Raw genomic sequence first — 101,733 nt, forward strand, 5'->3', positions numbered from 1 at the left:
GAGTTTGGGAAACCCGCAAACCGCGCACGTAGTAGGCCTGCAGAAGGCGCCTGCAGAATCGAATTGAAGCAGAGCTGGAGAGACCCACACACGTTTAGGCCCTTTTAGGGAAAGCAACGCGCTTGGGAGGTGAAGAGAGTGTCAAAGGATCAGCATTTGGCGGGGTAGAGTTCAGGGTGGGTGGCTGGGATCAGGAAAGCAACGGAGGGAGTTAACATTTGTCGAGTACCTGCTATGCGCCGGGCATCGAGCTCCGAGGACGCCCGGGGCGGGGGGGGGGTTAAAGGCCTAGGAACATGGAATTGGCAGTTTTGGATATTGCCATCCCATTGGAATGCTTGCACCAATCAGGTTATGAAAGGTGTGAATTGGGGACACTATGGTATTGCCAGGAAGCTATAGTGGACAGTGGAAAATGTGAATCATCCACATTAACAAAAGGATGCACGTTGCTCTCCAGTCCGCTTGCCCTGCTGGGCCCAGCCTTGCAGCGTCAGCCCAACTAGGCTTCTTGCCTGGTGGTAAGATTGTTGGAGAATCAGAAATAGCCCTCCCTCAGAATATGGCTGAAGGGCTTCCCTGGTTGGCTCAGTGGTTTAAGAATCTGCCTGCCAATGCAGGGGACACGGGTTCGAGCCCTGGTCCGGGAAGATCCCATATGCCGCGGAGCAACTAAGTCCGTGCACCACAACTCTTTGGTGAATATCCAAAGAAAATCACTATTGTGAAGAGATATCTGTACTCCCACGCTCAGTGTAGCATTCCTCACAATAGCCAAGACTGGGAAACTACCTAAGCACTCATCAACAGGTGAATGGATAAATGTAGTACACACACACACACACACACACACACACACACACACAGAGGAATATTATTCAGCTATGAAAAAGAAGAGAATCCTGTCATTTGCAACAACGTGGATGGACCTTAGGGGCATATGTTAAGTGAAATATGTCAAAGACAAATACCGTATGATCTCACTTATTTATGAAATCTAAAAACATGGAGCTCAGGGGACTTCCCCAGTAGTCCAGTGGTAAAGACTCTGCCTTCCAATGCAGGGGTCGCAGGTACAATCCCTGGTCAGGGAACTAAGATCCTGATCTAGAAAAATAAGACAGACACTTAGGTGAAGTAGAGAAGAGAGAAAAGGGAAGCTGCGATAGAATAAGGACTCAAACATCTGGCTAAAGGGTCTAGATTTAACTTTGTAGGCAATGGGGTATCATTAATGATTTTTGGAGATATTAGAACTAAGCACAAGAAGGATTACTCTATTAACAATATATAAGATGATTTGGAGAGAGAAAAGACTACAAGTGGAGAGACCCAATTAGGATAAGATCTTAGCAGTGCATGACTGAAGTATCAAGAATCATAAGGTTTTTCACCATCAAATAGACATTTTAAAAAATTGATTATATCCATTTGTGCCAGAGTATGGGGAAATAGGCACTCTCAGATTCTAGTGGTGGAGGTGTAAATTGGTATAGCCATTTGGGAGGATGATTTAGCCTTATCTATCAGAATTTAAAATCAGCTCACCATCTGGTGCAGAAAATTCCACTTCAATATGTATATATATATATATATATATATTTTTTTTTTTTTTTGCTTTTGCTTTTGCTTTTCTTTCCCTTCCTTCCTTCCTTCTTTCTTTTCTTTTCTTTTTAGCCAGGCTTAATTCAGACAGGTAAATTCAGCCAAATAATTCAATCAGATAAAATTTACCTTTTTTTAAAGTGTACGTACAGCTCAATGGGTTTTGACATGAGTAACTGTCACTACATTCAAGATATGGAACTTTCCTATTGCCCTAAAAAGTTCCCTTGTGCCAGCCTACAGTCTATCCCCTGCCCCTACCCCAATCCCTGGCAACCACCAATCTGATTTCTGTTTCTATAGCTTTGCCTTTCCCAGAATTTCATATAAATGGGATAACACAGTACGTAGCCTTTTGTGTCTAGTTTCCTTTACTTAGCATAATGTCTTGTGATTCATCCAAGTTGTTGCATACATCAGTAATTTGTCCCTTTCTATTGCTAACTAGTATCCCACTGAGTGGCTATACCACCATTTGTTTATCCACTCACCAACTGATGGACATTTGGGTTGTCTTCAATTCTGTTTTGTTTTGGCTGTTATGAATACAGCTGCTATAAACATTTGCTTCCAGGTCTTTGTGTGAGCCCATTTTCATTTCTCTTAAGTAAAAACCTAGGATTCGAATTGCTACGTCATGTGGCAAATGTATGTTTAACTTTATATAAAACTGCCAAACTGTCTTCCGAAGTGGATATAATATTTTACATTCTCACCAGCAACGTATGAGAGTTCTGGTTGTTCCACGTCTTTGTTAGCTCTTGGTTTTATCAGTCATTTTAATTTGAATCATTCTAGTAGCCATGCAGTGATACCTTGTTGTGGTCTATAATTTGCATTTTCCTGATGACTAATGATGTTGAGCAACATTTTATGTGCTTACTTTCCATTAATATTTCTTTCTTGAAGTGCCTGTTTGAATCTTTTACTAATTTTATAATTGCATTGTTTTCTTATTATCAAGTTGTAAGTATCTTTACATATCCTGGATATAAACTCTTTTTCAGATAAGTATTTTTGCAAATATTTTCTCTTAGTCCATAGCTTGTCTTTTTTTTTTTTTTTTTTTTTGGCCACACCGTGCAGCAGGCAGTATCTTATTTCCCCAATCAGGGATCGAACCTGTGTCCCCTGCAGTGGAAGCACACAGTCTTAACCACTGGATTGCCAGGGAAGTCCCCATAGCTTGTCTTTTTATTCTCTCTTTTTTTTTTAAGATTTTTTAAAAATTATTATTTTATTTATTTATTTTTGGCTGTGTTGGGTCTTCGCTGCTGCGTGTGGGCTTTCTCTAGTTGTGGCGAGCGGGGGTACTTTTCGTTGTGAAGCGTGGGCTTCTCACTGCGATGGCTTCTCTTTTTTTTTTTTTTTTTGCGGTACGCGGGCCTCTCACTGCTGTGGCCTCTACCGTTGCGGAGCACAGGCTCCGGACGCGCAGGCTCAACGGCCATGGCTCACGGGCCCAGCTGCTCCGCGGCATGTGGGATCTTCTCGGACCAGGGCACAAACCCGTGTCCCCTGCATCGGCAGGCGGACTCTCAACCACTGCGCCACCAGGGAAGCCCCTACGATGGCTTCTCTTGTTGCAGAGCACGGGTTCTAGGCGTGTGGGCTTCAGTAGTTGCAGCATGCAGGCTCAGTAGTTGTGGTGCACGGGCTTACTTGCTTCGCGGCATGTGGGATCCTCCCGGACCAGGGCTCCAACCCATGTCCCCTGCATTGGCAGGCAGATTCTCAACCACTGCGCCACCAGGGAAGCCCATCTTTTTATTCTCTTAATAGTATCTTTTGAAAAGCGTAAGTTTTTAACTTTGATGGAGTCCAATTTGTAATTTTTTTTGGCTTATGCTTTTTATGTCCTGTCTAAGAAAATTTTTATCTAACCCAAGGTCACAAATATTTTCTCCTATGTTTCCTTCTAGAAATGTAATGTTTTAGCTCTACAACTCATCTGAGGCAACTTTTATATATTTTGCTAGATAAAGTTTGAAGTTAACTTTTTGCATAAGGTGTCCAGTTATTATAGCACTATTTGTTGAAAAGACTATCATTTCTCCATTGAATCAATTTTATACTTTTTCAAAATTTATTACAATGTACATGTGGGTCTATTTTTGGACTTTCTATTCTGTTCCCTGTAAGATCTATCTATCACATGAGGGAGGGGAGAAAGCAAGATTACAGTATAGTGTAATTCCATTCATGAAAAAAAAAGTATTGATTGGAAATCCACTTTCCCAGTGGGAAAAGAAATAGAATTGGGAGAGGGGTTGAGGAGTAAATATTTGAAGAGAAATGTTCACTTTCATGGAGAGGAACATTCATTTGTTACTCTATATCTGAATGCATCTGACTATAATAATATTACATCATTTGCATTTTTAACACAAGCATACTGCTTTTGTATTTAAACTTTTTTTAACTAAAAACTTTGTGAGTTTGAGGGGAAATCAGAAAATGGATGAGACACATTCTGGATGTTAAATCAGCTCATGAAATATGAGGAGAGAAAAGAATAAAAGATGATTCAGAGGTTTTGAGGCCATATGTTCAAGGGTAGATCAAAGGAAGCCAGTGGAGAGGCTGGGGTGGAGGACGAAAAAGGTTGGGTGTTGAATGCGCTGCGGGGAGCTGGGCCAACACCCAGGGAGTGATGTTAGCACGAGTGGTGGGTGGTGGAGGTGAGCCTGAGGCTTGGGAGATAAGGCAGGTAGGGCTAAAAGTACAGATATGGAAATCATTTGCACAGAATTATTAGCTAAAGATGTGACAGTGAATGAGTATGCCTGGGAAGAGAGGAAAGCAGAGAAGAGGGCTGAAGACAGGCCCTTGAGAAAGACCTTCATGTTGAAAAAACGGAAGAGGAGGCAATGAACAAGGCAGGGAAAGACTCTGAGAGAAAGCTGAGGAGAACGACTGAAATGTGATGTCACCAAGGGCCTAGAGGGCCGTTTCAGAAGGCCATGGTCAATGTCAGGGACAATAGGACTGAGAAGATCTCTTTGGACTCGATGACATGGTCATTAAAAAGAAATTTTCTGTTGAAATGGGGGATGGAGAAGGGTAATAACAAGAGTAAAAGAATGAGCTGGTTGGGAAATAATGGAGGCTACAGAGAAAGGTTATCTGGCAGGGTTGAGATATGTTTTAGGATAGATAAGCCTGAACATCCCCGTAGGTACAACAGAAGGTGTCTGAAGACAGCGAGAGAATAAAATGCAAGGGAGGGGCTTCCCTGGTGGCGCGGTGGTTAAAAATCCACCTGCCAATGCAGGGGACACGGGTTCGAGCCCCGGTCAGGGAAGATCCCACATGCCGCGGAGCAACTAAGCACATGCACCACAACTCCTGAGCCTGAGCTCTAGAGCCCGTGAAATACAACTACTGAAGCCCATGCGCCTAGAGCCTGTGCTCCGCAACAAGAGAAGCCACCGCAGTGAGAAGCCTGTGCACCACAACGAAGAGTAGCCCCGGCTCGCCGCACCTAGAGAAAGCCTGAGCGCAGCAACGAAGACCCAACACAGCCAAAAATAAATAAGTAAATAAATAAAATCTATTTTAAAAAATGCAAGGGAAAGATAATTGACAGAGTAAATTCTCAGAGGTCAGAGGAGATGGAATTAAGAGAAACATGTAATTCTTTTGAAAAGGTAGAGCCAGTAACCCGCGGCCCAGTATCAGGAGAGTGGCTTGATGCAATTAATTACATTACAGTAACAAGAGGCAACGTTATGCTTCTGTTACAATAACTGTGAGGAAACATAAGATGTGTTTGGGTTAAATGGAGAAAAACTAAATATAAAATGGTTTATGAATTGACAAAGCAATGAGTATGACTTGAAAGGAATTGTATAAAACTTAAAATTGCTGTATTAAGATGATGAGATTATGAGCATTCTGTCCTTTGATGTTGTTATATTTGTGCTTTCAATAAAAAAGTCTTCCTCGGGCTTCCCTGGTGGCGCAGTGGTTGAGAGTCCGCCTGCCGCTGCAGGGGACACGGGTTCGTGCCCCGATCCAGGAAGATCCCACATGCCGCGGAGCGGCTGGGTCCGTGAGCCATGGCCGCTGAGCCTGCGCGTCCGGAGCCTGTGCTTCGTAACGGGAGAGGCCACAACGGTGAGAGGCCCGCGTACCGCAAAAAATAAAAATAAAAAAGTCTTCCTCCAAGAGAAGAGAGGAAAGGACAGATGATGATGGGGCAAGATGAAGGGCTTAGGTGGTCTTTAAAGTGATTTCTCCCTCTTCAACACCCTAAGTCTCAGTGTTACCTGGCAGGATTTGGAGTATAAATTTGGGATTTTTTTTTTTTTTTGGAAAATTGAAAAAAAAAAAAAAGGAAAAGATCAGCGTGGCCTAGAGTAGGTAGGGAAGTTTTCATGGACTACATGGGGCTTAAGCTGGGTCTTGAACAATCAGAACAATGGTAAAGTTTGCGAAAGGAAAGAGGAAGAAAAGGAGAGAGGGTATTGCAGAGAAAAGAAAGGTAGGGAGACAAGGCAAAGAAAGGCAAGGTAGAAATTGCAAAGGCAAGAAGGTAGAAATGAACAGAATGTGGGCACAGGATGGGGCCACTTGCTTAACTGGAGAAAGAGCTATTTAGAGAAATTTGGGAAAAGAGCAAGTATGGTCAGATTGTAGCAAGCAAAGAGTTTAGACCTGCCATGATACAAACCAAATAACTACCTCGATTTACCTCAATCCCTAAGAACGACCTCCTGCCTATCAAAAGGGAAGCCATGGGGCTTCCCTGGTGGCGCAGTGGTTGAGAGTCCGCCTGCCGATGCAGGGCACACGGGTTCGTGCCCCGGTCCGGGAAGATCCCACATGCCGCGGAGCGGCTGGGTCCGTGAGCCATGGCGGCTGAGCCTGCGCGTCTGGAGCCTGTGCTTCGCAACGGGAGAGGCCACAACAGTGAGAGGCCCGCGTACCGCAAAAAAAAAAAAAAAAAAAGGGAAGCCAATGGAAAGAGAGAGATCCACAAAGTGCCCATGACCGAAGATACAAGGTTTAAAACCAAGATCCTTGTCTTGGATGGATTGGACTGGAGACGTCTGTCCGTCTTGCACAGTCTGGTGGCCTTAATGGCAAGTAAGAATGTTCCTGAAGCAGGTTTCCAGGCCTCACCTCTCTGTTGCATTTTCCCTTACCTCCTTCCCCCAATCCCCTCCCCGCCACACACACAAACTGTCACAGATCAACTGGCTCAATCCTCTGCCCACACCCTCCATGGCCATTTCCTAATATAGCCCCAAACCCACGGGCAGCTCTCCTAAGACGTGCCAAAAATCCACAGGAGAATCGTGGCAGCAGTTGGTGAAAGAATCACCCTCCTTCTCTGGCATTTTACTAACTGCAACTCACATCTGACTGGGTTCTAAAACTCATGGACTCTGGCTCAAGTTCAGAAGGAGAATAATGATGATACCCTAGCTCAGTTCCTCGTTCTTCCCTCTGGTCATGAGTGCGGATCAATTACATGCATAAGGAAAGCCAAACCCACTCTATGGATATGTCTTAACCTCCCTGCTTTTCTGGAAAACTCTTTCCTCACTCAGATCCCTAGAGGGATACCCTTCTTAGGAGAGATCTCTGCTCTTGAGCCCCTGTAGTTGTGTGCATCACTTCTCCACTCATCCATCCCTGACCTCCCCAACCTGGGTGTGTTGCCCTTCCTCTGTGCACAGCCCCTGGGATACCTTGGTCACTGCACTGTCCATGTGGAGTAAATCTTCATATGTTTGTAAGTTCTTCAAGGGCAGAGACCTTCTTGTTTTCACCCCTTTATTCCTGGGTGTCTAGTGCAATGCTTGGCAGGTTGTGGGGCTCAATTAATACTTGGAGGTACAAGAACCAAGTTCAAAGCCAGTCTCTTTCCTCACCTCACCCATCCCTGCCCCCATCAACAATTAAGCTAATTAATTAATTAGGGGAACATGAGTTTGTCCATAGTCCTTTGGTACCAGAGCCAGAAGAATGTACCATGGCATCTACTTATCCATCCTTACACTGACAGAGTAACGTCTCAGACTTCAAAGTATGTCAAGAAATGCTGATTCCTGTGCTATATAGTATGAACTAGCAACAAGAGATTGCTTAAAGGGATTTCCCTTGTGGTCCAGTGGTTAAGAATCCACCTTCCAATGCTAGTCAGGGAACTAGGATCCTACATGCCGTGGGGCAACTAAGCCTGCAACGCAACTAATGAGCCCGCGCACTCTGAAGATCGCACGCCACACTGCGTACTGCAACGAAGAGCCCAAGACCCACAGCGAAAGATCCCGCGTGCTGCAACTAAAACCTGACACAGCCAAAAATAAATAAATAAAAGAGATTGTTCAAAAAACATAAAAGGGGGCTTCCCTGGTGGCACAGTGGTTAAGAATCCGCCTGCCAATGCAGGGGACAGGGGTTCGAGCCCCGGTCTGGGAAGATCCCACATGCCGCGGAGCAACCAAGCCCGTGCGCCACAACTACTGAGACTGAGCTCTAGAGCCCGTGAGCCACAACTACTGAGCCCGTGCGCCTAGAGCCTGTGCTCCGCAACAAGAGAAGCCCGCGCACCTCGATGAAGACCCAATGCAGCCAAAAATAAAATAAATTTATTTTAGAAAAAACATAAAAGGTCACTTCAGACATGACATTAGCTCAGCCTCGTGCAGAGTTTGTTAAGCTATAGTAATTGGCATCAGCAAAAGTTTATTAAATTTAGTGAATAAACTTAAAGGCTCTTCACGGAAAAAGAGAAAGAACCAATCTCTGCCCTTTAGGAAATGACAATCTCCAAAGAATAAAATATGCTTACAAAATTTGAATTTTATAGGCTCTGGATGAAAATTGTGAGAAGCCGGATGATAAAATTACCTGCCCACAAACAGCTCTGTGTGGAGCTCATTCACCATTTAAAAGAGCACATTAAGACATTTCTAGATCAGTGCTGTCCAGAAGAACTGTATGCAATGATGGAACTGTTCTGTAAGTCTGTGCCGTCCAGTGAAGTAGCTGCTGGACACAAATAGCTATGAGCACTCGAAGTGTGGCCAGTGTGACTGAGGAGCTGAATTTTTAATGTTGTTTAAGTTTAATGAATTTAAGGTTGAACATCCACATGTGGCTAGTGGCCACCATATTGGACCGCACAGCTTGACCATGAAATAAAAGTACAATGACTGCCGTGTGGTAAACTAAGTATACAGAAACTGCCAATGTAGAACTCGCTATTCCGATTCAATAATAAATCCTGGACTTGGTCTATGATGGCCATTTGATGATATCTATGGCAAACACCACTTCCTGTACCTGAGTTTCCTCATCTGCAAAATGGGAATAATTATAATAGTAACTACGTCATACCACCCTCAGTACTGTGTCCCTCTAAACTTCTGAGAATCAACTTGAAATCCAGGTTTGGGTGTGAGGGCCTGTCTGCCTGAGACTCAGGCCAGAGCGGAACTCAGGCGCCATCACCCGTGACCACAGAAGATGTTGGAGTGAGTCCCATGTGCAGGACGGATTAGCCATCAGGTGAATAAAAAATAAAAGACGTCTGCAGATGAAACATCTGTAGTGAAAACAAACACTTCATTAATATAAAAACAAAACTTCAGGGCTTCCCTGGTGGCGCAGTGGTTGAGAGTCTGCCTGCCGATGCAGGGGACACAGGTTCGTGCCCCGGTCCGGGAAGATCCCACATGCCGCGGAGCGGCTGGGCCCGTGAGCCGTGGCCGCTGAGCCTGCGCATCCGGAGCCTGTGCTCCGCAACAGGAGAGGCCACAGCAGTGAGAGGCCCGCATACCGCAAAAAACAAACAAACAAACAAAAACAAAAACGAAAAAAACAAAACTTCAAAAGCTCCCCATCACTCTTCAAATAAAACCAGCTGCTCAGCATGACCTGCAAATGTTCACAGACTCCTGCAGGGACATCCAGCCGCTGGGACCATCCTTCCAGGCATCGTCCCAGGGCCTCCTACTGGGCTCTCCCACTGGCCCTGGCCCTTCACCCACCCTTCATCTGATGGGCTCCTCCTCAGCCCAGTCTTCCCTGACTGCCCTGCCCCCACCTAAGTAAGCGATTCCTGTTAGTCTCTTCTTCCTTAGCATTTACTATTTGAAACTGTGTATTTAATTTTGTGTTTGGTTTCATGTCTTTGTTTGCGATTAAATCATAAATCTCCATGAGGACAGAGACCATTACTTCTTGTTTAGAGAGGGGTATTTACACAATGGTTAATTGCTTAGACCCTTAGGCTAGGACTATCTGTATCTTGTGTCACAGCCCCATCACTTATTAGCTATGATGCATTAGCCCCTGTGCCTTAGTGTCCTCATCTATGAAATGGAACAATTGTAATAGTACCTGCCTCCTGGGGTTGTATAAGGATTAAACAAGTTGGTATATCTAAAGTGCTTAGGAAAAAAGCTAGCATATAGCAAGCTCTACTTTAATGTTAGCTATTATTATCCTTTGCCATTAATTGGTCAATGCCTGGTACAGTGCCTGACACACAGTATGTTCCCAATAAATATTTACTGAATTAATGACTGAATTTCCATCAGGCTACTAGACAAATGTTTTGATCTTTTTTTTTTTCTAACCACTTTTGCCATCTTAAAGCAATGACAGTAATCCCTAAAAGTATTCTAAATGATTATGACAGTGACCAGTTACTTTATAGTTAGTGTGATGACCTTTTTTTAAATTGAAGTATAGTTGATGTACACGTTAACTTGTTTTTAAAGATACAGATGCCAAGTTAATAAAGTATCTACCTGCTTCTAGCTTCTGAGAGTCCGTTAAATATTATACAATGTCTGTGCAGTGTCTATAATCTTCTGATGTTCACCATTCATTCTGTTGTTGACATGAAGTAATATATTCAGAGTTTTCTTTGTGATCTGCTTATCCTGTAAGCTTGGAGATAAGTTCGGCTTAGTCACACTGTGGTTGACAACACAGGGTTTAGGTAAAGACAGGGTTTAAGACTTTGAATACTGTTTTATCGTTTAATAGCCATGTAACTTTGGTCATGACTTTTCTGAGCCTTGGTTTTCCCGCCTAAAAATGGAAATGTTAATACCTACTTCATAGTGTTGTATGAAAAAGTTAGATAACCAGGTAAGTCACTCAGTATTATAATTGGCATCTAATTATATACAATAATTATTATTGCTCAATTCTTTGTTGGAATTTCATTTAAGAATTTTGTAACTATGTTCAAAAATGAAATTGGCTTCTAATAGATTTTTAAGGATTTTTCCTTGTCAGTGTTAAGGACAGCACCTATTTAACTCACAGAATTAAGTTGGGATTATGCTGTATTTCTCATTTTTCTAAAAAGGAGCTTTAATTTTTTTTATTACACATTGTAGAAAAAGCAGAATAGGGGCTTCCCTGGTGGCGCAGTGGTTGAGAGTCCGCCTGCAGATGCAGGCGACACGGGTTCGTGACCCAGTCCGGGAAGATCCCACATGCCACGGAGTGGCTGGGCCCGTGAGCCATGGCCGCGGAGCCTGCGCTCCACAACGGGAGAGGCCACAACAGTGACAGGTCCACGTACCGCAAAAAAAAAAAAAAAAGCAGAATATACCAAGAAGCAAAGTTATGAATATTAAAATTATCTGTAATCTCACCACTCCAAAAGAAGCACTGTTAACATTAGACCATACGCTCTTCCAGACACTTCAAATGCATAAATGCACGCACACACGCACACACACACACAGACACACACACAGAATACTGATATAAAATTGGAACCAGACTGTACATAAAATTTTGTTTCATTCAACAATATATTATGAGCATCTTTTCTCACCTTAGTAAATACTTCCAGGACATCATTTTTAATGGTGGCGTTGTATTCCCATATATGAACCTATCCTAAGTTGTTCAGCAAATTCCCTAATGCTGGACACATAGGTGGTTTCCAGTATTTTACCACCATAAGTAGTGCTGCATCAGACATTGTGCTAGATATTTTATTAGCCCATGTTCATCCTCTACCCGTCTCCACCATGCTATTCGCTTCAGGAAGCTGACCTTTGCAAGACTGCATCGTTGACCTTCCTCCCTCTCCTGTGGGTTTGATCAATGGGAGGTACCAGCAAGAAATCAGACAGCAGAAGAAGAGGGACACAAGCGTATTTATCTCCCCAGGTCCTCCCTGAAGGGTTACTAGATGGTGGTGTCCATGGACATAAGAACTTGAATTCATCTGGTGGGAGGTTCTGTCCTACAGCTACTCTCCCTGGGCTCCTGTAACAGTCCCTTCCTTTGCACCTTCATGCGTAGGGTGGCGCCCCCATCACTGCTAGCCCAAGTACTCCACCGACCCTTGTAGGCTTCCCTGAATCTGACTCATGTCTTTGGAAACAGTCCTTCGTTACATTCTCTCCACTTATCCAGTTTAAGTGTGCCATCTGTTTCTTGCTAGGACCCTAACAAATATAAACAATTTTGTAAGTAAATCCCTCTACATATTTTTATTATCATCACATGATAAATTTCTGAAACTGGAATTACTCGATCAAAGAGATGTATATTTTTACGATCTTGCCAACTTGTCTTCAGTAGACCCTTCCTCCAGCAGTGCATGAGAATGTCAGCCTTCAGACCGCTTGTCCAGCTGGGTATTATAATTTCTTTTCGTCTTTCGCTGTGTTCATAAACACTGCTATAATATGGAGTCATGTCTTCAAAAGTGTGTGTTAGGGGGAGATTACCTATTAATCATTTGAGTCTATTTACTTTGGCTGTTCTTGAATAATTTTTGTGTTGTCCTCTGCTATACCTATTATAAATTGACATGCTAGCCCACACTTGGTCTTTAAGAATTCATTAAAATTTACCTGATTTCATCTTACCCATTTGCGTAAGGGCCGCCTCTACCCCTATGCTCTGTCAAAGGTGAAATCGTTTTGGGGTCACATCTCTCTTTGCAGAATCTTGCCACTCTTTGGACTTCAGTGACGTTGGTTGACTTGTGACCACAGTTCTCCTGGGCTCAAGAAAAGTTATGATTTTGTAGGTTACCTAGCTTTTTCTTGGGACTTCCTACATCATGAGGTGAAGTACCGCTCCCCATTTAATTTTTTGAAACTTTAATGAAATCTTAAGGATCTTTTTATAAGAGCAAAACATCAAACTATCCAATACCCACATTCAATGTGCTAACAGAAAGAATCGATATCCTGCTTCTGACGTGCAAAATGGAAAACTACTTATATAAATGTCGAGGAGTATGAATTGCTTAATAACGAAAAATGTTCCCCAGCTGCCATGTGCACCTGCAGCAATGTTGAAGTTATATAATTTGTGAGTATCTCCAGAACTACTGATTAGAACACAAAGAGGAGGGAAAATGGACACTGGAAACTACTGGGAAAAAGCTATTTCGTTTTGTAAGATTCTATTGCATCCACGCTATCTGAAAGGCAGGACTTGATAAGTTCATTTGTTTTTGTTTACCTGCATGTTTACATCAGTGAAATCCTCTGCAAAGTCTAAAACCACGTTTCCAATGTCGGCACAGCTTTCTGAAGCGATCACCTTTTGTGTTGAGGACATAGTATAAGTGATGTGGAGAAGCATTTCCCTGGTGCCTAAATGGTGTAAATTATGAGCAGAGAGAAGCTTCTAGAGGCCCAGGCAGAGCCCTCTTGCCCAGGTCTAAGGGCAGTACTGATCTAACTCATCTATGTTTTGATAATTAAATGAGTAAAAAGACTTAGAACTGTACTTGTCACACAGGTAAGGTACAGTGAATGGAAGCTGTTATAATTATCACGATTTCTCAACATTGATGAGACATATTAGCTTTATGTATCTTAAGGATACTGATTTAAGTCCCTGTGGCCTTTTATTTATTTATTTTAAATTAATTAATTTATTTTTATTTTTGGCTGCGTTGGGTCTCTGTTGCTGTGCGGGCTTTCTCTAGTTGCGGGAGCGGGGGCTACTCTTCGTTGTGGTGTGCGGGCTTCTCATTGGGTGGCTTCTCTTGTTGCAGAGCACGGGCTCTAAGTGCGTGGGCTTCAGTTTTTGTGGCCCTCGGGCTCAGTAGTTGTGGCTCGCGGGCTCGAGAGTGCAGGCTCAGTAGTTGGGCACACGGGCTTAGTTGCTCTGCAGCATGTGGGATCTTCCTGGACCAGGGCTCGAACCCTTGTCCCCTGCATTGGCAGGCGGATTCTTAACCACTGTGCCACCGGGGAAGCCCTATGGCCTTTTATGTAGATTCCAAGTTCCAAAATAATTCTATTTGGTATTTCTTTAAATGTTAACTATCCCTTCTTGGTTGCCAAAAACGTTCTTTATTATTAAAGTTCAACAATTTAAAATATTTATTCAGATTTCTTGTTTTAAACGATAATATTTGACAGGACACTGGGAACATTTTTGAACTTCAAGCTCGGCTTATTTTTGTTTCCAATTCTAGGAAATGCTCCTCATTACAACCCTGATTAAGCTGCTAGTCTAGTACTTCCTCAGAAATTCTTTTTAATCTACAGTTGTTGGCATGTACATACAATGGAATATTACTCAGCCATAAAAAGAAACAAAATTGAGTTATCTGTAGTGAGATGGATGGACCTAGCGTCTGTCATACAGAGTGAAGTAAGTCAGAAAGAGAAAAACAAATACTGTATGCTAACACACATATATGGAATCTAAAAAAAAAAAGGGTCATGAAGAACTAGGGGCAAGACAGGAATAAGGATGCAGACCTACTAGAAAATGGACTTGAGGACATGGGGAGGTGGAAGGGTAAGCTGGGACAAAGAGAGAGTGGTAGTGTATATATGTCCAAATATGTACAAATGTAAAATAGATAGCTAGTGGGAAGCAGTCACATAGCACAGGGAGATAAGCTCAGTGCTTTGTGACCAGCTAGAAGGGTGGGATAGGGAGGGTGGGAGGGAGGGAGACGCAAGAGGGAAGAGATATGGGGATGTATGTATATGTATAACTGATTCACTTCGTTATAAAGCAGAAACTAACACACCATTGTAAAGCAATTATACTCCAATAAAAAAGTTTAAAAAAAAATCCACAATTGTATTGCCGTGTCCTAATGCTTAGGTCAATAATTGTGCTGGTAATACCATAACTCTCTTACTCAGTCCTTCCGTGTCTTGAATTTGATTTTTCAATTAATCTTTGGCATTACTGATTGGCTATAGTATAGACTTAATTATATAGTTATATACTTTTACTAAGCATAAAACATTTAAGTATTATCTTAATTTTTATAGCACTTACAAACACATTAAAGTAGTTTTATCCTAATCTGTTTTTCCTCTAGATCTCTTCTAGAGATCCCAAGCAGATCTAACATTCTGCTTGAAATTTGTATTTCTACAGTTGGTTTTGGCTTTGTTCTTTTTGTACTATTACATTTTTTTTTATTGGTCTCAGGCTATTTTCTCCCATTCCTCTTTCTGTGAGTATTTTTCTACTGATTTTTGATGTTGAAGCTTTTGTTTCAGATGCTTTCATTTGTATTTTAGAGGATTTTGGCAGTTCCAGTAGATACTACAAAAAAGTGTGTTTACACTTTATAGGTCATCCTTTACACCTTAGAAACAAGCTCCAAAAATGTGACTTTACATTTAGGGCATCAACCATGTTAGAAACCTTCAATTCACATGAATAACCTTTGATATTAAAAAAACAAATATAGAATCATTAATGTACTGTTCTTCTTAATGACATAATTATATCAGTATCTTTATCTGTAAAGTATTTTAATTAATGAAATATGAACCAAGAAGCAAAGTTTAGCAGTTAGCCTCACTTTAATGAGGCAAATGTTATGGAAAATGTTTTCAGCTCTTTTCCATTTAAGAACAGTCTTAGTTTCCTCAATAAGGTAGCAAATGAGAACTGGCTCCTTGTGCCACCTACTTACTCAGGTTTCTTTCCCTGAGAACTTCTACCAGTAATTGGTCAATATCAGATTGATCTTTATTGAACTGTGCAAGGAAAATCACTGGGATAAATCTCCGTGTCCTATTTGTGAACATCTAGTTCATCATGCTCAGTAGACAGTGACTGCCAGCATTGTTAGAAATTTGTTGGTTTTTTTTTAAATTTCACATTAAAAAATATTGTTGTGTTTATCAAAGTAATACTTGTAATTAATTTTTTAAATCATATAGATCATAAAGAAATTGAATCCATAATTAATAACCTTCCAAAACAGAAAGCAACAGGCTGAGATGGGTTCATGGGTGATTTCTACAAAACATTTAAGAAAGAAATTATACCAATTCTCTACAATCTCTTTCAGAGAACAGTAGCAGAGGGAATAATCCCTAACTCATTCTATGAGGCTGACATTACCCTAATACCAAAACCAGATAAAGACATAATAAGAAAATTACAGACCAATTTCTCTCATGAACGTATGTACAAAAATCCTCAACAAAATATTAACAAATCGAATCCAAAAAAGTCTGAAAAGAATTATACACCATGACCAAGTAGGATTTATCACAGATATGCAAGGCTGGGTCAACATCTGAAAATCAATCAGCATAATCCATTACACTGACCAACTGAAAAAGAAAAACCACATGATTATATCAATAGATGCAGAAGCAGCATTTGACAAAATCCAACACTCATTAGTGATAAAAACTCTCAGTGAACTGGAAGTAGAGGGGAACTTTCTCAACTTGATAAGGACTATCTACAAAAAAAGTACAACTAATATCAGACTTCATGGTGAGAAACTCAAAGCTTTAAGACAACGATGTTGTCCCCTCTCAGCTCTTCTTTTCAACGTGGAACTGAAGTCCTTGCTAATGCAACAAGACAAGAAAAGGGTGGTACAGCCACTTTGGAAGACAGTTTGGTGGTTTCTTATAAAACTAAACATTCTCTTACCATATGATCTAGCAATCATACTCCTCGGTATTTACCCAAAGAACGTGAAAACTTATGTCCACACGGATATCCACATGGATATTTATAGCAGTTTCATTCATAACTGCCGAAACTTGGAAGCAACCAAGATGTCCTTCAGTAGGTAAATGGATAAACTGTGGTACATCCAGACAATGAAATACCATTCAGCACCAAAAAGAAATGAGCCCCCAAAGACATGGAGGAAGCTAAATGCATATTACTAAGTGAAAGAAGCCAATCTAAAAAGACTACAGGGGCTTCCCTGGTGGCGCAGTGGCTGCGAGTCCGCCTGCAGGGGCAGGGGAGAGTCCGATGCTAGAGGACACGGGTTCGTGCCCCGGTCCGGGAGGATCCTGCATGCCGCGCAGCGGCTGGGCCCGTGAGCCATGGCCGCTGGGCCTGTGCGTCCGGAGCCTGTGCTCCGCAGCGGGAGAGGCCACAACGGTGAGAGGCCCGCATACCGCAAAAAAAAAAAAAAAGACTACATACTGTGTAATTCCAACCATATGACATTCTGGAAAAGGCAAAACTATAGAGACAATAAAAAGATCAGTGTTTGCCGGGCAGGGGAGGGGAGATGATAGGCAGAGCACAGAGACTTTTTAAGGTAGTAAAAATACTCTGTATATTAGAATAATGGATCTATGTCATTATATTTTTATCCAAACCCATAGTATATACAACACTAAGAGTGAACCCTAAGGTAAACTATGGACTTTGGGTGATAATGATGTGTAGGTGCATCCTGGGACTTCCCTGGTGGTGCAGTGGTTAAGAATCTGCCTGCCAATGCAGGGGACACGGGTTTGAGCCCTGGTCCAGGAAGATCCCACATGCTGCAGAGCAACTAAGCCCGTGTGCCACACCTACTGAGCCTGCACTCTAGAGCCCACGCGCCGCAACTACTGAGCCCGTGTGCTGCAACTACTGAAGCCTGTGTGCCTAGAGCCTGTGCTCCACAACAAGAGAAGCCACCACAATAAGAAGCCTGTGCATGACAACGAAGAGTAACCCCCACTCACCACAACTAGAGAAAGCTTCCGTGCAGCAACAAAGACCCAATGCAGCCAAAAATAATGAATAAATGGATTTGCCTTAAAAAAATAATAATAAATAATAAATTTTTTTAATCTTTAAAAATAAACATCTAAAAAAAAACAAAGTAGGTGCATCCTTGCTAAAAAATACACCATTTTGGTGAGTGATCTTGATAATGGAAGAGGCTATGCATGTGTGGGAGCAGAGGGTATATGAGAAACCTCTGCACCTGCCTCTTAATTTTGTTATAAATCTAAAACTACTCTAAAAAACTCAAGTGTGGGACTTCCCTGGTGGCACAGTGGTTAAGACTCCGCACTCCCAATGCAGGGGGCCCGGGTTCAATCCCTGGTCAGGGAACTAGATCCCACATGTATGCTGCAACTAAGAGTTCACATGCCACAACTAAGAAGGCTGCATGCTGCAACTAAGGAGCTGGCGAGCTGCAACTAAGCAACCCGCCTGCCAAAATTAAGATCCAGCGCAACCAAATAAAAAAAAAAAAAATCAAGTGTACTAAAATGTAGCAAATAATAAATGCCCAACCATAGGACTATGATTAATAAATGATACATTAAAAACTATAATGCAGCTATCAAATATAATTGTGAATGCTTTCAATTATGTGGGTAAATACTTACAAAACAATATCAATCCAGAAGAGTATAATATGAAATTGTATTTATAGTATACTCTCAATATTTAAGAATATGTGCATGGAAAAAGACTGAAAGAAATATCCTACATTATTAACAGTGATTGTCTCTACACAGTCATATTATGGGCGATTATATGACTTCCTTCTTAATACTTAATTCCTGTATTCTCCAAAATTTCTACAATATTATTGTATTTGCCCCCCCCAAAAAAAATTCTTTTGGAAAAATATTCCTAAATAATAAGGGTAATTCAAGGATACATAATACATTATTTTAAAACTAATAATGAATGTGAGGGGATGGATGTGCTAACTAACCTTATTGTGGTAAACACTTTGCAATATATGTGTGTATACAGATGTATCAAATCATCACCTTGTACACCTTAAACTTACACAATGTTATATGTCAGTTACATCTCAATAAAGCTGTAAAGAAAATTTAATAGAAATTATAATACGGCTTCCCTGGTGGCGCAGTGGTTGAGAGTCCGCCTGTTGATGCTGGGGACACGGGTTCATGCCCCGGTCCGGGAAGATCCCACATGCCACGGAGCAGCTAGGCCCGTGAGCCATGGCCGCTAAGCCTGCGCGTCCGGAGCCTGTGCTCCGCAACGGGAGAGGCCACAACAGTGAGAGGCCTGCGTACCGCAAAAAAAAAAAAAAATTATAATAACATTACAAATCAATTTACAAAAATTCAAAACAGTAGCTAGAATAAAATTTATATTTTGAGAATATAGCAATAAAAAGGCAATTATTACATACACATATAACATATAAATGAAATTTATTTATGAATGTTTAGATGCATACACTTGAAAGTTACCAAATAGGATAAAAAATACATGAAAAGAATACATGGCATTATCAAGTGGAGCTTACTCAAGAATTTAAGGATGTTTTAGTATCATGAAAACCATGAATATAATCATATTAGGTAACTTAAATGATTAACATTATATGATTATATCAAAAGATACCAATTCCTACCAAAAGCTTCTAATAAACAAGAATAAAGGATGTTATTTCCCTTATTATAATAGAGAATATTTGTTTAAAACCAATAATTAACTTCATATTAAATGAGGAAATATCCAAAAATATCTTATTACAGTTTTATTTAACAAAAAGATATAATAGAAATACATAAGACAAATATTTTTGCAGCTACAATTTTATATTTAAAAAAAAAAAACCAGACAAGCCATCTAATACTGTTAGAACAAAGACAACTCACCTAAAGACAAATATTTTGAAAATCAATAGCATTGTGAAGATAGAGATTCCCATACTTAGTAGCAATACAGATATATTTAGCCAAGAAAGAATTTATGCAATAAGGGATATTCATGACCTAGACAAAAACATGAACAAATTATAATGAAAGAAATCAAGAAATACGTCAATAATGAAGACTTAATTCCTTGATGGAAAGAGTTAGTATCATAAACATAAGTCATAAAGAATTAATTTTAGACCTAGACAATTCAAACCGAAGCATCAAAATGATGTTTACCTTATATAACACATTCCTCAGGGAAAAAAGATCCTTTGAATACTAAAAACATGTGAGGAGAAAGAAAATCAACGAGAGCAATATGATACTGAATCAACAGATTCAAACGCAGAGTTTAATTCATTATACGGCAAAAACTATTTAACTACCAAGTGTTATAATTACCAAAAAAGTAAATAATGTTTTTGCTCAAAGCCGGGGAATAAAAGCATTGCAATGCAATGTACGAAGTGCTAGAGCTTTGAGAACACTAGGAGAGCTGCCTGTCTTGGGGTCAGGAAAGGCTAACCTGACATTTTAAATAATCTAATTTTGCCAGGTTTTGAAGCAGGAGGAGGGAAGGAGTGGCACTTACAGGGAGCATCATTTGCAAATAGAGTCACAAGATAAAATGGCACATCCCCAAAACTGCAAGTAGGTCAATACACGCAATATTGGGCTGCATTTTAAGAACTCAATTAAAAGTCAATATTTTAAAATCAGAAAATTTATCATAAAAATTTCTGGATTTGTGGCTGCTTTTGACAAATTGGATGATACGTCAAATTGGGCCCCGCATTCCCACGTGGAAGCAAGAGGCAGTTGTCCCTTTTAGATGGGACAGTTTGCCACGGCACTTCCTCTATTCCCCCATTCCGCTCACATCCACCTCACTTTATCCATTTATCTTAACTTTCTAGTCCCTGTAGGGATTTGAGTTTTATGACTTCTATCCTCCGTGATGGGGACCAATGAAGGTTATGGCAGAAAAAAGCAATACGATTAGGTTTGCATTTCAAAAGGTCAACCAGGCAGCAGGGGGAGAGAAGGGTGGTAAGCAGATCAATGACATCCACAAAAGCCTATTATATTAAAAATTACAATGGGGGTACCATCCTTGAAGTGGAACAGGGGTCCATCTCGCACTTCCTACAAAAAACTCTCCCAAGACAGACTTGAAAACCACTGAGTTATGAATCTGTAAATTAAATGCAAGAGGTGATGAGGGTTTAGAAAAAGGCAGTGTGTTGGGGATGGAAAGAAAGGGGTAGAGAGGATAAAAATTTGCAAGATTTTTAAAGTGGAAAATTCTGCAACACGGGGTAACCAATCTGACACAGGGAATAAGAAGAAAGGAAAAGTATAGGACAATTTGCAGGTTTTTGGCTTAAGTCATTTGGTGCTGACACTCCAAAATAAAGAACAAAAGGAGGAACAAGTCTGGAGGAAAGTCAGTCATTCAATTTAGGGTATTTGGAATCTGTGAAGCCTACAGATGTGCAGCTTCATCTCATAAGCCCTGATAAACTGCCAAAGAAATTCTAATCTGATAACTCTCTAACAGCTGAACCATCAAATTAAAATAAGAGACAGGTATGATTACATAAAATGTTTTTATAGGATGAATACCAATGGAACTAAGATTAAAATGCAATATTATAGAATTGAATAAAATATTGCAACAAAGATTACAAAGGGTCAACAACTTCATATATAAAGGCATAATTATAAGATATATAAAAAGAGGGGCTTCCCTGGTGGCACAATGGTTGAGAGTCCGCTTGCCGATGCTGGGAACACGGGTTCGTGCCCCGGTGGTCCGGGAAGATCCCACATGCCGCAGAGCGGCTGGGCCCGTGAGCCATGGCCACTGAGCCTGCGCGTCCGGAGCCTGTGCTCCGCAACAGGAGAGGCCACAGTAGTGAGAGGTCCGCGAACGGCCAAAAAAAAAAAAAAAAAAAAAAAAAAAAAAAAAAATATATATATATATATATATATATATAAAACACAATAATGTAAAAATCTACTAAGTCTTTTAATGTAAAGAATATGCATTTATACACTATACTGTTTCCATTAAGGATTTAACATGGCTTACAAAAGAAATATAACAGTAAAAGAATAAAACGTAAATAATAATAATAAAATATAAAGATAATTTTTTAATTAGCACCGGAGAAATTGTAACTAAGAAAAAAGAAGCAAATACGCAAAACATAAGAGCTTTCAGAAATACTGTTGTTGGCAAGCAAAATGAAGAGCTTAACATAAGTTGCGTGGCTCTTACTGTCCATTAGGAGAAAACACAGCACCTTCTCACTTTAAAAAGGACAGTTTTGCACACCTCCCCCAATGGAAAAGAAAAGTTTTCATGATTAAAAATTTTCTAGGGGCTTCCCCGGTGGCGCAGTGGTTGAGAGTCCGCCTGCCGATGCAGGGCACACGGGTTCGTGCCCCGGTCCGGGAAGATGCCACATGCAGCAGAGCGGCTGGGCCCGTGAGCCGTGGCCGCTGAGCCTGCGCATCCGGAGCCTGTGCTCCGCCACGGGAGAGGCCACAACGGTGAGAGGCCCACGTACCGAAAAAAAAAAAAAAAAATCTAAGTTAAATAAATTTAGCTTGATGAAAAGCTCACTACGTTGGCCCTATTTCTCAAATGTTATGTTATTGCCAGACAGTTAAATTAAAAAAAAGAAAAAAAACTTTACACACCAACATTTGTGGCTATTAATACAACAAACACAGGAAAGAATTTCACAAAGCTGCTTCTCTGTGGTACCCCTTGATGAAAACAAGGAAATAAACAGCAGGTACAACTAAAAAGAGACAGCTGGGTGGGCAGGGGCAGAGAGAAGGGGGGAAGGGAGAAGTCAGTATGGAATGGGCGAGGTATATAGATTTCTGATGGTCCATCCTGATCACAGAAAGAATGGATACAACTTAGAGGAATGTATGAGCTACGCATCCTTCATACTACAGGAATCTGAGACTTTGGTAAAAGAAATGGAGAGTACACAGAGTGAGGTAGAAGTCTCTGGTGAGCACCCGTAAGTTATATACTCTGCAGTGTCGGCCAAGGATGGATCCACGAGAGTTGGATATCATATCATATCCAGTCAACATGCTTTTACGAAAATTAAGGAGCCTATTAAAGGCCAAGTCACATCAGCACAGAGGAGGGCCCCAGCAATTAAAGGGCATGTACAAACTACACAAAATAAAGACACATGGAAAGAAGACATACGGAAGAATATTTACTTGCATATATATATATATATATATATATATATATATTTTTTTTTTTTTAACCCATGCCCCCTGCAATGGAAGCACAGAGTCCTAACCACTGGACCGCCAGGGAATTCCCGCATGTATTTTTAAAGAAATGAAAATCAAGAGTATCATTCAGCAACTATACGTGAAGCAAAAGTAAAGAATAACGTAAAAACTTAATATTGCGTGGATTTTAAGAAAAGAGTTATATTCAAAATTTGTTAGAATCAATATATCCCAGAATAATGGAACTAGTTAAGCAAACGATGATACATTAGTGTATCTGTGCATGAAAATGATTACACATGATAAATGTGAACAAATATGGAGAGATGCTTATGGAATATTAAGCAAAAAAAAAAAAAAAAGAGCATAAAGTGTATGTAGTCCCTGAATACCACAATGTAAAAACTATGTATATGGGCGTACAGAAAAGCACTTGGCTGGGTCTCAGAACAAGTCCGCAGGAGCCTGCCCCTTTAAGAGCTCTGGCCGGCCAGCCCGGGGAAAGCTCTCAGGAACTGCAGGATTTGCCCAGGACTGACCTCATCTACTCTCAGGTTTTACTCTCCCTTTGCCTGTTCAATGTCTAACCTCATCCTCAACCACGCACCCCCAATTTTATCCTCCCAATCTGGCATTTTCTCCTTCTCCATCTTCTTTAATTCTCACCACCACCTGTGAGGTAGGTATCATTATGGCTATTATTAATAAACGATTAAATGAGTGAATGGTTACAAATTAAATCTCAACAGAAGCTTTGTTTTCAGACCTTCCAATTGGACAACGTTCTTCTTATTTCGCTGACATCCTCTAAGGTTTACCTGCACATGGCTTCTTGGCTGACGCAGCAGGGCCAGAGACCAGAGGACCAGCCTCTGCAGCCCTAGCTACGTGTACTCCTTGTTTCTCAAGGCCCTGGGAATGCTCAGCAGAAGAAGCTGAATTATCTAAAAAGAAGAAGAAAAAGATGAGGTTTCCTGACATACCCCTTTACTCTAAATTTCATTCTACGTTGGGATCATCAGCCCAGCTAATCAGATCACCGATAAAACTCCCAACACTTTGTATTTGGAGAGTTCGTGTCTTCCGGAGTAAAATATACATATATATTTATATATCTCAACAGCAAGCAGAAAGTCACATTTCATAGCTAGGAGAGACCCACTAAACAAGACCAGATCAAGAGAATAACAGGCCCTACCCACAGTACAGGGCAGAATGTCCCTGCCACCATTTAGGGACACAACTACACAGCCTCTGACACTGGTACATGCAGAACCCTCCCTACCTTCAAACCACCACTCATAGTCGGCCACTACCATCCCAACACAAGAAAATTCCATAGTAAAGCTTAGGGACTCTGACTTTGATGATCTGGTTTTCCTATCAGCAATTCTCCAAAGCCCACCACCCAATGAAACTGATTTTCAGCTATAAGCAAATCTAATGGAATAAGTACTCTTGCATTGTGATTTAAGAAAACCAAGCCACACTTTATAGACCTTAAAAAAGGACAGACTATGTGGCAATATGAGAAGATATTTATGATGCAGTAGAACGTGAAAACGAAAGATACTAAACTAATGCAGACTTTGACCACCACTGGACTAGTATTTTCTAGTAACAGGACTGAAGGGCCTATAATTAAATAGTACCAATTATTATGGATTAGAGTGAGTGGAGTCATATGTGATTTTTATTTTTACTCTCTATTTTCCAAATTCTTCTGTAATGTCGTTAAAATTTCCTAAAAATTTAAGAAAAAACTTTAACTCAATTTAATGAAAGAAAGCCATCCCTACATTATCCTTACCTAGATTCTAGTCACTAGCCCACCTCCCTCCTCTTTTCACCTACCAAAGCAGTTAAGACTGTTCTTCCTACTTCCTGACCCCCAACTTACCGAGGAGCTACACTGTTCAAACACTTGGGCAGAGGCTATTAGCTGGCAGCGCTGAAAATAAACTCCATCCCTTCCCTCCTTTGGTTAGAACCACAGCTCCATATCATAGAATGTTGACTGATGAAGCTTCCCCAAGGACAGAGCAGCAATTAACCTAGGAAGTGCTTTTTCCCCAGACTCACTCTCAGCTCAGCACTACACTGTTGACAGTGTTTTGTCTACCTCTGAGAGTCTCACCTTTATTTTCAAGCATCTTGTGCAGCTTCATGTGCTTGTAGGTAGCAATTATCTGAAAATTAACGACACTTGGAATATTCAATCCTTGGTCCTGCAGCAGCTGCAGGGATGTAGCGTGAATTAGCTGATGAGACCGCTTGCACTTCGGCAGCCTGCACTCTCCCCTGACAAAGGACTTGCACACGTGAAACTTGTTGCATTTATCCTTGAGGTTGCAGTAACCATACAGGGCTTCACCTTTGTTGTAGAGCAAACAGACCTGGTACAGAAGTGAAGCAACACTTAGGACATTCATTTTCACTGTATCTCTTAAGCCAATAAAGGACAGCTTCTCTAAATGGCACCTTCTGATCATCAGTGGCTGTTAAAATCATCATGGGGGCTTCCCTGGTGGCGCAGTGGTTGAGAGTCCGCCTGCCAATGCAGGGGACGCGGGTTCGTGCCCCGGTCTAGGAGGATCCCACATGCCGCGGAGCGGCTGGGTCTGTGAGCCATGGCCACTGAGCCTGCGCGTCCGGAGCCTGTGCTCCGCAACGGGAGAGGCCACAACAGTGAGAGGCCCGCGTACCGCAAAAAAAAAAAAAAAAAAAAAAAAAGTGGGCAGAAGATCTAAATAGACACTTCTCCAAAGAAGACATACAGATGGCCAAGAGACACATGAAAAGATGCTCAACATCACGAATTATTAGAGAAATGCAAATGAAAACTACAATGAAGTATCACCTCATACCTGTCAGAATGGCCATCATCAAAAAATCTACAAATAAATGCTGGCAAGGGTGTGGAGAAAAGGGAACCCTCCTACACTGTTGGTGGGAATGTAAATTGGTACAATCATTATGGAGAACAGTATGGACACTAAAACTAGAGCTACCATATGATCCAGCAATCCCACTCCTAGGCATATATCCAGAGAAAACCGTAATTCGAAAAGATACATGCACCCCAATGTTCATTGCAGCACTATTTACAATAGCCAGGACATGGAAGCAACCTAAATGTCCATCAACAGAGGAATGGATAAAGAAGATGTGGCACATACATGCAATGCAGTATTACTCAGCCATAAAAAAAAAAGAATGAAATAATGCCATCTGCAGCAACACGTATGGATCCAGAGACTGTCATACTGAGTGAAGTAAGACAAAGATATCATATGATACTGCTTATATGTGGAATCTAAAAACATGATACAAATGAACTTATTTACAAAACAGAAATAGAGTCACAGATGTAAAAAAAAAAAACAACTTATGGTTACCAGAGGGGAAAGGAGGAGGGATAAATTGGGAGATTGGGATTGACATATACAGACTACTATATATAAAACATAACTAATAAGGACCTACTGCATAGCACAGGGAACTCTACTCAATACTCCGTAATGACCTACATGGGAAAAGAATCTAAAGAAGAGTGGATATATGTGTCTGTAAAACTGATTCACTTTGCTGTACAGCAGAATCTAACACAACATTGTAAATCAACTATTCTCCAATAAAAAATTTTTTTAAAGTCATGGTGATATAATATACAGCATAAAGAATATGGTCAATAATACTGTAATAACTTTGTATGCAGACAGATGATTATTAGACTTACCATGGTGATCATTCCATATGTATTTAAACGTCACACATATGAAACCAACATAATACTGCACATCAATTATACTTCAATCAGTAAGCCAAAACACGGTATGCTGCCTGTGATTGTGATGCCAATTTTCTAAAATGAACCCATAATTTTAGTGCAATTCCTACCTCCCCCAAAGAATTCCTATAAAATAGTTTTAGGAATTTGAATGATTCCAAAGCTCATCTGAAAAAGGAAAGAAGTGAGAATCAATTAATGAAAAAAAGAAACAGGAAGCCAGAACAGTTTTTTGAAAAATATAAGCATTAAAATAAAAATGTAAAAAAACTCACAAAATGAGTGTAAGTTAAGGCTTCTACAAGACAGTAGTAAGCACATATGGTCTTAATTGCTCAGCTCTAGTAAATCTTGAAGCAATAGATTATTCTGACTTGGGGGCTAGGTCTAGGATCTGTTTTCTTTGATCTCCTGTACATTCTGGAACCAGTATCACACAGTTTAATGAAAGTAGTTTATATTTTAAGATATGATGGTTTGAGTCTCTATGCCCAGTTTATTATAAAAGGATATATAACTCAGGAATAGTTGGATGGAAGAGATGCATAGGGCAAGGTATGTGGGAAAGGGTGTGGAGCTTCCATGCTTTATCTGGGCGCCACTCTCCCGGCACCTCCACATGTTCACCAACCTGGAAGCTCTCCTAAAGCCATCCTTTTGGGTTTTTTATGGAGGCTTCATTACATAGGCATGATTGTTTAAATCACGGGCCATTGGTAATTGAACTCAATCTCTAGGCCCTTTTCCCTCCCAGGAGGTGGGAGTGGGACTGAAAGTTCCAACCTTCTAATCACATGACTGGTTATTAGGGAAACCAGCTCCCATCCCTAGGTTACCTAGAGGCTTTCCAAAAGTCACCACGTGAACATAACAAAAGTCACTTTTTATCGCTCTCACGTTTGAAATGTACACACTGTTATATTTAAAATGGATAACCAGGGACTTCCCTGGTAGTGCAGAGGTTAAGAATCCGCCTGCCAACGGGACATGGGTTCGAGCCCTGGTGCGGGCAGATCCCACATGCCACGGAGCAACTAAGCCTGTGTACCACAACTACTGAAGCCCGCACACCACAAATACTGAGCCCAGGTGCTGCAACTACTGAAGCCCGCGCACCTAGAGCCTGTGCTCTGCAACAGGAGAAGCCATTGCAGTGAGAAGCCCGCTCACCGCAACGAAGAGCAGCCCCTGCTCACCACAACTAGAGAAAGCCCACGCGCAGCAACGAAGACCCAACACAGCCAGAAATTAATAAGTAAATAAATTAATTAATTTTTAAAAAAAGTAAAATGGATAACCAACAAGGACCTACTGTATAGCACAGGAAACTCTGCTCAATATTATGTAACAACCTAAATGGGAAAACAATATGAAAAAAATAGATACATGTATATGTATAATTGAATCACTCTGCTGTACACCTGAAACTATCACTACATTGTTAATCAACTATAATCCAATATAAAATAAAAAGTTAAAAAAAAAATTTAGGAAATTCCAAGGGTCTTAGGAACTCTGTGCCAGGGGCAGAGACAAAGACCAAATATATATTTCTTATTATAAATCACAATATCACAATACTTGCCCCTTATTGATTTTTTATGTGTACTGTACCTATATTACATACTGAATCTTTAGGAGTGTGGCAGAAAGGAATCACCAGGCATTTTCACACACGAGACGTGAGGTACCACTCCTGCCTCATCCACTGTGCTTGTCCAAGGTCCCTGCTGCCTAAGTGGCCGTGTTTTGTGCCACACGCCACACACCTCCAGTTCCAGATGATTAGACCGAAGGCAGGCTCCTATCTTAAATGCAGCTAACCCATCAACTGCTCACAGAACACTGACATAGTCTAGTATGACAAGATGAGGCTGGACCCAGGGTACTCGGGTAGAAGCCATAAAGAAAAAAATGCATTAAGTTTAACAACCGAAAAATGTTAAGCTTCTATAAGTCAAAAAAACTCATCAACACTAAAGGTAAACAGAAGTTGCACTGCCCCTTCTCTCTGAGACAAAACAGACCGCCCCCCCCGCCCCCCTATAGCTGCCGCATCCTCCTCTCCCTTCCTGCCAAGATCTCTCGTAATACTTTCTTTGGGGATTCCAACCCTTCCGTTTAAAAAATTCTTTGTGTATAGCTAAACAGATACAAATGTACTCATTCTGCCATTATAGCAGTTATAATGGGGACCTTTGGAACAACATAATGTAGTTCCAAAACAATCCAAATTAATATCTAAAGCCCCCAAAAAGTAAATGGGGGGGATATTTGTAACAAATGTGACCAAAAAAGGGATCTGTATCGTTAAAGACATCTTATGAATTAACAGGAAAAGACAAACGCCTGGATAGAAAAGTCAACAAAAGTATAAACAGGTAATTCACAGAACACAGGCTTCGTAATCAGACAAAACTAAATTCAAATCTGCCATTTTCTATGTGACCCTGGGCAAGTTATTTAATCGAGCCTCAGTTGCCTCCCCTGTAAAATGGGGACAGGCATACCTCACTCATAGGCTATTATTAATCAGCTAAGGTATACGAATTACTCAGCATTCAGTAAGAACTCAAAAAAAACAGTAGCCATTATTATTATTTCTATACCACACTTCTTGTGTATAAAAGCCCAATAAAATCATAGACTGCAGAAAGGCCAGCACTGTATCATACCCACCCCCCTTCCCCTCAGGCTGTCCTCTGTAAGCAGATTGTTGATGTTCTCCCCTGACTTTTTTCAAGGTGCAGACAATATGAGGGTGACTCCTTAGTGACTCACCTCTGGTAAAAGGCAGGGGTCATTCTGCAAAAGAAGGATCCGAAGCTGGGCCTCATTGAGACCAAACAGTCCCTGGTTTTTCAGGACTTGGATGTTGACAGGTATGTGGATATCATGAGAAAGGGTGCAGGTAGACCTAGAACACAAAGGTCTAGATCAGAGGCCCAGATGAAGGAGGGGCCAGACTGTCAAATCCCTTCCCTAGGGTCACTTTCAACTTGCAGGTGAAGTTATGCAATTTTCCATGAACCCATGGATACTACAGTCTAATAAGCTCTGATAATAAGAAAGCTGGGATGAAGCAACTCCCCTCTCAGAGCCATTTAATTCTGAATGAGGATGCTTTAAGGCCAAAGGGACCCCTCCCCCAGTCATCTGCCTTGACAGAGGGTGCCCGTGGGTGGGTTCTGCAGAGGACCGCACTGGGCCTTCTCCACCCCAAGCGGCTGCGCACCCCACCATCCACCAACCTTAAACAGAAAGCGTGCCTCCTCCCCCCACTCCGCTTTGGGGGGCTAGAGGAAACCGAGGAAGACTGGAGTTAGGAGGCCACCTCTAACGACCTCTTCCAAATCATCCAGCCCTCAGTTTCCTGGAGCGGGGGAGGCAAAGTAAACCGCTCTTTCTAAACCTAGAGAGCACAGACTCGCGTCTGTAAAACTGTGCTCAAGTGGGAAGGGCCGATCTCTGGATAAAGGATCCATGAATCTCATGGGGTCCTCAAATGGCCCCCAAAGGGCCACTGGTGGAAATGAACGCAAAAGTCCCAACCTGTTTATTCCGGCCGTGCTGTGGAAGATCTCGGGGGGCGGGGGGGGGGGAAGAAGCTGCAATGTGGGGCGGGGGAAGCTGTTGAGAAGTCCAAGTCCCGACGATCTTCCGCCTCATTCCGCAGCTGGGAGCGCGGGGAGGCCTCCCAGCGAAGGACCCTGAGAGGCCCCTTCCCGGGGCTTTCCTTCCGCCCTTCCGGAGGGGGGCGTCAGGCCCGGACCAACGACCCCTTTTCTTACTGCTTAGCTGGGTCCCGCTTCCGGCTGGCCAGGCCAGGCCCGCGGCCCGTGCGCCCTGACCGCCGCGTCCCGCCCGCCGCCCCGACCCGTCCGCAGCCTCACCAGCAGTCGCGGTTCGGGCACTTGCCCATCATGTGGCGGCGGCAGAGGTGCAGCTGGTCGCAGGCCTGGCACTCGCCGCGCTGGTAGCGAGCGCAGAGGCGCGCGGAGGACACAGCCACAACCCGCCAGGCCGAGGGGCCGCCGCCGCCGCCGCCCGCGCAGCCCTCGCCGGCCGCCACCTCGGCCTCGGCGTCCCACGGGTCCTCCCGCACCTCCACCTCCTGCAGCAGGAAGCGGTCGGGCCCGGCCTGGCGCAGCACGTCCCGCAGCCGGGCCTCCGAGAGCTCCACGTGGCCGCGCAGATCCTGCAGGAACATGCGGCCGCCGTGGGCGCACAGCACCTTGGTGAGGAACGAGCATACCGTGGGCTCCGCCATGGTCGCGGCCCGGCTCCTCGTGCGGAAATCCGAGGCGGGCAGACTCCTCCCAGTCACGTCCACGACTACAAACCCCGTTCCCGGGGCGGGCCGGGGGGAGGGTGGGCGAGGGGCGGCCGCCCGCGGGCCGCGGCGCAGAGAGGCGGGACCCGGGGCCTGGGTCCACCCTGGGCGCGGATCGGGCGGGGACAGACTTGATTGAGCGCCTGCTCTGCGCCAGGCACCCTTCAAGGTTAAGTCCTCGTCTGGAGGGGCTCGTAGAGTCGGGGGGAATCTGAGATACTGGTAAGGGCTACAAAGAAGATGAAACAGGGAATGTGGTAGAAGTTGCGTAGCTGGACGGCGTTAGGTAGCTGGGAGAGGAAGACCTCAGGACCTAGCCACCAGCCACAGTTGAGCATTTGAAATGTGACCAGTGCGAGTTGGAACGTGCTTCAAGGGTGAAATACACATACACCGGATTTGGAAACTTTAGAATGCAGAGTGTAAACTTCATATTCATGATGTTAAACTGATAATATTTAAATAAAACGTTATTATAATTTCATCTGTTTCTTTTACTTCTAATGTAGCTATGAGAAAATGTAAAATGGCTCACTTTGTATTTCTGTTGGACAGCACCTGTTTAGACCTGTACATTTACTAAGGAACTATCTTTTTGCCCAACACCACGCTGATTTAATGACTATTTTTGAGCCAACCGCTAATGCAGCAACAGAGTATAAAGATGAATAAAACGTAATTGAGGAACTCAACTAGCCGAGTTGCTGTCTTAACAGGGCGGTTGTGAGGATTAAACGAGCTAATGTCACATAAAGAAGCCAAAGAGGAAGGCCACTTTAGCTTCCAGATGCCAGAAGACCTTCTCTGCCGTGTTAAGAAATTTGGATTTACGGAAGACTTTGGGAAGCTACTGAAGGAATTTCCGCTGGCAAGTGACGGGGATCCCTCTGCCTGGAATGCTCCCCCGCACCCCTTTCTAGATGTCTCCTTTTTGTCATTCAACTCTGAGCTTAAATGTCTTCTCTTTAGCAAGGCCCTTCCTAAAGTAGCACCCAGGTCTCTGCATGGAACTTATCACTCATGTCTTTCTTCTTACTTATATATTTGTAGAATTCAAACGTGTGAAAGCAGGAATTTTGTGTGTCTTACTCCTTGCTGTATCCCCAACACTTAAAAACAGTGCCTGGCTATATTGTAGGATAGGTGTTTTTTATTTTGTTTTTGTTTTTTAAAAAAATTTGTAGTAGACAATTTTTCAAGCAGGAAATTAAGAGGACAGTGAAATAAGCACCCATATATATCTATTTCCTCGTGTTATAAAATCTTAACACTTCGTCCTATTTTATTTGCCTGATTGTTTTGGCTGAGAACTTGTAAGTTTCAATTTCAATTTCCAGATAATTCAATCCTAAATACTTCAGTAGGCATGACTTTTAAATATGGTAAATTTTCCTACATAATCCTAACATCATTTTCATAATTAACAAAAGTTAACTGTAACTTTCCTTAACACTTCTAATGTAGGATAGGTGTTTTAGAAAGATCCCTGGCAGTAATGAGAATGGATTTCTAGAAAAGCGGGACAGGATAAGGAATAACAGAAGAGAAACAGGAGTTGAGGGATTATCATCTCAATTTTTATGGTGTTGTTTGCAGTGGGCAATCCAAGAGAAGATGCTCAGTGGGCAGGTGTATTTACAAATCAAGGGCTTAAGAAAGATTGAAGAGACTATCTATTTGAGTGACATCAGAGTACTAGTAATTGGAGCTGTGAGAGCTGATAAGGTCACTCAGCACAAATAAAGTGAGGAACAGAGATGGGAGGATAGAACCTTGGGGAGTAGCAACATCAAACATTTCTGAAAAATTGAGAGCCTGCTACGGCAAAGTAAATAAACAAATGGAACAAATGACTAAGTGGAAAAACTCAAACATCTGCTCATGCTTGGTTTGATGCCACTTTGTATATTTGAATGTAGGTGTTTTTGACAGCAATGGGTTGGCTATACATTGTTTTATTTACATTGAAGTCCATATCAAATGGCAAATTTTACCTTCACTTTAATCATATCTATGTTGCCATATAAAGGTTTTCTCTCTCCATCCAAAGCTTTATGATTAAAAACGAATGAGGGGCTTCCCTGGTGGCGCAGTGGCTGGGAGTCCGCCTGCCGATGCAGGGGACACGGGTTCGTGCCCCAGTCCGGGAAGATCCCACATGCCGCGGAGCGGCTAGGCCCGTGAGCCATGGCCGCTGGGCCTGCGCGTCTGGAGCCTGTGCTCCGCAACGGGAGAGGCCACAACAGTGAGAGGCCTGCGTACCGGAAAAAAATAATAATAATAATAATAAATAAAAACGAATGAGTGGGGACTTCCCTGGTGGCACAGTGGTTAAGACTCCGCCTGCCAATGCAGGGGACACGGGTTTGAGCCCTGGTCTGGGAGGATCCCACATGCCGCGGAGCTACTAAGCCCGTGCGCCACAACTACTGAGCCTGCACTCCAGAGCCCACGAGCCACAACTACTGAAGCCCGCGTGACACAACTACTGAAGCCCATGCGCCTAGAGCCTGTGCTCCGCAACAAGAGAAGCCACCGCAATGAGAAGCCCGCGCACCGCAACGAAGAGTAGCCCCCACTGGCCGCAACTAGAGAAAGCCCACGTGCAGCAACACAGCCTAAATAAATAAATAAATTTATTTTTTAAAAAAAGAGTGGAGAAGGGCTTTTGAAGGAGTGACTGATAGGACAATTCTGCTGAAGATCATTTACATTTTTTTAACTTTTGTGCCTCAGCCTGGCCCTGTTCCCACCCCTAAGGTGCGTCAGCAGTTTCCAGCGTCTCCCTGTCTCAGCCCTTAGACAAAAGATGTGCCAACCAACTGCAGGCTTCTGCATCACAGCCACCCCACCTTCCCCTGGCAGTGTGCTAAAGGCTCCTTGGTCATTGAGTCCTGCAGTGATGAAGCTGGAAGGGGCAACACACATCCTCTATCCCCCATTGAATAAACGGGTGTCTGCAATTGATTATCTTTTTGGAGATACCTGGAAATAGAGCAAATAAAAGCAGCAGAGCCAAAATTAATATTTATTTCCTTTTATTAGATAATCTCAAATGGAGCTTGGAGAAGAACAGGAAGGAATACAACTACTGAATTATAAGAAGTTGAGCTTACGTTATTCAACAAAATTTATCCAATGTATCAGCATATCAAGCAGTCAGCTAGGTATCTGGGGCGGCACAGTGAACAAGACAGGGTGACTCAGCTCTCATGGAGCTCACATTCTAATGCGGAAAGCAGACAACGCCAGGTTGGACAGATGCTTAAAATGAACAAAGTAAGGCGCAAAGTGTTTTAAAAACCAGAGATCCGGGACGCAAGCATCCAATTTAATCTATAGACGGACTCCTTATGGAGGTTAGTAAGCTAATCTAAAGATGCTAGGTGTTAACTGAGTGGTTCTCACTGTGGTATTTTAGAAATTGACGGATTGTTGGCTTCACAATAATTGCGGACTTTTACTGGCATTGAGTGGATGTAGCTAGGGAAAACAGATGCCCTGCAGTGTATGGGTTAGTCCCACACAAAGAATTATTCGGTACCCTATACGACTTTCTAATGTCCTGTTGGACATTTATGTAGGACTTACAGCTCGCCTGAGAAAATATAATTCCTTTTTTCCTCTTAGACAATCTGTAATTTGTCTCGTCCTATTATCCTTATTTCAATTAACGTAACTACGCTCTTTCCCTTCCCACATACAGAGAAGGTATATGGTCTGTTATGACTTACCCTAATACTGGTTTTCATTCTGGTGTCACCCATACTAATAATCTTTCCTTCTCCTGTACTTCTTTACAGGAAATAGCCTCTGATCGACTCTTAAATCCAGACCTATTCACTATAAGTAGAAGTAGGTATCTGTTTCATGATGTCGTATAGCGTGGTCATGCTGAAGCATTTACACATTGATATTCATTTTATCTTTATTACAAACTTCTTTCCTTCTGTTTCTCCATTATAATAGATAGGGCAGTAAATTCATTTCTTAAGAAATTCATGTAGATTGTAGTATCTGAATCATCTCAGGACAGCGAAGGGGATGTTACAAATTGCTCTGAAAGAGGTGAATAGATCTGATAGGGTTTGTGGTTGCCACCATAGTGGCAGTGGGGGAGAGGGCGCTACTGGCATTTAGTATGTGAGAGCCAAGTATGCTGAATATATTGCAATACGTTGGACAGCTCCTCACAATAAGTAATTATTCTGCATGCTATACGAATTTTGAATGTCTCACTAGACATTCGTGTATGACCTAGAGCTCGCCTGCAAGAATATAGTTATTTCCTCATTTTCTCCATTTCGACAATCTGTAGATTTTCTCTTTTTTTAAGTTTATTTTATTTTATTATTTTTTTTTAATTTTTAAATTTTTTTGGCTGCACCACACAGCATGTGGGATCTTAGTTCCCCAACCAGAGATCGAACTACTGCCCCCTGCATTGGAAGCATGGAGTCCTAACCACTGGACTACCAGGGAAGTCCCTAGATTTTCTTGCATAGTATCTTCATTTCAGTTAAGGTGGGTTCGTTCTTTCTCTTATAGAAATAAGTATTATCATATGCAGATAAGTTACTGTATCACTAGTTTTTTTTTTGTTTTTTTTTTTGTATCACTAGTTTTGATTCCAATGTCCACTCGTATCCCTGCTTTTTTATTTTCCCATACTTCTTTATGCAGAATAGCTTCTGATCTCCTACCTTCTTTTAAGTTCAAATTTATTCTTTATAAGTAGATGTAAACGTCTGACTACTTAATGAGGTCTTGTAGTATAGTTGTGCCCAAGTTATGTACCTTTCATCCCCTTTTATGTTGATATTAATTTTATTTAATTTTTACTTTCCTTCTAAAATTGTTTATAGGTAGAGTATATTACCACTGAATTGCATGTTGAGGATAATGAAGAGGATGTTACAAAGTATTTGTCATTAAAAAAAAAAAAAAAAAAAAGGCAGGAATGCTGGGTGAGAACCACCGAGCTAGGTTAAAAGGGGCACCGAAGAACTGAAAGAAAGCCAGGGTGACTGTGAAAGAAAATAAATGAGAGGATAGGGAAGGGAGAGAGCCTCTGGAGCCATGATGATGATTTTGAACTTTATTCTAAAGGCATGATCAGATTTGTGTTTTGAAAGTAAAAAGTTTTAAATTCTTGCTGCTAAGCAAAGAACAACTTAAAAGGCGACAAAGAGATATTTAAAGAGGAAAACATGGGAACTGCTTAGATGTGCAGGAGGAGGGAAAGAAAGGATGACTTCTGCATTTCTGCTTGAGCAGATGTTTTTCTGGGGGAAAAACTGATTTGTTTGAGATAGGCAGATGGAGAGCTCAATTGTGGACATGCTGAATTAGAGACGGCTGTGAAAGATCCAGCTAGAGATGTCCAGTGGGCAGTCGGACAGAGTTGGATACATAGCATCTCTACCATGTGAGGGTCAAGATCAGGAAGTGAAAACTCCAAAACAGAAGCTACCATGAAAAAAATAAGCAAATGAAAATATTTTCGGCAAGCCTCTCAAAAAATAACCCTACCCTAAAACGTATCTTATACATTTGTTACTGTTGGAGCTCTTTAAAAGCCAAGGAGCTGTAGAGATCTCTGCACTGCTCTAAAATCTAATATAAAATCAACTCTAATGCTAATTAATTTTTATAACATACCTGCTGGAAGGAACTGTAACAGGAAATGTTGGCGACTCCTATGCAATGTTGAAAACGAAAATTAGAAGGAAAACCCTGATTCGTAATAAGAAAGGAACTCTTGTTCCAGGCACCTCAGCTGCTCTAAAAACTGATTGTGCTGCAATTCCACACAATCCGTCATATTTAGAAAAAGAAGCCCCTAGCAGGTGCGAGCCTTGTTTGGGGCACTGTTCTCTTCGTTCTGATTCTGTCTCACTAGGAAACTCATCTCACCTCCTTAGGGGCCCATCCTTCAGCAGAGGGCCCTGCTCCTCATTTCCTGACGAGCCTCAACTGCCACAGGGAACGACTACAACAGCTCTCAGATCTCTCAGTCGTGCTTGTGTGAATCTGGTTACTGCAACTCAGTCCCCCAAGATACCAACCAACACTTCATGAAAGTCTGACCTGAAAAAAGCCTTCTCTGTAATCATATTAGTTAGAATATAAATGTCTACTTTGCCGTCATTTCGTAGAGCCCAAATGGGCAGTTAACTCCAGTTGGTTGCTTCTCTCTGAGCCCCACTGAGCAGCTTTTTTTATTGAATTTCAGAAAGAGTCAACCTGGATGGAGTGTCCTAAATAAACGTAGAGATAAAGAGATGCATGCCCCCAAATCAGTTTCACCACAAAGAAAAGGTATAATACTGCAGTTATGTCCGTGCTAGCATTTAAATTGCCCTTACATTTTTTTCCCCAGTGTATCCCTAAGAATTTTCTGCCAACTTTTCACAATCTTCCATCCAAGATTTGCTTGTACTGTCTTATCTCTTTATTTCAATAGGCATTTTTAAATTTCTCTCAAATTTCCCAAATTAATTTTCTTTCAGTTTAACCAAAACAAAACCATGTCATGCAATAAACTAAAAGAGTAGTTGGGAGAGAAAGTTTGCTGCAATTACAGAAGTTTTAGAAGTGAGCCTGTATCAGTTACATCTAAGGCAGTGATTCCCAAACTTTAGACACGTTTCAATCCTCTTCCTGGCTCTCATCCCCAGAAAAAGTGATTTAGTTGGAATGGGGTGAAATCTGGACAGTGGAATGTTTTAGAGCTTCCCAGATGATTCAGATGTGCAGCAAAGTTTGGGAACCACTGATCAAAGGCATTTATAGGAGAGGAAATGTAAGTTTAACTATTATCTGGGGCAGTCTGGTTCTATAAGTGAACAGAATAGTAATGGCATCCTTTATGACGCTGTAACCAACATTTCTAACTAATCACGCAGGCTTTGTCTGTTTCCGTATATTCAATCACATATTCTGGGTAAATCTGATCTTTCTGAGGGATGACAAAAACAGAGGGATTCAACCTTGTATCCACACAGCTGTCATACCGCAGAGGAGGGCTCATGTAAGCCTTATGTCCTTCAATAAAATCTCCAACCAGGACTCGGGCTACAAACATAACGATGTTTTTGGGATCACACAGGCAATTTTTATGGGAATTAATGGCATCTTTTGTGAAGTAATTTCCTAGAAATAATCAGGAAAAGAAAAAGGTTAAGAATTATTATAAAAGAAGATATACAGTTTATAAGATTATTTACACATAATCCCATGATAGGCATTGACCAAGTATATATGTCAGCAATAGCTTACTGATACTTATAACTTTCCTTTGTACTTAAAAAAATGTTCATTATGCAAGTACACTTGAATACAGTGTGTAACCCTACTGAAATAACAGAAACATCTGCTACTCCGCAGGATTCACAGGTATGGGGTTAAGCCACCGGATACCATGAGCAACTGCTGATATCACAGTGGCCCAATTCATGCAAGGCAAGTTGAACTGTAACTGATAAACCAAAGATACTCTAACAGAGTATTATATTGTGTACATTCTAAGGAGGAAAAGTCATTTACTACTATGGGAAGGTTCTGGAAAAAGGGAAAATGGGGACGAGATGTAGCACGAGCAAACAACCGACCCTGGCAGAGCTCTTCAGACAGTTGATCCATCGCCTCAATCCTAAAACAACCTCTGATAATCACTGATGTTTCCAAACGCAGCAGATCAACAACCATTTCCTGACAAATTAAAATTTCCTGGTTTTATTTTTATTATTGCCCAATGTTTTTCTGCCCTTTAAAGGAGTATATATTGCAAATTCTGATTTTCTATGCAAAAATTAATAAGTAAAATGAATTTGCTGTATTTACGATGACACACGTTTAATACATTTTTCTTTTCTTTTGCTTGGTGTTATTATTGATTTTTTTTTTCATAATTAAGATGTTTGAATTCCAGAAATATTGCTTATCCTGAATAAGTCAGATACAGGCCATTCTGGGTAAATGATGTCCAGCTATATTTAGAATTAAAAACTAAAAGTCTGGCTCTACTGACCTACCATTTACACTCCCACTCTCCTTCCCAAACACAGTTAATGGCCTGGTGGGAATACTCTCACACTTGTTTCTATGTATTTACATACACATATGTACATAAACTCTGATAAGTTTTATGTTTATTTGTTCCTAAATGGGATCATGCTATATGAACTGTTCTACAACTTTTTTTCCTACTTTAGTCCAAGAAATCTTGCTATGTCAGTACATCTAACCCCAACTCATTCTTTTTAATGGCTGTATAGGATTCCACTGTAAGAATGCATCATAATTTAATTTAATTAATCCTGAAATTAACTGACGAAAATGTAGGTTGGTTTCACTTTTTTTTGTCTATTACCAGTCATACTTCTACATAAATGCTAAAATATCCTAGTAAATATACCTTTGAGAACCCATGTAAATATTTCTGTAGAACAGACTGCAAAACTATAGTGGCTGAGTCATAGGATATGAGCATATTAAAGTTTGATATCACAAACCGCCCTCTAAAAGTAATCTAAAAATGTTACCACCAATAATAAAATCCTGTTTTCTCCACATCCTTGCCAACATTGGATATTATCTATCCTTTTAATTTTTGTCAATATACTGGGCAAAAAGATCTGATTTTAATATGCATTTTCTGAAGACTAGCATACTGAGCATCTTTTCATATGCTTATTGGCATATTTCATATATGCCAATATATGAACTGCTTTTTCATCTTTTTTTTCTCTGAACTGCTTTTTCATCTTTTTTTTTTTCCTGTTGTATTGCCTTTTTCTTACCGATATGTGACCAAAACAAGCTTAAATTCAAGAACTAGTAGGTCCATCAAGATCTTTTTACAGTCTTATGCAGTGAGCCAATAGGTACTTGGAAAATGACCAGGGATACAAACAAAAGTCAACCCACCACATTTCTACTGTGCCACCCACTCCTCTCTGTGCCAAAGATGCTCCTTCAGCTGCATTCTGTACTGCTCTGTTATAGCCTCCGCAAGCAAACTAGGACTAGAGGCTGTGCCCTCTTTTTTTTTTTTTTTTGGCGGTACGCGGGCCTCTCACTGCTGTGGCCTCTCCCGTTGCGGAGCACAGGCTCCGTGGCCATGGCTCACGGGCCTAGCCGCTCCGCGGCATGTGGGATCTTCCCGGACTGGGGCACGAACCCGTGTCCCCTGCATCGGCAGGCGGACTCTCAACCACTGTGCCACCAGGGAAGCCCCATACTTCATTTCCTAAGTGTCTACAAAGAGCAATTCCTCATATGTCAATTTCTAGAACTTCTAAACAATTCAACCTGTTTTGGAATGAAATCTTTCCAAAGCATACACACCTCTCTGATTTTAAAAAAAACAGAACAAACTCATTTTACCCTTTATTTTACTAATACCTCAGATGCAGATATTAATTCTGACATATGGTGTTATAACAGAGGGATGCCCTGTTGAGTTACTAAGGTGGATAGAGCTGTTTTCTCCTATACTAATGACTCCAGCATGAGAAAAAAAAATTGTGTTTGTGCCTTGCAGATCATTTTTCCTCCTTCTCCACTTAACAGCTATTAACTTCCTTCTTGCTGCCTGCCTCTAGTATCTCTTTATTCCCACTCCACACACGTGCTGGGCTGAGAAAGAAAACACTGTTATTGGCATAAGACTAAATGGATTCTGGGGAGCTCCCGAGGATAAACATACATGATCTTTGGCACAGAAATTTTATGGCAACATGGGCTACTTATACACAGTTGTTCACTCTTTCAGACCCTGAGTGCCATTCCAGAATGCTAACATTTACAGATAAGTGAATTCCAGTTATGCATGTAAAAGGTGTAAATAGTATGGAATTACTGGTAAAAACAGATTGGACTTAAAGCAATTGGAATTAACCATAAAACCTATTTTCGACATTCAGGGATAGCTGTACATATGTCTTAATGGCACTGAGTTTTTTTTTACAGTTGTTCAATTAAATTTTTTCTATCTTCTAAGAAAGTCTGAGTGCTAATATGATTATTTTTGTTTATCAATGATAACTGAATGAAGAATGACTCTTTATACAGGCATTATAGATCTTTGGAGGACATTGTTATCATTCTCCATTGAGAAAAGAGTAACCATCACCCTAAATAACTGATTTTTAGAAGAAAGCATCCGGCTTTTTTTCTCCTTTTTTTCCTTTTCTTTTCTTTTTTTATGGAATGCTTCACGAATTTGCGTGTCATCCTTGAGCAGGCACCATGCTCATCGTCTCTGTATTGTTCCAATTTTACTATATGTGCTGCTGAAGCGAGCACAGCATCAGTTGTTTTTAAATCATGCTTATATAATCTGGAGTCTACATAAGCTTAAATGATCCAAACCAAAGACCCGACCTTTTAGCCCACTCTCCTAAGACCTGGACTCTGTCCTGTTGCAAATACCCCTTTCAAGGAACAGATCCTTTGAAACCCAACATCCTCTTCCCTCCTTCTGCCACTGCGTGGTTGTAGGCCACCCTCATTTCTAGCCGGGACTCCTGAAACAACCTAATTGTTCTCTCCACCTGCAATCCTGGTCCTGCCCATCCTCTCTTCACACTGTAGCCAGAGACATGTCATTTCTTTCCTAAAGCCATTGGTGGTTTGCAGTTGTCCTCAGGATAAAATCCATCATCCCTTTAGCATGGCTTGCAAGGTCTTTAAGAATCTGACCCCAACCTACGGCTACCACCTCATCTTTCGTCACTCTCACCACACCTTAAGTGTGCTGTGCTGTCCACAGCCTCCCTGGCCTTTGTCAATCTCTCGTCTTCATAAACACTCTTCTCTCAACTTTTTTTTTTTTTTTTTTGCATAGCTAGCTTTTGTTTGTCCTAGAGATCACACTCAGACTTCACAGTGTGCTGATTTTCTAGAGTCTGCTTTGATTCATTTTTTCATTCATTCAGTATAACTGATATAATGGGATAATACTGTCAAAAATATTATGCTTTTTTCCCTCCAATTCTTTATACACAACTATCCTTCATTTAGCCAGACACATACTTTGCCTCAAAGAGAATTAGAATCTTGGAAGGAATATATAAGGAGAAAGAATTATGATCAGCTTTTGATTACCAAAGCAGGATCTAGAAATACATGGCAAAAAATGGCAGACTTTGTTAACTAGAAAGAACTCTGAATAAGACCAGGAGAAGGAACCCTCTCCCAGTTGAGAGTCAAAAAGGGCCAACTTGCCTCTGACTCAGTCTTTCAGGGACCTAGGGTCTGGGCCCAGAGGGTGGTCAGTGGCTAAAAGTCAGAGATGACAGGGGAGTCCAGGAGCAGAGGAATGCGTGTGTCGCACTCCCCGGTAGAACACCAACATTCCAATGCCCTGGAGACTCTTTGGAGTTTTCTACATAGACACTCAGATTATCTTGACATTTTTGTTTCCTTCTTTCTAACCATTTGGCATCTTGAGGTACCTGGGTGGCAGAATCTTGCACCCTGGATCCTAAACATGTTCCCTGACCATATACATGACCCGTCTAGGGTCTTGAATCCAGCTGGTATCAGGACAGGTCCTTCCCTGCTTAGCCGCCCCCCAAACAAGTGCTTTTTCTAATTTCACTTTGCTTCTGCTTTTTATCCAAATCTGAGTTTTTATAATCTCCTCTGCTGTTAAGGTGGGTGGCTTTCACCTAACTGCTGCAGTTCTTCTCCTCAATCCAGTCTGATCAGTTCTGGGCCACCTTCCAGCCTGTAGGAACTTGCTTACTCACCTGCCTTCCACTCTTCTCCTCTACGTCCTGTTACATGCCTGGTTTCCAACTCCAGTTTATCAAGATGTAACCCAGAGCCCTTCTATCCTTCCAGGCATGTCTTACCACCTCTTACACATAATCATGTATAAATTACACAGACAACAGCCTATCCAGAGGGGTTTCACGTGTGCAACAGGGTTGTTTTTTTTTTTCCCTCAGAGAGTAGCCATCTCTTTGAGATCTGCTCCTTGGCCTCTTTTAAGATAACTGCCTGATCTTTTCAAGATTATGGGTCCAGTGGTTCATACCAGTCTATCTAGACCATATTAACAGCATCATGGGAGGCAGGACTGGAAAGCCAACATTAAAAATAAACACAAACAGGGGCTTCCCTGGTGGCGCAGTGGTTAAGAGTCCGCCTGCCGATGCAGGGGACACGGGTTCGAGCCCTGGTCTGGGAAGATCCCACATGCCGCGGAGCGGCTGGGCCCGTGAGCCACGGCCGCTGAGCCTGCGTGTCCGGAGCCTGTTCTCCGCACTGGGAGAGGCCACAGCGGTGAGAGGCCCGCATGCTGAAAAAAAAAACCACAAAAAACACAAACAGAACAAAAACACCCCCTAATTCCATGTAACAAGAGACAGGCCAAGGAGCAGGACCCCTCCCTGACCTTCACAAGGGAGAGTGGAATGGGGAAAGGTTCCTTGAGGAACACCCTGCACGTCCAGAGAACTGCAGGCACCCTCCTCGCCTCTTGCATCCATGCTACACAAAGGCATATACTTGGCCACAAACAACTCTCCCCTTTCACCAAGTTAAAGGAAGAATGACAGCCAGTGAGTAACACTGTCAAGCCATCCAAATACATTTCAGAGAGTTTCAGCACTCTTCTGTTCATAAAAGAGGAGAAACAGACGAAGCATCCAAGAATGTCACCATTAGAGCCAGTTATGGCCAAGACCCGGGAACACGTATATATATATATACCGTATTTCCATTCTCTAGGAGAAATATTTGTTTGACTTCTGACATAAGAGACTCATGAGAGGGCTTCCCTGGTGGCGCAGTGGTTGAGAGTCCGCCTGCCGATGCAGGGGACACAGGTTCGTGTCCCGGTCTGGGAAGATCCCACATGCTGCGGAGTGGCTGGGCCTGTGAGCCATGGCCCTGAGCCTGCGTGTCCGGAGCCTGTGCTCCGCCACGGGAGAGGCCACAACAGTGAGAGGCCCCGTGTACCACAAAAAAAAAAAAGAGACTCATGGGAAACTGATGGGTTTAAATGTCACACCTGTTATATTTCACTCAAGATGGTTACTCCGCTATCTCCAAACATTTCTCAGTAGGTATTAGTGATGTGTTTAAACTTAAGAAACTTAAGAAATGCTCATCTAGTCATTCCCCAGCTTAAAACCCTTCATTAGCTTCCCCTGCCCTGGGGTCAAGTCTATTGCGTGGCCATGTCTTGGACCAATTATTCCTGACTCTATGAGGCTGGTGAACCCCACCTGTTCTTAGGAATACCTCTCCAACCTGTTCAGGTGTCCACAGGGCCTGTTCTTTTCATCTACAGCAGGTGAACATTTGCAATCATTAAATTATGTAAAATAATGGTGTGGGGGGGAGCATGTCTAACTTGTTCACCACTGTGTCCCCAGCATGTAGCACATAGAAGGCACTCAAAAATATTTGTTCACTGACTGATTGGCTTCTTGCTTTTGGGGGGGAGGGGCGTTGAATTTAATCTTAGTTATATGAGTTGAGCCCCCTTTGAAAATGTGATAAACTATTACTTGTTCCCTTAAGATGAGTGATTCTTGGACTTGCCTGGTGGTGCAATGGTTAAGAATCTGCCTGCCAGTGCAGGCGAGACGGGTTCAATCCCTGGTCCAGGAAGATCCCACATGCCAAGGAGCAACTAAGCCTGTGAGCCACAACTACTGAGCCCACATGCTGCCACCATTGAAGCCCACGCACCTAGAGGCTGTGCTCTGCAACAAGAGAAGCCACCACAATGAGAAGCCTGCGCACCACAACAAAGAGTAGCCCCCGCTCGCTGCAACTAGAGAAAGCCCATGCACAGCAGCGAAGACCCAGCGCAGCCAAAAACAATTTTTTTTTTTTTTTGCGGTACGTGGGCCTTTCGCTGCTGTGGCCTCTCCCGTTGCAGAGCACAGGCTCCGGACGCACAGGCTCAGCGGCCATGGCTCACAGGCCTAGCCGCTCTGCGGCATGTGGGATCTTCCCGGACCGGGGCACGAACCCGTGTCCCCTGCATTGGCAGGCGGACTCTCAACCACTGCGCCACCAGGAAAGCCGAAAAAAAAATTTTTTTAAAGAAAGAAAAAAAGATGAGTGATTCTTTGGTTTTTGTTTGGTTGGCTTTTGGGTTTTTGGTTTTTGAGTTGCATGAAGGAATTTAGGAACAAAAAGAAAGAGCTGAAAAGATTTTGTGTGACCACCGGTGTGGCCTGAGATGGGAGAGGCCTCATCTCCCATCTTTGATTAGAACCTAGCAGTGGCAGTAGGATGGGCATAGGTCAGGAAGAGCCATGGCCGGTACTGAGTAGCAATGGTAGACAAAGTCATCAAAAAGGGGGAGTACCTTGCAAGATGTATGAGATGCCTTGGTTTCCCCGCCCTGCCCTTCCCACAAAACACAAATGACAGGAGGGAAGCAGGGCTAAGGTGCAGTGATCAAGTCCCACGGCAATTTCTCACTCTACTTTGGACATTTCAGGTTAACATGAGCTTATTTTCTCTCCATGACTGTAAAAGCCTGGATGTGCTGGTTAATACAAAATAATTACATATATCTCATAACAGGAGCATGTGTAGAGCCTGAGCGATGGTTTCTACTAGTTCGGCTTCTCTATCCCATACAAACCTTTTCCATATTTGGTGTCACAAATTCCATGTATGACCCAGTCAAAATTATTCGCACAGACAGACTCTACATGGGTGCGTCTCACTGCACAAAATAGGATTCGCTCGTCTCTCTTCATCTCCTTTTTCTTCCTAATATAAGAAATGTGAGACTTAGTATCGGGAACATTCCTCCTCCGCTCCCGTTAATAACATTAATCCCAACTAAAGTCTAATCATCTTAAAATTTTATTCTGCTAGCTTTCAGAATGGAGCTACTAACATTAAGGCAACAGCTGTAAAAAATAAATATATGAAAACTTTTAAATGATAGACACATGAAAGCATTTAATTGTAAAGCTGCAGCTGAAAGAGAGAAGCTTGAGTGGACACAACGAAAACACAACTAAAGATTGAAGAAACTGTTGACTACTAAAATGAACCAGTGAATGTAAATCTTAAAAGACAGATCTTCACTAATCCATTCAAACTTTATGTCAAGACACCTAATAATGTGGCCACCAACCTCTCAAAAGCCTTCAAGAGCTTTGCGTTCCGGATCTTCTTTATCTTTCCAATCTTGAAATTTTTCATGGAAGCTTTGAAATGCTCACTCACTTTGGCATATTCCAGAGAGTCATTATTGATCTCAAACAACTAAAAAAAATTTAAAAATATATGAGTGTGAAGCAGGAAACATTTAAGGCATGATATGTCCATATGTATGGCTGCCTGTGCCACGGAGTATCCTTGCCAGGCCTCTGACAGCAGATGGGATAAGCTGGCTGAGGCCTTCCACATCTGGCAGTCCATTCCGGTGATGAACTAGATGGCATGGAGCCCGTCTGTTCAGGCTGACTTCAGGCTAACAGAGCATTATGCCTGAAGGCAAACGGAGCGTCCCCACCCCATCCCCAGGTGTGTGACTTAGTTAGTCCAATGACCTGGTGAGTTCCCTGCCTAAGGCCAGTGCAGGGGCAGAGGCATTGGAGGTACCCAAGGAGCCCAAGCAGAGCTGCCTGCACCCAAAGCTGGAGTCTGATGTGGAGGCTAAATGATCCAGGAAGAGTCTCGCCCCAAGCAGGCGAGGTGATGAGGTAAGGCACACTTCAACTCCCATAGAAACTTGTTTGTTAACTCCAACTAACGACAAGTCGCTTTTACTGTGAGTTCCAGTTTTCTCATCTGTAAGGTAGGGAATCGAATATCTATTTTACAAGTTTGTTGTGAGGATCTATCCCAAGGAGATCGTGTATGCCTGGACTCTGGAAACAATGACGTGCCCTGGAGAAGACTTGTTCTCTGGGAAAGTGGCACATGACACAATCACCATTTAGATGTCAGCCTTTGCATCTTGATTCAAGGGTTTTGCAGAAGCGATTCACTCACTCCTTCACTCCTTCATTCATTCAAATACACACATTTGTAGCAAAGTACTTTGTCCCATCTTTAAACAATTCACCCACTAAAAAGTAAAAACCAAGTACCTCATAGCCAGTTGAGGATGAGGTGCCCGTGCCCCGTTGAGGACTAAATACCGAGGTGAAAGGCTCTGGTTGGGTCCTCACCTGCTGATGGCTGCAAGCAAGACAGAAAGAAATTCACCTGGCTCCCGTTTCATGTGCCCAAATCACCTTCTGTGCTTAACTTCAACGAAGGTGAGGTTCCTCAGAAAACTTCCCCTTTGTATCTTCTTTGCACTACATCCCTGCATATTCCTGGTACACACATATCAGTAACCATGCTTTTAAAAAAGGTGGTAATCATTCATAATTTGGTAAATTGTTATCTTCCCATTGATTTAAAATGTAAAAGCCTTGACTCTTTTTTACATTTCTGCTTAACCTTCAAAGGTCCTAATGTGTTAGCATTAAGTTTGTCTTACAGTTTCTTTGTCAAGTGATAAACACTGAAATAGGGGTATAGGGGAAAGAATCCTGCCTTTCCTGGATGAACTGTATTTCAGAGTAACCATACACGTGGGTGTTCTCTACTAACATGTACAATACATAGGGATTTATTGTACAATTTTAAGTTTGAAATTTTCCATAATGAGAAAATTAAATTTTTAAAAATGCTTTAAGGAAAAAAACTCTTTAAAGACCCCCTTCTGGGGCTTCCCTGGTGGTGCAGTGGTTGAGAGTCCGCCTGCCGTTGCAGGGGACACGGGTTCGTGCCCCGGTCTGGGAGGATCCCACATGCTGCGGAGCGGCTGGGCCCGTGAGCCATGGCCGCTGAGCCTGCGCGTCCAGAGCCTGTGCTCAGCAACGGGAGAGGCCACCACAGTGAGAGGCCCGCATACCGCAAAAAAAAAAAAAAAAAAATACCGCCTTCTGTAAAATGAAGATTCTTTTGGCATGAAAGAAATTGGCCCCAATTTATATTTCAAGCTCTGATTTCCATACTATGCTAGTATAGTGCAGAACAAATTCAATTAATACGTTGTAAGGTGCTCATCAACAACGCTATAGTTCATTTCTCTTTGGACTGTTCAGAATAATACTCACAGCCCTTAGTCTGTCCTAAAGCAGTGTGTCCCCTCTGGGCTCATGACAGCAAGATTCAAGCTGGTTCTCTCCACAGCCGCCCACGAACAGTTTTCTCAATTCATTTTATTCACTCACTCACTTAGCTGACTATTTAGTATCACTACGTACCATTCATCATACAGAATATTTCAAGAGCTTTGAGGAGCTGATATTTGTGGAGGGGAGGGAAGAGGTGGAGGATTATGCTAGGGGAGACAGGTGGGAGTGTACTTGACGCCTCTCAACACTGCGATATTTTTACTTTATTCATTTGAATGTTAAAAGAACTGGAGGGAAGCTTAGCTGGCTAGGCTGATCCGATTCTAATTCTTGGGAGTTGGAATTAAGAAATTCAGAGAAAATTGGGTAGTAGCGGCAGAAGGTACAGCTGAAGGGATATAAAGAGTGGAATAGAGTCCGCCTGCCGATGCAGGGGACACAGGTTCGTGCCCCCGTCCGGGAAGATCCCACATGCCGTGGAGCGGCTGGGCCCGTGAGCCATGGCCGCTGAGCCTGTGCGCGTCCGGAGCCTGTGATCCGCAGCGGGGGAGGCCACAACAGTGAGAGGCCCGCGTACCACCGCAAAAAAAAAAAAAAAAAAAAAAAAGATTGGAATAATGAGGTTAAAATTGTCAAGCATTAGCCAGAGAAAAGTCTTAGGAGATATAAAGACAGATATGCACATAGATACAGATAAGGTTGCTGCGTCTTTTAGCAGGGGAATAAGAATAAGAAGAAAAGCAGCTAAGATATACTTGACAAATGTACTAGGATCAAGCCCATGTTACAGATGCGGGGGATGCAGAGTGATTAGTTTGTCCAAATGCACACAACTAATAAGCAGCAGGCAGAAGCTGAGCCTAGACATGTAGCTCCAGAGTCCGGCCGTTAACCTGGTCACAGGCAAAGATCTGTGACCCCAGGCTGCTCAGGCCCTAAAGCAGCACTTGGACCCAACTCCCAGTCCTAAGGCCCTCAGAGAGCTCAGCTCCCCAGCCTTGGCTTGTAAAACGTTGTTTTCCCTACTACACCACGTTTATCCCTTTTGTAACTTCCCGTTTCCATGGAATACCTTAATTCTTACAACCAAAAGGACCTAATTAGAACACAGACTTCACACCTGCCTCGACATCTGTTTTACATAATCACTCATCACCCAGGAAAAAAAAAATCCAACTCCAAAAATGTTCATGAGCAATGTAGGTTTGACTGAGTTTCATGAGCAGACAGAGGCGTCACACTGAATCCCCACAGCAAAATTTCCTTTGCAAATCCCCTTTCATCAACTTTATCTTTCCCCAAAGCCTTTGCTCAGGCAGCTACCACATCCCTTTTTTTCTCTGCATTTCTTTCTCAGCCTCCCACCCTTATAAATGCACTCAACAAAACTAAAGATATCCAGAAGAACCCATAGCAAAACAAAAACCCAGTAATTGTGCATTTGATTCTTTCCTGGGAACAACCAGCCGTTCCCAGCTGAAGAAGCTGAGCCCAGAGTAAGAGATCTGCCCAAAGTCCCCCAGGAATTGGAGGGAAAGACAGACTTCCTGCTCTAGAATTCTTTCAGTCACGCTGTACCGCTTAGCAAGTACCTCACTCATCGTTAAAGCAAAAGGAAATTGCAGTGTTATGTGAGCAGGAACATTTCAGAAAACAGGGTCCAGATTCATGAGCGACTCAACGAGGTCAACGTGTTAACATCTCAAACGTGTGCCGGCAAGCAGCGTTCCAGACACTCACACTTGTCCATGTTTCACCTGCTCCACATCCCAGTAAGACACAAACGTCGGCCTTCTGACGATATCCTTTTGGGTCTTGGAAGCTATGTTTGTCTGAATCATCCCTTTAGACAGAAAAAACAAAACACAAATCAAGAATCAGTCCTAGGAAATGATTTATTGTTATTTTTCAGAGGCTAGTAACACAGCAAATATTCATGACTCAACTGTACATGTAAGAATCGAGAAAATCCTTTTGGATGGAAATCACTCATGATAAAAACTTGTATTCTTCACTGCCCTTAGTATAAGACCCAGAAAACAAAGAGGTAAATGAGCACTCCTGAATTAATCTAATCTTTAAATCAAAGTCAGGTGGTAAAGAGAGCCAGGGCAGCCAGATTACGTCACCCATGACAGGCTTCAACGATTATGGGTTGGAACGTGGTAGCTATATCTTAGAAGTTTTTTCCTTCCTCAAATGTGAAATGTCATTTTCAATTCACACATGTTGTACACCTAAGTCTAAGCTGCAGGCAGCATGAGCTCTTTAAAAAGTAAATCATCGTACATTGCTAGTGAAAGTATAAAACGGTGCAACCACTTTAGAAAACAATTTGGTAGTTTCTTATAAAGTTCAACATACACTGCCCATGCAATCCAACAATCCCACTCCTTAGTATTTATCCAAGAGAAATGAAAAGCTACATCCACACGAGAACTTGTGTTTGAATGTTCCTAGTAGCATTATTACAAGAACCAAAAAGTGAAAACAACCCAAATACCCATCAACAGGTTAATGGCTAAACAAACCATGGTATATCCATTTTTTTAAAAATTTATTTTATTTATTTATCTTTGGCTGTGTTGGGTCTTTGTTGCTGAGCGAGGGCTTTCTCTAGTTGTGGCGAGCAGGGGCTACTCTTGGTTGTTGTGCGTGGGCTTCTCATTGCGGTGGCTTCTCTTGTTGCACAGCACGGGCTCTAGGCGTGCGGGCTCAGTAGTTGTAGCTCGTGGGCTCTAGAGCACAGGCTCAGTAGTTGTGGCACAGGGGTTTAGTTGCTCCGTGGCATGTGGGATCTTCCCGGACCAGGGCTCGAACCCGTGTGCCCTGCATTGACAGGCAGATTCTTAACCACTGTGCCACCAGGGAAGCCCCATGGTATATCCTTACAATGGAATATTACTCAGCAGTGAAAAGGGAAGGACTACTCTATATGCAACAACATAGATGAGTGAAAAACAGTATTCTGAGTGAGAGAAGAGAGCCATATGCAGAGTACACACTACAACGTTCTATGTATATGGAATTCTAGAACAGATAAAACTAATCTATAGTGACAAAGTAAACCGGTTGCAGAGGAGAGACCGATTGCAAAGGGGCATAAGGCAACTTTTTGGATCAATGGGAGCGTTCTAGATCTTGATTAGAATAGTATTTGCACTCACTTGTCAGCACTCATCCAACTGCACACTTAAAATGGGCGCATCTTATTGCAGCAATTACGCCTCAGTACAGTTTTACTTCAACATCAACAAAACAAACAATGACAGAAAGAGCAAATCAGATCATGCCACAGCCCTGCTCAAAACCTTCTCGAGGTTTCCAGCTCATAAAATATTTAAGTTTCAATGTCTTCTCTCATCTCTTACATACCTCCTTCCCATGTGCATGGGCTGCCCCCTCCCTTCTAAAGTTTCCTCCTCAGATAAAAGCAGGCTCTCTCTCGTGATTCCTCCATCCTCTTTCTGCCTCATCACATTGCTTCATTTTCCCCGCAGCTGTAATTAGTTTCTGAAGTTGCCTGGTTTGCCAGCATCCAGAACGGGGCCTAACACACAACTGACACTCTAATACTAGTTTAATGAATAAGAGCAAATAAGAAGTAGAAAGAAAGTAGTCTGGAACACTGCAAACTTCTCTGAACTGGTTTCTATGAACCAAGTGAACAAAATTATGGAGCTAAAATTGTTCAGACTCAGGAACAAGGTATATTGGTTCTCATCTCTCCACCACATTTCACCATAGAGAATACCACCAAAAAAATTTTTTTTAATTTAAGCACATTTTTAATTTGACCATCCAACAGAGGAGATTTTTATTTTTCTCTATTGCCGTCTAGTCATGGTCCACATGCATACATTCCTGCACTTATCATGCACATTAAATTTTTAAAAAATTCATTTCTGTTTTAAATATAACATAAAACCCAAAAAGTACAAGAAATACAAACTTGGGGTTCTGTCTTCTTCATTTAACAATATCAAATTTTGCTTTTACTGCACAGTTTTCATAATCATAATTTTTAACAACCGCCCAATACTCCACTGAAATTTAATACCTTAATGTGTTCAGTCACTACCTTAGTGGTACACAAGCTATTCCTCTACTTCAGTACTATAAGTAAGGCTTTAACAGAGACCTTTATGCCTATAGCTTATTTTTTTCTTGTGAATTATTTCCTTAGAAAGATTCCTGAGAAGATAAAAAAGCAAGCATATTTTAATATCTCTTGATATGTATTGCCAGGTTGCTTTCCACAGAAGTTGGTATAATGGCCCTTCAAAGCTATATGACTTAACACACCATAACTGGTACAGGACCCAAATCTCAGGTACAACCTGGGAATGTCAAAGACCTGACAAAATCTCCTTTACCTCTTTCAAAGCACCTATAGGGCTGGGTCCTGGAAAGGCAAGTATCTGACCACACGCAAGGGGTGTCCCACGGATGCAGCCGATGGGACAGTACATTCAGAGGGAGAGCAGTTTCTGCCCTGGTTTTTTACTAAACACAACAGACAGATGGGTAGAAGGTAACCAGAAAATCTTCCTATGGAGGCTCAAATAAACATGGCGGAAGGCAAAGTCTTTAGAAAAGGTGATGGATAAAACCACTGACCTAGATGATGAAGCCTAAAAGGAACAGCAAGGTTCTAAAATTCAGAAGGGGGACTTCCCTGGTGGCGCAGTGGTTAAGAATCCACCTGCCAGGGCAGGGGACACGGGTTCGAGCCCTGGTCCGCGAAGATCCCACAGTGAGTCCGCGGGCCACAAACTGAAGCCCGCGCGCCTAGAGCCCATGCTCCGCAACAAGAGAAGCCCCCGCCATGAGAAGCCCTTGCGCCGCAACAGAGTAGCCACCGCTCGCCGCAACTAGAGAAAGCCCGCGCGCAGCAACCGAGACCCAACACAGCCAAAAATAAATACAATAAAATAAATAAATTTAAAAATAAATAAATAAATGAATAAAATAAAATAAAACTCAGAAGGCACCCACAGGCCCAAGGTCTCTACTGCAATCATCAGCACCTGAGAATTCTGCCTCAGTCTGGGAAGCAGCCCACCTAGAGTCAGAAATTAAGAATGGCAGAGCCGGAAGTACCCCCAGAGACCACGTAATCCAATGCCCCCATTTTACAGGGTGCTCGGTGCTGTCCCCAGCTACTCTGCGTCAGAGCCGAGGCTCCAGAGGACAGGTCTTCTGACCGCCACTGGCTCCCACCCACGGAACTGCCTGCCTTGCTAAAAAGAACCCGGGTCCTGAGCGCAGCACGCCGGGCTACTCCATTCCCACTCCCACGCGGATGCCACAGGCCGGATTCCAGCAACAGGCACCACTGCCAAACACAAAGACTTACCTTGGAAACTCAGCTCGTAGTTTTGTGAACCCGCCTGAAATGGCACAATTCCCCTGCGACAGGATAGAAACAGAGACTCCAGGTATGAAGAGTCGACGTTTGAAATGTGCTCATTGTCTTTCTAATTAAAAAAAAAAAAAAAAAGGTAAAGACTTCAGGGTAGGCTTTTAAGAAATTTCTACTATGATATTTTATATAACTTTATTTTAGCCGTGGGATTTGAACTGGAATGCACCCTGCCTTTCAAATCAGACTGCCAAGTTTCCTGGGTGGGACCACGTCACACCCTTCTGTAGTCTCCACCGCGGGGCTGAGAGCACGCTCTACACTGCAGAAACTGACCATACCCTTGGTGGAGGCCTGAAAAACAAAGCTCTTTGCAAGTCTTTTACACCTTCCATAAAATATGACTCAAGTGTACAGAGCAACTGGTACCCAACGTGCAGACATGATGTCTAACAGAATCCAACATCCTGCCATGAAGTAGAACATCACAGCTATCAGCCCATCACACGATGAGAAAGCACAGTTTAAAGCTGCTATGAAGGCATGTAAAACTCCAATAGGTGTACTGCTGTCCAAATGAGAGTGACCTAGCCCTTCTCCTCCGGCTATAATGAAAGGGGCACCCCCAAAATGGAACGATATAATCTCCAGCCTCAAGGCACATATGATGGGTCTGAACACCAGAAAGGGAAGTAAAGGGAAGTGTGTCATCCTAGCAAGGGGGCAGACTAGGCCACCATTCCATTGTCCCCACCCTATGTCAGGGATGACAGATCAGATATAAGCCCCCAAGAGCAGGGGTTCCCAATATCTAATGGTAAGGAGTTCTTGTTCCTCGTGATCTAGAATGGAAGATGACAGCAAGATCCTGTTGGCAGCCGGTGGTGGGCAGGGGCTCCCAGTCCCTTTAATGACAGGCCAGACTCTGCAGGCTTCCGCTACATCCATCGCATTCCCCTTCCCTAATGGAAATGTCTGCAGGATGTAAAGGGGGAGAACCAGAACGAAAGCTTCCAAGGAAGGCGTCCCAGATAGAGAGGTCTCTTAGCCTGGAGAAGAACATGGTGGCACAGGAAAACTGGGTTCAAGTATTTGCACACAGTGCAAAGCAGGAATAAACTTGATGTGTTTCTGGAGGTAGAACCAGGACAAATGGGAGGAAGGAACAAGAAGGCTAACTTCAGCAGAACTTTCTGAACTACAGTCATGAACAATTACGTCATACCACAACGATGTTCGTTGCAACGGCTGCTGGGACATGTATCGGGATGATTGTAAAAGAGACTGCCATCCAGGGTGGGCAGCAGGAAACTGAGTTTCCATGATTAGATGATTCGCTGGGAAACCGTATGCCTTCCTCAGACCCCAAAGAATGGCTTAAGTGGGCAAACACCTGCGAGCAAGGGTGGGGGAAGGCAGCCATCACCTCTCGGCACCCTGGATTTTTTGGGGTTTTCTTTGTTTGTGCTTTTTTTTTTTTTTTTGGCTGTACCACGCAGCTTGCAGCATCTTAGTTCCCTGACCAGGGACTGAACCCATGTCCTCAGCAGTGAAAGTGCAGCATCCTACCACTGGACCACTGGGCCCTGGGTACCCTGGTTTGATGACTTGAATCTCTGCCTTAATTTCCCATCCCCAAAGTCCTGTACCCCTCAACTGCCTGCTCAGCTCTGCAGAACCCTGTTCCTGGCTGGAAGGAATCTGCAAACTCTAGGTCAAAGCCTTTCAAACTTGAATGTAAATGCAGATCACCCAGATCTTGTTACAATTTGCATAATGATTCAGGGGAAGTGGGGGAAGAGTTCTGGAGCCTGCATTTTTTTAAAGTTAATTAATTAATTTTATTTTTGGCTGCATTGGGTCTTCGTTGCTGCAAGCGGGCTTTCTCTAGTTGTGGCGAGCTGGGGCTACTCTTCCTTGCGGTGCACAGGCTTCTCATTGCCGTGGCTTCTCTTGTTGCGGAGCACGGGCTCGAGGTGTGTGGGCTCAGTAGTTGTGGCTCGCAGGCTTAGTTGCTCTAGAGCACAGGCTCAGTAGTTGTGGCGCACGGGCTCAGTTGCTCCGCAGCACGTGGGATCTTCCCGGATCAGGGATCAAACCCGTGCCCACTGCATTGGCAGGCGGGTTCCTAACCACTGTGCCACCAGGGAAGCCCCAGAGCCTGCATTTTGAACATCTCCCAGATGACACTGACATTGCTGGTCTGCGGACCTGACTTTGACCAGCAAGGCTTTAGGGTCCATGTCAGCCATATTCACTAGAACTTTCTTTGACAATGGAAATTTCTCTGTGTTGTCCTATACGGTAGCCACGAGCCACATGTGGCTGCTGGGACAGCTGCTGGTAGAGCACTTAAAGTGTGACTAGTGTGACAACAACTGATTCTTAATTTTATTTAAGTTTAATTAAGTTTAAAATTAAATAGCCCCAGAGACATTGCTTTGGGAAAGATCCCCAGTGTTCTTCTTCCTTGCTGCAAGTAATAAATCTTTCCTTCTCTGGGGGGGAAAAAAAAAAATTAAATAGCCACATATGGCTAGTGGTTGGCATACCGGACAGAACGAGGCCATTAAGTCAGTGTCTGAGCATCTGCACAGCCTCTCATGGTTCACGGGGACATTCCTCTGGCTCTGCCCTCACTGTACTCCAGTTCTGAATGGGTGAGTGAATGAATGAATGAATGGTAGAGGCTTCAATTATGCATTCTCCCAGAAGACTTGAATTTATACCTCAGTTTCAGTTACCAGGTCTCGGCTTTTGTCTTGTGCCTACATGTTTGCCTTGATCTCGGCTTTCTAGAGCTATGGCTTGCCCTTGTCCTGGGCAATTCCCTCAGGTCATGGACTCCTGCCCCAAAAGGCCAGCTTTCACAGCTACTAAGCTCGGCTATCTGCTGGTAAACATCTTGAGGGTCTGGATCTGCACCCCCTGACTGATGCAAAGCCCATGACTGCTACCTGGCTCTGCCCTCCAGTCACTCCTGCTGTAACTCCATCCTGCACCATTGCTGCCCACCGTCCTCTCCTGGTCCACCATCCATGTAGGTACAAGTCCTGGTTAAGCACCTGAACTGCCATATATCAATTTTACCTTCCAGAGGGTTCACTGTCAAACATATGCATCTACCCTTTGTTGGCAAAAGTTTCTATTTCTCCCAGTTCCTACCAGAGAGGTTCCTAACCCGGAAATCTCAGTTGCCCAACTCTTTTTTTTTTTTTTTAACATCTTCATTGGAGTATAATTGCTTTACAATAGTGTGTTAGTTTCTGCTTTATAACAAAGTGAATCAGCTATACATATATGCGCAACTCTTATTAAAAATTCAGTTGCAAGAAATAAAAGCTGTAGGGCTCCGTCTGAAAGCTATTCAGTCCACTCTTTTCTCTAAATATTCTAACCTGTACACTGGATCAAACCAGGTCATCAAACAGCTGTAAACTTGGACCATAATACATAATACACTGAACTATGAAAGAAACCAGGCTGCAACTTATGTTTGTGTTTCAGATCTCCCGGTACCACCATTTTTATTTTACTTGGATGACCAGCAAGGAAAACACCAAACCCAGGGCCTGTTTTCCCATCCTTCCTTTCTTTTTTTTTTTTTTTTTTCTTTTATAACAGAAGTGCCCACTCAATTTATATAATGATGGGTCTAACTAATATGAGACAGTAAGAGTTTATTCACATTCTCAAAGAACACATTCCATTTCTTACAACAGACAAGTGCCACAGATTCAATGACTATAACGTTTTTTGTGTTCGTAGGTAGAAAGTTACATTCTAGAACTGTGCATTTAACACAGACTGAATATCCCAGGGAGAACTTCATATTAAAGAAGTTTTATCAGGAAGTTTCTTGATGTTTTACTAGGGGACATGAGTGACAGAACCTGTGTAAATTTAAATATGATCTTTTACCCCTTAAAGTTCCTTTTGGTCTCTGGGATCATGATGTCACTAGAATACAAATATTTTCTAACCCTTCTCCCCTATCTTACTGAAAATTGCAAGTATTTGACATAAGAACCATTGAGACCTATAGTTTACTATTTTAATTTCATTTCGTTTCGTTTCGTTTTATTTAATTATTTAATAACCAAGGCTAAAGAATTTGAGTTTATAATTTCTATTTCCACAGGCACCTCACGGAATCACCTTTATGGAACTGCACTTTGACACCATCTTCGGCTTAAATATAAGAAGAGCCCGTACGAAGCTAAATATCACAGGGGTTTTCACGCCGAGGTGCTTGACAGGTCACCGCAGGAGGGGAAAGCAAAGAGCCCTGAGCCCCGTCCTCTTTGCACAGGGCACCTCTGCTTCACCCTAGTTCGCTCATTTAGGTTCTGTGAAAGATTGTTTGATAGCATGTATCTGCCGCTAAGACCACTGGGAAACCGCCATGTACTGCACGGATGGTGGGACCAAGGTTGAGGACCTCACTCACCACAGCACACAAGGTCCCCTCTGTGTGGCCCCGTAGGAGACCCTTTTCTCAGGCCTCACTAACAGAGAAAAAGCCGTGCTTCTCCTGAGTAACTGGAATGGTCTTTTCATGGAGGCACAGGGGACCATATAACATAGTGTTTCTTTGCTTGCTTTGACAGCTAGGGAGCGCAGAGCCATATGTGTAGCCCGTCCACTTCTAACCCTAGAGAATCCGACGCTGGCATTTCCTCGTCCCTACTTTGGCTTCATTTCCATCTCTTGCTTTTCTTTTCTCTTTCTCATCACTCTGATTTCATTGCCTACTTAAGCTCACTCCCTCCCTCCCTCTCTCTCTAATCCTATGAACCAAAGGAAAGAAAGGATACTAGACAGAAGCTCTGCTTATCTAAACTTCTCTCCCGAGAGGCATGGACATATATGCACCACCAAACGTAAAATAGATAGCTAGTGGGAAGCAGCTGCATAGCACAGGGAGATCAGCTCGGTGCCTTGTGACCACCTAGAGGGGTGGGATAGGGAGGGTGGGAGGGAGACGTAAGAAGGAGGAGATATGGGGATGTATGTATATGTATAACTGATTCACTGTTATAAAGCAGAAACTAACACACCACTGTAAAGTAATTCTACTCCAATAAAGATATTTTAAAAAATTAAATTAAATTAAATTAAAAAAAATAAACTTCTCTCCCTTTACTATGTCCCTGTGCGGGTAAGTCTAGAATCTTCTAGTCCATCTGAATCCAGACTCTGACTGCATCCTAGTAACCATCTATATCAGTCTTCTGATTTCTCAGTCCTGCCTCCTCTTCTGGCTGAAAGCAGTAGTCTCTGTACATTTACGTACTAGTACATAGAAAGCTAGCTCAAGGTTCCAGCCCAGGCCCCGATAGCAAGGAAAGAAGGATATTGGCTGGCTCATGGATCAAGGAGTTCCTTAAAAATAATTGTAATTTTTTATGATGCAATCGGAGTCCATGCTTGCTGGGCATCATGTAAAAAAGCACCACTTCCTCTACCATGTCCATGCTCCACGGGGAACCACGTGGGTGTCAGACACTGTACTACTAGTTTCTTCTGAAGTTGGCAAGTTTATACAAGAGCGTCCACAAGGAGGAATGGTACTCACCTTCTCTCCATATTGAACCCATTTGTCATATCCATTTCTCCAGTACCAAATCCATTTTGTGGTGAAGAGAGAACCGGCCGGCATTGTGACAGAGGAAGGCGTGGAGAGACGTCGGATGGGTTTATAATCACAAGTCATCTTCTGGAAACTGATTTTATAATTTCCAATAGAAATGCTGAGAGGGAAAAGTTTAGTGTTAACAAAATGCTTCACTGAAACAGAATGCTTCTGTTTTCTACACTCTGGTCTTCCCTAATAAGAGGATAGAATTAAACCTTGAGAGCTGAAAGGGATCTTTGAATTTCCCTTATACAGCTTTCGGTCTTACACATAAAAAAAAAACTGAACTACAGAGAGGTAATGTAACCTGCCTGCCCCACATATTCAACGGTGTCACAGAATGTGTTCTTCCCTCAAAAAATATCCCCCATAGACAACTGTGCCCACACAAAACAATGGATTGGCTCAATGTTTGTTAGAAAGTCAGTTAGAAACTCACAGTAGGTCAGTTTTTTTCAATTATTATTCAAATAGTTATCAAAGTGTGGTCCAAGACCTTTTCGGGAGCCAGCAAGGTCACAGTTATTTTCATAATGATATTAAGACATCACCTGTCTTTTTCACCTTCATACCCTCACAGGTGCACAATGGAGTTTTCCAGAGGCTACATGATGTTTGATTTCACAATAAAGAGATTTGCAAAAATATATAACAATTTCAGTCTTCTCAGTGAATTTGGTTTTGTTTTGTTTTGGAAAAGTTATTTTTATAGTTTTACTTATATACAGTTATATATGCATATAACTGTATATAAGTTAGATATATAATTATCAAAAAATGTTATGTTAACATGAATGAGTTTATTGTTATTTTTAATGTATCAGTAAATATTTAATTTTTCTCAGTTGTGATTTTTAATATGGTAAATATAAATAGCTATAATCCACATAAACGGAAGTTCTTTGGGATCCTCTATACATTTTAAGACTATATAGGGCTCCTGAGACCAAAAAGTTTAAGAGTTACTGCTCTATGAAACACCTCCTAGCTCAGTGATATTCAACCAGGAGCGATTTTGTGACCCAGGGAACATTTGACAATATCGAAAAACGTTTTTGTTTATCACAACTGGCATGCAGTGGGTGGAAGCCAGGAAATGATGCTAAACTGCCCTCCCCCCCCCGAACAAATAATTATCTGGTCCCAAAAGTCAATAGCGCTAAGGTTGAAAAACACTGCTTCAGATATACCTGGGGGGAGAAATACAGCTAGAAGCAAAACAGCTGACGCCACCCTCTAGTGGCAAAAGGTTGCAACACAGAATCTCCACCAAAAATTCACTAAATTTGCAGACGACGACACATCCATATTTTTTCCCCCAAAGAATGTCCTTGTAAAACAGGATGCAGCTTATAAATATGGTCATGGGTGGTATCACCCATATCAGCCCTAATAGAAGCAGAAATATAAGGTAGCCTCTTAGAAACCTCCAGGGTAGAGGAAATAGCGAACACAGAGGAAGGTATAAAATGCTAAAGTATACAACAAAATCCTGCCCTAGAACGATATGAAATGACTCAAATCATTTTCTCAAACTATGAAATTAAGTCAAAGCTCTTCTGAGCTCATCATTTAGTACTTGTAATAGTCCTACGATGAGCTGATAGGAATACAAACCGACCAACGCATTGTGTTGTTCTGCGGGACACACGGACAAATATTAACTAAACACATATTTGTGTCCCTGTTTATTTCACCTGAGTTAGCAAATACTCCCAGAGTCCCTTGTAATAGCCAGGCTCTGAGTGACTTCAAACCTGCCCCACTTATGTATTTTTCTTCATTAACTCAGCAGGCATTTGCCATTTTTATCTCAAGAGTTAACCTGAATGGGATTCTGAAGGAAAACTGCTTTTTCTTCTTCCCATAAGCATAGCACTGGGCTTTCTTCTGATGATATTGTGCATCTCACAAGCCAGACCGGCCACCAACTTACTTGCAGACTTGGGGGTCACAGAAGGCCTTCTCAATATCCTCCATGAACGGGAGGTCCATCCAGATGTTTTCCAGTAACATCTGCCACCGGTAGGGCAGGTGGAAGTGAACTTTGTTGCACCTCTCTAAAAAGACAGAAAAGAAGTCTCAGCGATTCGGCCAAGTTCACTGCTGACTCTCCCCATCCTTTCACGGCCCACCTTTCCCATCCTGCCCTGCAGGCACATTTCCCAGCTACACCTGTGCTCATGCTGGCCCCTACCTGCATTGCCCCAAACTCCAGGTTCCATTATTACCCATGGAGACTCATCAGAAAACAAAATTCTCTGCTCCCCAAAAAGCCATGTTACCCACATGGAAATCTGAGATCATTATAAATTTACAGTTACCCTTTCTGCACCCCACACGTGGATTTACTGAGACAAACTGCTCTCCAGCATAGGCAACTGCTTTTGTGTTTCCTTGAAGCCCTGACCTAAAATTCATCTCTCCCAGAAGAATTCCCTCACTAATCTCGTGCTCTTCTGAACTGACTTGTGTTTTGTATTCCCTCAGCCAGTGCTCGGGACTCAGTTTGTTCTTTATTTACGTATTTACTCATTTTACGCAGTTTTCTAATTTGTGCATGTTTTGTTTGTTTGTTTTTGGCCGCACCGCGCAGCTTGTGGGATCTCAGTTCCCCGACCAGGGATGGAACCCGGGCCCCCGGCAGTGAGAGTGCAGAGTCCTAACCACTGCCAGGGAGCCAGGGAGCTCCCAAATTTGTGGCTGTTTTGATGCCCCATCTTAACAACAAACTCACTGAAAAAAGGCCTGCATCATTGTTTAGCTTACTTCTCCCTTGCTTCACTGGCAGAGGGCTGGGCATGAAAAAGATGACCATTCAATGAATGCTTGCTGAAGAATGAATTAATGTTAGAAGTCCATAATACAGGAGTACAGAAAACAGTTCTATTTTTCACAATTTGCATTATGTTTCAACCGTTTTGAAATGTCTAAAAGATGTGTTACTACTTTAGAATAAAAAGAGGCAGGCTTAGACATCACAAGGAAATCCAGAGTGGCACTGCCTGGGATTTGGCTGACTCGAAAAGTATAACCTTCCTCACACCCATTAGAACGGCTGCTATAAACAAACAAACAAACAAATTAACAAGTGTTGGCAAGGATGTGGAGAAACTGCAACCCTCGTGCATTGCTGGTGAAAATATAAAATGCTACAGCCGCTATGGAAAACTGTGTGGCAGTTCCTCAAAAACTTAAACATACATTTACCATATAATCCAGCAATTCCACTCGTGGGTATATACCCAAAAGAACTGAAAGCAAATCTCAAACAGTTACTTGTACACCTGTGTTCATAGCAGCATTATACACAACAGCCAAAGGTAGAAGCAACTCAAGCGCCCATCAATGGATGAATGGATAAACAAAATGTGATAGAATACAACGGAATAGTATTCAGCCTTAAAAAGGAAGGAAATTCTCACAACAGCTACAACATGGATAAACCTTGAGGACACTGTACTAAGTGAAATAAGCCAGTGTCTGAAAAAGACAAATACTGTGTGAGTTCATTCATACGAGGGTCGTAGAGAAGTCATACTTATAGACAGAAACCAAAATGGCGGCTGCCAGGGGCTTCCCTGCCAGAAGTGGGAAAGGAGGAGTTGTTGTTTAATGGGTACAGAGTCTCAGTTTTACAAGATAAAAAGAATTCTGGAGATTGGTTGTGCAACAATACGAATGAACCCTACTGAGCTGTACACTTAAAAATATTTAAGATGGTAAAATCTGTTATGTGTATTTTACCATAATTAAAAAGAAAATATTTTAAAGTTAAAGATTTTTGATTTAAGGAACGCAGGGCAGAATCTCCTCTTCAGACACAAGGTGAATGCGTCCGAGACCACTAAGTAATCAAGCAAATGAATCAGACATGATGCCTAGGCCTGGGGTGGAGGCATGAAAGGGAAAGAGCGGTGTAAGAGTGAGAGGGCAGCTCTGTGTCCCAAGCAGCCCCGTGGGAAACATTTCTGCAGGAATCCTGGTGGGAGGCAACAGTGTGGACAGGGGTGGCTCATTGACTGCAACGACACACAAGATGTCGGTCGTGTAGAGCACGGGTCCCTCAGTACACACATTGAGGGGCAACTAGAGCCCACGGCCCAGAAGAGAGGCAATGCCTAAATCACGACAGGACACAAACTTTGAAAATGTGTCTGCTAGGATACTTTTGTTTGCTTTTTGTGTGCAGAAAGATGGGTCCCTGAGTAAGCGTAAGAGATCACCTAAAACTGAATTGTAAAAGGAGAACGCATAATATCATGCAGTGGTGAAGTGGGTGGTTTGTGCATCTGCGAAATGGGTTAACAACAGAACCTAGGGTTGATGTGAAGTTTAAAGGAGATGAATGTAAGATTCTTAGCATTGCACCTGACACACAGTACACAGGAAATGTTAGCCATATTACTATTAATAAAGTTTCTGCTTCTAGAAAGTCCTTAAGTAAGTTACTCACTAAGTTGACAACCCTTATACAGATGGTCAAGACAAATTTCGTTTGAGCCATGTTCATCCCTCGTAGAACATTCGGTACTCGCAACGTCAGATACGGAATCTACAAAACAAAAGAGGATGCATGTATGCTGACCCTAATATTTAAACCGAAAATCAAGATATCTGGCCTTACAGTGGGGAAGCATATCTGAAATGGGGGCCACGTTCAAGAAAATGCTTATGATTCATGTACTGCTGCTAATGAGAGCCCAGACATGAAAGCAAACATGAACATCTGGGGCACCTGAGAGTTATGTTTATTTCTTAAACCACAGTTGAACTATTCCTATTCTGAATAAATGTAGCACTTATTCTATACAGTTCTAGGGTTGGTCCTTCCATCTTCATATGTCAATCTCCTCATCAGAAGTGCTCCTTAACCAAAACCCCTTTGCCCTTTAATACTGCTAAGGGACATGCAAAGAGAAACCACTAGCCCTAGCTGCTGTGCTGCAGACATGAGACATGGGGCCCCTCTCTGTCCCTCAGTGACTCACACAGAGCCCAGCCCGAGCCCTTGTTGTAATCTCGCTGGCAGGGGGAACAGACATTTGAGCAGAGTTCCGACCATGGGTCCCTTAGGCTGCAGGTCTGTTGCTTAAGGAAGGTGTAAAATGAGGGAGCCTGGGCAGAGTGAGTGCCGCTCTGTGTCGGGGCAGTGGTCTCCCCATGTGTGGGCGGAACCTGGCTTGTCAGCCTCTGACTTTCAGAGCGTAACACGTCTTTCTCCCCACTGACTGCCGACATGAAGCCCAAACTAGTGGCATCAGTTTTACCTACATCGGTAGTTTCATCTATCACTTTACTAGAGCCATTTGGGGGCACTGTGGACAGACTAGCCCAGAATGTCTCCTCTGTGTGTTTACCATTAACAAAGGCCGTGGCCCCATCGTTGGCAGCTGTCATTTGGCCAGCGGGCTGCAGATGGCTGCGAGTCACTCCGGTGTCCTGACCCCTAGGTAAAGATTTTTCTCTCTGCCTACTGGCTGTGGTTTTATGATTTAACAATCTCATGGAAGTGGCATCTGTAGCCATATCATCGACGTTATTATTAAAAAGCGGGAAATGCTGGCTGTCTTGATTCCCACGTCTGCCCTCCGTGTTCACGCAGTCCGAGGAAAGGATGGCCGTGCTCTTTCTGGTGGTGACGGTTTCAGGTATCTGTGGAGAACCAAGAGGCGAGAAGGAGACAGCCTGACTGGAAGAAAACAAACTCTCTCTACCAGTGTCTTGGTCATTCTGCCAGGATGCAGGGCCCTTCCACTTGGGAGATGATGTCGAATCAAAAGTGACGTAAGTATTGCTGTGATTCCCATAGAAAAGATCCTCTGGACTGCCATTCTCTGCAAACCTCTGGCTTGCTCCCCCTTGACCGGTTCCTCCAAGATTGGACGCCGCAGACGAGCCTGAGGAAGGCGGAGGGCACTCCTGACTTCCCAAGTGCGTGAACTTGTGGGCAAGATCCTTGACAGGCCCATCGTCCGGGGGAGACCCGCGGCCGGTGGGATCTGGACTGGGGGGGCAGGACCTCTGGGCAGAAGCTGCAGCAGATGGAAAAGAGTCCCCGCTGCCCCGGTCTCTGCTCTTGCTTCTGCCTCTGTGTGCCGCGTCTCTGCGATGTGAAGGAGGAGCTGGGAAAGAAAAACCAAACAACGGAAGTTGGTGTTAACGTGACTAACTTCCCTGCCCTGTTCCGCCTCAGCTTCTCCAGGTTTGCTATCGAAGTTCTATCAAATTACTTTTGTGTGAAAATCTCGAGAAGGTGCTTATGACAATGCAGGAATCTGTCACCCTGCCAGCCCTGCAGAAAACACCACCTATGACCTAGGATAAAGGTCGAACTGACGCTGGCTCTGCTTGGCTTCTCTCGTGGGACTTAGATGTAGCCCCCAAATGCCCACACTCTTAGATGGGGCTGTCCACAATTCTCTAGTTCAAGTCACTCACCGCTAGGGTAAATGGAGAGACAGACGAGTACAAATCAGGGAGGAGTTCCCCGAAATCATTTAGAGTTTGCCCATATTGTGATACAGGTGTACCTAAGTTACGGATTCATGACACATAAAACAACAACAACAAAAGAAACTACAACAGAGGTCTGATTTCACTGAAGCTTGAGAATTTTCCAGAGTTGTTCATCCAGCCCCCCAAATGCCCAAGCTTAAATGAGTAATAGCTAAAAAAGAAAAATTGGCCTCTCTCTAGAAACGTGGTAAGTCACACCCCCGGGAAGCAGACAGGAGGGAGGGGGGTGAGCATGTGTGTTCGTGAGTACGTACAAAGTGCGGTGTGCATGCGTGTGATGTTTATAAGTGGGGTGTGCTGTGCTGGGTGTGTGTGCATGCATGAAGTGTGTGCATGTGTGTGTGTGATAGGCACGTGTGGTATACATGTGACGGGTGTGTGTGTGTGTGTGTGGTTGCACGCATGGTGTGTGACATGTGTCGGTTGGTGAGATATGCATGTATGGTGTATGCGGCATGCGCAAGTGAAGTCTGTCTGTGTGGTGTGATTGCATGTGTTTGTGTGGCATGTGTGAAGTGTGTCCTGTGCATGTGTTACACATGTTGTGCGTGTGTGAAGTTTGTGTATGTGTGGGGTATGTATGTATGCAAGTGGTTGTTTTTGTGTGCATGTGGCTGGAGGCTGTGTGTGTGTGTGTGTGTGTGTGTGTGTGTGTGTGTGTGTGGTGTGTGAGTTGTGCTATTGTGTGTGGGAAAGAGGAGGAAGAGAGGTCCTTTCTCTTCCAAACCCAGGGGGCAGCAGGAATGTAGTACAAGCAAGCATCCTCCTTCCATCAACTAAGTAGATTAACTAGAAGTGACAACAAAGAAAACTCCCTCTCGCATACAACAAATTTATATTGAGAAGCTACACCAAACCCCGTCCTTCCAGATATTCCCCTGTCGAGAGGGCATCGTCGTGCACGAGAAAAAACACGAGATGTGGAATCAGAACATGCGAGCTCTGCTCCTCTCGAGTCCTGTGAGGCCCTGAAAACATTACTTTTCTTAATTCATAGTATTACTCTTCACTCTTCTAAAAATGATTTAAGGCTGCTCGCAACAGAACTCACTTAAAGCATTTCCCTGGTGGCGCAGTGCTTAAGAATCCACCTGCCAGAGCTCCCGAATATGGCTGCCCCCAGTGCCCATGCCCCAGCGTGAGCACAGCCGCCCCAGCTCTCCAGGAGACTCTCCTAGATCAGCAGCAATGTGGATGAAAGGCTCTTGGTGCTGCAGCCAGGAGTCAGTGCTGTGCCTCTGACATGGGAGAGCCAACTTCAGGACACTGGTCCACAAGAGACCTCCCAGCTCCACGTAATATCAAATGGCGAAAATCTCCCAGGGATCTCCATCTCAACACCAACACCCAGCTTCACTCAACGACCAGCAAGCTACAGTGCTGGACATCCTATGCCAAACAACTAGCAAGACAGGAACACAACCCCACCCATTAGCAGAGAGGCTGCCTAAAATCACAATAAGTCCACAGACACCCCAAAACACACCACCAGATGTGGACCTGCCCACCAGAAAGTCAAGATCCAACCTCATCCACCAGAACACAGGCACTAGTCCCCTCCACCACGAAGCCTACACAACCCACTGAACCAACTTTAGCCACTGGGGACAGACACCAAAAACAACTGGAACTACGAACATGCAGCCTGCAAAAAGGAGACCCCAAACACAGTAAGATAAGCAAAATGAGAAGACAGAAAAACACACAGCAGATGAAGGAGCAAGATAAAAACCCACCAGACCTAACAAATGAAGAGGAAATAGGCAGTCTACCTGAAAATGAATTCAGAATAATGATAGTAAAGATGATCCAAAATCTTGGAAATAGAATAGAGAAAATGCAAGAAACACTTAACAAGGACCTAGAAGAACTAAAGATGAAACAAGCAACGATGAACAACACAATGAATGAAATTAAAAATACTCTAGAAGGGATCAATAGCAGAATAACTGAGGCAGAAGAACGGATAAGTGACCTGGAAGATAAAATAGTGGAAATAACTACTGCAGAGCAGAATAAAGAAAAAAGAAAGAAAAGAACTGAGGACAGTCTCAGAGACCTCTGGGACAACATTAAATGCACCAACATTCGAATTATAGGGGTCCCAGAAGAAGAAGAGAAAAAGAAAGGGACTGAGAAAATATTTGAAGAGATTATAGTTGAAAACTTCCCTAATATGGGAAAGGAAATAGTTAATCAGGTGCAGGAAGCACAGAGAGTCCCATACAGGATAAATCCATGGAGAAACATGCCAAGACACATATTAATCAAACTGTCAAAAATTAAATATAAAGAAAACATATTAAAAGCAGCAAGGGAAAAACAACAAATAATATACAAGGGAATCCCCATAAGGTTAACAGCTGACCTTTGAGCAGAAACTCTGCAAGCCAGAAGGGAGTGGCAGGACATACTGAAAGTGATGAAGGAGAAAAACCTACAACCAAGATTACTCTACCCAGCAAGGATCTCATTCAGATTTGATGGAGAAATTAAAACTTTACACACAAGCAAAAGCTGAGAGAGTTCAACACCACCAAACCAGCTTTACAACAAATGCTAAGGGACCTTCTCTAGGCAAGAAACACAAGAGAAGGAAAAGACCTACAAAAACAAACCCAAAACAATTAAGAAAATGGGAATAGGAACATACATATCGATAGTTACCTTAAATGTAAATGGATTAAATGCTCCCACCAAAAGACACAGACTGGCTGAATGGATACAAAAACAAGACCCATACATATGCTGTCTACAAGAGACCCACTTCAGACCTAGGGACACATACAGACTGAAAGTGAGGGGATGGGAAAAGATATTCCATGCAAATGGAAACCAAAAGAAAGCTGGAGTAGCAATTCTCATATCAGACAAAATAGACTTTAAAATAAAGACTATTAGAAGAGAAAAAGAAGGACACTACATAATGATCAAGGGTTCGATCCAAGAAGATATAACAATTGTAAATATTTATGCACCCAACATAGGAGCACCTCAATACATAATGCAAATACTAACAGCCATAAAAGGGGAAATCGACAGTAAAACATTCATAGTAGGGGACTTTAACACCCCACTTTCACCAATGGACAGATCATCCAAAATGAAAATAAATAAGAAAACACAAGCTTTAAATGATACATTAAACAAGATGGACTTAATTGATATTTATAGGACATTCCATCCAAAAACAACAGAATGCACATTTTTCTCAAGTGCTCATGGAACATTCTCCAGGATAGATCATATCTTGGGTCACAAATCAAGCCTTGGTAAATTTAAGAAAATTGAAATTGTATCAAGTATCTTTTCCGACCACAATGCTATGAGACTAGATATCAGTTACAGGAAAAGATCTGTAAAAAATACAAACACATGGAGGGTAAACAATACACTACTTAATAACGAAGTGATCACTGAAGAAATCAAAGAAGAAATAAAAAAATACCTAGAAACAAATGACAATGGAGACACGATGACCGAAAACCTATGGGATGCAGCAAAGGCAGTTCTAAGAGGGAAGTTTATAGCAATACAATCGTATCTTAAGAAACAGGAAACATCTCTAATAAACAACCTAACCTTGCACCTAAAGCAATCAGAGAAAGAAGAACAAAAAAAACCCAAAGTTAGCAGAAGGAAAGAAATCATAAAAATCAGATTAGAAATAAATGAAAAAGAAATGAAGGAAACGATAGCAAAGATCAATAAAACTAAAAGCTGGTTCTTTGAGAAGATAAACAAAATTGATAAACCATTAGCCAGACTCATCAAGAAAAGAAGGGAGAAGACTGAAATCAATAGAATTAAAAATGAAAAAGGAGAAGTAACAACTGACACTGCAGAAATACAAAAGATCATGAGAGATTACTACAAGCAACTCTGTGCCAATAAAATGGACAACCTGGAAGAAATGGACAAATTCTTAGAAATGCACAACCTGCCAAGACTGAATCAGGAAGAAATAGAAAATATGAACAGGCCAATCACAAGCACTGAAATTGAAACTGTGATTAAAAATCTTCCAACAAACAAAAGCCCAGGACCAGATGGCTTCACAGGCGAATTCTATCAAACATTTAGAGAAGAGCTAACACCTATCCTGCTCAAACTCTTCCAAAATATAGCAGAGGGAGGAACACTCCCAAACTCATTCTACGAGGCCACCATCACCCTGATACCAAAACCAGACAAGGATGTCACAAAGAAAGAAAACTACAGGCCAATATCACTGATGAACATAGATGCAAAAATCCTCAACAAAATACTAGCAAGCAGAATCCAACAGCACATTAAGAGGATCATATACCATGATCAGGTGGGGCTTATTCCAGGAATGCAAGGATTCTTCAATATACACAAATCAATCAATGTGATACACCATATTAACAAACCGAAGGAGAAAAACCATATGGTCATCTCAATAGATACAGAGAAAACTTTCGACAAAATTCAACACCCATTTATGATAAAAACCCTCCAGAAAGTAGGCATAGAGGGAACTTTCCTCAACATAATAAAGGCCATATATGACAAACCCAAAGCCAACATTGTCCTCAATGGTGAAAAACTGAAAGCATTTCCACTAAGATCAGGAACAAGACAAGGTTGCCCACTCTCACCACTCTTATTCAACGTAGTTTTGGAAGTCTTAGCCACAGCAATCAGAGAAGAAAAGGAAATAAAAGGAATGCAAATCGGAAATAAGAAGTAAAGCTGTCACTGTTTGCAGATGACATGATATACTATACATAGAGAATCCTAAAGATGCTACCAGAAAACTACTAGAGCTAATCAATGAATTTGGTAAAGTAGCAGGATACAAAATTAATGCACAGAAATCTCTGGCATTCCAATACACTAATGATGAAAAAGCTGAAAGTGAAATCAAGAAAACACTCCCATTTACCACTGCAATAAAAAGAATAAAATATCTAGGAATAAGCCTACCTAAGGAGACAAAAGACCTGTATGCAGAAAATTGTAAGACACTGATGAAACAAATTAAAGATGATACAAATAGATGGAGAGATATACCATGTTCTTGGATAGGAAGAATCAACATTGTGAAAATGACTCTACTACCCAAAGCAATCTACAGATTCAATGCAATCCCTATCAAACTACCACTGGCATTTTTCACAGAACTAGAACAAAAAATTTCATAATTTGTATGGAAACACAAAAGACCCCGAATAGCCAAAGCAATCTTGAGAATGAAAAATGAAGCTGGAGGAATCAGGCTCCCTGACTTCAGACTATACTACAAAGCTACAGTAATCAAGACAGTATGGTGCTGGCACAAAAACAAATATAGATCAATGGAACAGGATAGAAAGCCCAGAGATAAACCCATGCACGTATGGTCACCTTATCTTTGGTAAAGGAGGCAGGAATGTACAGTGGAGAAAGGACAGCCTCTTCAATAAGTGGTGCTGGGAAAACTGGACAGGTACATGTAAAAGTATGAGATTAGAACACTCCCTAACACCATACACAAAAATAAGCTCAAAATGGATTAAAGACCTAAATGTAAGGCCAGAAACTATCAAACTCTTAGAGGAAACATAGGCAGAACACTCTATGACATAAATCACAGCAAGATCCTTTTTGATCCACCTCCTAGAGAAATGGAAATAAAAAAATAAATAAACAAATGGGACCTAATGAAACTTCAAAGTTTTTGCACAGCAAAGGAAACCATAAACAAGACCAAAAGACAACCCTCAGAATGGGAGAAAATATTTGCAAATGAAGCAACTGACAAAGGATTAATCTCCAAAATTTAAAAGCAGCTCATGAAGCTCAATATCCAAAAGACAAACAACCCAATCCAAAAATGGGCAGAAGACCTAAATAGACATTTCTCCAAAGAAGATACACAGAGTGCCAACAAACACATGAAAGCATGCTCAACATCGTTAATCATTAGAGAAATGCAAATCAAAACTACAATGAGATATCATCTCACACCGGTCAGAATGGCCATCATCAAAAAATCTAGAAACAATAAATGCTGGAGAGGGTGTGGAGCAAAGGGAACACTCTTGCACTGCTGGTGAGAATGTGAATGATACAGCCACTATGGAGAACAGTATGGAGGTGCCTTAAAAAACTACAAATAGAACTACCATATGACCCAGCATTCCCACTACTGGGCATATACCCTGAGAAAACCATAATTCAAAAAGAGTCATGTACCAAAATGTTCATTGCAGCTCTATTTACAATAACCAGGAGATGGAAACAACCTAAGTGTCCATCATCAGATGAATGGATAAAGAAGATGTGGCACATATATACAATGGAATATTAGCCATAAAAGGAAACGAAATTGAGTTATCTGTAGTGAGGTGGATGGACCTAGAGTCTGTCATACAGAGTGAAGTAAGTCAGAAAGAGAAAGACAAATACCGTATGCTAACACATATATATGTAATACAAGAAAAAAAAATGTCATGAAGAACCTAGGGGTAAGACAGGAATAAAGACACAGACCTACTAGAGAATGGACTTGAGGGTATGGGGAGCAGGAAGGGTAAGCTGTGACAAAGTGAGAGAGAGGCATGGACATATATACACTACCAAAGGTAAAATAGATAGATAGTGGGAAGCAGCCGCATGGCTCAGGGAGATCAACTCGGTGCTTTGTGACCACCTAGAGGGGTGGAATAGGGAGGGTGGGAGGGAGGGAGACGAAAGAAGGAAGAGATATGGGAACATATGTATATGTATAACTGATTCACTTTGTTATAAAGCAGAAACTAACACACCATTGCAAAGCAATTATACTCCAATAAAGATGTAAAAAAAAAAAAAAAAAAAAAGAATCCACCTGCCAAAGCAGGGGACACGGGTTCGAGCCCTGGTCCACGAGGATCCCACATGCCGTGGAGCAAGTAAGCCCGTGTGCGACCACTACTGAGCCTGCACTATAGAGCCCACGAGCCACAACTACTGAGCCCACGTGCCTAGAGCCCATGCTCTGCAACAAGAGAAGCCATCGCAATGAGGAGCCCGCGCACTGCAACGAAGAGTAGCCCCCCTCGCCGCAACTAGAGAAAGCCCACGCGCAGCAGTGAAGACCCAACGCAGCCAAATAAATAATTTTAAAAAATAGTCACTTAACATTTCCAAGCCTCAGTTTCCTTATCCATTAAGTGAGGCCAATAATACACCTGCGTTGCTTCACAGTTTTGCTGTGAGGAACAGTGATGAGATATTTTAGGTGAAAGTCCCTTGTAAATGATAAAGCATTTCTCAAATATTAAAAGATTCTCTCACAGAATCTTAGTTATATATTCTACTTGCTTCATAAAATTCATCTCCTCTATATCCGCTTAATAAAGATATTAAAAAATGCAAGTGTTAATTCCATTAAACAACATCAAAATGCTTAAGAAATTGTACTGATCACTTCACTGATCATAATAGGATGGCTATTATCCAGAAAAAACAGAAAGTAACAAGTGCTGGTGAGGAGGGGGAGAAATTGAGACCCTAGTGCTTTGCTGATGGGAATGTAAAATGGTGCAGCCACTGTGGAAAACGGTATGGCAGTTCCTCAAATATTTAACACTGAATTACCATGTGATCCAGCAATTCTACTTCAGGGTATATACTCAAAAAACTGAGGGCTTCCCTGGTGGCGCAGTGGTTGGGAGTCCGCCTGCTGATGCAGGGGATACGAGTTCGTGCCCCGGTCCGGGAAGATCCCACATGCCGCGGAGCAGCTGGCCCGTGAGCCATGGCCGCTGAGCCTGCGCGTCTGGAGCCTGTGCTCCGCAACGGGAGAGGCCACAACAGTGAGAGGTCCGCGTACCACTAAAAAAAAAAAAAAAAAAAGTAGACCGCATTTACCTCTCCGCCCAGAGGGTTTCTTCTGGCGGTGCCTGCTGTTGCAGATGTCCTGGATGTTCTGGACCACACGTGAGCTCAGCCCGTGCTCCCTCATGATGGCCAGCACCTTTCTGTCCATCAGGTTATGGGACCGGAAGCAGTTGGCATAACCACAGTTCCCTCGGGTAAAGTGTTCACAAACGTGGAGCCTTTCACACGGTGGCTGCTGGTTACAAATCTGTCTTCCACCCTCTCCCTTATAATTTTTGCATATCTACAGAACAAAGAAACAATAGTCAGAGATAAAACATGTTTCTCTATGTGCCACACGTTAAGGAAAGTGTATATAAAAATTTCGGCTGTAATGACCTATATGGGAACAGAATCTAAAAAAGAGTGGATAGGGGTTTCCTTGGTGGCGCAGTGGTTGAGAGTCCACCTGCCGATGCAGGGGACATGGGTTCATGCCCCGGTCTGGGAGGATCCCACATGCCGCGGAGCAGCTGGGCCCGTGGGCCATGGTCGCTGGGCCTGCGCGTCCGGAGCCTGTGCTCTGCGACGGGAGAGGCCGCAGCAGTGAGAGGCCCGCGTACCGCAAAAAGATAAAAATAAAATAAAATAAAAATAAAATAAAATAAAAAAGAGTGGATATATGTATAACTGATTCATTTTGCTGTACAGCAGAAAGTAACACAACAGTGTAAATCAACTATACGCCGATAAAAAATAAATAAATAATTAAAACGCAGCTTTTCTTACTTCCTGATAAGAAAAAAAAAGCAGAAGCAAGCAGAGATATATCAAAGGAAAAAAATGCATGTGTATTCCACAATCTTTGATGAGTTCTTTTCAAGCAATGACTTATTTGCAGCAGAAGAGGCCTACAAACTAACTGAAGGAAACTTGAATTTGATTAACCTCCTTTGGAAGAATCAACATAAGACGGCTAGCTACAGATAGAACCAAACGGGACCCAAAGGGAGCCCTACATTATAAAAGAACCCCAAAGAGGAAGGCCTGTCTTTGGATATCAATTCATTGTTCTATTAAAAGGACATGTGGAGGGACTTCCATGGCGGTCCAGTGTTTAAGACTCCACGCGGTTCGGTCCCTGGTTGGGGAACTAAGATCCCACATGCCGTGCAGTGCAGCCAACAAAAAGGACATGTGGGGACTTCCCTGGTGGCACAGTGGTTAAGACTCCATGCTCCCAATGCAGGGGCCCCAGCTTCAATCCCTGGTCAGGGAACTAGATCCCGCACCATGCCACAAGTAAGAGTTAGCATGCCACAACTAGGGAGCCAGTGTGCCGCAACTAAGGAGCCTGTGAGCCGCAACTGAGGAGCCCACATGCTGCAACTAAGGAGCCTGCCTGCTGCAACTAAGACCCAGTGCAACCAAACTAATTAATTAGTTAATTAATTTTTCAAAAGAGGACATGTGGGTCTTACCTACAACTGCTGGGAGTCTAGAATCTAGTCTCAGCTAGGCAGAATGTCAGTTTCTCAAAAGATCAACTGAAGCAGATAATTTGTATATTCCTATGTAAATAGGTATACCTACATATCTAGCTCTACAGAGATGTAGTTCTTACTGAAAGGAGAGCAGAAGAAACACTGTCACTGAGGCCAGACCAGGTGATGCAGGACTAGAAGATGCTGGTTGAAGTCTGCAGCCCTGGAAGCAGCTACATGTGACCTCACATCTGAATTACCTACTTGCTCCCAGCCTCTCTTTCCTTTGCTGTAAAGAAGGAAAATATTTGCTCTCCTCACCTAACCAAGTTGTTGAGCAGATTAAATAATAAAATATGTAAATGTGTTGTGCAAAATATGAAATGTGATGCAAATGTTTGAATCATTACATGAAGAAGCTTAAAGATGAAAACGTTTATAAGTTGTTTCAATAGACTCTGAGCAAACCAGGTCAACACGGGCCACTGTGATGTATCCAAGTGGCAAAGACATGGATTCAGACTCTAACAACAATGACTTAAGCCATATAAACAACTTCTAAACCTGATGCAAATAGATATCATTGCGATAGAGCCTATGATCCAGATTCAAGACTCTAGACCAACAGTTCTCAAAGTGTGGTCCCTGCACAAGCAACATCGGCTCCAGCTGGAAACTTATTAGAAATACAACTCCTTGGGCCCTTCCCCGTATCTACAGAGTCAGAACGGCCAGAGGTAGGGCCCAGCAATCTGGGCTTGACAAACCCTCCAGGTGATTCTGACACACATTTAAAGCTTGAGAACCAGTGTTCTAGAGGCTTGAGTGAAACAAGAATAATTAGTAACTTCACAAATGATACTTTGGTTAACATTCCTAGCTCTATGCTGATGTTTAAGTAAGAACGCTCCTGCCAAAACAAATGAAATCATTTCTTCCTTTTAATAAATACATCTCAGTTACACAAGTTTCTATATAAGGACGTCAGATTTGCCTGATGCTTTTATGGTCTCGCAGGTCAAGGCAAAGTGGAAGAGTGTGAACATTTTAAGTTTTTGAGGGCAGGCAGTGTGTCTTGTCCACTGCTGCCTTCAGAAGCCTGCCCTTGTAGGAACTCCTGAGTGTTAGTTGAATGAATGCAAAACAAACAATAAGTAAAGTGAGATGCAGAAGGATGAAATGCCTTGTCCAGGACCACAGAGGTGGTTAGTCGCAGAGTCAGGACTTTGAGACACATGGAAGGACCATCGTTGACCGACTATCCTTGGAACTAGCTGAACTCTGGCTGAGCCCCTCCTGCTAAAACCTTGAAAATATTCTGCCCTACTCACCCAAGTTAAATAAAACACTCCTTGAGAGACTACTCTTGCCCCAAATTGTCAAATAGAGACTTATGTTATCGATGCTCTGGTCGATTTTCCACTACAGGAACCAGCGCCTCAGACCTCTGGTTCAGGAAACAGTGCAGTCTGCTAGTCTGTGATCCTACCCCTGACAAGTAGTAAATTAAGTTATTGGCTAAAAATAAACTTCAAGCACACGCCTTCCCACCCCACCCACTAAGCATGGGTACTGAATTATTAAAAGGGAAAGGGAACCTCAGATGACACTTCAGACTCTGTGTGATAAAGGATGACAACAGCATTTTCCTACGAGGACCCTCCCAGCTCTTCTGTCAATGGGCTTTTCCGGGATCCATCAGCAACACCACCTTCTAGTAGGTTCTTCCCTAGAGAAAGGAAGAGCTGTCACTCCCCTTATTCTCCAGGGACGTGATACAGAAAGTCCTTGGTGATTTTGGAGAACAGAAGCAGACAGCAAACCTGATGAGTGACTTTTCCAAACTTCCAAGTTTAACACTAGACTAAGGTTGGACCCCAGGGACACTCCTCTCAAGGGTCACAACAAGACTTCACCTGTCGTCATCCCTTCACATGAAAGGAAAAGGACGGGGTGGGTCTGTTAGTCAACGGGACCTTTAACGAGTTGGTGTGTAAGGCGTCTCCCCATGCTGGTAGCCTGGAGGGACTGAGCTGGCACACAGGCCAAGGGCCATAGGGATCCCAAGACAAGACCTCTAAACCTAGGCTCCTGGAAACGGAGAGAGAGAGAAAGAGAGAGAAATCCAAGTACCTAAATGAAAGAATGCCTGCAGAAATGGCATATATAGTCCTCCTCCACTCTCTCCGTCTCTGAAGACATTTTTATAGACGGCCTTGCACTCCTATCTCTCTTGAGCTCAGTGATCAACTCAAAATCACCCCTCATGTCCTAAGGTTTCTAAGTCCTCAGGGAAACACACTGAGCTTAGAGTCAAAAGATGTTTAACCCCCCAGATATCCCTAATAGCTATCTTGCCATAAATAAAAGCACATCTGAATTTCAACCTTGCTTATCTTTAAAAAAAAATATATATATATATATATATTTATTTATTTATTTATTTACTTACTTACTTAATTACTTATCTATTTTTGGCTGTGTCAGGTCTTAGTTGCGGCATGAGGGCTTCTCTCTAGTTGTGGCGTGTGCGGGCTCTGTTGCCCCACAGCATGTGGGATCTTAGTTCCCCAACCAGGGATCAAACCTGAGTCCCCTGCATTGGAAGGCGGATTCTTAAGCACTGGACTACCAGGGAAGTCCCCACCTTTGCTTATCTTAATCTCAGTCCCTTCCACTCATTCCACTTGAGCCTTCCATTATGTTTCTGTGCCTCTCTTTCAGTGTGAAGCTAACTTCTCTACACAAGGGTTTTTCTCAGGTCAGATACCATTCTTTAAACAGCACCCTCTGATTTTCAAGTCAATAGTCCTGTGTGGATGAGACTGTTAATTATCTGCCATTGTCCTCACCTTTCTACTAATAATAGAAGCTTCCAAGTTTTAGCTGGACACCTAGTTACCCAGCCAGAAACTACATCTCCCAGCCTCCCTTCTACCTAAGTGTGATCATGTGATAAGTTCTGGCAAATGACATGGAGCAGATGCGCTTTTTTACAATGTCCAAGTTGCATCTTTTAAAAAAGAAAGCTGCTTGCCTTTCACTTACTCCCTCTCTACATTCCTGTTGGTTAGAAAATGATGACAGTGAGAAGAGTCTCCTTGTACCTGGAGGAGGAAGCCACATGTTAAAAGAGAACAGAGATTATCTACTGGTCCAAAAATAGAATGGATATGTTATATATAAGATAATAAGGCTGACCTACTGGCCTGAGTCCCTGCGTGACACTGTGGAATCCAGCTGCCTGACCATCGGATACCTACCTGCCTACATCTGGGCAAGACCAAAAGTCAGTAAACTATTTCTGTAAAGGATCAAATGGTAAATATTTTAGGCTTTGCAGGCCATTCAGTCTCTGTTGCAAATACTCAACTCACTCTTGCATGAGAAAGTGGCAATAGACAATATATAAACGAATGGGGGTGGCTGTGTTCCAATTAAACTACAAAAACAGGTGGCAGGTGGGATTTGGACCATGGACCATGCTTTAATGACCCCCAATCCAGACTGTCAAGTGATAGAGAAACAAAGTAATATTTTATTTGAATCACTGCACTTTGAGGTCTCTTTGTTCCAATAACTTAGCCTCAACCAATACACCCTGTCATCTTCCAAAACCCTGCCTCAAAGCCCACCTCTTCCAGGAGGTCACAGGGTTCCCTAGCAGCCTGGCGGGGGAAGCATTGCTGACTCCAATTCTTGTAAAACTTCTAATAGGAAGGAAATTGTTGGAATCTCTCAGATAACTCAGCAACAATCACCTGTTGACAGCCACCTGCAGTCCCTGGTGCTCAGTTTTCTCTGCTCCCATTCCAACACACCCACGATGCCACGCTGCCAACAGCACTCTCCCTGCTTTTCAAACTAAGGAATTAGAACTTACCTCTGGCATAAAAAAAGGGTCATTTTGGAGAAGGAGCACGGCTAATTCCTCTTTGTTCAGTCCAGAGAGTGCATGATTTTTCAGGACCTTGAAGTTATCTTCTGAGAGAATCTCGTGAGAATATTTGCATAAATTCCTGGAAATAAATGACAATGGTCAGTGTTTCCACTTCACAGAAAGTAAAGAAAAAGCAATCATCCAGGGAACTTTCAATGAAAATCAATGCCCATATCCTTTGGTAACTAATACAGGTTGGTCCTGCTTCAAGAGTACACTTTAAAAATATAAATTGATGGGCTTCCCTGGTGGCACAGTGGTTGAGAATCCGCCTGCCGATGCAGGGGACGCGGGTTCGTGCCCCGGTCCGGGAAAATCCCACATGCCGCGGAGCGGCTGGGCCACTGAGCCTGCGCGTCCGGAGCTCCGCAACGGGAGAGGCCACAACAGTGAGAGGCCCGCATACCACAAAATAAATAAATAAGTAAATTGATGGAACACCTAGATGGGAAAAGGGAATATGAGGATTATTTTCACAAATTATACACTTGTATACTTTATGTATTTATTTTTGGCTGCATTGGGTCTTCGTTGCTGCCCGCAGGCTCTCTATAGTTGCGGCGAGCAGGGGCTACTCTTTGTTGCGGTGCACAGGCTTCTCACTGCAGTGGCTTCTCTTGTTGCCGAGCACAGGCTCTAGGCGCACAGGTTTCAATAGTTGTGGTGCGTGGGCTTCAGTGGTTGTGGCGCGCAGGCTCTAGAGCACAGGCTCAGTAATGTGGCACATGGGCTTAGTTGCTCCGCGGCATGTGGGATCTTCCCCAGCCAGGGCTTGAACCTGTGTCCCCTGCATTGGCAGGTGGATTCCCAACCACTGTGCCACCAGGGAAGCCCCACACATGTATACTTTAAATTATTGCAATACTTCTTCAAACAATGTGTCCTCTAGTATACATTAATAATGTAGGACGAGGAAAAAATGGCAAAGAAACTGATACAAATTTAGTGGAAATGACTGCCCATTGAGAGACAAAGAATAATTAGGATAACACATCTATGGATTGATAATAAAATCAATGCGAGAAGAGAATTCCATTGAACAAACTAAATTAGATGAAATTGTTCCTTGCTTTCTCTCTTCTATGCCTTACATACCAGTGTATACCTATATGATTTGTGACTACAAAGGAATGGAACAAGCTCATAATTGTACATTTCAAACAACTCTACAAAGAGATAAAAATCCTCTTCACTTTAAGACTGATGATGTAGGTCTGATAGTACTTTCTATGATGATGGAATTGTTCTATAATCTGAGCTTCCTAAAATGTAACCCATACATGACTAATGAACACTTGAAATATAGGTAATAAGACTTAAGAAACTAAATTTTCTATTTTACTTTACTTTAATTAATTTAAATTTGAATAGCCACACATGACTAGTGGCTACCATACTGCATGGCAGAGATTTCAATCTTTGCTATTCAAAATGTGGCGGGAGAATCAGCAGCTTCACCATTATTTGGGAGCTTGTCACAAATTTAGAATGTCAGGCCCCACCCAAGTTCTAGTGAATCAGAATCCGTCTTTCAACAAGATCCCCAAATGATTTAATCACACTGAAGTCCCACAAGCACTGACTTAGACCATTGAGAAACCCAGACAGTACCGATGTTTTCATTAGACAAACATAATGTGACAGTCATCAATGTTCAGCTAACAAACTCGTTCGACTTCTTAACTTACATACGCTCCCTATAATATCGCCAACGTCCTCGGATTTATGGTTTTAACAGTTGCTAATATGATGGGATCTTAATAGTTTCTGGTTTGCTCAACCGTTATCAAATTGTCAGGAGGTTAGGTAATGGCCAGATTTTCACTACATTACAACCTTTGTACAGACAACCTTTCTTCTTTTACATTATTTCTTGAGATTTATTCCTTTGAGAGTATTGCCTCAAAGGACACAATCAGTTTCCCTGCAGCTTCTGTTTCATTTTGATCTCCTACTCTCCAGAAAACATACCAGCAATCTGAGAGCATGTCTATTTCCCCGCCAGCACATTAACATAGAGTTTTATCACTTTTGCTCCTTCGGTAAGTAGGAAATAGACTTATGGGGGACTTCCCTGGTGGTCAAGCAGTTAAGACTCCCTGCTCCCAATGCAGGGGCCCCAGGTTCGATCCCTGGTCAGGGAACTAGATCCCGCATGCCACATGGTGTAGCCAAAACAAAAAAGAAAATTAAAGAAATAGACTTATGCTTTTAATTTGCACTTTAATTATTAGCAAGACTGAAATATTCCCAAATGTAGGCTTGATGCTTGCATTTCCTCTTACTTATAGTATTTGTTCATATCTTTTAACTGTTTATCTAGTGGAGAATGAGTACTAACCTACAGATTTATAACTGTTCTTTATATTTTTTAATACTAATCTTTACCAGCCTTGTGTATTTCAAATAGTTTTGGATTTTTCCCTTTTGATCAAGAACTTATTAAGGTTGTTGTTCAACAATCTGATTGCTGTTCTATACAATCATATCCTTCCAATTCGCCATTCGTAATTTAGCCCACTGTTTTAATACTTGAGAAATTAATTCCTCCACCACAGCTAGATAACTATACCATTTTGTTTCACCTTTAAAAGAGATATTTTCAACTTTAATTCTTTAAAATATCTGGAGCTTATTTTGACAACCAGCATCAGAGGAGGACAGAAGTGCTTTATATCAACTTTTCTCAATAACGTCTATTAAATTGGACTTTCTTACTATTTTGTTATAGAGGACTATTGTTTGTTAACTTTTTAGCAAATTTAGAACTATTGGAATCCTTATTATGTTTTTATCAATCTACAGTTCTACTTTGAATCCAATACCATACAACTAAAATGTCCTTTGCACTGTATTTTAAATATTAACAGAATAATTTATCCTATTATTATTGGCTTATTCCTTTTCAAAAATCTCTTTAGTGTGCTTAACTATTATTTCCTCTATAGAAATTTTATTCTGGCTTTGTCACTTTCCACAAAAGATCATACTGAGAATCTAATTTGTGTTAACGCCATACATCAGATTGGATATTACACATCTTAACTACATTAAATCTTCTGATTCTGGAACAGAAAATATCTCTCCATTTATTCAAGTCTTATTCTATTTTTCTTACTGAGAATTAAAATCTTTCTTTTAATAGTTCTCTCATTTCCCAAATATTAAACATGAATCAGTTGCCACTATTATGTTTTAGTTGTTTGTGAGTAGTAAACAGAAATGCGAATGACTGCAAAATTATCTTATTGAAATTGACAATGATTTTTTTTTTTTTCCGGTACGCAGGCCTCTCACTGCTGCGGCCTCTCCCGCTGCGGAGCACAGGCCCCGGACGCGCAGGCCCAGCGGCCATGGCTCACGGGCCCAGCCTCTCCGCGGCATGTGGGATCCTCCCTGACCGGGGCACGAACCCGCGTCCCCCGCATCGGCAGGCGGACTCTCAACCACTGCGCCACCAGGGAAGCCCGACAATGATTTTTTAAATGTAAACATCTACATAAAAGTTATTCTCTAAGAATTAATCTTTAAAAGCCACTATTCAAATAGTGACTTTTAAGAGTCCCACACGATCCACGCTGTCTGCGTGTAAGGCATTTCTGAAGCATTCTAGAATTGCCTTCTTATCTAGCCGTGGAACCTCATGAGAAAAATCAGAATCAACAACCATGGTAGCCACTGCCCAAGCCCTTAAAACCCAGCCAGCCCTCCCCACGCACCCTGGTTCATGCACAATTCAAGGGCAGTCGGTCAGGCTCCGGCAACAGCCTGTATCTCAGCCGTTTTCTCAGGTGTGCTCCCTCCTGGCTTTCTCTACCAGGAGTTCTGGCTTCTAGTGTGTGTCTGGCACTCCTTGATAAAGCTGACCTCAGCCCTCCACTTGCTCTTGGGGTCTGTGCTTTCAGATAACTGCTCCCCAGCGGCCACCACGACCCAGAGCCCTCAGCAGCTGGGCTGGGACTCCACCTTAACACTCCTCCAACCACCACGGGAGGGGCGATCTGGGAAGAGACTCTACAGCAGGAAGGGGACCAGCCTCCTACTCAAAGCAGGAAATCCCTCCATTAGAGCTTTACCAGATACCTGCGAGCTTCATGACCTCACAAGGCCTCTCACTCCACCGGGTACCGACGTTAAGGATCCTCTTGATACGGAACAGAAAATGACCTTGTTGAAACACCCTGCTGCTAGGCAGGTCCTACCCTCTGGCTCGGAGATATCTGACAACTGGGAGGAATTAAGAACCTTTCTGCCCTTTGAGCTCCAGTCCAAGACATTGTGATCACAGAGCCAAGACTATGGTACCTCTCCTGTGGCCAGATTAGGGTCACAGATGAGGACCCAGTTCCTCTCCAGGTCCCAGCAAGATACAGCGTCGGTCATATCTGTCCTGTGCCTGCTCTGTCCTAGCCAAGGAGCAGTGGGGCACTTCCAAGGTCCTGGAAGTCAACATTTCCTCTAAATAACTGAAGGCAGCCAGACAAGTCTAATAAGAGCCCCTCTGCCTGGAGCCCTGAGTGTCCAGGCTTTGCCAACCTCACCCAAGACACTCATGCCTGTAGGAAGAGCCCGCCCAGCACACGCTGCGCTGGCTGGGTCCCTGACGTTGCCCGTCTGAGGGCCCAGATCGCTTTTCATTTCTCATCTCCATCCTCAGGCAAACTGCTCGTTCCTCTAGATTCCATAATACTCACCTTGAACTCAGCATGTCATATCTAGCCTTGAGTTCTGACCTGCAGCCCTGTCCCTCGGAGGCCCTGCTCAGTTTTCCCACATTCCCTAGACTTTTCCAAACTTGTTAGAGGCTTTATCTCCACCCTAATTTCAACATAGTATTCAGGGTGGGGCAGTTTGTGCTCACCTATTTGGGGAGTGAGACCAGAAGCACAGACACTAACATTTATTACATAGTTACTAAGTGACAGGAACTTGCATCTGTTATTTATAACCTACGAGGAAACAGTTTACTTTTTACTTTGGGAAACTGAGGCTGGGTAAAATGAGAAATCAAAGGTGACTCAAATAAGAGGAAGAGCTGATCATTGAACCCAGATCTCAAAAAGCAAATAAAAACATAATCTGGAAAAATGAACAAAAACAGACATGTCTGAAATTTTTCCAAACCAGAAAGAAAAAAAAAAAAAAGCCATTCTGGATTATTCAAACTACTGTTCCCTACCACTAAGTAGAAAATTGAGAGTAGGGTATGAGGAGAGACAGTGCATATAAATCACATATGCCGTGTAGAAGGGACACAATAAATGATAGAAACTGTTGCTTAGGGACTTCCCTGGTGGTTCAAGGGTTAAGACTCCATGCTTCCCCCACTACTGGGCATATACCCTGAGAAAACCAAAATTCAAAGAGTCATGTAAAAAAAAAAAAAAGAGTCATGTACCAAAATGTTCATTGCAGCTCTATTTACAATAACCTGGAGATGGAAACAACCTAAGTGCCCATCATCGGATGAATGGATAAAGAAGATGTTGGACATATATACAATGGAATATTACTCAGCCATAAAAAGAAACAAAATTGAGCTATTTGTAATGAGGTGGGTAGACCTAGAGTCTGTCATACAGAGTGAAGTAAGTCAGAAAGAGAAAGACAAATACCATATGCTAACACATATATATGGAATTTAAGGGAAAAAAAAGTCATGAACAACCTAGGGGTAAGACAGGAATAAAGACACAGACCTACTGGAGAATGGACTTGAGGATATGGGGAGGGGGAAGGGTAAGCTGTGACAAAGTGAGAGAGTGGCATGGACATATATACACTACCAAACGTAAGGTAGATAGCTAGTGGGAAGCAGCCGCATAGCACAGGGAGATCAGCTCGGTGCTTTGTGACCACCTGGAGGGGTGGGATAGGGAGGGTGGGAGGGAGGGAGACGCAAGAGAGAAGAGATATGGGAACATATGTATATGTATAACTGATACACATTGTTATAAAGCAGAAACTAACACACCATTGTAAAGCAATTATACCCCAATAAAGATGTTAAAAAAAAAAAAAGACTTCATGTTTCCACTGCAAGGGCGCGGGTTTGATCCCTGATTGGGGAACTAAGATCCTGCATGCTGCATGGCGAGGCCAAAAAAAGAAAAGAAACCGTTTCTTATGATTGGCATTGCGGAGGCAGCAGCACTCATCATGGTCAGGGCTGGATGGAGATCGTGTTAAGGTTTAAGATGCAGAAGCTTCCTTCTCACTTTCTTCTGATCACTCTGTCCCAGCTCCAGGTCCCTAATATTCGCTAGGAGGATTTAGCCAGGAAATAGTGTGAAAGTCTCCCAAGGCCTCTTGCGAGTTCTCAAAGCCAGTGGTTCTCAAAGTGAGGTCCCCTGATCAGCATCACCTAGGAGGTTGTCAGAAATACAAATTCTCAGGCCCCATCCCAGACCTGCTGGGTGAGTCTCAACCTTCTAGCTCACATCAGAATCATCTAGAGGGTTTGTTAGAACACAGATTGCTGGGGCCCACCCCCAGAGTTTCTGATCAGCGGGTCTGGGGTGAGGGCTGAGCATGTGCATTTCTAACAAGCTCCCACGTGATGCTGGTGCCGCTAGCCCAATGAGCACACTTGGAGCAAAGGATGCTCCAGGCTACCGTCTCCCACGGAGAACAATGGGCTCGGCAGAAGGCTGATTCACGGCCGCAGGGACTCCCCACCTCCCGGCACGGGAAAGAGCTTGCCCACAAACCATTATGAACTGCCCAGGGGAAAACAAGTGTTTGCAGAATGCTGCTTGCACTTGGAGCAGATAAACTTAAAACAGCATGAGCTGGGATAAGAGCTGATAACTTTTTAAAAAAGAGCGAAGATGACCTTGGAAGAGGCAGGAATGTCTCTCAGGAATCTCAAGCCAAAAGCCTAAGAACAAATGACTTCTTCACTCTTCTCTTGCAGTCACAGAACAAAATGTTACTTTAACCCTGGCAATAAATGCTCCCCCAATCACAGATGAAGTCTAGCCTGCAGAGTGGTTCTCATCCCTGGTTACACATAATAATCAACCGGGGAGTGCTTAGAAATACCTAAGCCTGGGCCACACCCTCAGTGACTGATTTAATTTGACAGGACGTGAGACCCCAGATGATTCCCATGTGCAGTCCAGGCTGGGATTGCTGGCCGGGCCCGTCAGATGAAATTCTAAGCTGGGTTCCTGAACTAGACACTCACACATGTGAACTCTAGCACTTCACGAGTCAGCAAACATAGGGCCAACCCTGGGCTCCACAATCAGACCAGAGGGAAAAAGATAACCTTAAGGAAAGTCTTGTTTTTTCACAGTCATTTGTATCAAAATACCCCTTCTCTTCTCCTACTCACCTGCTCGGTTCCCCAACACCTCATGTGGGAGGGTGGACAAAATCAAAGAGCTAGTCAATTTGTACAGAAGACAGGAAATAGCTCATCTTGATTCAAGCCAGGCAAAAAAGAAACCAGGATGTGTGAAAGATAAAATCTAGAGAGCACTCATCTAAAGAATAAAACGTCACCAATCAAAACCAACCCTGAAAAGTATTGGTCATGAGACTCCTATCGTCTATATGTTTGTACTTCTGAAGTTCGAGATTAAGTTGCCAGTTACTAGAGGCAGGGATGGTTCACTGAATCTGGAACCGCTAGTCAGATGGAGGAGAACCAGAGGAGACCAGCAGAGAGCACAGGAACAGGGTGAGGAACAATGTCTGGGAAGAGAAAGGGTGAAGCCGAAGAAATCGACCTGCTTCAACCACAACTGTATTACCCAGAACACATTATGCGCGAAGACGACGCCCCCTGACTGCTGATCGCGATTAGCCCCAGGTGCAGATGGCCGAGGGCCCCGGCCAGGCGAGGGGAATGCAGCTGGTAGGCTGCAAGACTCTGGGCTGCAGGGGGCAACAAGAGGGGACCAGGCCCGCTGAGGATGGGAGAGGTGGGGGGCCGAGGACCTGATTGTAACCTATAACTGTACCAAGAGTAAGGCAAACGATGCAGGTGCCACAATATTGTAGACAATCTCCCCAGTTTGACTTATTTCTCTGGTCCTTTTAATCAGTGGTTCTCAAACTCTGCTGCCCATTAGAACTACCCGGAGACTTTTTTAAAACCCTGATGCCCAAGTCATACCCTATACCAATTAAATCAGAATGTCCAGGGGTAGGAGTTGGGCATCAGTATTTTTAAAAGATTCCTCAAGGGATTCCAGTGTGCAGGAAAAGTTTGGGACCATGGCCCTAAGTCCACATCAGGACTGAGAAAAAGCACAGGAAGTGAAGAGAGTGAAGGGCAGGAGATGCCGCAGGAGATGCGGGATCTTAGTTCCCCGACTAGGGATCGAACCCCTGCCTCCTGTATTGGAAGCATGGAGTCCTAACCACTGGACCGCCAGGGAATTCCCACCAAAATCTTGATTAGAGACAGTAGGTCACACAAGGCTCCTCTCCTTGAACACGCCTCTTCTCCCTCTGCCACACTTCCCAACATAAATCCCTTTGGAAGTTAAGAAGAATATTAAACTAGGGAGAAAGATGAATTAACTGGTTAATGGTGTTTGAGGATTCTTTCAGTGAGAAAGGGGCAGAAGCTTCTAGAATAGCCTACTTTTGGTGACACAATAAATATTTGTTGACATAGTGGGTAGAATGTCTGAGGTTTCCTGTATGCCTTGTGGTTCTATCATATAAGAGTAAGAGACATGTCACCCTAACCTTGGAGGAATGCAACACTTTTTTCATCGTTTGCTCACTCAGCACTAAAGAATGCATTTCTCTTTGACTCCCTCAAACTCTAAAGCCACATAAAACTTGCATTTGCAATCTTCCAGGAAGCGCATCTGCAGATACTGTTTCTGAAAGTGTGGTTCCTGAACCCCTGCAAGAGAATCCTTAGGGTGATGGTTAAACACAAATTCCAAGGCCCCCATTCATCCCTTCTGAACCAGAATTTCTGTTGTGTGATTAGGAATCCACATTTTAATAAACTCTCCCCAAGGGATTCAGATATACATCAAAGCCTGAGAAGTACTGGTGTAAAGCTGGGTACCTACTATACCACAGGGGCAACCCAAAATCGACCCATCAAGGTGTGGGAAAAAAATGTTACAACTCTATATTTATTTTGTATCTAAGAAAGTAAAACATTATTGCCTGGGCTGAAAGAGGTGAAGGATTAGGGAGGATTAATTGGTTAATTTAGAAGGGGCATAAGAGAACCTTTAGGACTGATGAAAATTTTCTGCATCTTGATCATGATGATGGTTACATGGGTATATCCGTTTGTTACGACTCTTCAAAGACTCTTCAAACTGTACGCTTTAAATGGGTATATTTTATTGTATGTAAATCATACCTCAAAAGTTGATTTTAAAGTTCTTTTAAAAGGTAACAAATTAATAAATATTTAATACACAAAGTAAGAGTTATATATCATATGGTTTTTAAATAAATAGATACATAATAGGAGTACATGCTGAAAATGTTCTCTAATGACAGGGGTGAGGAATCAAAATGTTTGGAAACTACTTCCCCAGATGACCTCTCTTAACCTGAAACTCTGAATTGGTCTAAAACATTCTTTTTTTTGTTTGTTTCTGGCCACCAGGCATGCGGAATGGAACCCATGCTCCCTGCAGTGGAAGCGTGGAGTCTTAGCCACTGGACCGCCAGGGAAGTCGCTGGTCTGTAACAGCTTAAAATCTCTTCTTAGTGGGGAAGCATTAAAAGCTCATGAATTAGGTCTCCACTTTCTTCTCTCAAACTGAGTCTAACTCTCGTGCCCCAATTTGGTTACATTGATTTCTCATTGGACTTGAAATCCTAGGTTCTTCTAGATTCTTTTACTCCTTTTCCACCACCATCTTGGGGCCCTTGTCAATTCCAAAGTAGCCTGTAGGTAAGGATCACAGATGCCAGTTTGGAAATAAATGTGATCAGGAGCAGTAATCAAATCAGAAACTTTTTATGGATGGAAAACAAATCTATACTTATTTTAAATCTTTAATTCTGCCATCTCCACATTATGTAAAAAGTAGAAAATATATTGTTATCAGATGCCTATTTGTCACTTATTTAAGATTGTTTATCTTGATTCACAGTATCACTTATTAAGTTTCTTAGTTTAATTTTTGCAGAAGGCTGCAGAAATTGAAAGTCAAATTTGATCAAATTCAAATAAATATGAAGCAAATCTGAAAGGAGAGCAAAAATTCCCAAATGATTTTTATGGGGCACACACCCCTCCGTGCTGTGACATCACAGAAAGCAGCCTGTCTCTAAGGGCATCAGCCTGACAAGGAGACTCCATGGACACAGCACAATCAGGAACAAAGGAGACGTCCAAGAAGACTCCTCCTGGGTAAATACACCCCCTCAAATGACAAGCAACATTAAAGAGTAAAAGGCAAACCTTGAACACATCTGCTAAGTGAAAGAAGCCAAACACAATGGGACAAATACTGGATGATTCCATTTAGAGGGAACACCGAGAATAGGCAAATCCATGCAGACAGAAAGAAGACTAGAGGTTGCCAGGGGCTTGTAGAAGGAATAATGCGGAGTGCCTGTGGATGGGTGTGGGGCCTCTTTCGGGGATGATGAAAATGTCCTGGAACAAGACAGTGGTGATGGTTGCACAGCATCATGAATGTACTTATTGCCATCGAACTGTACACTTTATGATAAAAAATTAAATATAGTTAAGGTAATTATAGACAAAAATAGAGGACAGAAAAAGAAAAATGCAAACAGAAGCAACAAGTCAGAATTAGACACCACATGAGACAAACTTGAAAAACAAGCACTGGGAATTCCCTGGCGGTCCAGTGGTTAGGACTCTGCACTTTCACTGCCAAGGGCCTTGGTTCGATCCCTGGTTGGGGAAATAAGATTCCACAAGCTGCCCGCCACAGCCAAAAATAAATAAATAAATAAAACAAGCATTATGCCTGCAGCAATTTTTTTTGGATCTGTCTCCTAAAGTAAAGGAAATGAAAGCAGAAATAAACAAATGGGACCTAATTAAACTTAAAAGCTTTTGAACAGCAAAGGAAACCATCAACAAAACGAAAAGACACCTACTGCATGGGAGAAAATACTTGCAAATGATATGACCAATAAGAAATTAATATCCAACATATATAAACAGCTCATACAACTCAACATCAAAAAAAAACAACCAAACAACTCAATAAAAAAATGGGCAGAACTGAATAGACCTGTTTCCAAAGAGGAAATGAGGATGGCCAATAGGCACATGAACAGATGTTGAACATCGCTAATCATCAGAGAAATGCAAATCAAAACCACAATGAGGGCTTCCCTGGTGGCGCAGTGGTTGAGAGTCCGCCTGCCGATGCAGGGGACACGGGTTCATGCCCCGGTCTGGGAAGATCCCACATGCCGCGGAGCGGCTAGGCCCGTGAGCCATGGCCACTGAGCCTGCGCGTCCGGAGCCTGTGCTCCGCAATGGGAGAGGCCACAACAGTGAGAGGCCCGCGTACCGCAAAAAAAAAAAAAAAAAAAAAAAAAACCCACAATGAGATATCACCTCACACCTGTCAGAATGGTTTTCAAAAAGAACACAAATAACCAATGTTGGTGTCGAAGTGGAGAAAATGGAACCCTCATACACTGTTAGTGAGAATGTACATTGGTACAGCCACTATGGAAAACAGTATGGAGGTCTCTCAAAAAACTAAAAATAAAACTACCACATGATCCAACAATTCCACTACTGGGTATATATCTGACAAAAACAAAAACACTAATTTGAAAAGATACATGCACCCCAACGTTCACAACAGCATTATTTACAATCGCCAAGATATGGAAGCAACCGAAGTGTCCATCAACAGATAAATGGGTAAAGAAGATGTAGAATATATACACAATAGAATACTACTCAGCTAAAAAAGAATGAATTTTTGCCATTTGCAGCAACATAGATGGGCTTGGAGGGCATTATGCTAAGTGAAATAATTCAGACGGAAAAGACAAATACTCTATTATATCACTTATATGTGGAGTCTAAAAAATACAACAAACTAGTGAATATAACAAAAAAGAAGCAAACTCACAGATACAGAGAACAAACCAATGGTTGCCATTGGTCGGGGGGAGAATATAGAGGTGGGGGAGTGGGAGGTACAAACTATTGGGTGTAAGACAGGCTCACGGATGTATTGTACAACACAGGGAAGACAGCCAATATTTTGTAGTAACTATAAATGGAAAATAACTTTAAAAATTGTATATAAAAACTATTTTTTAAACTTTAAACAAGCGTCATGACTTAAAAGGGCCAGAGACGGAGAATATATAAAGAATTGAACCACAGTGAGGGACTTCCCTGGTGGTCCAGTGGTTAAGACCCTGCGCTTCCACTGCAGAGAGCGCGGGTTCGATCCCTGGTCTGGGAATTAAGATCCCACGTGCCCCACAGCATGGCCAAAATAAATAAATAAATAAAAACACAATGAGGCACAATTTCACATTCCTTATATTGGTACAATTTGTAAAAGGCTGATGACATACATCAATTGGCAAGGATACAACACAGGAATGCTCATAATTTTCTGGTGGGAGTAAAACTTGGTACACAAACCTGGAAAACAATTTGGTATTGTCTCCTAAAGCTTAAATCTGGGAATTCTGGTACTAGATACCTAGGTAACTTCTGCACGTTTACACAAGGAAAGATGTACCAAAACACTACAGTTTGTAATAGCAAAAAAACTGAAAACAATCTATATTTTAATAACAAGAAAATTGATATATAAATTGCGTACGTTTGTACAAAAGAAAGCTATTGTTTATAAAAGAAAGAACTAGAGCAGTTCCTCTCCTAAAACTTGTGGGGTTTGAGGCATGATAAAACGGAGGCCCATGCACCAAATATCTAAACACTTCAAAGTAATTAGTCAAGCTAAGAAATGGTTCAATAAAATATGTTCTAATATATATATATACATATATATATATGTATGCATGTATGTATGTATGTACGTATATATGTATTCTCTCTTCCTATCTTGACAAACATACTTTCATAATGACCCGGAAGGCCAAGTTTGAATTAGAATGCTCAGACTCCTTTGAGCTCTATGAATAGGATGTAGTAAAATGAAGAAAGAAAGCCCCAGGGACATCCCTGGTGTTCCAGCAGTTGAGACTCCGTGCTTCCACTGCAGGGGGCGCAGGTTCGATACCTGGTCTGGAACTAAGATCCCGCATGCTGTGTGGTGCAGCCAAAAAGTTAAAAAAAAAAAAAAGATGAGGAAAGGAAGACAGCCCCCGCTCCCAACTCCAGCCCACCTCTTCTCTTCTCCCCCTCAGGCTCTGTCCCACATTGCCAGCACCATCATACAGAGGCAATGAACATGTCAACCTGTACATCCAAATTCCTTCCACGTGTAGGAAGACCCAGGGAAGAAGCCCACTCAGGCCCTGGAAGTAGGTTTGGGAATTCTAGGGTCCTGGGAACCCAGAGCATAGTCTAGAACAGGGGTAGGGGCCACAGATGGAGGCCACTGGTTCTAAATGAGCACGATTCCTTAACCCCAGACTCCTCAATAAGTGAGTAGGTATACAGTTGGGCTGGAATAGGACCTGTAAAGCAGAGGGCGCAGGGCAGAAGTCCATCTTGCCCAGGCCTCAAGATGGTACAGAAACAGGGCTTTGTATATTAGAGGTGAGTCTCAGAAACATTATGCTGTGCAAACAAGAGCAAAATAAAGCAAGTATTTGCATACCTAGTATTGATGTAATTTATAGGCTTGAAAACAGGCAAAATATTCCCAAATGTTGCTTAGAAATAAACACATGGGGACTCCCCTGGTGGCACAGTGGTTAAGAATGCACCTGCCAATGCAGGGGACGTGGGTTCGATCCCTGGACCGGGAAGATCCCACATGCCACAGAGCAACTAAGCCCGTGCGCCACAACCACTGAGCCTGCACTCTACAGCCCACACACCGCAACTACTGAGCCTGCATGCCACAACTACTTAAGCCCATGTGCCTAGAGCCCATGCTCCACAACAAGAGAAACCACCGCAATGAGAAGCCCACGCACTGCAACGAAGAGTAGCCCCCACTCGCCACAGCTAGAGAAAGCCAGCGCGCAGGAACGAAGACCCAATGCAGGCAAGAATAAATAAATAAAATTTATAAAATAAAAATAAAAGAAATAAACACATGTGTAGGGACTTCCCTGGTGGTCCAGTGGTTAAGACTCCGTGCTCCCAATGCAGGGGGTGTGGGTTGAATCCCTGGTCAGGGAACTAGATCCTGCATGCCACAACTAAAAGATCCTGCATGCCTCAGCTAAATATCCCACATGCTACAACTAAAGATCCTGCATGCTGCGACCAAAAAAAAGACCCCACATGCCACAACGAAAATCCCTCACGCAGCAACAAAGATCACGTGTGCCGCAACTAAGACCCAGCACAGCCAAATAAATAAATGTTTTTAAAAATAAAATTAAAATTATAAAAGAAATAAACACATGTAGAAACATAATAAATGTGTGGGAAAAATAAATATCGAATGCAGAACAGTGTTGTGGGATTGTAAATTGGTATGCCTATTATGGAAAACAATATGGAGTTCCTCAAAACATTAAAAATAGAACACCATATGATCCAGCAATCCCACTTCTGGGTATATATCCAAAGGAAATGAAATCAGTATCTCAAAGAAATATTTGCACTCCCAAGTTCAATGTAGCATTATTCACAATAGCCAAGATATGGAAACAACCTAAGTGTCCATCCACAGATGAATGGATAAAGAAAATGTGGTTTATATGTATAAGATGAAATATTATTCAACCATGAAAAGAAGGAAATTCTGCCATTTGTGAAATGCTTGAACCTAAAAGACATGATGCTAAGTGAAATAAGACAGACACAGAAAGATAAAACAAAACAAAACAACAAAAACCTGCATGATCTCACTTATACATGGAATCTAAGAAAGTCAAACACGTAGAAAAGGAGAATAGAATGGTAGTTGCCAGGGATCTGAGTGGGGGAGGGGGGAATGTTGGTCAAAGGGTACAAACTTTCAGTTATAAGATGAATAAGTTCTGGAGATCTAAGGTACAGCATGGTGACCATAGTTGATAATAAATATTGTATACCTGAAGTTTGCTAAGAGCATTGATATTAAGTGTTCTTATCACCAGGGACTTCCCTGGTGGTGCAGTAGTTAAGAATCCACCTGCCAATGCAGGGGATGTGAGTTCGATCCCTGGCCCGGGAAGATCCCACATGCCGCAGAGCAACTAAGCCCATGCTCTACAACTACTGAGCCTGCACTCTAGAGCCTACAAGCCACAACTACTGAGCCCATGTGCCACAACTACTGAAGCCCGCGCACCTAGAGCCCATGTTCCGCAACAAGAGAAGTCACCGCAGTGAAGAAGCCCGTGCACCACAATGAAGAATAGCCACCGCTTGCTGCAACTAGAGAAAGCCCGCACACAACAAAGACCCAACACATCCAAAAATAAATAAATAAATTTATTTATTTATTTTAAAAAAAGTGTTCTCACCGTCCAAAAAATGGGAGTAAACAGAGGAGGTGATAAATAGGTTAATCAGTTGATTGAGGGAATCACTTCACAATGTATACATATAACAAACTACCACATTGTACACCTTAAATATAAACAATGTTTATTAGTCAATTGTACCTAAACCTGGTATGTTAATCTCTAGTTATCACCTCTAAAATGGGGGAGATGATCAAAGGTGAGATTTCAGGGGGTTTTAACTGTGTAATATTTTATTTCTGAAGCTGATTTGTGGGTACACAGATATTCACTGTATGTTTTATACATTCTCGTAAGACTTAAATATCACATAATAAAAACTTTAATGAGAAAATTCTTTTAAAATAAAAAAATAAGATACCATTGTATACCCTTCAGATCGGCATAAATCAAAAAAATCTGATAATACTAAGTGCTAGTTGGCTATAAAATGGGGAAACTGAGACATCAAACATGAAAATGTAAATGGGTACAACCACTTTTACTACACTGATTTGTCAGAATCCCGAAAAGTTGAAGTGGTGCAAGAACTGAACCCAGCAATTCCATTTCCTAATGATCTACCTTGGAGAAGCGCTTGCCATGAGCACCAAGAGAATGTATAGTCTTGGCAGCCTGCTTTTTTGTAGCAAAAAATTAGAAATATTCTAAATGCCCATTATTGCAGGAATAGGTGCCGAACTGTGGTGTAAATCATATGGTGAAACACTATATGGCTGTTAAGATAAATAAACTAGATCCTTATAACATGAATAGATCTTCAAAATATAACTTTGGGTAAAAATTCTAAAACACATAAAACAATACATCTTGTATATGAATACAAATATATATGACAGGAAATTTTTAAATCATGGAAGGGCAGGACACACCCCAAAATGATGACTGAAGTTGCTTCTGGGGAAAGAGGGAAATGAGACTAGGGAAGAGAAAAAAACAATAACCTTAGGCCTGTTATGGTATTTATTTTATTTTAAAATAAAAAAAGCAAAAATAGAAATGTAAATATTTATTCTGGGAGGTGAATTATAAGCTTATTATACTATATATTCTTTTATATAGTATAGCTTTCATTATATACTCAGAATATATATACTCTGATGCTTTTTGTACTACTCTTTGCATTTTTTTTTATTTGTTTTTTTGCGGTACGCGGGCCTCTCACTGTTGTGGCGTCTCCCGTTGCGGAGCACAGGCTCCGGACGCACAGGCTCAGCGGCCATGGCTCACCGGCTTAGCCGCTCCGCTGCATGTGGGATCTTCCCAGACCGGGGCACGAACCCGTGTCCCCTGCATCGGCAGGTGGACTCTCAATCACTGCACCACCAGGGAAGCCCTACTCTTTGCATTTTTTTGGTTGGTTTTTTTTTTTTTTTTCAATTTATGAAATTGTCAATTAGTTTTCTTCCTATCTACCCACCCCCACCCAAAGTTTCAGTTATGCAAATGAAAAAGGCATACAAACAGGAAAAAACCCAGAGGAAACACCCACATTAGCAGAAACCACAAAGCTAGTTGCCAGGGACAGCCTGCTCTAAACAGTTAAACAGAAATCAGGCTTGCAAAACAATATCTTGACCTTGAATTAATGAGAGATCACACTTCATAGAGCTACTTGACGACACCAGTAGCTAAGTTAAGAAGTCATGCAGATCTCGGTTCAACACTAACTTTGCCAGTTATCAGCTATGTGACTTTCGGTAAAATTCTAAACAGCTCTAGGCCTGAGTTACCTTACATTAAGATGGGGCTTAGGGACTTCCCTGGTGGTCCAGTGGTTAAGAATCCGCCTTCCAGGCTTCCCTGGTGGCGCAGTGGTTGAGAGTCCGCCTGCCGATGCAGGGGACACGGGTTCATGCCCTGGTCCGGGAGGATTCCACATGCCACGGAGTGGCTGGGCCCGTGAGCCTGCGCGTCCGGAGCGTGTGCTCCGCAACGGAAGAGGCCACAGCAGTGAGAGGCCCACGTACCGCAAAAAAAAAAAAAAAGAATCCGCCTTCCAATGCAGGGGACGGGGACATGGGTTAGATCTCTGGTCAGGGAACTAAGATCCCACATGCCGCAGGGCAACTAAGCCCGCGAGCTGCAACTACTGAGCCCACGCATGCTTTGGAGCCGTCACGCCACAGCTAGAGAGAAGCCCACGAGCTGCAACGAAGAGCCCACATGCCTCAATTGAGACCCGAGGCAGCCAAATAAATAAATTAAATAAATAAATATTAAAAAAAAAAAAAAGATGGGACTTACAACACCTACTTCAGGAATCATAGTAGAGATGAACTTGGATACCATCTCTAAAGTGCTTATCATAGTACTTGGTAGACAGTTATTTGTTCAACAAATGGTAGTTATTATTTGTGCCAGAACTGGGATTAGAACTCCATGTGTGGGCGTATATTTCAGCAAAGCAAATAGAAATACCCAAAATGATGGACCAAAACTAATTATCCAATAGTGAAGCAAGCCCTGCTGTCAACTAAAATGTATAGTTAAAAGCAACATCAGAGAGACTTCCCTGGTGGTACAGTGGTTAAGAATCCGCCTGCCAATGCAGGGGACACGGGTTCAAGCCCTGGTCCGGGAAGATCCCACATGTCGGGGAGCAACTAAGCCCGTGCACCACAACTACTGAGCCTGTGCTCTAGAGCCCGCGAGCCACAACTACTGAGCCTGTGTGCCACAGCTACTGAAGACCGTGCGCCTAGAGCCCGAGCTCCGCAACAAGAGAAGCCACCGCAACGAGAAGCCCACGCACCGCAATGAAGAGTAGCCCCTGCTCCCGCAACTAGAGAAGGCCCACGCGCATCAACAAAGACCCAAAACAGCCAAAAATTTAAAAAATAAAAGCAACATAAGAGAAAAGACTGGAACAGCAGAACTGATAGGAGAAAGCCCATCTATAAATAATAGTACTACAGAGGAAAATGTAGAAGTCCAGCAAAAGGCAAGCTATCCTATGCAAACAGAGAACAGTTACCAAACTGAATGGTAACCTCAACATGGGTATCAACTGGTCAACAGCGCCCACCAACCTATAATCCACAAAGAAAGCCCTTAGACTCCCACGTGTCAAGTATTAGAAGATGAGGATTTATAAGTTGCTAAGAAAGGGAAAATATTTTAAAATATACCTGGGAAAAAAATATATTTTCTAGGCTTTTAGGCAAAAGAAAAAGAATTCTCCCAAGGGTCCTTATTATGAGGACACAATGTACATTAATGGATTAAAAATTTGTAATTCCCAAACTCAAAAGTTATATAAAAAGATTTTAAAAATAAGACTGGACCCATACATTTAAGAAATAAGAATTTAACACTCAACTAAAAAAAAAAGGTAATAATAACTTTAATGAATTCTCCAGAGAATCCACCCAAACTTGCATAGACCATATTATTCATATAGAATATATTATTCCTCTTTTAAAATATAAAAAAGTGCAGGTTAACTACCCAGCTTATGAGCTTAAAATGGTTTTGAGTTGCAAACAACAACAACAAATTAATAACAACAATAATAAAACTAAAGTTTCTAAACCTACTGCATGTAACAAATTAAAAGTTTCTAAATATATTAAATATATAACATATTGAAACCATTATGAACTATGACTGTGTAGGTTTTTTTCCCTGAAAATGAAAGTCCAAGTATAGGGCAATCAGAGAAATTTGAACACTAACTGGATAGTATGTGATATTAAAATTATAATCATAGGGACTTCCCTGGTGGCACAGTGGTTAAGAATCTGCCTGCCAATGCAGGCAGCATGGGTCTGGGAAGATCCCACATGCCGCAGAGCAACTAAGCCTGTATGCCACAACTACTGAGCCTGTGCTCTAGAGCCTGTGAGCCACAACTACTGAGCCCTCACGCCACAACTACTGAAGCCCACGCACCTAGAGCCGGTGCTCCGCAACAGAGACGCTACTGCAATGAGAAGCCCACGCACCGCAACAAAGAGTAGCTCCCGCTTGCCACAACTAGAGAAAGCCCATGCACAGCAACAAAGACCCAACGCAGCCAAAAATAAATAAATGAATAAATAAATTTATAAAAAGAAAATATAATCGTAAAAAAAAGTGATCATTGTACTGTGGTTATACTAATAAAATAGAGTCTTTAATCTTTGGAGCTACTAAAGTATTTACAAAGCAAATAATCTCTGGCATTTGGTTTAAAATAACACGTTTGAGATGGGGACAGGGATGGGGAGGGGAGAATAAATGAACCAAGACTGGCCTTACTGTACTTTGAAAACTGTTGAACCGATGGGCACATAGGGGTTCATCATTCTCTTTTCTTTACTTTAGTGTATGTTGAAAATATTCATAGTAAAAAATTAAAAGATAAGAAGCCTATGTATTTAAAACTAACAGCCAACACTAACTGGTGAAGAATTTTTCACAACAGAAATGATAACAAAGTCTTCCATCTCCATTGTTATTTGGAAGAGTGTTAGAATGTTCCTTCCTTTTTTCTGTTCTCTACCCTCTTTTCCTCCTTCCTGATTTTATTTGCCGACTTAGATGACTCCCATACACATAACTTCCTGCAACTCAGAAATAGACTTTCAAATTGTTGTCTCACGACATAATAAATATTTATTTTTAATAACAATGGGGCATATTTTTAAAATTTTAGTTTTGCTCTAAACAAATTTTTTAAAAAAATTATCTCATCTACCACATCCACTTAAAACATCTGTCTTTTGTATGTTTTATCAGACAGGTATTGCGAGTGAGTAATCTAAAGTTTTTCACTCATAAGCGCATGCTGGAAAGTTTGATGACCACCATTTTGGACACTAAGACACCACTTGAAGTTTTTAAGGATGGAGGAAGTGTGACAAGTACTATATCAAGAAAAATAATTTAGCAAAAGTACATACGGATAGGAAAGATGGGGAGAAAGACCATGGTCAGAGAAAATCATTCATTAATTCAACAAGGCATTCATTTAGAAGTGAGATGCGAAGTAGGAACCAGACAGGGAAGGGACGGGATTGGTCAATAAAAGAACTTGGTGTTTTAAGGTATTATGAAGGAGGAAGAAGAGTTTGGGGGTTGGGGGGGAGTGTCACAGACCCTGCGCTGGGGGAAAGAAGATGAGTTCGACAAAGCCTGGCAGGATATTCAGGTGTAGATGCTCCTCAGACCCCTGGAGATGAAGAACCTAGAGTCAGTAGGAAGGCCGGGGCAGCGGATGTACACAAGGAAGCCATCTTTATAGATGTGACGACTAAACCCAAGGAAGTGAGGGCTCTCGGGGAGAGACCTGGAATACAGGTACATCAAAAGGCTTAACTGAAACCTTGGGGCACACCTATATGCAGGAAGCAAAAAAAGAACAAGTGGGAACACAGAAGCAGCTACCTGGGAGATAAGGCACACTGTTTCAAAGTGGTCCCAAAGGTAGGCGGTCAGCGGTGCAGGCCACCGCGGGGCCCACGGGAAAGGAGTTCTGGAAGAGGGCCCATCATTGGTAACCTTGAATAGAACCATTCTGGTCTTGGTGGTGCGGGCTAGAGTCAGATATCAGAAAAGTGATAATGAGGGGAAAGGAGACGCTTGGAAAGGAAGGCCAAGCAGAGACCCGCAGCTCGCAGCGATGGAGACATATCCCGGGATCGAGTCGGCTGGGGGGCTGGGAAGACCACACAATACCTAGGGGGTAAGGTAGCAGAGAGGGGAAGACTCAAGATTCCAGAGAATGGAGGCATTTTCTTTCGTTCCCAAACCTGCATCCAAATTGCCTAGGCCCTGGCTTGCCCAAAAGTGCTTTATCCTTATGGAGGTGCGGAGTTAATCGTAGTCTTCACCGGGGCAGTAGCGCGCTAGCCATATTCGAAGGAAGGTCTGAAGGCGCTGGAGGGAAGGGAACCTTCGAGAGCAGAAGCGCGGGCCCAGCAAGAAGGGAAGCAGAGGAGTGAGCAGCTGGAGGAAGAGTCATCGGGTGCGAGGTCCCCGCGAGGGCGCGCCCCTCACGGAGCAGCAGCCGCGACAGTCCTCCCAGACCGGGACCGGCGAGACGCCCCTCCCTCCCAGGGCACTCACCGCTCCGACTGCGAATAGTGGCACCGGCCCAGCAGATTGAGCTTGCAGAGGTGCAGGTTTCCGCAGGGTTTGTTGCAGAACTTGCGACGGCAGACCCGGGCTCGAGTGGTGGCCACCACGGACCGGATGACCCCGTCCTTGCCGCCAGTCTCCAACACCACGAAGCGGTCGGGCCCGGCCTCTTCCAGCACCTCGCAGAGCTGCGCCTCGGAGAGCTGCACCTCGTCGAGCAGCGCTTCCAACGCCATGCGGCCCCCCTGGGCGCACAGGATTTTGGTGATGAAGCTGCATACCCCCGGGTCAGCCATGGCGCGCTGTACTGGCCTGGCCGCGGCGCGGGACTCTGCTCCAGGGAGAATCGAAACTTAAGAGTCCCGGGGGCGGGCGCGGGTTGGGCGCGCCCGGGGCGAGGGAGCGTGCGCTCTCCGCCGCCGCTCGCAGAGACCAGTGGTTTCGGTTTCCCAGTAAACCGAAAACCGCTGGTCTTTGGGGCCAAATCTCACCGTCCTGTGTCAGACTTAAAGTCAATCGCGACGGTAACCTAGTGGAAAGAGGGTGAACAAGCGCGGGCTAATCTGCCGGCGACGCGGCGACCACACCGGACGGCTCCTCGAGGGTCAGGTTCCCCAGCTGGGCACCGAGAGGCTTCTCCGGAAAGAAGGGAAACTAAAAACTGATCTCGGGGCTCTGGTGCAGTTTTTATAAACCAGCCAAAGTGACGAATGACGCGAGTCTTGGGAGCTTTCTTGAGGAGTGCTAGGTTCTCTACCCCACCCGTTCCCGGAAAGAACAGACCCAAGTGAGCGCTTGCTCCGAGCCCGGCGCCCTGCCTCCGGTATTAGTGAATCTTACAACTCCACGAGTTAGATACTGTCATCTCACTCTACTTGAGGAAGTAATCTGAGTAAACACAGCCTACAAGCTGGAGCCTGGGAACCTGAGGTTCCCCAAATCTGGGCCCCAGATCGTGGTCCGCCTGGCCAGGACCAATGTGAACTTTCTCTCACACCACCCTTCCTTCTCAAAGGACAAGTATTATTGCTCTCCCTCTTTTTTGCCTTCTTATGAGCTCTTTGAAGAACCACTTCTTGACACATTCTTGCCTGTCTATAGTCACTAACAGAGGTGCCCCAGACACCGCTTAATCCCTGATAGTAATCACAGTCGGGCAGGCGCGCTTAGACATATCCCAAGGCTTCAGATAAGTTCCTCTCTTTGGATATTCGGACAAGACCTTTTCCCTCAGTGGGGACTCACTTGGACCCCCAGAGTTGGTATAAAGTGAGAACATTTGAACTACAGAAGATACAGAAAGAAATTTTATCTGAGTTTCTCTTAATCTGACTAAAGCAAA

General features: G+C 42.7%; 2 protein-coding genes and 1 non-coding gene across 3 annotated transcripts; all 3 read right to left on the minus strand.

Moving 5' to 3' along the window:
• Positions 1-22,849: 22,849 nt before the first annotated feature.
• Positions 22,850-30,900, minus strand: ZC3HAV1L (ZC3HAV1 like). Its single transcript, XM_060020022.1, has 4 exons — positions 30,453-30,900; positions 29,341-29,476; positions 24,907-25,165; positions 22,850-23,713 (listed from the first exon to the last, which is right to left on the minus strand). The coding sequence occupies exons 1-4, from the start codon at positions 30,827-30,829 to the stop codon at positions 23,577-23,579; spliced, it is 909 nt and encodes a 302-aa protein (XP_059876005.1). The 5' UTR covers positions 30,830-30,900; the 3' UTR covers positions 22,850-23,576.
• A 3,028-nt stretch (positions 30,901-33,928) lies between these two features.
• ZC3HAV1 (zinc finger CCCH-type containing, antiviral 1) lies at positions 33,929-101,273 on the minus strand. Its single transcript, XM_060020969.1, has 13 exons — positions 100,380-101,273; positions 78,720-78,855; positions 73,404-73,656; positions 64,385-65,149; positions 63,481-63,579; positions 60,961-61,084; positions 58,965-59,139; positions 53,381-53,501; positions 49,762-49,864; positions 46,981-47,071; positions 46,020-46,150; positions 45,516-45,646; positions 33,929-38,047 (listed from the first exon to the last, which is right to left on the minus strand). The coding sequence occupies exons 1-13, from the start codon at positions 100,685-100,687 to the stop codon at positions 37,785-37,787; spliced, it is 2,700 nt and encodes an 899-aa protein (XP_059876952.1). The 5' UTR covers positions 100,688-101,273; the 3' UTR covers positions 33,929-37,784.
• Positions 41,097-41,203, minus strand: LOC132431434 (U6 spliceosomal RNA). The gene has a single exon (XR_009520740.1). It is a non-coding gene; the product is annotated as a U6 spliceosomal RNA (small nuclear RNA).
• Positions 101,274-101,733: the final 460 nt, after the last annotated feature.

The sequence above is a fragment of the Delphinus delphis genome, chromosome 9 (genome assembly GCF_949987515.2).
Source record: "Delphinus delphis chromosome 9, mDelDel1.2, whole genome shotgun sequence".
Lineage (NCBI taxonomy): Eukaryota > Metazoa > Chordata > Mammalia > Artiodactyla > Delphinidae > Delphinus > Delphinus delphis.

What these genes read in the sequence shown, in the direction of transcription:
- ZC3HAV1 (XM_060020969.1), bottom strand. Translation starts at nt 100,687, where the DNA reads ATGGCTGACCCGGGGGTATGCAGCTTCATCACCAAAATCCTGTGCGCC. An exon ending in CTCTTGAAGGCTTTTGAGAG is followed by an intron (nt 45,647 to 46,019) that starts GTTGGTGGCCAC and finishes TTCTTATATTAG; the next exon opens with GAAGAAAAAGGAGATGAAGA. An exon ending in TGACACCAAATATGGAAAAG is followed by an intron (nt 38,048 to 45,515) that starts GTTTGTATGGGA and finishes GATTATTTCTAG; the next exon opens with GAAATTACTTCACAAAAGAT.
- ZC3HAV1L (XM_060020022.1), bottom strand. Translation starts at nt 30,829, where the DNA reads ATGGCGGAGCCCACGGTATGCTCGTTCCTCACCAAGGTGCTGTGCGCC. An exon ending in TGCCCGAACCGCGACTGCTG is followed by an intron (nt 29,477 to 30,452) that starts GTGAGGCTGCGG and finishes TTTGTGTTCTAG; the next exon opens with GTCTACCTGCACCCTTTCTC. An exon ending in CAAGATGCTTGAAAATAAAG is followed by an intron (nt 23,714 to 24,906) that starts GTGAGACTCTCA and finishes TCTTCTTTTTAG; the next exon opens with ATAATTCAGCTTCTTCTGCT.